This window comes from Hetaerina americana, unplaced genomic scaffold (assembly GCF_022747635.1).
Source record: "Hetaerina americana unplaced genomic scaffold, ioHetAmer1.1.p SCAF_2, whole genome shotgun sequence".
NCBI lineage: Eukaryota > Metazoa > Arthropoda > Insecta > Odonata > Calopterygidae > Hetaerina > Hetaerina americana.
Window position 1 is genome coordinate 25958232 of NW_027286763.1, and position 118039 is coordinate 26076270.

General features: G+C 40.1%; 2 protein-coding genes across 2 annotated transcripts; one reads left to right on the forward strand and one right to left on the reverse strand.

Annotated features, from left to right (window-relative positions):
- Window positions 1-3870: 3870 nt before the first annotated feature.
- On the forward strand, window positions 3871-13514 carry LOC139688004 (leucine-rich repeat-containing protein 58). Its single transcript, XM_071585402.1, has 4 exons — window positions 3871-4493; window positions 4589-4805; window positions 4926-5115; window positions 12836-13514. Exons 1-4 carry the CDS (start codon window positions 3991-3993, stop codon window positions 13009-13011), a joined length of 1086 nt encoding a protein of 361 aa, XP_071441503.1. The 5' UTR covers window positions 3871-3990; the 3' UTR covers window positions 13012-13514.
- Window positions 13515-17496: 3982 nt separating this feature from the next.
- On the reverse strand, window positions 17497-84296 carry LOC139687631 (glycogen synthase kinase-3 beta-like). Its single transcript, XM_071584871.1, has 9 exons — window positions 83810-84296; window positions 56318-56508; window positions 46386-46469; window positions 46192-46302; window positions 37101-37338; window positions 35154-35347; window positions 34750-34806; window positions 25522-25708; window positions 17497-17810 (listed from the first exon to the last, which is right to left on the reverse strand). Exons 1-9 carry the CDS (start codon window positions 84060-84062, stop codon window positions 17497-17499), a joined length of 1629 nt encoding a protein of 542 aa, XP_071440972.1. The 5' UTR covers window positions 84063-84296.
- Between the last annotated feature and the right edge of the window lie 33743 nt (window positions 84297-118039).

The window sequence follows — 118039 nt, forward strand, 5'->3', positions numbered from 1 at the left end:
ATTAAGTAGCAGGCTGGGAGGGGTTACTACACTGTTGAAAAGGTTTGCTTGGTGTCAGTTAGTTGGCAGAGGGGCGAGGGAAATACAATAACAGGGAACGTGAAGAGTGAAGAATAACGTTGGTCAAAACATCTTCTCTGTAATCCATGTGCTGAGGGATTTCTAATTGCTTCAGCACATCAAGGTGGTGGCCTTTCCTCTCAATGTGCAGGATTTTGGGGATGAAATTGCTGCTGAGCCACCATCTCTCAGGTGTTTGGCGAAGAGTGACATGGAGATGTTGTTTCTAAAGCATACTCAGTGCTCCTTTATTCTCGTCTCAAATCTCCTTCCCATCTGGCCTATATATATATATATATCCTGTTGCAGTCTTTGCAGAGGATTTTGTACACCCCACTCTTGTTTAGGGGTTCTACTTGGTCCCTCATGTGGCATAACAGATAGCTTAAATTTTTTTTATTGTAGAAGGCCGGTCTCACCTTTTGTTTTGGGAGGATTATTTGCACTTTTAATGACAAGTGCCCAAGAAAAGGGAATCACCGCCACTGTGGCTGATTTTCTGTTGATGTGGGAGAACTATTTGGGCTAACTTGGCTAAACAGGATAGTTTCTTGTTGCAAAGTTTATCAATTAACACTTCTCTATATCCATTGCTCACTGCGATGTTTTATGAAGCTGAGTTCTTTAATAGTGTTCTCTTTACACATGGGGATAGAAGAAGCACTGTGTAACATGGCGTGGAAGGTCTATATTTTTTAAGAGACGTAGCCCCTAGAATTATGATAAATGACTTGGTCTGTATCGCACTGTTTCCTGAAAAAATGGAAAAATCAAACCTATTGTTTTTCTTTGTAATAGTTAAGCCTAGAAAGTTGAGGAATCCATCTGATAGTAATTCCATGGTAAATTTTATATGTTTATCTCTGGAATTGAGGAAATTTAAAAAACGTCTCATTGTCTTTCAGAACCCGTCCAGATGCAGAAAACATCATTTACATAACTATACCACCAGGGGATGTATGTAGAACAAAAGTTTTGTGTTTAACAGCAAAATATACCCACAAAAAGATGGCTTGGCTATAGGCTCTCCACTTTCCCCGCTACTAGCAGACATTTACCTGGACAATTTTGAGCAACTAATGTTATCCTCAGAGAATCCCCTAATAAAAAATATCTTTTCATATAACACCCCTAGCCAATGGACTTCCTCTACAAAGATAATCCTGTTAGTGGCCATTATGGAACTCGGAAAAACCTGATAGAAAATGATTTCCCCAAATTTGCAGCTTTACAGTAAATGACAATTGTAAATAAATGTTGTATACAGGTATTATAATAAAAATTTACTATAAATAGTTGTAATTAAATATTATTTTTTATTTAACCAGAGATCACAATACAAAAATACCAGGTGGGTGGTGTATGTACATGATATTAGTTACGTCAAAAAGGAGCAAAGACACAGGCTCAATTAAGATACATAATTGAAATGACGCTCACAGTTACATAATATTTGGCTAAAACCCATAAACATTGGTTGTAACATGCACATGAAATATCAATTCAGAAAAATCACTGATCACCAGCAAGAATCGGACCATGACCATTGCTAAACTAAGAGCATGAACCTACTGGCCAGGAATATTGTTGATATATTTGTCAACCAAGTAGAACATATTGCACAGTAGATATATTTTTAATTTATGCCTGAATGCAACAGTAGTACTAGTATCCTTTATACTCCTGGGTAGTTTGTTATATAACCTGATGCCCATTTCAATGGGTTCTAATTTCAATGCTTTAGTTCTTACATTTCCAAAATGGATGTTGTGCCTTCCTCCAGTATAATGATGATGATAGGCAGAGTTAAGGGAATAGTTGCCAATGTTATTTTTTAAATATAGAATTAAAAACATAATGTAGATGCACGGGAGTGGTAGCTAATTTAATTCATGGAAAATAGGCCTTAATGGAGCATTGTGAGGTCTCCTGGTTATTATTCTAATAGCTTTCTTTCGCATTTTAAAGATGGTTTGAGAAATAGCTGCTAATCCCCATAATATTATACTAAAGGTTATATTTGAATAAATTCCACATTGTATAAATTAAGTAGTGCATTTTTATTTGTAGTTTCATACAAGTGTCTTAATATTTAGCAAGTTGACCTGAGTTTATGTTGAAGGGCTTTTACATGCATTTTCTGACATATTTTTCTTTTTTTCATCATTACTTACCTTGGGGGAAAAATAATGATCAAAAAGGATACACAGTTCACCAAGGAATGAGTTAAAGTTGCAACTTATATCCCCAGTAGAAATTATATTACCCTTATGAGTTTCTGATAGTAAATGCTTGAATTCTAAAATACCACTCTCTCCTCACCTTATTTACCAAACTAATGCTTTTACTTCTTCAGCACTGCTTCTCCATATAGGCCTTAAACGAGACTAATTTATGGTCTGATAGAAATGAAAGTTGGGAAATCCATCAAATCAGTTAGGTTTGCAGATGATCAAACTTTAGTTTGTCAGTTAGACATGGGGTTGCAAACTACTGAGTGCATTAAAAAGTCAATGTAATAGTTATGGAATGAGAGTAAATGTAGGTTAAACAAAGATTATGCGATTTAGGAAGAGGGAAGTTAAGCTAAAAGTTAAAATAGGAGGGCAAAAACTAGAGCAGATGGAACAGTTTAACTATCTCGGAAGTGTTTTGGACCCTAACAGTCAAAATAGTAGGGACAAAGGAGAAGAATTACATTAGATACAGAAGCTTTCACGAGGAGAGATTTGACGACAGGGACTTTGAAAAAGGATCATCAAAATATTGATATGGAGTGTGATTTTGTACGGCATGGAGACATTCATTGAAGTAGGGTGATAGGCTAAGAGTTAAGGATTTTGAAATGTAAGTGTGGAGAAGAATGGAAAAGTTGAATCGTACTGAAATGAAAATAAACAAGGAAAGGCAGTGTACGGTGGCAGAGGTGAGAAGATTGTTAAGGGTAAATCCAAAGGAGGCAGCAAAAATGGATGCGGAGTATTTTTATTGGTAATGGTTAGGTTGAAGAGTGTGACAGAGAGAAGGTTACTAAGTGGGGCAGGAGTAGGATAGGGGTGCTGGACTGAATGAAGGGAGGAAGGAAGCATGCAGTATTGAAGAGTGGTCTACTATAAGGCAGGATGTAGGGTTGTTTATTATTGAGAGAGGCAACAGTCGCTGTACCTTTTGGTAGCTTGCGTCCATCAAAAAATTACCTTACTTGGTACTGATGACAATAATATTATTGGGTTCTCATACCTAACATTGTCACCGTTTTAATTGATTGTGGTGATTACAGCCTATGCATGCTTCACCATTCGTGGACAAGGGGTACACGCACAGTACAAATTAAAATTTAAGTACATTTTTAAATGTATTTGTTTCTTCAGTGTAGGCATTCATATCCAAGTTTATGTCACTACAGATAATAACGATGGTAGTTATTTGTTCTACACTGTTTCAAATCATTTCTATTAATTTTATGGGCCGATCAATGTCACCATTCAGCAATCTGTATACAACTAGATTACTTTCCATCAAGTAAACTGCTATTAATTCACCATCCTTTTCATTTAAGCCCATCTGTTTTCACCAAAAAGTATCGCCCACTAGACTTGATCAAGCGCTTACTGCGGAAAAAGTTTTATTTTTCAAATAAAAAAAAATTGAAAATAGTATTGCGCAATATTGTGAAATGGTATTTGGAAGACAAACTAACAATAATATTTCAAATTTACGTTGCTATTCTGAGGAAGTGAAATAATTTTTAATCGGGAAAAAAGTCACAACAATGACTTCGTGGAAGTTAGACGCATGAAGGTGTAGATGGTGTAGATCACGGGTCCATCATTCGCCAGAATGGCGGATCTCGAAGTACCCCCCGATTGTTGATTGAAATGTTTTGTTGATGTATATTTTACGTCTAATTAATTTAATCTTAAAAGAAGTATGGAAGGATACCCTTCCGATGGCAGTTGCGACGAATATCATGCAGGTGCTCTCCCAAAGAGAGTTTTGGACTGGTCTTACTTGATGCTGAATACACAAACTCTTGCGCAAAATTTGGAAGCACTTTGCAATGACGAACGACGACATTCCGAACATATAGAGGCAATTATTCTGTCAAATAATCAGCTAACTACAGTGCCACACATAATCTCTAGATTTACCCATATAAAGGTGATAAATGTCAGCAACAATGGTATGGTTAGATTATCTGAGGCTATATGTGAATGCCCATTGACTACACTTATTGCAAAAAATAACCTTCTGGAGAGTGACTCCATTCCAAAATCTCTCGCCAACATCACATCGTTGATGGAGCTAAATTTAAGTGGCAACAATCTCTCCGTTTTTCCTGAGCAAATATTGGAAATTCCCAGTTTGAAGTATTTGTTTTTGGGTGGAAACAGAATGACTGAAATACCACAAGAGATATGGAAGTTGCACAGGTTTGTTTATATTTTTTTAAATTTGTGATTCAATTTTTTACTTTAACCTGGGAAGTGTTTTTTTGAAAGAAATAAATCAAGGAGTATTTGTGTAGTTTACAGGTTTTATACATGGGTGGTAACCAATTAACAGAAATACCTGCCTCTGTGGGGGAACTTGAACATTTACATTCTCTGATACTCTGTGACAATATGCTTGAAAGTCTACCTGCCTCTGTCGCCAATCTTCGTCTGCTCAAATCGTTGTTATTGCATAAGAATCAATTGAAAACACTTCCTCCGGAAATAATTGCATTAAAAGGCCTTTCAGAGGTAAGTTAAGTTATGTATTAGAATATTTTTGCCTCAAAATATTCACGAAGTTACCATTGCACGAGGCCCAATTTACCTGTGAGATGAGTAATTTGATTAATTGTTTGCCACCTTCTGCAGTTAAGCTTGCGAGACAATCCTTTGGTCGTCAGATTTGTTCGTGACATGACACACAATCCGCCAAGTATGCTTGAATTGGCTGCCAGAATCATCAAAATCCATTCAATACCGTACAGTTCAGAAGAGGTGCCGCAGAATGTCTTCGAGTATTTGAATGGTGCACATTACTGTCTCAATCCCAAATGCAAGGGTGAGTATGAGTTTGTTTGGTGCATATAAGGACGATATGGGAGAATTATCCTATTAAACATTATTATAAAAGAGCTGAAGGCTAGAGTAATTGAGATTGTATAGCGTATTGCAAATAACTTTACCCAATTTATGATGGTAGCGAAAACAGAGATTATTAAGATGTTGGAATGGTGTTAACACAAAAAGTAAACTTGAAATTTTTTATGGATAAATAATGAAATACACTTGCTGAGTTGATGTTTTTGTGGAGGAGTTAAAAGGTAATGGTGAAGATGAGGGGAGTTCCCTGCAGAGGGTAATGTGATGACCTTTCTTGCTAAGATTGTGCATTATTTTAAAATGTTGATACTTGTATGACTTTCCAGAATGAGTGTTTCTAGCCAGATACACTGATTCAACATGAAGGTCCAGGAAAGGGAATCGAGTGGTACATCAGAGCTGCCACTCAGCCTCTAGTTAGGGACTTGTCCCCCCTTTTCAGTCAGGATCCTAATAAGACACTACTTTAACAAAATTATCAGAGTGACAAAGATCTTTATGGGAACAGAAACAACATTGAATGGGATTGCATGTCTTACATAAAAGCTTCCAATTCCTTATGCTTTCCCCTGTACTGGCTGTAATTATCATTGAAACATGCCTTAACCCCCTCCACTTCAATTTATTTTCTGAATATCGTGCTCCTGTCCTCTTATTTATTTCTTACTAATTCATTTTTTCTGTGGTTCTTTTAAAATGGTATGGTAGGTAATGAAATGATATTTTGTAGTTGGTAATCAACATAGAATAGTGAAATAAAAAGTGATTATTATTTCATATTGTAAAGTATCTAGTTAAATGCTTTTTTTAGCGAGACATTTTTCTTATTAAATACAACTGTAATAATAATAATATTAAATATTTAAAAAAAAGAAAATTACATTTCTGTTGTTGATAAATCTATGCATAAAGTTAAAAATTGGGAAATATCTATGTTTAAAGTCAGACAACATTATTATACAATAGATTGGAATACATAATATTATATACAAATATATCATTAATAATCAGAGAAAGTATGATACTTCTCAAAATGCTCAGGCTAATGTAAAGGTTCCTGGTTGTGCTTACACTGCCAAGTTGTCTCACTTCCGACATTATTTTTGAAGCATACATGTTTTTGTTGGATGTTGTTACTTTGCTTTTGACGGATATGGTCAGGAAAATGAGCCCAATTTTCAGCTTTCAATCAGACAGGTATGTCACCATGTGAAGGTCGTCCACAAACATTGTAATTTGGCAGAGTGACCTTTGCCAATAACGCCTCTGTGATATCCAAACGAAAACTATTTATAATTTTGGCTGCGTAGGTGTTTGTGGCGGTGGTTTAAAGGATTCTGCATTTTTGGGTTTCAAGGCGTTGTTCTTTGATGCTGACAACAGTTTTGACGAAGTTGCATTCGGCATCTTCAGGTCGAAGATGAGGGACTCGGATTTTTGCCACCCTTATATAGGTGGTCCCATCTAGTGGCTGCTCGCTGATTGGTCCGTTTCCAGAGAACTCTCTTCCACATGTTGTGGAGATGGTAGCCTTCATATCTATTTTCACAACCAGTTTCGACGCAGTGGATCATTTCCAAGTAAAGCTCTCACTGGACCTGTACTGTGAGAGCTTCACTTGAAAATGATGCAGTGCATCACAACTGGTCCTGAATAAATTTTTATTAAGTGGAAAATTGTAGCAGTCTTCTTCATATCTGTTATTAAAGAAATGAATGCCACTAACAGTATATTTTTACTTATAAAAAAGTTAAACAAGTAATGCCTACATATTTAACTTATGAAACTAATGTACACAGATACTCCTTACCACTGCGTGAAACATTCCAGATATCAATGCTCAAAATAGGAGAAAAATTTCCATTTCTTGAATAGTAAATACCGTTTGATTTAAAAAAGAATGGCTGCTTGAGGTGGTGGCCATTAACCCCTTGTGCTGAAATGACAAGTCTAGCTCATCATGAACTTCTGATGCCAAATCGTATAATGACAAGTGTAGCTTGTCATCAGATTTCCATGATTTTAGCACTATTTTAGGGAACAATATAATTATTTTGAAAGTTTGACAATGTTAAAACATCACTAATGTACATATAGAAATCATATTTCATGAAATATGATGCATTGAAAGTAATAAAATGATTTTCTACAATTAGCGATAGCTGTGTTCTCAATGTTGTGATTACATTTTTATTTAATGGAAAATTGTAGTAATCTTCATCTCTGTTAATATGGAACAGTTCCACCACATCACACCTAAATCTGTAATTTATATTAATTTCTTTATTTTCTAGACATGGAAACTCATTAGAGATTGATGTTTCAGTAATGAATCTTTATTTTTTTACTTTGAATAAAAAGCTATCATGAAAATCACTACGATATAATTATGTATAGTTCAAATTAAATGCATTTTTTGCATTCATTTTTCATTGAATATGTAAACAAATATCTTATGGTTGGTAAGTTAACAGTATTCATGGATATTTCATTGGATATATATGTTATACATTTAATAAATGTATAATTACTTAATTTCTTTCAGAATTTTTGTACAAAAAATGGGAAAAAAAGGCTCACGCATATTCTACCAATGAAAAGCAATAAATCATCCCCCCCCTAAAAATTATGAAAAATGTTGAGGTTTATAAATTTGTTTCTGTGCAATATTTTTGTAGGAACAAGTTTTTTATTATGCCACAAAAAATAGAGATGCTACAGCCATTTTTATTCTCAAAGATGAAAATGTAAATCTTGCGGATCATTTGACAAAAATGAGATTTTAGGTTTATTTTATTCCCTTTTGTTGAAAATTGAATTTTCAACCATGTTTATTTCAAAAATGTTGATTAGACACGAAAGAATTTATTTGTGACTAAAGTAAACATTGTAAGGGTCCACATTTTTCTGAAATCCTTGCAATCGTATTGTTCTAGCTGCATATTTTGTTGAAGATCAGTTGATTATCGAGTGAGATACATTTTGTATGGTAAGAAAGTGCAGCTAGCCTAGTATGCTGAGGGAACAGAAGATGTTGACAATTACCATATCACACCATTGCTATCGTCTCCATCATCAGTATTTCAACTCTGATTGGTTTCCTGAAGCATTGTTTCTTTCACCCCCTGATAACTTTTCTGTTTTACCTCCTTGAGCTGTCCAATGCACAAGGATCTTCCCTTCCATTTAGTTCTTTACCCTAGATTTCTTCATTTGTCCTTTCCTCTTCTACTTATTTTCATGATACTTCCTCATTCCGCTCTTTTGCCTCTCCATTTAATCTTCAGCATTCTCCTCCAGCACCATGCTTTAATGACTTCTATTCTTTGCTGGGAACCAATAGCCCCTACTTTTCATTTACCTCAGTAATGTCCTCTTATCATCCCAAAGAATACCAGCTCAAGGAATACAGAATATTTTAATAATTACATATTTGTACAGAAATAACCTGCAAGGGCTTCCATTTTAGGCTGGTTCAATGCTCCTAGTAGTAGTATTTAGGGGAGGCGACTGACAGCTGAGGTAATTTGCGCCATAGGGGATGGAAAGGATGAAGGCTGGAGGGAAACCTGGCATCGGCATTAGCCTACTCTTTACGAAAGGCGCCAATGGGCCAACAGCTTAACGTCCCATCCGACGGACGGCCTACTCACTCAAAGTGCCCTCCACAAAGCACCTCAAGTAGGGATCGAGATACCTCTGAAAAATATTCAGCACCGCCGGGATTTGAACCTGGGTCCTCTGGGTGGGAAGCCAGTACGTTAGCCCCCACACCATCTCGATCCCCTTCAATGCTCCTATGTGTCTGCTGTGTTGAGTGTCATGCTTCAAAGAAACATTTTGATGAACTTCTTCCTTCTAAGCCAGAGCTGTTCTCCATTACTTGATGTTGGTTGCACTTTTACCATCCCAAGTTATATACTGTTGCCCGGGTAAATGAAGGATTCCAATTTCTCCAGGTTCTCTCCTTGAATTTTGATATCCCTCTTCAGTCCAAGAGCATAATACGATCCCCAACATTTTACGGTCAGAGGGATCACGAATATAATATTAGAGAGATAGACTGCAAGACTGACAGGTTTAAAATGTCATTTTTTTCCAAGGACAATAAGAAACCAGGATGCTTGTAGTCGAAATCCTTCAGGGGTCAGCTGGACAATAAGTTTTAAGCTACAAGGTAGGGACTGCGGGTGGTTATATATCTATATATTTTGTAGGTTTCCTCACCCATTTGAAAAACGCTAACCACCTCATACCTTTCCTCCTGGTGCTGCACCCCGTGCCACACACCTTTTTGGTGGCTCACAGGGTATTGACGTAGATGAAGTCACCCTTCCCCGTACAAGGATTTTAGATTTCTTCTTGTTGATGCTCATCTTACATCCCGAAGAGCAAAAATGTGAATAAACTTAACCACTTCCACTGTGTTTATGAAAACTGCCTTCACGGGCTGAACTTATAATCCAGTGGGTCAATTTAACATGCTGTCAATTACAAGTATGATACAGATAAACTTGTAGGTAAAAGATATTTGCTCAGGTTCTAGTTTAATTTGAAAATCAGTTTCATAGAGTTAACAAGGGAATTATTAGACAAAAATAAATATCTAGCTACTTGTTTTCGCTGAGATGCTACACTTTTTTTAATTGTTTCCAATTTGCATCTATTTTTCATTGTGAAGTTCATTTAGCAGCCACTAAACAAAAGTCTCATTCGAAGAAGACTGCTTTTCATTGCAGAGCTGTGCCGTGCATCTGTGTTCAAAGAGAGCTTTTCAGTAATTGAGTCCTTCCATTTTATGTATGTACTTACCTTCTGGTACCCGAGCAGCTTATGTTATGGGAGTTGTTACTTATAGCACTGCTGAAATTTCTTTTTTCACTGTCTAGGTAATGGGCCCAACTGTCATCCAGCTTTCCTTTGCGTAATCTCGTAGAATGATAAGAGACTAGCCGAGGTTGAGTTTTAGGTTCTTCAAATTCTCAACTTTTATGGCATTTCCTTGTGCACATGGTTGTCCAATGGTTAGGTCACTGAGGGCCTGGATTTGATTCCCGGGGACACTGGGCACCTTCAGCTTCACCCAAGCTATGTAATATATCAGGTACCAGATCTTTTTGGGAAATTTAAGGTGGCACAGGGAAAGGAACTGGACCCTTACCTTCCTCATATTTGAATTTCGCATGCTGTTACGCTTAGTACTAGGTGAGCTCTTTCTCTATCTAACCAACCTTTGGGTTGCCTACTGTGGTGGTGGTTGGTAAAAAAACTGTAGTTACTGTTTATCTTACACACCAGGTTTATTGGGAAGTTTCATTGCATAGGAGCTCCCTAGACTTGTTCATGAACTATGTGTGATTATTAAAATTGAGATGTATCAGTAATTCATACCAATTTAATTTAGCATCTATATAAATGACTGTAATACTCCTTAATATTGTTGCTACTGCAAGTATTATTCTCCATTGAGTAAATCTAAAAACCAGAACAGGTGGAACAGTTTCCTTGGAAGTGTTGTTCCTAAGGAGTAGTAGGGACATACGAAAAAAATTGTATTGGGGAAGAAGTTTTCACAAAGTGGTGGGAATTGACGATGGAACCTTGAGTAAGATTGTTAAGAAGAGACTTATTTAATCTTTGATATGGAGTGAGGTTACTTATAGCACCTAATCATGGTTGTTGAAGCAAGATTTAGGCTTTTGAGATGTGGGTGTGGAAAATGATTGAAAAGGTTAAGTACACAGAAAGTAAAATAAAGATATACTAGGAATGGTTGCGGAGGAGAGAGGATTGTTGAGAGGAATCTGAAATAGGTGGGAAAAGTAGAGACAAAAAATTTTGGTTGTGGATGGAATGTTGAAGATTGATATTAGTAGTTTAGGCTAGCAAGGAAAAGAATAGCCATGTGGGATAGGGTGAAAGGAGGTAGAAGTTATGTGGAATTGGAAGAACAGGTTAATGGAGTGGTTAGGCTATGTCCTGTTATACAAAGCTAAGAATAATAGCTACTGGACTGTTTCCATCCTTTACCGCCATACCCTCCATTACCTACCTTGAATGGTCAACCTACAGTAGTAATAAATGTTTTCATGATAAATTAAATGGTAATCATATTCAAGCAAATAAATTGAAATAGTCTTAACATTACTGAAGGAATGTGCCATGCCAAATATTGTATGGACATGTTCTTGGATCCATTATTTTCTATTGAACCATGGCCTGAATACATTTCCCACTTATATTTGATTTATTATCATTTTCTGTAGTATCTACATGTCTTTATTGTTATTGACATTGTGCCGGCTGTGTGTAGTATGTCAACCTATCTGCTAACTTTAATTTCAAGGTGGCCGTGATGCATGTTTCAGTAGTTTAGCATAGGTGGTTTGGGGAAAGTTGAAAATATGCCTTGCAAATTCTAGGTGTTACATGGACCATTGGAGGCGAGAGATGAACTTAAAAAAGTATTCCAAGCCTCAACCACTTCACTGCATATTATTACATTTACAGATCAAGAGATCATTTTAGTCCATAGAGTCATTTTGCTTGCAGGTCATCATCTGCCTTCCCTCTCATGGGAGAACACCAATTGTCATGAAAATTGCTCATGACCATCAAATGTTTGTTTATTTTCCAAATGTAAATTGTAATAGGAATTCTGGGGCGGAGACTAAGAGAAAGAGTGAGAACTAAATTAACTCGATTTAAAATATGTTGGTGCACCTAATATAATATTTAAATAAGGTAGAAAAAACCCAAATTGGAAATAATGTTCCCCCTCCCATCTAGGTAGATTACTGTGCTAACTATACAAGGTGACCCATTATGAGTGGAAATATTTCTCAGAAACATAATATTGGTGCCAATTAATGCTCCTGAAGCCGAGATTTTTATTACGTGGTGCTCTTCATTAAGGTTACAAATTCAAGTGTCTACACAGTTGATCAAAAGAATGAATTAGTTAAATGCTTGAAAAATCTTAAAATTGTAGTATTTTGTCAAAGCTGTCATAAATGGTGGCCATTTCCTTTCGTGGTCAATTTGAGGATTAATTCAATCCATATTCATTCAATAAAAGTCAAAATTCATGAACATGGGAATTTGATTTGCAATTTTTGTTCTGCATGACATTCTTCTAAAACAATGGACAGTGCCCAATATGTGGTGTCATGCAAAGAACTATGAAGAGAATTTCTTTGTTTAGTGCCAAAAAATAATTTTTTTTTCTCCCCATGATTTTATGAGCTCAGAAAGTGAGGATTTAAGTTTCGCAGAGAAATTCCATGGCAATGATTTAAATGAAAAATGCTCATGTCATTGGTGTAATTTTCTGTGGGCAGCAACTCTGCAAGCCAATCTATAGAATTTGTAATACTGTTAGGATTAGACGCTATGTCTTATTAATAATTATTACCTTACTTAGCCAAAATTAGCTTTAAACTATTGACATTCTTTTCTCTGTATTTTATTAAAAAATCATTTTTTTGGTCCATGTTTGAGATGATAGTTTCATAAATCTTATTGTTTGTAGTTAACTAATGATTTTGTTCTTATCTCCCTGTGGGTTATTAGTTTCAGTGCTAATTTTTAACAGAAGTTCTGTGATCACTTACCTCAATAAATTAACTATTTGAGGTCGCAAATAATTATCATTTGGCTTATTATTTATTCTATTTCAGGTGTCTTCTTTGACAACAGAGTGGAGCACATAAAATTTGTTGATTTCTGTGGGAAGTATCGCATCCCTCTTCTTCATTACCTTTGCTCCTCCAAATGTATGGAAAATGTGAATGCTAACTCAGCAGAAGAATGTTCACTGTCAAATGATATGATGAAAAAGGTTCTCTTAGGTTGACTCTCCTCTTTTAAGTAATGAATAACTGCTGGTGATCCAATTCCCTCCTCTAGATAGAAAACTTTAAAGTCGCTGCACCTATTCAAAGAGGATTTTGGAAAATTTCCTCTACCTCCTGATTAAAACGAAATGGCAATCTTCAAAAGCCAAAATGAATGTTTTTGAGTGGGTCTTGTATTTTAATAGCTTTGTAACACATTTGTCAATGAAATAAATGTTTATATTTTTGTACTTATTTGAAGGCATCACTGCCATATTCAGCGAGATGAAACGAGGTCATGAGATATTTGTGAACAATTAAATAAAATCTTGTGCCAGAAAATCTTGAAGACTGATCATAATTTTCATCTGATACCAATTTTTGAGTATGGATAACTGGTATCAAATAGTAACAATTTCACTGGTGATAAAAGTGTAAATGGATATATGTTTATGTTGATGGATATATTCCACATTTCTTAATTGTAAATGGTTATTTCTTTGTAATAAAAGGCAGCTATTATACAGCTAATCATGTCTGTGTGATGTTTTCTTGCTTCTTTTCTGAGCCAGATCTTATTGATGACACAGGGGAGCAGGGGGTGTGCACAGTTTAAAAGAAAGAATGAAAGTAATGCACAAAGTTCCTTTAAAAGCACAGTCATTTTCTTTGTGGAAGGGTGGTGGTGTTATATTACACAGAGCTCGAATATATTACAAATGATGCTGGCAAATGAGTATTTTTTGAGATTGGTAATACTGGCAACAGATTCCTTGGCCTTAAGCCATATCAATAGAGCACAAGGTAAACATTCCAGATGGTGGACCAGTTATTTCTTAAAACCATAAGCAGTACTTAGGATTGCAACCCTTATCTATCAACCCGAACACAAAACTAGATAACACTTCCTCAGGCAAGGAGACACAAAAATGATTCAGGTTATGGTTGCAAATGCTCGTACCATATCTGAATTGCCACGTTGTAGAACACACTGACAGAGATAAACCTCCGTCCTTCTTCAGAGTCGACTAGTCTCTTCCAGATTAGGTGGATTCAGTTCACCTCGTCTTTTTTCACGTTTTTTCCTAATATTTCACAGGGTTGTCAAAGTTTGATCCAAGGCTAACATACTATGCTAAAACTCTATGTCTGTACAAGAGCATCTTGAAGACATATCTTCATCAAGCATCTGGACAGAAAATAGGTCAAGGGTTGTCAAACCCCATTCCATTGTTTTGATGCAATATGCCAACCTATTCTGTTAATAGTTGAAAACAGTTCTTAAATTTTCCCATTTGCTCCATTCAATACCAATGAAGAATAACAGGTTGCAACTATGTTTTCATATTTAAGAACTATTAGTTATGTCTACTGTATACAAAAAGGCAAACAGTGAGTGAGGCCACTAGCTCTTCCTGCCAATGGGATTCCTGTAAATATATATACATATATGCGTGTGTGTGTGAGCAATAACATATATGTATATAATTCCATGAATATCATTGGTTGGTCTTCTGAAGGCAGAGAGCGCTAAGACAAAATAGAGTAACCCATTATTCTTTTGTGCAGCCACCCACCATCAGCTAAAACGTGATCAATTTATGAAACATTTGCTTTTCACAAAAACTTAGGTTCTCTGAGAAGCATGATGATCTATTTTATACAATTATATTCACAGCAGTCTTGGCAAAATGACAACTAATATAGTGCTTCACTCCGTTTCTCTCACTTTCTCACATGATATCTTGAAATAACAAAACAACTCTTTACCCAAATAAATAATAATTTCTTTGAAGAGAGACACTAACCTAAAATTCTAAGATATATTTATATATGTATATATATTTATATATATATATATCAATTTCAGGGTTTCATAAGGGCACAACAAGCAAATATATACAGCAGTAAAATCAGAATGATAAAAATGGCTTCACAAACTTGTTGTCTTCCGTCAACAGTCGGTTAAGCATAGTGTTTCTTGTAGAAGATGGTTAAGTGCTGCAGAGTATTAAGATTAGCCATGTATCTACCAGAAGCTTAAAATTAACGTTACAATTTGTTATAAACTAAAAGTGCCCCCAAAGTTTGTACAGAAATGCACATGTCCACAGTCAATATAATAACAATTGTTATGGTCCTCCTTTCCGGATTGTGTACAAACATGAACTTCAATCAAGAGTTCAAATTTAACAAAGCCTGATCATATAACACAGCAATTTTCAATTTTTATAACTTTTTTAACAGTCTGCACTTGTTGGTACGTAATACAGTACATTTTGTATAAAAGTCTATTCCTCTTTCATACACCCAAGTATTCAAAATTTCACTGGTGCATACGTCATCTTTTGGCCAAGCTACACCATTTAGGCTTCTCTGGGCCCATTAACAGATGTACGAAGACTAAGTCAGAGCATTAAAATAATTTCTATGTATCAAATCTGTTTAGTCTGTAGGTTAAATCTTCTTGGTAATAATAAAAAACCTATGCCTGAATTGATGCACAGCAAATTGACTTAAAAGCACCATAGAACACATGCATCCAAGCCATTCACTCACTTATACACAACACCAGTGCACACTCACCATATGTGCAATAAACAAAAAGCTGTCAATTCCTCTTTACTCATAGTTTTACTGATTGCAATAGAATTTCAAGAAATTAATTGCCATGCAAAGCAATACTTTGACTAGGTTCTAATATTTGCATGATCTGAATTTATATAACAGGAAAAAATCTAGGCTTAATATAGTTTTATTTGAAATTTGGACATGGGCATTCCTTGGTGCTACACAAAAATTGGCTTGTGCACCCCTGCGGGGTTTACTCAATAAAATAACCGTTCCAAGATCATCACACTGCATTGTCAAAGTAAAGATAAAAATCTGCTAGGAAGGCAATATATTAAAGTACAGATTTGTAGTCCTGAGACAAGGAAAAATAAGTAACATGATTCTTCTAAATACAAAATAACGAGTCAAAACTGAGGAAGTATTTCAATTTGTTTTAAGTCTTAAATACTTCTTTCCCTAATCTAAAGAAACCATCGGCATATTTTACTACAGAGGATGACAGGTCAAATTTTAAAATCATCTCAACTAATGCCAAGTCTGATGCATCATCATAACAAAAGATAGCCATTGCTATTTTATTCCTCGTGATTAAAAACATCACTGGCAGACCGTGATGTAAATTAACAACCATCAATACCTTCCTACCTTCACTTTTAAATCATTAACACTCCTAACATCAGTACAACTCCCCACATCTAATTTTGCATCTATTGGACCAAACAAGATTCACTTTTACAAACTTCGTTTTGCCATGTAAGGCAGTTCATGAATTTAGGGCTTCGTTATGTACACACATGGGCCCTGACGTTGCATGTTCTTTCAGCCAACATCCAGTGAATTTGACAAGATGGCAGAGACCACAGTCTTTGAGTAGTTAAGTGAAATACAATAATATACACAAAACTTATTAACTATACATACACTGAGTGATAGATTCTGGGGTCTCATCTACTTATGTGGGATTAGCACACTTGCCTCCCTTGGGGAGTGGATATTGCAGGAGTCTTATAATATTATAAATTAAAATGTCATGATTCTTATATACATATAAAGAAAACATAACATAAATGATCTTAAGAGTTGATTTTTATTCCAATGAGGAATAGCATTCAAAACAATGCCGACTAAATTGAATTACTATCTGACGCTGGGCACAAGCTCTTTATCAGGTTTGAAAGTCCAATTAATAATTTTTTACATGCTCTTTGATACAGCACCTACCACATAAAAAAAATACACAATAATATATGGAAGTAAGGTTGGTGATTCCATGCAACAAAGATCTGTTTGCAGACCACATACTCATTTAAATTACTCCTTCCTATTAAAATGCGTAAAATGATGATGGACCAATAGAACAAACTTCCACACAACAACAATTTGTAGCCTTCATGGGCTGAACAAGCGACCAACACATCCCAGGGTGAATTGCAACGTCCTGAACACACACACAAACACTCATACACACACACACACATACACACTAGGTTTCTCCAAAGGGACTTACTTAAAATTAGCCTAATACATAACGTACATTTAACCATCTTTATCCCCACAAATGGTGTAGGAGGAGCAATCTGCTAGTTGTTTCCTCGCAGTTAATACCATCGGTACTCTAAATTTTTCTCTCTCAACATCTCAAAAGCTGTACAGAGACATTCCGTGGCCCCACTGCAGCGGAGGTGGCACTGCTTATCCCGAAACCAAGGGGGGAGTTAAGAGGAAAGGAGGTGAGGGTGGGAGAGGGGTGCAAGTGAAGGAGAAGAGGGGTGGGAATGAGAGGGAGGGAGAGTGTTTCGGGAGAGCCAGGCCAAAGAAGCGAGCAAGGGGGGATTGTTGTGGGGAGGGCGGAAAAACAACAAAAGTAGTAGTGTTGGGAGGGGGGTGGTGTTGTTGGTGGATTGCTGTTTTTGGGTGCAACACCCTCACCATCAGGCCATGCCCGAAGGTGCCACGGCTCCCCCTCCCCCGCCCGATGATGGGTTTCCTTCCGAACTACCCGCGTCCCCCATCGAGTTGGTCTCCACTCCAGATGACGTGGTGGAAACTGACGGTCCACCACCTGTGTTTGTCGACACCTGAGGCTGCTGTGGATTGCCACTGCTGGCTCCGGCACCACCGTCAACGGCCCCTCCCGCACCACCTCCTCCCCCTGTACCTCCTCCACCCCCACCACTCCCACCCACACCATCTTGTAAGTGCCTTGGGATGAGCAACGAGTTGAGGGATGGCTGGATGCTGAGCTCTGAAACAAAAACATCAGTGCCTCGTAATTTTAAATGAGCTGCTTTCATGAGTTTAAAGCTCAATGGTTGGTAATCAGAACTTTATGGCAGCCTGAGAGTGTAAAATTTGGTAGATAGATGGGTGTTTACATACAACCATAGAAAGCAGTCATCTTTTTTACACCAGGAAAATATTTCAATTTTCAATCTAGAAAGTATGGGACACAAGAGATATCAAAGGTAAGAAATTTTATTTCTGGGTATATATGAAGTAAAATTAACCTTAACCTATGATTTTTAAATGTCTGTAATAACATTTTTGCCACCATTTCTAAAGAGATTGTCTTAGAACTTCAGCAATTGCAACATTCTATAGGACATGATTATGTTTTTTCAAACACTATGATTTACGATGCTGCCCTGCCCTGCAACTTTCTCACAAAGGCAATGGGAAAATCTACTACTAAAGACACACCACTAAATATTTAAATTGTTTTCTCATTCGGTGACTAATTAAGCCCCACATCCTTACCCTTAACCTGAATTTTGTGAGGAAGTTGATTTCAAAATATTGAAGAAAACTTTGCCATGGTATCCTAAGGCCAAGAAAGAGCAAATTTATTTTAAAGACTTTTTCAATGAAATTGTGGACATTTATTAGAACAAGGGATGTGCGTGTTGTCCACTGTGATGCCAAGGATTCAGTTTCTCCCCTATGACTATTAGAACATCATTTTAGATCAATCATGCGGAGGGGCAGAGTTGAAAGATCACAAGCACCAATTGATGTGGATTATATAACCCAAAATGACCATGCTGTGTGTGTTCCCAATAAAAGAAGGTATCATAGTAATTGAGATTTCAATAAGCAACAATGATGTTTATGTGATGTTCTCAAATCAATGGGACCATCAACTAGCTTCGCTTTGCAAACAGGTGATATTTTTCAGTAAGTCAAGCAATATTCTTGATGTTCTAAAGCCATTTTCTATCTGCCACCAATGGGAGAACATAAAATATTACTTAGCAGAGGAAGACAAGAGCTTTCATCTTAGTTATCAGACTACTTAAATAGCATATCTCAATGTTTAAGTATCATGAATATAAACTTGATTTGCATTGACAGTCAAAGTTACAAGTAAGGACATACACAATATATAAAAAATTGACAAGGTAATCAGACATTCACCTCCAGTTGATTTTACATGGAGTGACTTCTATTGCTTAGCAGCTTAAACACTTTATAAGACACCACTGTGTATATAACTAAGGGTGTGCTCTGATTCCAAGCACTTTGAAGCACCAGCACATCATACAGTCCTTCCATGCCCACATCCTTGCTTTCAAATGTTTAACGTGTGCTTTGGTCTTAAAGGCTGGAGAACCTGGTTCAACCGATCTGAGGATATATGCTCACTTTGGGGCATTGCCAGCTAAGCTTTAATCACACAAGGCCAGGAGGTATTGGCAATGGGGTACCATGCAAGGGGTCAGATTGTAATTACAGCAGGTTAATCGCACCTGAATGGCTTACTTCAGCAATTATTATATTGGTGAGTTTATAATTATTTTATTGTCTGCCGTAGTTTAGTTTTACAGTTCATATCAATACTTTCTTTTCTGGCTTCTTTTCCAAATGATACGTTGGAAAGACCAACATTATCCAAATTTGGAAATGAAAATAACTTTCTGCACTCCACAGTGAATTTTTTCTAATGACCTAGGTTTAGACGCATTGTGTGAAGATACAAATTTTCGTTTTCACATGTATACACATGATCATTGCTGGAGAGGGGGGGGAAGAGTAAAGGAGAGGGGCAGGAAAGTGGTTGCTAGGTGTGTAGGGTTGGTGAGTGGGAGGGGTGCGGTGGGTAATTGGCAAGGCAGGGTAATGATTAGGCATGAGATATGGGGAATACAATGCGGCAGAGGCCACAACAGTTAGGAAGTTCCTTTATTATCCAGATTCTTAATAAATTAAGTCACTTGGTGACAATGCTTTCCTCTGACCTATTTTAAATGGATGACAGGTCCACTATTTCTATTAGAGGTGAAGGGCAAACTTTATTTCAAATTTTCTCCCACCAATGTAGAGTATATGAATATGAGACAAAAACAGCTATGATGTAACGAAATAGCATTCAGCTACACACAGAGTGGAAGCAATTGGTGGTGGATTGGTTTCGATTGATCTTTGATGCTATAGCCTTTAAAAGTTCATTACAAAATAAATCTTTAAAATGTCGATAATTTTTATGCTGAAGAATTTGGTTACTTTTATCTCCATTGCATGTTATCACAACTGTTATTCTAAGAGATAAAAATTTTAACACACACCTAGGTTCTGGCAAGGCACAGAAAATTCACAGTTTAAACTAAGCAACAAAATATGCCAGCTAAAACCACTGTGAAATGCAATCAAAAAGTGGTCTCTTTGTTAGCATGGCACCAATTCTGGAAAGGTGAGGGGAATGAAAAAATCTGGAGGGGAGTGATTAATGCCCAATATTAATCCCTGGGTCATTACAGGTATCTAAGAGCTATTTTTATGCCTGATCTATTGTTTTAAATTTGAGTGTTGGATGGTGTGAGGGATGCTAGAATTTGTCAAAGGGAATGCTGTGAGGGAGGCATGCATTGAGATTGGGGCCATTGTGGCCAATGAAGAATGTTTGCAGGAAGCATGGTGGTAATTAATCCTAATGTTCAGAGGTGTAGTACAATGTAAAAGGCAGGGCATGGTTTGTACTTCAAGAGATAAAACTACTTTGCAGGAGGTATAGGAGATGGGTGGGAGAGGGACGGGATTTAGAATTTTAAAATAGGAAATGGTTTGAATTATGGCTTACTGTGGGGCATGGGAGCGGCGGTTGTTAAGACAGGAATTCTTTTTCTGAGAGGTTGGCACAGAAAGGGCTAAACCTACTGCCCATGGCAAGACCCTTGACCTCTAAGAAGAATTTATTGTTTAAGGAGAAGGAATTACGGGTGAGGGTGGAATTAGAAAGGCTATGGAGAAATTCAGTGCTGGGTATGTGTGGCTTTGGCTGTTGAGAGAACAGCTGTGGATTAGTAAAGGAGAGGCTTTCTGAATGGGGAATGGCGGCATGAAGGGATGTGTCATCAATGGTGGTCATGGTATCTGGAAGGAGGGAGGTTGATTTTAGCCTTTCCAGGAAATGGTAAGCAAGTTTAATGAATGAGGGCAGGTATTGGAATATCAGCTGAAGGTACTGGTCCTCAAATGCAGAGTGTCTTTCTGTCTGAGAGTTGTGGGAGGGAACAATCGGTTATGGATCTTCGGGAGAACGTAGGAATGAGGGGTGCATGGGTAGGGGGGAAGGGGGCAGGGAAAGGAGGGAAATGTCTCAGGGGGGATGGACCTCCATTGCGCCTGTTGAATGGCACACATTGAATAAGTTCCTCCTGAAATACACTCGGATCTTTACGGATTTGCTCATATCAGAAAGTTGTGCATGAACCTTCCGTATATAGTCTGTGATATTCAGAATTACAACGTCAAACCTTTGTCAGGGAAGGTAAAGACTTTATTTGGAGTATTTTTATTTGTAAGTATTTTTTTTAGACCTAAGATTTGGAGGGGGGACAGGGGGACAGGTTGGGATGAGGAGTTAGGGACTTGAGGTAAGAAGGGTTGGACGTTCTGGAAAGGAGAAGTTTTATAAAAATTTCTACTGGATGATTTGAGAGGAAAGAATTGGGTTCTTGGGATGAGAAAGCAAAAACCTATGTAGGGCGTAGTAAATGGGTTTGGATGGTTTCTGGGGTAAAGACTAGGAATTCCAGAATGACTTCTTCCACTTAAAATCCCAACAAAAATGCAGCAAGTCTGCGATTGTCACGTGGTTGACTTTGGGGGTAAATGAGGCTTCATTGAGGGTTCAAAAGAGAAATTTGTCTTGGGTCAAGGGGTGTGGACAAAAGGTTAACCACACAGTCGGTGGAGTCCTCCACCTCCTTGTCTGGTGAGGTAGGGGTGGGCACTGAGGCTTTGCTTTCAGGACGGCGCTTAGAAAAAACAATAATTGGGTGACAGAGAGAGGTTGTAAAAGAAAGATCAGGTTTAAAGACAAAAATGATCTGAATAAGACAAAACTGAAAACCAGTGATATGGCTTTGAAATTTTGTTTATTTTTTGGGCTTTATACTACGAACTTTGTGCTACTCATGTAAATTAATCCTTACTATCATCCTCACATATTAAATATAATTTCAAAAGTGATCACTTATTTTGACAGGACAAATGGAAGAATATCCATTCCACTGAAGACAAACTTATTATTAATTAGAACTTCAATTTAAGTTCAAGTCCAGATGATTCAGGGCAAGGAATAAAGTCAGAATCTGTCCACAATATGGCAAATACAATTAAAAGTATTATGAGGGACAGAAAGTATGCTGCTTTACAAGTTCTGACTATGATTACTTGAGACAATATGTAAAATAATTCATCACATCAACTTGCGCCGTAGAAGTCTCAAGATATTCAGTGTAGGAGAATTCCGTGGTAGCAGGGGTAGTTAGAGCACTTGGCCGGAATTCAAGGGATCCAGATTAGAGCCCCAGCAACAGCAAACTATTTTTACTCAGAGAAATACCTGCATTTCAGTGAACATGAGGGGATAAGTAAATTTTGAGGCCTTACCCACAGTTACTTCAATTTGGAAATATTATATTATTTCCAAGTGCAAAAAACTTGGATTAGGTCTCACAAGTTGGCAAAATCAACTGTAACCAAGTAAGTACATGGCTTCATTGTCACCGAAAACGATAATAAATAAAGAATATAGTACTAATATTTTACCATGATATTGAAATGATTATACGGGGGTATTCTGAAAAGTTTCCAACCTAACAATACATGTATACCAGACATTTTTTCTTCAAATTTATTTTTATCTTTCAACTGAGCCCCCTTTTAAGTTGATATACTTAATAAAGAACGGATACTAGCAATTTTCCACTAGATAAGATTTATTGTACGACTGGGTTTCAATTTATTATATCATGTTCAGGTACCAAAATGAAGTCAAGTGCCATCTTAAATGCATTTTTACACCCTGGAAGGAGGGGTGTTTTACTAAACAAAGGCAAAAAATGAACCATAATGGAAGAATTGGAAATAGTCCAATTGGTAAAGAAAATAACATCCCTCCTAAATGACATGCAGTTCACCTCCTCTTACCCCCTCCTTTCCATCAACTTCCTTTAGTGCATTTTGACTGCCTTATGACACACATCCTCCATCTCTTCCCCCTTTCCTGAGTGCCCCCCCCCCCTCCGAGATGTATACTTGGGGTAGGGACCATGGGACCTTAATCCCCTGCCCCTGGGCCCCAACCAAGTCTACACAGATAGCTGCTTACCACCCAAGTAGTCTTCAGAGACTTGGTGGGAACTGCTTGTAAAAACTTTGTTTTTTGCAATCCTATGCCAACCTTTCTCTTCTCTCCACTTCCTCCTCCCCAGGCATCCTGATGCCGATAGGCGATTGGCGAAGGCAGCTTATCACACCAAAGTGGTCCTCAGAGACTTTATGTACCGTTTTTAACATGTTTCAAACTATATTTCACAATCCTATGCCAACCTATCCTTTATCTCCCTTCCCTCTTTTCCTGCTACATCCACCCCCTCCTCCTGAGATGTATAAATGTATATAAGATAGGACTTGGCTTCGTTTTGGCACCTGAAGATGTTGCAATACATGATAACCTGGCTGTACAATAATCTCATCCAGTGGAAAATTGCTACTATCCATTATTTATTATGTTCAACTTCCACCACATCACACCTGAAATACTCAATTTGCTTCATACACTTTGTATGGCGATGCTCTAATTTTTTGAACCCTCCCAAATAATAGTTGATGCCTATCTCTGCTAAATAGGCGTTTCCACTGCCGTCCGATGACAATCTCTATCCGATGACAATCTCCGTCCTCCAAGTGAAAATTTAAGGTTAAGAAACCAGAAAGTCACTAGGGAACAGATCTAGGGAATGCGGTGAGTGATCAACCAATTTGAAGTGCAATTTGTGAATTTTAGCCATAGTGACCACTGAAGTGTGAGCAAGTGTGCTTTTCTGATGAAAAAGCACTTTCTTCTTCAAATGCCATCATTATGTTAAGCGATTTCTGCCTTCAGCTTATTAAGTAATGATGTGTAATACTCTCCTGTTATTTTTTTACCTTTTTAAAGAATCCTTGATGAACACACTTCTGTGACTATCCCAAAAATAGACGCCATTACATTCTCGGCCAATGGACCTGTCTTCACCTTTTCAGAGCAGGTTAACCCTTCGCAGTCCACTGTTTTGACTATTCTTTCAACTCAACAGGGTAGTGGTGGATTCAAGTTTCATCCAAAATTATGGATGGATGCAAAAAATTTGACTAGCTCCATTTAAACCACTACCATAGGGCCTTGGAAATATTCATTTGACAGTGTTTCTTCCAAAGTGAACAAATGCAGCACCCACCGTGTGGATATCTTATATGTGACTATTTGACTTTCTTACAGGACCATTTGGTGAACTTTTTCGATGTTATCGGTGGTTGTTGCAGTTTTTGGCTGTCCTGAATGCTCATTATCAGCCATGCTGGTATGGCCACGTTTAAATTCAGCTACCCAAAATTTCACAGTCATTAATGATGCTGCAGAGTTCCTGTACATAGCTTCCAACTTGTCTCTGATTTTTAAAGGAGTATTGCCTTTTAAAAACAAATGTTTAATGACATCGATACTCACAATCAATAATTTTTTCCATTTTTGGAATATATCCTCACAATGACTCACTCAAACAATTGAGTACCCAAAATGACTGAAATTTTGGTGAGTACCTTTCAACGTATGCGCAAACACGTTCCCCCAACTTTTGTTAAAGAGCACTGCCATCTTCATGTTGAAGTGGGAAAGTTTTCAGACAAGCCTTGTACAACAATGAATTACTTTTCCTGAGGTTTTCATACTTTCCTGACAGCAAAATTGGTTTTAGAACTAATAATCTCAAGCCAGGTCAACATGCATAAGGCTGGGCATGCATGTGAATACTCTTCCCAATTTTAAAGGTTGCATGGATGTAATCATTGAGTGTGCCCACAGCTCATTATGGTACACATCCTGAGTTTTACAGCACTGTTGCCGAACCGGTCATCAGATGAAAATGAACACTTAATGGGCAACTCACTTCATATTTAACTACAGGCAACAATGGAAAGGGATAGCTGGCCTGTTCCTGATGCAACATGCTCTCTTGTTGAATATTCAAGATACTTTCAATACCATCCGTCTAGTGGCTATACACTTGAATCACAGATTGGCCATCTTCCACAATGTGCCATGAATGATATATCTAGATACTGGCTAATAGGCAATTGGGGGGAATATCTCTTGACATATATACCTAGATATTGGCTAATTGGCAATTGGGGGGAATTTCTCTTCTCTTTGGATACATACATATTCCCACCAAATAGTCAGCAAGGTGCATTGTTACGACAAGAAATAGAGGGGAAAATTCTCCTTCACTGATAATAATAAAATTCACAGCATCTTCCCAAAGTGAAATACAACCATTATGAAATTTTTGGTAACAGTATGAACTTTTTGTGAGCCTTAACCTCAAAAAGGAACTTTACGCATAAATATCACAACAGCAGAGCCTTTGGCAAGCTAAATAAGCTACAAAGATGGTGTATATGAAGGAACCAACCATGCTCGGTGAAGTTAAAAAGTGGAGGGAGACTGCAGCCAGTCGGGAGCCTCGTGTTGGGTGCACGTAGCTCATCAAAGAAGACATGCGCACAGGCTTGAAGAGGAGTGATCCGGGACGATGGCGTGTACTCCAACAGGCGAGACACCAATCCTATGGCTTCAGGCGGAGTTCGGGCACGGAAGATCTTTGGTGGGAAAAGAAAAGAGAAGAGTTAGAATTTGTTTTAAGACAATAAGCGGTACACATGGTAAATTAAAAGAAATTTTTCATGGCAACATCTTCATAAGACCTATAAAAATTCATTAGTACCTCATTTATTCATTGATAGCAAAAATAAAGCAAGTTATAAATGGACAACTACTTTTAGCCCATTAATCTGGAATCAAAATGAATGGATCTGAGAAAAGAATATTTATGTAGATCAAAAATTTTATTGAGACTAAATTTTTTCATATTTACACTTCAGTAAGATGTAATATGATAATCAAATTATGGTAAGGTTGATAAAAAATGCTTCATCAAACCGAATGGCATCATTCCTGGTTCAAGAACTTAATGCTACTAAAGAAATTTCTGATTTTAAGTATTCCTACCCTATGTTTTTACAAATTTGTACAAATAATGCTGAAAGTTAATTCCATCAAAAACATTAAGTAATGCAGGGATAATATACATACCTCTTTAAGGTGATAATAATTCAGCTAATTACATGACACCATTTTCTTAGAAAAATGAAAACACTACTATTAGGGAACACGCTAATGAATTACTAGTAATTGATATATATTTTGGAGTGTTACAGAATGCATGAATATTTTCATACATTCAGTAACAAATCATTAAGCTAATGAATTTTCAGATACCATTTTAAACTTATTACATCCCTGGGGAAAAAATGAAGTTGGACTGGGTACCAGTAATGGTATAGACCAATTTTTTAAATGAAAGCTATTTTACGGTAGCATGGTAGTCCAGTGGGAAGAGATCTGGGCGAATAACCCAGGGTTTCTATTCTGGGAGACATCTCTGGATAGCAATGCTGGGTAATTTCTTGGTGACATCTTCCTGAGAAATTACATTCAATAAGGAAATCCCCTGGGAATAATATTTTCTACTGCCCTGTTAAGGGAATCACACTGTGTAGGGCATGGTAAGAGGTAAGCTCTACCCTTACCTACCAAATCAACCTTTACACTGATAACTGTAGTTTGCTTACATCTCTAAGGTTTAACTCCTTTTGGTTTAGGCTCTTATGGTTTAACTCTTCTTGGTACCTATCAGGGAAATAATCTATTACTCTGTTTGAGATGCTAAATTGATAGTAATCTCTTTCAACTTCTCGCAGCAATGGATATATCATCATTTTAATGATGAAAAAATACATACTGGATTGACTTGGATAACAAATTAATAGAAATATTTTTATTCGGTAACTCTTTACAAAGAAAATAATGGACAATGCCATATTTATGTACCTACATTGCATATACCATACATAACTACATCAAATCAAACCAATCCTCGGTTGATAACTTCGGTTTTTGGATTTCACAAATATTCGATGGAGAACATTGGTACCTAAACAAAACATTTCTTTAGAAGATATTATAAATACCTTTTTTGAATGTCCTTGTTTTTAATTGGTTAAAAATGATAATGCAATTGAATTTTAAAACTTTAATTGCCTCTAAATATACACTATCTTGCCAAACATAAGGTTGAATACATTAGGTTGGCAAAGCTTTTTCAAATTTCAAATATCAGCCCATTGACTTGACTTTTATAGTTTTTATAATACTTTACGAGGGTAGTGTTTCACGTAAATGATTCATTTCCATGCCTATGCTAAAAATAAGGCTGTATACATTAGTTTGCCAAAGCTTTTTCAACTTTTTTAATTAGCCTTAACTACCACTAGCAATGAGCATCTATATCCCCTCAACTGAACAATCCAAAATTCTCAAATAAAGACTCATCATCATAAGTTATAGAGATCCTTAAAGTATCTCTCCCTATTATTTGCTCTTTCATCAAAACATTAAGTCTTATCAACTATTTTCATTAATTAAATTTTAATAATCATGTGAAACTTTTCACACACAGTCTAATTTACTTACTTGCCATACTCAAAATTTAATCTTTCAATTGGTAGGCAAGGAACTTGATTTAGTGGCCAGGGTCCATTTAGAGAGCACCAGTGCTCAATTATTGAGAATAGAAAACTCATTTGTCCTGCAGCATGCCAGGATTTCTCCTTTTAGTCTTCTTTCATTACAATAAATGATCAAAGGCATATTTATTTTTGTAGTATGTTGGTTTTCATCCCCTACTGATTTAATTTTGTATTTGTTTTCCACCGAAGGTATTTTATTGATGTGTATATTCATTGCATGATTATCTCCCAGAATGTGATTAGAATTCTTTGATGCGGTCCTTACTTTATGCTAGCAGGCATGAACTGTAGTCATATAAAACCTACGTGGACAATACATATGCATGCACACACTCCAGTGATCTGGCAGCCAAGGCCTGTGCTGCCATCACACATGATGACTATGGATAGATGCTGCCTATTGTATTTCGCTGCTAAGCACAATGTGCCCCCCTCCGTTTCTCACCCTTCTGTCCATTTGCTCTTCCAAAATAGGCAGAATTATTAAAAAAAAAGCATCACCATTACAAAAATACTTAACCTTAAATTAGCATATAACATACAGCACTACCAAAAAACTAACATGAACATTACTGAAACAGTTATCGGGAAGTACAGCAACAATTAATTATTTTGAACATTAATTATATCTAAAAAACTAATTAATTTACATTTCAAGAGGCTTGTGGCAATGTGAGAGTCATGTCAATTTGCTAAAATCTCTTGAAATAGAAAATCCACCTCAGCATCAATGAAATGCCACAAAATTGTCTTGAAATTCTCTCCATTTTCTTCTTTATTAAGAGTAGGTTAACATCTTTTTTAATCAATAATTGTTTTTATGAGCTAAATGAGTATTTTTCATGAAGGTGGCAATAGTGGCAATTTTATTATAACCATTTCTCAAAATGTAAACACATTTTTTGTTTTTGTACAACATATCTTATATTAAATCAATGTAAAATAGCAAGATTCAATAATAAACAAATAAGTTAAAATTGATGAAAAATTATTGAAAACCTTTTGAGGTATCTTCTACATTTATTTTAGAAACTTAAAAATTATGTTAAATTTATTACAACAAAATAATGCATTATATGTATTCAAAACTATGAAACTATGAGTTGTAGATAGTGCATGGGCATTCTTCTGTTACAACTGCATAATTGTGAAGATATAGGTTCATTATCCCAGTAACCAACATGACTACATACATATCTTGAATAGAACTAAGAACCAGGTTAAATAGGGATAATCTATAATGCTCAGTGAATACATTTCCAGATGGTTCCTTGAGCTATCACAAATATCATGCTAACTGATGCATCAAGCATGGCATACCTGCACTTGTAAAGTAGAGTAATCCGTTTTATTACAGGCATCAATCAATTCTGGAAGACTTCAAATCAGATAAAGTTAAAGCTCTTAATGTGTAATTAAAGTCAACAAAAAGGCAAACAATTTCTTTTCCTCACAGTAATTGCAGAAAAATTTACCCCATCATTTTGTTTATCGAAATTAGCTTAATAATGGAAGGCACCACTTGTACTGATACATTCAATCCTGCTCAGCGATTCAGGGTTCATCCCAATTTCCTGTATTAGTGAAGTCTCAAAATAACTTTTTTTACACTTTCAATGCTTTCAATGCTTAATAATATTACCCATATCAAAACTCTATCTTCAAATTTAATACTTTTCCCACTATTTTTTAGCCCCTTGCCTCAGCCTAATTACATTTTCAAAGGTTTTACCAGCAATTTCACTTCCTATATAACTGTTTAACATGAACTCCATGGGCAGAAAAACCCAAACAATGAGATAATTTTATTATAACTACAAGAGATCTGACAGTTTCACAGCATAGAATACCAATTGACAATGTACAACCCTTAATTACTGTAATGACAAAAATGTACATATTCTAGAAGATGTTTAACCAAAAATGCGGAGAACTATGAAAATCAGAAATGCTGAGCACTAAGCAAGACTTCAGCAGAAAAGAATTAATTACAGCTGAAGATTTTGTTCTTTAACTCTTTAGAACCATAATACTCGATGAGTTATCACACATCCTTACCATAGAAATTAGTATAGAGTTATGCCACTAGATTATTTCATAGCTATAAATAATTTCCACATTCATGAAAGGCCTTTTAAGACTCATGGATAAGAAGAGTGTGTCTGAAAATTTACATGTTGCATTAAAAGTAACTTCACTTAACGAGCACCTTGCATAAGGAGTCATTTCTAAAAACTTTTTGCACAGCGAGTGATGGGAAGAGAGGAATTCCCAGAATAATTGTGCACCTGCTACTTCAGTTTGAGTATAGCACTCCTTCTGCAAGCATCTTAGCATTGCTAGTGATCACATATTTTTCCAAACTTGTGTTCAGACATATTATCAGTGTTTTTTTTTTGGGCAAATATTCATAATATTTGGGCCTAATTTTAAAAATATCCCCAAAAAGAAAAGGCCACAATATGATGGCCATAAGGGAATAAAAATAACAATAAATAAAAAATATGATTTGCACAATCCTCAAGTAAATGGACAAAATTAAGTAGATAGATCCTTCAAAGGGAGTGACAAGAATTATGAAATGCTTACATATTCTCAACAATCTTGTAAGGTTGCTTCACATATGGATAAAAAAATTAACTGCAAGGCGATACTATTAACAAGAAAATTTGTTGTCTCAGGCGAAGCTTTGTGGAATTTGCATAACATATTGAAATGTAATGAAATAATTGACTTCGTCCACATAATTCCACACACTTAAAGTGTGTGGAATTACAAAGTTAATTATTTCATTACATTTCAATATATTAACAAGAACATCATTTGTGTAAAGGAGAAAGTGATTTTCGGTGAGCTGGTTAAGAGGATGCCACGAGCATCAATGACCAAAAAGAAGTAATGAAGGGAAGCAATGTATGGTTCAAGAAATTTAATAGATGAACCCTCACCCATGGCATAGTGAAGAAGTAAGCTCCGACTCAGCAGCAGCCAAGAACTTCATTGGTGGCTTCAAGAAGCTCGTAGATTAAGAGGGTTACCTGCTGTGACTGATTTTTAATTGTGATGACATGGGACCTTTTTAGAAGAAGATGTGGAAGTGAACCTATATATGCACATGTAACAACAGAGGAGAATGCACTGCTATGCCACAAGCCAATGAAAGGCCATCTCTCGCTAATATTTTGTGCCACTGCAAATGGACGCAACTGGAAAATTAAACCCTTGCTTATTTACCATTCAGAAACGACATGAGCCTTTAAAGAGCAGACTAAATGCTACGTGGAGGTCATGGTTGACTGTTGCAACTTGCATAGCAGGGGTGGTAGGAATAGGTGCCTTTCTTTGCTCCAACATACAAAACCTATTGAGTACGAAGACAAATGCCCTCATATGACTCCTCATTTCTTAAGAGCGATTAACTTCATTCATAAACAGAATCCTGCTGCCTTAAATAAAATCTAGGGAAATTCAATTTCCATTAACCATATTGATCTTACCTAGAAAACGGTCAACTGTAATACCCTTAAATATTTAAGCATAATGAGCAAATTATACACACAAGTAAGTTTCTTCTGCAGAAGGTACAATTTAAGCATGTCTGAGAACAGAGTTGACCAAACATTGCATCAATACTACAACAATTTATGACAAAACTACAAGAATTTCGTAAGGCTGAACTCGAATTTCATTTTTTTAATGTGATTTTTTAATGTGATTGATTTACTTAATGTATGCTAACCACTATCAGAGATAATTATAAATGGGATAAAATCATCGATAACATAGATTCTCATTTTCATTGTTTATCTGAGTTACATAGAATAATGAACTAATTTCTGAGGACATTCTACTGTATTTTATTCATATTAGGATGGCAACTTTACTTAAGATGTTATTACACTTCCATTTTATCATATTCAGTCATTTTAAGATTTCTGGGATTAAACTTGCGAGAGAATAGTGGTGAAAAATACTTCATAGGGTTCCTTTAGTCTAATTCCCGGATAATCCGGAGTTCTCTAATTCTGACCTCTGGTTCCATATACTCTAGATTATCAGGGGTTTACTTTATGTAAAAATGGATATGTTGAGTAAAAATTTAAGTGTAAACCTACACACCAGTATATACAATATATAATGGACACTAGAAAAAATAAGAAACATTTATTATTAAATGAAAAAAGAAAAAATGAAGAGGGATGGACAGAGTACATATGCAGAGGTTCTATATGGTAGAAGTTCTATTGAGCTAGCCAGCTAAGACATAGAAATGGATATGATAGAGATGAGGATAACTTATGTACAGGCATATTTGATGGAAGGATAGACAGAATATCAAGGGAATTGAAAACAAATAGGAATAAAAGTTGGTTGAAAATTCATTAAATCAGTTAAGTTTGCAGATGATCAAGCTTTAGTTTGACAGTCAGCCAAGGGGTTAGAAGGATTGTGGAATGCATTCAAAAGTCAGCGTGACCAGTATGGAATGAGAATCAAGGTAAACAAAAACAAAGGAAATACAGTTTTCAAGAGACAAAACCTAAGTTAAATGTTAGTAGAAGGGCAAAAACTAGAGCAGGTGCAACAGTTTATCTGTCGTACAATATTTTGGACCAAGATGGTCAAAGTAGTGGGAACATAAGAGGAATTGCCTAAGGCATAGAAGTTTTTACAAGGAGAAGGTAGTTGATGACATGGACCCTGAGTAATGATGCTAAGGAAAGATTAGAAAAAATTTTGATGAGTGTCCTTTTGCAGAGAACAGAAAATATGATCATTGAAGCAATGTATTAAACATAGATCACAGGCTTAATGTGGGGGTGTGGAGAAGAATTGCAAAGGTGAAATGGGCAGAAAGGAAAACAAGTGAAGTGCTGAGCATGGTAGGGAGAAATTCAAAGGAAGCAGGAAAGATGAATTCCAAGCATTTTGCTTGGCAATTGGATGTTGAAGATTTTGATATTGGGGAGAATATTAGGGCAACAAGGTAGGGGTAGGAATAGAATACGAATTTTGGACAGAATGAATGGAGGCAGGAAGTATGCACAAATGAGGAGGGGATTATTGTGGTGCCAACTGTCAAGTTGTGTGTTGTTATGAAGGCATGTTCATTCTGTGTCCATCAAAACCCTGCCTTAAATGGTAGACTATCAAATAATAATATTTACATTCCATTAGATTTTGAACTTATTAATCATTAAACTACACTTTTCCTCCTCATTTCAATTGTACATTTTTTTTTACCGACCTTCTCAAAATCATAAATATGAGATATCATTGTAAGTATTAGATCATACAGATAAGTCAAGTTTCGTCATTAGGTCATTTTTCTATTTGCTGTGCATGAGGCCTTTTGAGATAGCAGATAAAAATTACGAACAAAAGTAAACTTAAGAGAGCATCATGATTATTTTACCAGGAAGCAGAATTCTCTCTTTGCTTGTAGGATGAAGGTATAGAGCTTGTTTTCAAAGTTTCTATTTATCGAGTAGCAATTGAGTGTGAATCACCTCCGTAATATATGACATTAGAACTCATAACTCTGCCTTATGAGTTACATGAGACTGGAAATTAACAGGGGCACAAATGAATTAATGACTAACCCAAGGGTATTGTGATGCTTATAGACAATAAGCATGCAACCAAAAGCAAAATTAAGCAAATGTCACTCTTGTTCCCTACTTAAAAAAAGGATGGGAAGACATGTATACAACTGTAGTTCTGCCAATGCATAGGAGGTAGTCAAGTGAGACAAATTTTTAATTCAATATCATCCTGAAATGAAAAACAGAAGAAGATGGAAAAAAAGACAATTGTAGGATTTCTATTATGAAAAAGAGAGATGTCTCGAATACTGAGTTGGTCCAGATCTCTGAAATTATTTCTCCCTCGGGGATACAAAAAAGCAACATGGCTAATCCAAAGTGACTTTTTGTTAAGACAAATATTGACCCAAGGCATAGTGGATGAGGGTACTGAGATATATTCCCATTTGTCTTAAGGAAACTTAAGGAAAAGGCTACTACTGTGCAAAATTTCAGATTTCCTCTTCGAAAACAATTTGCATCTTAGAACCAACCAGGGTTTGGTACCAATCAACAAAATGCTTCAGTAAAATCCATCTGATAACATAAGATATATTTTAAGCAAAACCATAATTGCATATAACACATGGTTTTCTACAGCTAGTATTGTCTCTTGAAGACTAGAACATGCTAATTCATTTCACCCCTCATTCTATTTTTCAATTTCAACTAAATCAACAAAACTGGGGCTGCGGGAGTGGCCATGGTGAAAAACTAGGAGAGAGTCGACATAAGTTGGCATCTCATTGGCATCACCACTGCAACATATACCACAGAAAATGAACACTCAGGTTGGTAACTCCCCATGAATGGAGACGATCACATCTGAATGGTTTGGATTAATAATTTACGTGAATTTCCATAAAATTCAGTCAAACATTACCAAAAACCAATGAGTAGATAAAAACGAGAGACTTTCCATATGAGTGTATAATGGTTTAATTTTTTGTGCTAAACACACAAAACATGGACTAATAAAAAATATAGTGATTCAAAAAGAAAAAAATAGAGATAGAACACAATTCCTTTCATTAAATGAATGCTTTCTTCCCGTCTTTCACATCATAAATCCATTGTAAAAGTGCATGTGCTTATATTAGACAATATTGAATTTGCATGGTATTGGCAGTGTCATTTTAAATACAGGAAACATTTTCCAATGAAAGGCAAACTATTACTGAGAACTTCGCACCTCCATTCACCATCTAATGGGTAAGAGGATCATGGCACCCTTCTTCGCTTAACAATTTGGCAATGACATCGTCATATGTCACTGCCAACTCTCATCAGAAGGATAAGCCAGTATTAGCTCAAAACCACTAAAAAGCAAGCTGATAATGACAGTTAAATCAGACATCTTCAGCCAAAAATTCATTAGAATCACACAATTTTATCACATTGGATTTATTAGGTTACACAGAAGGAGCAGTTAATATGTGAAAGACTCAAGAGCATTCCTATACTTACTCTAATTTTCTGATGCTCAGTAGTACTTTTTGGTACTGAGATTCGCTGAAGCATAAACTGTAAGGAAAATGCTTTAGTCACCTTATTTAAGACTCAAACGAGAGCTAAAGACAGATCAAACTAATTCCAACCACTCACAATTATATCGGCGGTAGTTTATATCTGGCAAAATTAAGCAATTTATATCGAAAATGTGTAATACACATTTTACCCGTATTCCGTAATTGCCTTACACAACTAATTAAAGTCCTCAACCATTATGCACCTTTGCATGTAAGGAAATTGATAATTCTATCTATACAAGATGGCAAAAAATCAGATAGGTCATTTCAGATGCTGAGAAAGAGTGAAAGAAAATGCATTTAAACAAAACACTAAAGGAATATTTTGGACAACTGACTCACCTGTTGCCAAGGATGTGACTTGATCTGAGGGAACTTAAACTCCGTGTAATTTGGATTCATTTCTCGAATCTGCTCCCGTGTTGGTGTTCCCAATACTTTGATTATTTCAACTAGTTGGTCAACTCCCGAGTCACCCGGAAATATCGGCTGGCCCATCAACAACTCAGCCAAAACACAACCAGCACTCCACACATCTGAAAAAATAATTTTGAAATCAATATCTTGGCATTAAGCTTCTATTTAAGGAGACTTGAAAAAAATTGCTGATCAAAGTATAAGCACACAAAGTAATGACAATAGTGGGTTCAGGGTCTTTTTAGACACCAAAATTAAATATTTTTTGATTATTTAAAACTCATATCAAATCAAACTTTTGTGGAATGCATATAAGGCAAAATTTAGTAGTTGGTAGCCTAAGTTTAGTAAGTGTCTGGATGATAACATTTTTAATGGAATATGATGAATTGAAACCTATGGTATTGCAGAATACAATTTTTATTTGGAATTCAAATTTTAACATGCAATGCCATCGACAGGCAAAAAAATACGAAATCTTTTGGTCTTTTTCACTGCTGTCAATTGGGATGAGATTGTTGGTGAGTGGGGGGGGGGGGTGAGGTAATTTGATCTGGCATCTTACACACAGAGAAAGATATTAATTAAATCTTAAATATCGATATTAATTAATCATCTTAAATCAACTAATGTCAACATTCCTCTTGAGAGTTAAAAGAGATCCCTTTCTTAGCTTTATGTTCAGAAGGTTGCTCTGAGGTAAGTGAACTTCTGATGGATTACAGGATACCTAGCGCCCTAACTGTATTCTTCCCATTATTTCTTTATTGTGAACAGTTAGATGCTTTAGTTACGTTAGCTAATATTGACTTCACAACCCACTGGAACATTAATACAATTGTTTTAATAGGCATATATTCCAATTATTTCCAGGGATTTACGGTACCAGACTCTAGACCTTTATTCCCTTCCTTTTACTCGTCTACAACCTCACCATTAACTATAGATGAAAGCAGACATTTTCCATAGCTTGCAGACTCTGTGTCAATACATGTCAAAACAAAGGTTATGAATAAAAACTGGGATTCAGAAATATCAGGTCTTTTGATTTGCCCATATTAATTCCCACTGAGTGACAGAAATCATCTCTTCAAAGGAATATGTTTTAACATTAACACTAGGCTATGGCAAGAAGATCTGAATCAGTTTTTTTTATTTGATGCAAATCACTTATATTTATCGAATAACATCCTGATAATACAACTGAAACTTTGTCTTCAGAAAAAAAACCGTATTTTTGAATGAGCTGTGACAATGACAAAAATATCAACTACCACTGTTGACACTAAATACAGAGAAAATTACATTCCTTAAATTAAAAAATTAGCAGCTACACATAAAACAATGTTGATTCATTGCAAAATCCTGGAAATTCGTCATAACTGGGCTAAAATGCATATCAGCTGCCTTGTTTCCGTAGGATAATCTTTAGGAAGTACTTTTTTGAGCCGAAAACAACATCAATTTTTTTCACTAGAGGCTCCCTGTTTACTATATTGGCAAAGTCATTCTTGTCAAGTTAGTCAAAGTTGTCAGTGATTAAGCCCACACAATTTGGTCATGAAATTTGATGCTGGGAAGTATGCTTCAATAATCACCAAATTAGTAGGTATGCTTTCAATTTTAATCATCATTAGTCTCTCATTTACCTTAAATGAGCTAGATATTTGCTTTACCCATTTGGCATTTAGCGTTAGTGCTACTGCATTCTTTTCCCTCTTCTCACCTCCACTATATATTACTTTGAAAGCATCACTGCTGAATTCTTCATTTCCTATCCACCTGGTTTCACATATTCCCAGTATATCTAGAGCATTTGACTTATCCCTATTCGTTTGTGTTAAGAAACGTATTAAAATAAGCACAACTTACCTATCTTAGTGGAATAATCAATAGCACCAAATATGAGTTCTGGAGCACGATAGTATCGGGAGCAAATGTACGATACATTAGGCTCTCCTTTAACAAGATGCTTGGCGCTGCCAAAGTCACAAAGCTTCAAAACTCCAGTCTCAGGGTCAAGAAGCAAATTTTGTGGTTTTATATCCCGGTGACAAATTCCTAGTGAATGGATATAGGCCAAACTCCGGAACAATTGGTACATGTATAGCTGGAAGAAAATAAAAAAAATTGAGTTTTGCATTAAAATCCAATGGCATAAAATTTCTCACAAGAAAAAGTAATAATTTCTTTAAAATTCATACATACATTGAAATAATCCCAAAGTAACTAGGCATAAAGTCAATAGTACATAACATTCAGTGGGATAAATGCATCAAGCAGGGAAAGGGTTGCTATTTAGCTTATTTGAACAGATATTTAATTTTCTGGTGAGCAGCATATTTTGATATTTTCCATATCTGTTGCGGTGAGCTACGATAGTCATTAATTTATGGAATTGAGAAATTTTGTTGTACAATTATTATCATTTCAATAAATTTTAAGTTAAATCACTCAAAAATATACTACCTTGATCAAAAAGTTCCCGGAATAACCACCGTGTGGCGCTCCCATCGTTTCGATTTGAGTTCTGTTTATTTTGTTAAATTGGTACATCTGTTGTTGATATTCCCTTTAAATCTTAGTGTCATAACTTGACATTTGCAAAAGTTACGGTCGGTTTTCGGTATGTCCATCAGTGCTTCCTGCGATTTTTCCATTACTTCCTCTCGGCTGCTAAAACGCGTTCCCCGTAATGGTTTTTTAACTCAATTGAACAGAAAGAAGTCACAGGGAGCCAAATCAGGTGAATTCGGTGGCTGTTGGATGGTATTTGTTGCATTTTTCGTCAAAAAATTACGAATAATGATAGCACTGTGCGACGGTGCGTTATCATGGTGCAAAATCCACGAGTTTTCTGCCCACATTTCTGGTCTCTTTCGGCGAATTGCTTCACGCAAACGTCTCATAACGCCCAAATAATACTCTTTGTTTACTGTCTGGCCTTCTGGCAAAAATTCATGATGCACTACACCGTTGTAATCCATGAAAACCGTCAGCATTGCCTTCTTTTTTGACTGAAAACGACGTGGTTTTTTTGGTCTCGGCTCATTTGGTGAACGCCATTCACTTGCCTGATGTCTGGATTGCGTGTCGTACTCATAAACCCACGTCTCGTCTCCAGTAATGATCCTTTTGATGAATGTGGGATCGGATTCAGCCTCGCAAATCATGTCTTTTGCGACGTCAACACGGTCTCTTTTTTGCATGAAATTGAGGTCTCTTGGCACCAACTTTGCTGCTACACGACGGAAACCCAAATCATTAACCACAATGTCTTGGGCGGATCCATAGGCAATGTTCAAGTCCTCCGCTATTTCTCTGATGGTTAATTTGCGGTTATTGACCAACATTTCTTTTACTTTATCAATTTTTTCACCGACTTTCGATGTCGATGGTCTGCCACTGCGTTCATCATCTTCGATTGACTCACGACCACTTCTGAACCGCTCGTGCCACTGGTAAACGACCGTTTTTTTTAGAGAATCGTTGCCGAAACACTTTTCCAACATTTCCAACGTCCGTGCGCCACTAAATCCGTTTTTTACGCAAAATTTAATACAAGTTCGTTGTTGCAAATTTAAATCCATTTCTGAAATTGTAAAAAAATCGCCAACACACACAGAGATAGATGTACTCTTGGCTACGTAACTTTTGCAAATGTCAAGTTATGACACTAAGATTTAAAGGGAATATCAACAACAGATGTACCAATTTAACAAAAAAAACAGAACTCAAATCGGAACAATGGGAGCGCCACACGGTGGTTATTCCGGGAACTTTTTGATCAAGGTAGTATTAGAATATTTTTTAAGTAGTAACTGTTGAGTAAAGATGTTTTTGTCAGAGATACTGGAGAAATCTTTGATATGTTTCTTGGGCTGGGCTGGGCCATGAGCCTTATTTTACACACTCGGAAAATTTTCTGGAGAAAGCTATAGAGGATGTGAAATGGTCCGATGATGATTTGTTCTACAGGAAGATGTATGGTGCATTTCAAGCCTACCACACAGGATTAATCAAAGAAAACAAAAAATGACACATTGTCTTATGGAATTAACTTGGGAAGAATAAAAATACTTTAGACTGAATTTAGGTTTCTGCTGAGTGTTGGTTCCCTCTGAGAACATGAATGACTTGAGGTATATTATGTCATTCAGTCACATTTGAGTGCATGAAAATGACACTCACCCACCACAATATAATGTATTAGACCTATGAGGTCAGCTTGCAAAATAATTAATGGAAAGAAAAATTAAGAATCATAGTGATCGCCTGAGTCAAAATTTCAACAGCTTTCAAAAAAGCATGAGGAAGTGAAGGCAAATAATTCTCACAATATTAAAGCTAGCTTTGAAGGCATATTTGGCAACTCCACAAAATGAAGACACTTTGCTTAAAAGGCCATGGCAGTGCACAACATGCCCACCTCAAAATAAGCTGATTTATGGAAATTAGTCTTTGCTGCTCATTTGGAGGCTTCAATGAGTTCATCATTGAGAAATCTGAGAGATCAAGACATGAGGATGAACGTAAGATGGAAAATCATTTGATGCCACAAAATTACAAGAGGGACAAGCAAAAAACTTGAAAGATGAATATTAGGACCTTCACTTACTCTAGGAAGTTCCAGTCAAACAAGTGAAAAGTCAAAGGCATTGTTTGAATCAAAAGAAATAATTCCAGAGAAGCCAAGCACAATGTCAGGGATGAAAGAAAATGACAATATAGTACACTTTTGGTTGGTAGCAGAAAATGGGAGAAATATGCAGGTATGTATGGATGATAGCAAAGAAAACACCAGGTTTACTTGAGCAGAAGAACTTGGGAAGAACATTATTCACAGGGAAAATAATTTGATTTTCCTTATGTCCCAATTTTATGAGAGGATAAGTATACTACCTTGATCAAAAAGTTCCGGAATAACCACCGTGTGGCGCTCCCATCGTTCCGATTTGAGTTCTGTTTTTTTTGTTAAATTGGTACATCTGTTGTTGATATTCCCTTTAAATCTTAGTGTCATAACTTGACATTTGCAAAAGTTACGTAGCCAAGAGTACATCTATCTCTGTGTGTGTTGGCGATTTTTTACAATTGCAGAAATGGATTTAAATTTGCAACAACGAACTTGTATTAAATTTTGCGTAAAAAACGGATTTAGTGGCGCACGGACGTTGGAAATGTTGGAAAAGTGTTTCGGCAACGATTCTCTAAAAAAAAACGGTCGTTTACCAGTGGCACGAGCGGTTCAGAAGTGGTCGTCCCGCAATCCGATCCCACATTCATCAAAAGGATCATTACTGGAGACGAGACGTGGGTTTATGAGTACGACACGCAATCCAGACATCAGGCAAGTGAATGGCGTTCACCAAATGAGCCGAGACCAAAAAAACCACGTCGTTTTCAGTCAAAAAAGAAGGCAATGCTGACGGTTTTCATGGATTACAACGGTGTAGTGCATCATGAATTTTTGCCAGAAGGCCAGACAGTAAACAAAGAGTATTATTTGGGCGTTATGAGACGTTTGCGTGAAGCAATTCGCCGAAAGAGACCAGAAATGTGGGCAGAAAACTCGTGGATTTTGCACCATGATAACGCACCGTCGCACAGTGCTATCATTATTCGTAATTTTTTGACGAAAAATGCAACAAATACCATCCAACAGCCACCGAATTCACCTGATTTGGCTCCCTGTGACTTCTTTCTGTTCAATCGAGTTAAAAAACCATTACGGGGAACGAGTTTTAGCAGCCGAGAGGAAGTAATGGAAAAATCGCAGGAAGCACTGATGGACATACCGAAAACCGAATATAAAAAATGTTTCGAGGATTGGATCAAGCGCTGGCATAAGTGTGTTGCAGTCGATGGGGATTAATTTGAAGGGGACAATATAGATTTAGATGAATAAACTTGTATTTTTAATTTTCGGAATAAATTCCGGGAACTTTTTGATCAAGGTAGTATTACAGAAATTATTAGCACAAAACTTAAGATGAGACTACCCATGACATTAAGCTATGTATCTCAAGATAAATGATCCCTCATGTGAAAATCTAACCTAGCAATTGTTACTTTCTAAAATCCAAACTGCTTTAATAGTTATTGTCCAGACGAGACTTGGAAGTAAATGTGACTGTGTGTGACTTTTTGGCACTTTTCAATGCGTTGAATAACAATATTTTAGTGCTGGTAATTGTTGATATCCTATTGTTTCATTGTTGATGCTGTAAATACTACACGGTATTTAAAAAGGGTAGTTTTTTTAAATTTTCTATGTTATTTTCTATTTTCATGCATAGTTTTATAATATATTTCAAGCAAAAGGATTTATTTTTGGTTTCCAAAGATGTTATCAATATCATGGAAATTAGATTTAATACATTTAGTTCATCCCTATGACATTATATTTTTTTCAACTGCACACATTAAGAATGTTAATACATTAAAAGCAATGCAATTCATAACTATTGTCCTGCTTACTTGTCAATAGGACATGCTAATTTCTTCTTCTACGAGGCTAATCTTGCCAGTGAATAGAGGGGCCAGCCCATTAATGGGTCCCCAAGAGGGTCTTTCTTAATTTTATCTTTTGATCACTCCTGGGAGAAATCACGAGGGAATTTGGAATGGAAAAATGGGTTTGGCCTTACATCGCAATTGTCAGGTTGGGACTGTTACTGAGGGCAAGAGAGTTGAGATCTATCCGATCTTTTCCCACAGCGACTAAAAATCTGTACACAGAAGGAATGCACACTCAGGCGGTACATGGCAATTGAAGCAGTAACCACAAATATTTCAATTTTGAAATGAGTACAAAAAAGCAAACGAGAATTTATCTCCAAATTAAACTCCAATTACTGGGTGAAATAGATTGCGGAGCTAGCAGTGAAACTCAGATTGCTCGCAATTTTGGGATTTCAAAATCATTATTCCCAGCGATACTTAAGAATTGTGACAAAACAGATCCAGCAGCTGCACCAGGATATATTGGACACCCCATGCAGACAGACACTTCACTTTGTGAAGCTTCTGAATGGAGCACATCACAAAGACATCAGAGAAGAATTTGAGTGGTTTTATTACATTGGATCAGTGGAAGTACCCTTTGGTGGACCTCTTTCGGTAAATGTTAGTTGATTTCAATTGCATCCAGTCTGAGAATCGAGGTTCCACCGCTCCACTTGCTGGCTTTTCATGGCAATTTCAAAAATGTCATGGGGTCTCTCCCTAATTGATTTGTGGGGTGGCAAAGGAAGAGCATGTAGTACAAATGAATGGTTGGCACATTTCAAACTTCTCCAGAAATAGTCGACCCTTGTGATATTTTAATCCGGACAAAACTAGCATTTTTATCAGCTCTTGCCCCACTGTTCATTTAGCACCAAGGTACAGATATGCATGCATGCTTGGAGGAGGTCATGGCAAGCACAGAGTGACAATTGTTGTCTCCTCCATATGGCAGTGAGAAGGTACGAGTGTGGGTGTTACCAAAATCCAAGAGCCCTCACTGTTTTAAGGACCTTTAGATTGATTCTGAGACTGAGGAAACAAAACCTGCCAGATATTTGCTGGTGTTAATAAGTATTCTTTGTGCTCCTTTCTCAAATTCTCATTTAAGAAATATACACGTAGCAATTGAGTGTCATCTAGAAAATATATCTGCACACAACTCTTTCCAACTTATTACATTGGTGTTTCTTGAAGACCCAACACCAACTTTTAACATCAGTTTTTAACTTTAACAAGTTTAAGTTTATATCTGCATTAAATTTATCAAAAATACATTCATTGGAAGATCATTCAAAAGATTCATTGGAAATTGTTTAGGTTTACTCCCATATGCATTTTGATCGATGAAGTTATACAGCAAATATTGATTAAGTACAGGGAAATCTAACATAACCAGCATCTCAAATAACGAAGAAAGAGGGATTCCTCGGATTATTGTGGGCATGCTGATTCAGTTTGTGTTTATTAATTGTTCGCTGGCATCTTAGTGTCGCTAGTGATAACATTTTTCCAAACTTGTCTTCCGACATACAGGGCACGGCCACATAGCTTCCTTTTTTATAAAGCAAAACCCCTTTAAAACGGAAGTTCTGTAGCCACTTCCTGTATTATCAGTGATTTTTTTGTGCAAAGTTAAATAATATATTGAATATCATTTTAAAAATGTCCCCGAAGAAAAGGCCACAATAAGACAGCCATAAGGGTATAATACACCAAAGGAGAATGCATAGCATGGCAAAAAGCCAATGAAAGACTGTCACACACTGCTATTTTGCAACAAAGCAAGCAGTGATTTCAAAATTAAACCTCTGCTTGTTTAACATTCAAAAACTCATGACCATTCAATAGAGTGTAAACCCTGAAATAGCAGGTTAAATGTAATGTGGAGGTCATTGGAAATGATCCAAAACTGTTGCACCGTATATTGAGAAGCATCACACTAATAAGGCAGTGATTTTGCCGGGTAGAAATTTATTTAATGATAAAGCTGTTGCATTTTAACAAAATTTGTAGTGTTGGAAAAAAAGAATGTCTCTAGACAGCTTTCTAGTCGAAAAGTTAGGAATTTATCATAAACAATTAACTAATTATTTTGATTTCTTTCTAAAAATCAAATTTGCCCGCTAGGTTGGTTTGTTCGAAACTAGAAGAAAATTTGAAGATGATTCACAATCCTAAACAATAAATTAATAAACAAATTGAGTAGTTTCAGGCATAATTTGGTAGAATTCGAGCATAATAAAGAACAGATCTATCTAGTTGAAAATTTTTGCTTTCTCTTCTTTACAGTGTGCTCATAATTATCTTAGAAAAACTAGCCAACATTTATTTTTTTCTGTATGGAATGCATTATCACATTTTACAGTAATTTACATATTTGAGAAAAATTGTTCTGCTGAACAAGGTTTTTGCTTTACAATTAAGGTTCCAGAATAAAGTCAGCTCGTTGTGCGTGGTTCCATTTCACGTAAAACAATGAAGAATGCACCACTCCCTTAATATCTTCATTCCACCATAGTTGTCATATTATGAGTTTAAGGGCAAATATTGGTCCATAAGGTGTTTTCTTTCCAATACTTACATAAGTTACAAAAACAGCCCAGTAATTTTAGCAGTTACAGTTTGAAACGCAGTAGCATTAAATGATGTAGCATACTATTTATGTATCTTAGCAATCACAATTTTTAGCTTTCTCATTCAAAATTATGGAAAATTCATACCAGTGATCTTGAATAATTTCTTAATTCCTTCCCTTCCCATTTATTATCCCCCCCCCCCCAAAATTGCTCCTCCCTCTTACTGGGGAAGGACGTATTCGGAGGGGATGCTTGCCTTAGAGGTTACTATATTAGCCTGCACCTACTAACAATATATACCTGGACATGACAAAATAACATAGAAACCTAGGTCAAAATGTATTTTGATAAAAGAAGACACTGCTTTTTCAAGCAGATTGTTTTTATTATGACCTAGGTTTCGTTACAGCATAACATTAGTACAGCATAACACCTGAGGATGTTACGCTGCAACCAAACCTAGGTCATAATAAAAAATTCTACAAAAGAAAAAAAAAGTGTCTCCTTTCATCACAAAGGATTTCCACCATGTTACACCTGAAACTGTGTCATAAAATATATTTTAATAACAGTGAAATAATGCATTATTGTTTGCTATGGCTCTATTTAAAAAAATGGCTTGGTGGAAAAACCATTTATGTTGAATGAGGAGGTCATTGCCAACACAGATGCCTATTTTGAGGACCTTCCAAAATCTAACTTTTTGAATGGTTTAAAAATGTTGGAGAACCGCTGGGAAAAGTGCATCAAACAAAGAGGAGATTATAATGAAAAAATTCAACCCAAAATAATTTATTTTTCTATTTTTCCCTAAAGACTTCTGAAGTAGTTTCTGAGAAAGATTTTCTAGTATCATTCCCTTTTTTATCAAAATAATCAATCCAAATGTGTGCAATAGCATTGTCATTACATACTGAATAATTGAATGAAACAGTTTCTGGCGTCACTTGGTGGAAATTCTTCATATTGAAATAAAAAAAAGTATTTTAAATAAAAAAAAAGTATTTTAAATTAAAAAAAAAGGATTTTTTTTAATTTTAAAAATTTTAAAAAAGGCGAAGTATTTTAAATTTACTTTCACCCTACTGAATATTTGTAAATAATTTTGCATACAAGTGATATTGTCCTGCATAATATAAGTATAAATATGCTGTGGAATATTAAAAAAATGCATAATAGGAGGGGTACCAATTGAGATATTTTTAAAATTTAGTACCGAAAGTTTCTTCAAAGTAAAGATGAAAAAAGTGACTATAATGAGTCACCCTTCATCAGGTGAAGGCACTTAAAGAGCTGAAACTAAGACTTTCCTGGAGTGACCAGTTTGCATTTCTATTTATCACTTGAGATTTTGATTACCTATGAAATTCAGTTTCTTTGGTTTGGTATTTTATACCTAACACAATCATATAGATTGCTGTTTTGTATTTAATCATTAATCCAAAATTTGGCCAAAATCTAGCATCATTCATCTGCTTGAACACAAGTTATTCAAATATATCCGTCTAAATATTATGTGCATATACATACATAGGCTTGTGTGTATAAATATTACACATTTTTCTTATTTTTTCCATATAATATTAGGCATTACTTCAACTCAAAATTGAGTATGTATATTAGGATTATCTTCATTCTAAACCAAGTCAAATGTAAGTACTGCCTATGAATGAAGTGGACAATTTCCATGAGGGTAGAATGAATTGTGAAATAGCTAATCACATAAAAATACATAAAAAACCTGCAACATTTATCCCATGTTATGGTGTTTAGGAGATCAGTCTCTTTCATAAAACCTTTATAAAGCTGTGATTACAAACAAACTGCTTATACTTAATTACACATTTTACCTATATATAAATAAAAGGTTCACTTACCTTAATATAACTAATGGGTATTGTTTGCTTAGATTTACTGTAACACCTAGCAACTTTGTACACAGTTTCTGGGATGTATTCCAGCACTAAGTTCAAGTAAACTTCATCCTTCTGAAAAATCAGAAAGCATACATCAAACAGGAAACACAACCAAAAGATAAATCCAATTGAGCAATGAAGACACAAACCTTTACCTTATCTCCACTGGAGTAGAAGAAATATTTGAGTTTGACTATATTACAATGCTCAAGCCGCCTCATTATCTGCAACTCACGGTTCTGTGAAGAATAGAAAAAAAGTGCCATTAAGTTATATTACAATGTTGAAACAAGGTATATTGCCACTTTTCCTATAAACTATGGGCACAGGAGTATATGCATCAAATAAAGACGAGGGAAATCACAAATTCCCATGCCCTTCATGAAAGTAGAAAACCCGCCTAAGCAGGAATTGAACCCACAACATCTGCCTTAGCAGGCAAGGATGTAGTCTTCCCATTACCGGGGTCAGTACCATAGGGATACATATTTTTTATATACACAAACGACAAACTTAGCAAATTTACAGAGCCTATACACAGAATAATTACTTCCATGGTTTAAGTATCGTACTAGGGAAAACCATTTCCTGAACATCTATCATGATCCCACTAACACATACATTATATCCCTCACAGAATATCAAGATACCAAATTTACTCAAATCTAGTCTCCTTTCCAAAATATTACTGAAAACGAATTTTGACATAAGTTATGTAAGATTAAGTTACAACTAAACATAAATAAGGCATTTCCAAATATATTTGCCAAAAAAATACTAACAGGTCATAATAAACAAGTCTTCAGTTCAAACAGTTAAAAAAAGGGAGTGAAAATAATGCGTCATATACTCCTACATTATTCATATGCTGTATGCAAGTATGACCATAAATATGCATAATCAACTCATATGAAAACTTTAAAGGCATAGATTTAAGTCATTCACCCACCCTAAAGTACCATACATCAAATAAAATATGCCAAGGAATCATTCACAGTATATTATATAAATTCTCTTTGTCCTTTATGTCTAAAGAAATAATGAGGAGGAACATAAACAATCAATTAAGCTGAGCTTTATTGAAAATTTAGAACCAGATTTTATTCAATCACCAACTCATGCGAATTTGATGAATTAAGCTAACTTGAAAATTCAATAGATTCAATGGAGATTAAGTGGAAGTTCATCATAAAGGGAAAAACAAAATTTACCATTTTCCACAGATTTATTTGTAACACATAACACGTTTAAGTTCATCAAACCATTTTCAGGTACAAGACAATTATGAGGAAAACAAAATTTGCACTTTTCCACAGATTTATTCGTAACATACAACACGTTTCAGTTCATAGAACCATCTTCAGGTACATGACTGTCTTGTACCTGAAGATGGTTTGATGAACTGAAACACGTTGTACATTACAAATAAATCTGAGGAAAAGTGCAAATTTTGTTCTCCTTGTATCTAGAAAATATTTATCTTGAGTCTTACACAAATGTAGAGACCTCAAAAATATTTTGTCGTTACAGAAGTCGTCACATTATATCTTCTATCTGAAGATCCTCATCACATCATGGAGTTATCATTGACAAAGGATTGACTCCCTTAGGAGGACCAGGTCTATGGGCAACTGATTTCCCATAAATTTGATTCATAATTTCTTCATAACTCACATAGAAAAAAAATACCTACTTTTGGGCAGAGACAGCCAATATTTTAAGAGATACGTAGAGAGATAGCAAAAAAATGTGATGTCTGATAAATTATACTATGGTGATGAATTGAAGCAAGCACTTGATGATGAACTGAAGCAAGCACTTGATGCTATGATTAAGTTCTTGGCTATTAATGGAAAGGTTAAATGCTACTAGGGGTTTCATTATTTTTCAGCTTTACTCTGCTGCGGTTTTACTCTCTGTTTTATCATTGCGAATTTGGTTATGAAGCCTTTTTGATGTAATTTCCCAGTTAATTTATTTCATCTCTTGGATGGTGTATTAGAGCTTCATATCTTTAACATTTTGTATCTTTGATCATTTTCTATTTCTTTCTATACAAATTGTACCTCCCCACATACAGGGGGTTACCCATTCCAGATAAGTTGCAGGGTATGGCCAGACCAAAGGTAGTCTGCACAGCATCTGTTGTTCAGTGAGGCAGCTACCAAGGCATCTGGCCCCTATGGGGTGGCCATTGATTGATGGCATCACGTCACGACTATCGAGGAAGGCACGGGAAACCACCCCAATTATTCATCCCAAGATTTTTATGGACAGCGCAGGGAAAATGAGTCCTGGCAACTACATGAATCGACCCAATCAGCCGTGTATCGTGACCAGCAGCAGAAGAGGTAAGGCTTCCGCAGTAGTCATCTCACAAAATCCTTGCAAACCAAAAGCTACAATAGCAGTAGAACAGAAGATGCAGAAAATGAATAAATTTGTTAGAATAGGAACTTGGAATGTCGGGAAGGATGAAATTGGTGTGCCAAAAGGTAAGGTTAAAACCCTGCTTGGAAGTAAGGGAAAATTGTTCACAAATAATGAAAGTCAGGAAAAATATTAATTGTACCACAAAAGATCCAAGAGAAGTGGAAAAAAGATATAGATGGACTGCATGGCAAAGAGATTAGTCCAGCATGATTAGACATAGAAAGAGAGTAAGAGGTAGATGATGACGGCTTAGGTTCAGACTTACTTGATAGCGAGATAGAAAGAGCTTTAAGCGAATTGAAATCAAATAAGACTATGAGGATAGACAACATTTCCATGGAATTAAATTAAAGGTCTAGAAAAATGTGGGAGGAAGAGGTTTTACGGACTAATCACAGTTTTATTGGGGAGGAATTTGGCCACAAGACTTCGTTGAAGCAGTGTTATCTCCTATTCCAAAAAAAGGAGAGGCAGTAGCATGTGAGGACTACAGAACAATAAGTCTGATTTTGCATGGAGCTCAGCTCATTTCTCAGGATTATCAACTAAAGGATGGAGAGCCGGGTAAAGGATCAATTACGAAATGGTCAGTTTGAGTTTAGGAATGGGAGGCATGCATGATGCCATTGAAGTAATGAGGGCACTAATAGAGAGGAACATAGAATACAATCAGAATGTCTTGCCTGTTTCAAAAGTTTCAAGGAAAGGAGATTGTATGGAGAAGAGTATAAAAATTACAGCTCCAGATAAATAAGAATAAAACTAAGGAGTAGGTAAGATAAGATAAAACAAGTGAAAGATATACTGGAACAAGTGGAAGGGCCTTGTCTATTTCATCAGCAAGACCACCAGCAATGGAAGATAAGGAGGTTATAATAAGAAAAAAATACTAGGAACCAATTCTCCCTATCTCGTTCTCTTATCAAAAGAGACCACAATGGTTTAGGATTACATAACAACAAAAACCGACATTCCATTGCTAGTAATTTTCCACACATACGTGGAAACACTGAGAAAAATCATGATAACTAGCATTGAGTATCAAGTAATTGAGGGATGTAGTGAGCAGAATAGAAATAGTGAAGAAGCCTATCTATTAGAAAAAGTTATAACTAACAGCAAAGAGTACTAGCATGGACATACGGAATCAATTCATTAAAAATAATATATGGAGCCTACTTTTCTATGAATGTGAGACGTGGACCCTATGGGCAGCAGAGGAAAATATAGAGTTAATGGAAATGTGCCACTATTGAAAATAAAATGGATAGGATAACATAAAAGCACTTTGAAGAGCAAGTGAAGAGAGAAGCCCATTAGGTATACTCAAAAGGATAAGATGGAAACTAAATGGGCACATCCTGAGATACTGTAGCTTACTGAAGACATAATAATTACAGGACACACTTAGGGAAAGAGTTACAAAGGGGCAAATAGGGTGAACTATGAGAAGCAGGTAAGAGTATAAGCATGGGCAGCAATTCCCACATTCATTGACACGCCCTACTCACTTCACCGAATCAATGTTGCCATCCAACCAAGAGTCAAAACAAGAGCGATGAAAAATCTACACGCTGAAACCACAAAAAGGGCCACAAGATGCTGCCATAAATTTGGCCAGAAAGATACATGGTCAAAGTAATGCATTGCACCAATATGGCAATAAAAATTGTCAACTGCTAATTGAATCAGGGCATCTACTACCTGGTGGAACATTTGTTTTGGGAGAGAACTGAATTATTAGTATTTGCACCGGCTACATTTGGTTTCTTATCACTTGCTGTCATTGGTAGCATATGCTGCAGTCAGCTGACAGCATAGCTTATTATAATCTATCATCTGATCAAACTTCACTAGGGTTTTTCAGCATTTTAGGAGGATAGAGCACTGATTTTTAAAATATTCATTTTCATACTTGGTAGTATGGCTTTAAACATTACTATAGAGGAAACCACTTTCCACAAAAATTTAGCATGAAATCTCTCTTCACACAAAGTAGAAGCATGACCCATTATGACTTCTATAATTTTCTATGCATACAGGTATCTAATAATTTTGCAGGAAATGGTTAATATGAAACAACATATGGCCCTCAGATAGGAAATCCCCACAAAATTCTTTAGATAAAATGATATGGAATTGGTATCCCTATTCCCTGATTCTCCAGTTTCTCAATTTCAAATTCTTTCAAAACCTACCTAGAAAAGCCACCGTTGAGATTTTCTATTCATAGCAGTGGCCATTATCTCCCAACTTCACCCAACCTGAGTATGCACAGTCATTAACAAGGCAGGGACCCCCAACCATCAGGGAACATGGGCCCTTACACCCTCCTTTCCCCTAGGCAGTCGAAGCCACTGCCATTCAAATAATTCTGGGAGCATATGAGTACATCCTTTCACTTAACAAAAGGTTTGAAAGTAAAGCATGCCGTCAATTACCCTAGGGTATTCCCAAGTTTTTCCTGACCCCTTGTCTTGAAATCCTAGCCTTACGTTGATTCTGATCTTCAGGCTAAGAAGCTTTGCTGTGCAAACATAACAATAATTTGCATGCCTGGTTTCCCTTTTGGGAATCATTTTTAGCGGAGAATTAATAACCTATTCGAGGAAAAGTAACAGCTCACCTAAATGTGGCTAATAAATTTCTTAAGTAAACTGCAATTCCACTAAAAGTGAAAATACAGCTCCTACAAGCATTTGAAACTGGAGTTAGATCGAAAACTTATGCCTGCAAATAATTTGAAATTGCAAATTCAACTTTTTCCACAATTATCAAATATGGGGAAAAATTTACAATTGTATTTGATGATAGTAATGTGAATTAGAAGATAAATGCCTTAATCTGGCAAAACATGTGGATTTGGGCACTGGTAATGTGGTTTAAACAATCAAAAGCCCAGTACGCTCCAGTTTTTTGTCCTGCGTTAATGGCAAAGGCAGACACTTTGACATTTAAGTTAGGAATCAATTCCCAGCCTAACTGTAGTAGGTTAGAGTAGTTCAGTTGAGAAATGTAATTGTATCCATGTGTTTCTGATGAGTCAGAAAATGGTTCCAGTGATATGACATTGGTGTGGGTAACTTTAAAGTTGAAATTGGAAAATAAAAATTTTGTAAGTTCCACAGAATTTTATTAAAATGACTGGTTTTGTCAAACAGTCCACATCATCAGACACAAAATACACAAATTGTTGTATATGTATATACATGGATGGGGTGATATTTATGATAATGTAAAACTGCTACCCCTGTATTCCTTTCCCCAGTGTGTTCTCCTGTTTCTCAGGAAATGGGGAAAAAAGCTCCTGAGCACCATACTATGCCACTGAAACATTTCAGAGGATGGCCTATTCAGGAAATGTTTGGGAAACTAAAACATGTCTCTCCAATGTTTCCTTCAATTATTGTCACAATTTGTAAATTATTACCTACTGTAGCCCCTTAGAGCCACCGTGAAAGCTCAAAACCCTTGAGGCAGCATGCATTTGACTCCAAGGAGTTTGCTCAGACCCAGGTCTGAGCCTTGCCCACTAGTGGGTATATCCTTGCATGTATTTGCTTGTTTGATGTTTCGGTGGCACAACCACGTTTTCCAATGGAAGGAAGAAAACTGAGTACACACCTGATAGGCAGGAGGGGAGGAGAAGGGAATATAGAGGGAGGTTTTGGGGGTCGATTGGCAGGGTTGTGAGTTGATGGGAATGAGAAGGGTAAACTCCCTAGAGGGTAGGGTTCAGAGCTGGGTCTTGAGTGTATGTATATGTGTGTATACATGTATGCATGATGCCTAATGCTGGTGCATACTTGGATACTTAAGTAAAAAATATTTAAAAAAAAGATTTTAAAAACTAACTTAAGAATTATACTTCGACAGTCTCAGCCACCCTCATCAGAGTATTAGGAGTAACTATGTATGTACAAGTATATATTTATATGAATGCAATTATAAATTTACTGTTTTGGCAATCACATGCGTCACAATACAAAAACATTTCTTACATAATATCTTCTTCAGAAAAATCTTTAGTAATTCTGATAGCATGCATAAAAACTTCTCTTTAATCAAATGAATTAGAACTTGTGATACATATGGCTGGGAATTTCCAATATCATTTCACCCATTCTTACACGGCAAAATTGATAAATAAAGGGATTAAAATAGGAAAAGTCTTGAGAACTTGAAGAAAGACAAGTTCATAAGAGCATTACGTTCATTCACAAAAAAGCAATGACACCCAAGAGTGTATTCAATAATGCTTTAAAATGTGAATCAGAGGTTACTGTTCCAAAAGTTACACGGTTATCTTTGGTGCTACCGACAGTGAAATATACCCAAATGGAAAAAGGCAGATATTATATCCATTTTTAAAGAAGGAGAGAAAACAATGGTAGAAAGGTTACTCCTCTCAAAGTCAAAGAATCAATACGAGTGGTTTGTACGCCCCATGCAGTCTAAGAAATGGCACCACTGGTATGTATCAAAGTCATTTTTAGCCAGTAGCATCTCTTCCAGGAGCACACACTAAGTTTTAGCCAGATCAGTCAGTTACTCTGGGTAGGGTACTCGTTTGAATTGAGAAAATTGAAATATTTCCAAAACACAACTGCCTGTATTGAGCAACCGGTGGTACATATGTAGTTTCAAAATTTTCAGAGTAGGCCTAAGAGCACAAGAGAGAGTGGCCGTTCTGGGTGACTTGTTGAGGTCACTACTTCAGAGATCATTGATATAATAGCAATATGGTGTTGAATGATAGAATAGGAAAGGTATACAAGATTGCTAAGGATAAAAGCACCTCCAGTGAATGGATACAGAATATTTTGCATCGACATTTGGACATGAATAAGTTTGATAGATGCCATGATTTTTCAGTTGATCAAAAACAAAATCATATGGCATCCTCCAAGGCCAGCTTTCAGCTGTTTCAACAAAATCCACAAGGCTTCAGGCATCATTTCATCACTGTGTATGAAATATTGATACACCACAACAAGCCTGAACCTGTAGAAAAGTCCAAGCAAAGGGTTACCAGTGGATGGTTTGTACCAAAGAAGGCGAAGGGCATTCCTTCAGCAGGGAAGGTAATAGAGACTGTTATTTTGGGATTCACTAGGAATAATCTTCATTGACTATTTGGAAAAGGGTCAAGCTATTACATGAGTATGCTATACATTATTATTAAACTGGTCAAAACCAAAGTTGAAATCCTTTTCCAAAACGAAAACTCACCCGCTAACTACTAAGATAGTAACCACTTTTGCTCCCTCAGACTAATCCCTGTTCTCCAATAGGAAGAAATGGCTCGTTGGAAGGAAATTTCATTCAAACAAGGAGATGATGCGGAAACAAACATTTATTTTGCAGAATTGGAATGATTGCATTAGATGGGACGCATCAACAAACTGGAGCAAAATTGGACAAAATGTACAAGCCTAAAATGAGACGTTGAAAAATGTAACTAGTCAAAGAATCTTGAAAAATGTACTATATTTTATTTTTACACCAATTTTTCAAACTAGTCTTGTATGCCAAAACAATGCTGTAATTCTTGCAGGAGGAGCAATACAGTTTCCCTAGTCAATCATGGTTTCATATACAACTGCAGATTAATTCCTGTGTTTAAGCAGATGTGCCCAAGAAAAGGTTAATAGAAATTTTTTGCAGGATAGTTGGGATTTTGATTTCAAACCAATGTTTTATTAACCTTTTTAAACTCCATCATATAATATTTAACAAATGAGGATACCATCATGGATTATTTTAGGTCAGAGAAGCTGAGGAAGAGTCACCACAGACCACATAGAAAAAATGTCCATCTTTATTAAAAAATATCTTTAAATTCCGAAATAAGCTAAATAAATTTATGCCGGGAAGTAATGTAACCTACCACTCAAATTCATTCCTACATTTGTAGTAGTGACTAAGGGAATGCATTCATTACCAGAATGTCAGAACTGATTACAGTAACAAGGTCTGTTCAACAAGTTTCCGAAACTCTTTTAATAGCACACCTACAGTTGGATATATTTAAATCTGCTTGGAGGTGTTGTATTCACAGAAACTTTCAGAATAATCACCTTCAACCACTTTGTTGATATCTTGTTGTGTTGATTAGTTACAGCCATTTATGTGAGGGGTAGGACCTGTTTAATCAAGCTGAAGAGGATGAAACCTTCTCGTCCAGGATCATAACAGGTAAGGAGTCATGGGATTATGGATATGACATCAAAACAAAGTGCAATCTTCACAATGGATTGGAGATACATTCTCCCTCCAAAAAAAGCTGGGTTTAGAAAGGATTGGGATGGGAAGTGAGGGAACATCATACAATTTAGTGATAATGCGAACCTTATATAGACAAATACGAATACATCATTTGGGCCAGCTTTGGTGGTGGTGGAGGGGTAACATCCTCCCCTGCTAATCTAGAGGTTACAAGTTTGATTCATTCCTAAATAGGCCACCTTGTGTGGTTTGTAGCTATCCTTGTCATTAAATCATCTCTTACAATATGACGTAACTTGGCAGTTTATGGCTTTGTTTTTAAGAAAAAAGAAAACAAAGTCTAGGAGCAGAATGACATATAACGGAAAAGTAGGTGGAAACAAGCCAAAATTATCAAAAAACATAAAATGAGCCATGGCCATAGGTGCATATCTCTTAAGCTTTTATCAAACACAGATAAAAAAATAATTGGGAGCATTTATTTCAAAATATGAAATGAATCACAAAATGCCACATCCATTTCAATCAATAAAGTAAATACCAACAATGGGACAGAAAAGGAATTACAAGAAACATCATTAAGGTATGTGTTGACTTGTTGAAATCCACTCATTCTGTCACTTCAAAAGGCAACTATATATTCTCCCATAGAATCCTAGAATGACTGGCTAACTTTAGCAGGTCTGTTTGGAATGTAATCCACTGCTCAATGGCATCTGAAAATGCATTAATTCTATCTTGGGATAATGTTACTCATGCATGATTCTACTTGGGTTCCAGTGACACAGAACCTGACTTAGAATTCTAAAAATTGCAATAATATAGACATTCATGCATCTAAAGATATTTTCCAGGAGTAATGCAAAAATCAATAATGAGATATTTGGTAAAATGATACATCTTCAAAAGTATAATTTTGACTATTTACAATCTGTAGTCTGGTTCACACACCTTTTAACATATCGCTAATCCCAAAACAATTATTTTAAGAAAATAGGCAATTTACACAAGAAAAAATTACATACTATCTCAAAGAAGTCACTCTTTTCCCTAATTAGTAAGTGAAATCACCCAATGAGTATTTTGGATGAAAGAAATCAATGTTATGTAGAAAATCATTAACATATTATTCTAAGAATAAATTGAAAATTTTGCTTCGGATCAGCATGGACTGCCTCAATAATTCGGAAAATTTGGAATTTTCTTGGGTCCTTCACATGAAAAATATTATTTTAATGGCATTTTAACATTTTCAAAATTTAATTCTCTAATTCTCAATGCATTAAAGAATATAAAAAAAAATGGAAAAACTTTTCTACCACAGGCTCAGGAACAGATACATAACATCAAATAAGAATGGTTTCACCTCAAACAACAAAACTCTGGTTGATACAAAATAATTTTTGAAGGAGTTTATCAGACTAACCTTAAACCTCTTATCCTGAAGGACCTTCTTGATTGCAACCATTTCCCCAGTATCACAGAGCTTGGCTGCATAAACCACCCCAAAGCTACCATTTCCTATAACTTTTGTGTCGGTGTATGAAACTTCCTGAGGCCGATCCGGTCCCTGTCCGGCCGTAGCCACCACCGTCGTCACCTTGTTACCATCCTTGCCTGAAATTGTTTAAAAGAAGGGAGGAAGGGTGTGGGTAAGAAAGAAAGGAGGGGAACAGAGAGAAGGTGAGAAGAAAAAATTGAATTGGGACAAGATTGAGAAATTGGTGAATTTAATAGAAAATAACATTAGAAGGTTATAAATAATAAAAGTTAATGATTTATGGTTAGAGTTAAAAGGGAGAAGATAAAGAGGAGAGGGAAAGGGGGAGAGGAGGAACAGGAAATAGAAAGAATTAATACTCAAGCATCGCAAATTCTCAACATCATAAAGTCTACAGCTAAGATCACCAAGTGAAGAACTACCAACTGAAGTGTAAAATACAAATTTCTAAATTAACTACAAAAGCTCTAAAATTTCTGTGATTGTGCGCAGATTAGCAAAAAGACAATCTACAGCCAGTCAGAAAATCAGTAACAGTGACCTTTATGCAAATTAATGAATATTTACATTCCCATAAAACCTTACTACAGCATTAGAAAGAATACTTCATGTACAATATACTTTTAAAACACTAATTAATGTAGTCCATCAGTTAGTTACATAAAACTATATGTTAATTAAACTTGCCCATAAATGAGAGAAAAACAAACGTACAGACATTATTTTGGAAAGAAATTTTGATGGCAATTATAATACAAATAATAAATACCTTCTGCCTCACTTATTTTTACATAATAATTGAAAATACAAGACAAAAAAAATTTATCCAGTAGATTTTTGTAAATATCAGAGGATAAATAACAGCACAAAAACAGAACAGCATTTTACAGCTTTGAGTTTTCAGTGTTATAACAAGCATGTTAAAATATGAAAGACCTAATTACTGAGGGGCAAATGCAGTAAGCTGGCAGTAAAGAAGCCTAGGCATCCAGATTTTGAATACTTGACAGTATTATGAATACATCACCACTGTTCACCATTCAAGCATTAGGACTATTTAATTAACACTGACTGACAAAAGAGAAAGTGGAAATCATACTATTTGTATTAGGATTTATCACAAGCATAAATTCTGCTTAAATTCTATCATTAGGCTCACTCAACTTTTTAAATTTGGAACCACAATATCATTCATATATTCAAAATTAATGAGCTGAACCTAGCTCATTCCTATTAATGTTATCAAAATGAGTTCCTAAATTCACCAATTGAAAAATAATATTAATAAAAGAGTTCAAAAGATAATAAAATATACATTTTTCTCTTTTCAGTACTCTTTGATAGCAGTGTGGCATCTGTTAAGACTTCATGGTAGTGTAAATAATGGACAAAATATAATGTACATTATTCCTGAATCAAGAAACCCAACAGCAGATTTTTAGTGACAACTCATGATTGACTTCGTAGAAAAAAACAACAAAACTTCACAACGTCATTAAAACTTTCAACTGACACTGTTCACAACGAAACTTGAATAACATGCTATACTCGTCCACATATCATTTTACAAAATTGATAGACATAATTTTTTCGATTAAATTTCACTATCTATGGAATAAGTCCGCAAAATTAAATAATTAAACGACGACCGCAACTTTTTATAGTGCCCTGGGGCTACAGGTGTCAAACATTAGACGCGTAATGACCATTTTTTTATTTAAAACCATTAGCACCACCTCCAAAGCATTAGAACAATATCCAAACTCACGTCTACGAAAGGCATCAGAAAGTCACGATATACAACAAACGCAAAAGCTAACAAAGCTCACGCTGGCACATTTATAGATATTGCGCAAAAATACATGCTAAAAAAACATGCAAAAGTCATATTCCTTTAGAGTGACATTTAAAACATTCAATAAACACTAACCTTCCACCATAGTGCGTTAATTTAAGGAATCTATACACCCAATGGACACAAATAAATTGGTAGACAAAGTAATATTTAGATGGACAAGAGCAAACAGGTTCGAAGCTCATCACGCACTTACTGTTTCGAGGGTAGCTCACTTTGTTGTGAACGTTGTATATAACACAAACGAAAACATAAGAATATCGAATACTTCCACTGTAGACACGTGTGTCGAGTCAAGCGGTAAATTATTAGTTCGTGGAAAGGTTATTCCAATCAAATAAAAACACCTAAAAGGTATTGTTAATGCAGGATATAAATAATAATAAAGGAGATATTACTTAGGTGAGTAATTAAATGGTATGGTAATTTCGGGAACGAGACGAAATCAACCAGTATAAAGGTATAACTACTTGAGAGTATCAGACAAATGCACCATGCTTACATGACTTCCAAGTAAAGAGCTCTGTTAAACTTCTTCAGAGGTGAGTTCCTTCTTAGTTAATCAACCACAGTGGGTAAAAGTGTAATTCAAGCACTCGGTCAATTAATATACCATGTAATAGATTAACTTAGCCAAATCTGTATCTTCAGTATATTTTCTAACACTTGTAAACAAGAAAAATTTTCAGAGATAGTTGATTTTTACATGGCGAGTTACAAAAAATTTTGATGAAAAACGACATTATACATGTATGTATATGGGTGTGTGATTATATACGTATACATATATACACCACACAAAACTGGACGGTCAGCCGTGGGGTTTCTTCGAATTGATGAATGAACGAGGTTCGGAGTTTCTCGTGTCCGCCGCTGGCAGTAGATGCCAATTGTAAATACTGAAAACATGACGGTAGAGAAGACGGTATTGAAGTGACTGAGATGTGCTGAATTCCCTAAATGTAAAAATAAATAGTTATAGCAACTTGACCATTCATATTTGGGCTGAGTTAGAGGTAGGTAATTCATACCCAGATCGAATTAACGAAAACTGTTCCGATTGAAAAAAACATTAATGTATGATTCATAATAGGCAACACAAAGTAAATTTATTTTTTCAAATTTACAAATAGACTAATGCAAGAAAGAACATGGTCCTGAATTCGATAGGTGTGCCTTGTTGGACTTATTAGATAACGAGTTTTTGCATTCTTCATATTAAATAATTTTCAGTTGGCAATACGAATTGTTCAAAGAAAATTACCAGTGAATTTTCAATGTAATAATATTTGCGAGGACAGAAAGATTTTAATTCGGCTGAAACACTTCAGGACTAAAACTGCACTCGAAAGACGTGAAGATGGTGGTTTCTCATGTCTAGCATCGTGAAGTAACTATAAATTTGTATTCCCGTGAATTGCATTGTGTCGCTACCCGATTTCAACATTTTTGATTTTCAATACCCTGAAAACGTTTTACGATTTAGCAAAATTAACGTCATCTACCACTAATAAACATGAAGACCAGGACTAGAACATGGTAATTACATTTAGTAAAACTTGTGATGTCCGTCATTCTTCCGTTCAAGGATGAAAGCACTGTGTTTTCTTTAGCTCCTCGGTTCATGGCTCTGGACGATATCTCAACTTGGAAGTTTTGCACTCACGCGCAGTCCTCTGAAATGAAAATACACACGGTCTCCTACTTCATCACATAATGCTCTTCAGACCTGCAATCAAAACCGTCACTCCAAACCAATATGAAAATCAATGTAGCTTAATGCACATCACTACTATTGATTTTAGCAGTTATTATGCAGTGCCCAGTATCACATTTAATAACAAAACTAATAACCTTCCATTTAGCCGTAGGGAGCCGTTAAAGGTAAATGGGATAAACAATAATGGCAGAAAATAATATTGAAAAAGCATACGACCCAACGAAGGTCTCAATATGTGAGAGACATGACTTTCTTGCTTATAAAATTATGCCCAAAATATTTTCATACTCTTTTATAGTGATGATGTTTCCTCTATCTTTGAGCGAATTCACAAACTTCTAATCGAAGGTGCACAATAATTATAAATGTTATTTTCTTTCACTTCCCTTCCAAAGCCCGAGTCATCTAAAACAATTTTTGGAGAGAAAGAAGTAAATGCAGAGCATGTGAAACATTGTTGTCGTTGGCAACTCCTGAATTAAATCGGAAAGACTTTTCTTAGCCAAATACGGACATCAATATTCCGCAAACTTCAAAATAACTTACATGAATAGCTCTAACCTCATCAATCTGGAGAAACTATTATGCATGTACTACTTTCAACAAAAAAAAATGTAACCGTCATGATTCATGACCTCAAAATTCGACACAAATCAACGGCAACACGAAAGCCAGTGCAGCTGTTGAGTTGAACACACACAGAAACAATTAAAGGTATAGCCTTGAGATTTTAATGGCCTTCACGTGTTTCGTACGCAGCAAGAATCTGATTAATACATTAAATTTCCATTGGTTTCCTTAAATCCACCTAATGAACGCATACAACTGAAAAGGTATAGGTTAACTGCAGTCCAAAGAGAATGCGTGACCACGAAATATTTTTCTGCTATACACCGTTTTCTTGCAATAGGGGGAGTGACGTCATGCCGGATTATCTCGATGTTGCCAGCTTTTCTGGAGGTTTCTCTCTTCCGTTTTCTCCCTTTTTGCCATTCCGCTTCTTCTCAAGCGACTAACATTGCGACGCTTCAACACTATCTCTTTTGAGGAGCTTTATACGTACACCACTTTCTAAGCTAATAGCGGCAGTGTTACCTCCCTGTTTAGAGATTATTATTTCAAAACTGAAATAATTTCCTGGCTCCACTTTCGTGGCCGTTTTATACGTTTATTGGAAATATTGAACATTGGGTCAACACTGGTTTGTACTGGTCACTTCCGAGTATATTTACTCATTCCACTATTGGTCGTCAATTTACGAAATTTAGAGCATTGATATTAATTTATATCGGAACAAGTGGAGGATTGAAATTCAGTAGCAGAGATTGTGGATAGGAAAATATGCTCCCGTGTGTTTTGAATTCGGGGGTCTTGAAATTGCTGTGGCGACCCCAGTTCTTTTAGTTCCTTAAAGAGTGCCATGTGGATTTTATGTGTGAAAACTTGTGTATGGGTCCATTGTTCATCATGGTCAAAAGCATTCGTATAATTCTGCTACTTTGGTCCAACACCAGTAATTTTATATGGAAAACATCATACTTAAGAATATATTATGAGATCTCGATGAGCAATTCGGGATTGTTCCTCATTTCCATTTAGGTACCCTCTGCTCTTCATCAGAACTTAAACAGTATTTTTTATCTATATACCCTACAAGCCACCACTACGGTGTGTGACAGGGAGTGAATACACACCAGAATAATTTTACTTGAACATGATCGCCGCGGTATTATGATCCCCTATCTTTCGTGGAAACAATGAAATCTTCAGTCTATCAGTTCTACTCTTAATCTCTTTAATTTTACGAACATAATCTCTCCTATCATAGTACGATGGGGGTTATATTATCAACATCATTGCTAAAGAAACCTCCTTCCAATGTATGCAAGAGCTTCAATCTGTAATTTATCCTTCGCTCCGTGAGTGATTCACAGCCTAGCTGCCCTAATACGATATTTTGGATACGCTATTAAGTTTAACATCAATTTTTCACAAATCTAGCTCATCTACGCTGAACGCTACCTCATTCGGCAATTAATCCAACTTAGGGAGGATCCCAAATACTTGCAGCATATTCTAAATGAGGCCTAACCAACGACAGATAACATTTCTCTTTGACATTTTCATAATTTCTACCTAGTACTCTTCTAATAAATTCTAATGTTTGTTACCTTGTCCACATATTCCCGTAGGTGTTTCACCCAGGAGAGATCGTGAGTGCGGGTAACGCCTAGGTATTTAATTGAGTCAACACATGCCATTTCGGTGTTCCCAATGCAGTAGGCATTCAGGTGGGAATGAATCTTCTTCCAAAAATGAATGACTAGGAAGTTTAAGTTTAATTCCAATTGTCAAATGTCGCACCAGCGTTGTATACCATTAAAGTCAACTGGCAAATGAACGTATCTTACTAGTTACTACGGAGTAAACGTCGTTAATGTAAAGTAGGAATAAAATTGGTCCGATAACACTTCCCTGGGGAACACCTGAAGTAACTTCTACTGAATTTGAGCTAACTCCATCTATCACTACTCTTTGAACCCGACCATTCAAATAGACTTTAATCCAAACCTACGCATATCGAACCATTTTTACCAATGTATAGATTTCAGTCTTCTTTTGGAGAAGTTTCTTTAAGAGGGTTCTTTATTACGCCTTATTTCTTTCGCCATTCGCATATTACTTGCTTTTAGATGCAAGAAACTTGGGCGAAGATGGGAGCCGATGGCTAGCGGATTTGGGACAGCGAGGCAAGGGTTTTGAATGCAGACAGTGGGATGTTTTGGAATGTCTTACAAATGAGTCACAAATTTTATTTTTATCTCCAAGGTCAAGACGTTGATGAATTTGGATTTGCTACAGCTCATGGCGTTCACCGAATTCCATTTACTCCCGAGTTACTGTTTTCCTCTCAAATTACCTTTAATGAATTAAAAAGTTGTCAACAGATTCCTCGAGACTTGAAGGAGGGATAAGTAGCACACAACACTTTCCATTGGAAAACTAATGCTGCGCTTTGTCAAACCAAGACTCATTTTCCGCAGTTTTCCTCACATAGCAGTTTGAATCGATGATTTGAAGAATTGATGACACTAACGCGGAAGGAATTGGAGATCATTTCAAAGATACTCTGGATGCAAACGACTTCGCTTTAGGCTGGGGGATGATGCATTTCCTTGAGAAAAGCCTTTCGTTAGAGATCGTATGACTGGACATTGAACACGTTCGATCCGGCCCAAACGAAATGATCAAAAATGAGAAAACTCTTTTCCTTTAATTTTGAATCAGAAAATCTTAATCCAATCAATTTCTACAGCCAATGGAGCTGGATGACCACTCCTTGTTGCAAGACGCCCAGGTGACCGTTTCATTTGATCGTGGCGTTTAACCAGATATGAGATAAGCAACGGGGAGATCACATGTGGACCAAGTGCAACACTCGGGTTCAATGCGAACAAGCAATTGCTGGAGAAGGAGGACGTCAATGGCGCGCGTAAATATAAAGAATGAAACAACGGAGGGAAGAAACGTTTACCGATGGCGGGGGAAGGAATGAAAGAAAGAGCGAAGGAGTGGTACCATACGCGGTGAGGGAGGTATGGGGGAAGGGAAGGAGGTGGAGCGACCCGGAAGTTATAATGAAAAGACCGCGCATGTGGATTGGGGGAAGAGGCAGGGGTGGTTGATCTCCTTGTTTATTGCAGGCGGACCATCGGCGCTGACACATTCAAGGTCGTGCACGATGGTGGAAAACACTTTCAATTCAACACCATTCGAAATACTTGCGCATTGCCCAATGGCGAGTCTCCGGAAGTCGTTTATTCCTCCCCTTCTGGGTTGTTTCTTCCAACACAAGGACACTTCAATGTTTAAATTTCTTGGCAGGAAATTGACGGATACGAGCTCGAATCCAAGCGACTGATTTATTTTCTACCGCGAAATACCTTGGCTTTGGTGTGTACACCAACCAGAGAAATCACCAAAAGTACTGTTGCCGTATCTCCCGCAGTTTCTTTGAGTTAACAAAAACTGTAAGAGAAGATAAACTATTCATAACATCACTAGCTATGGATGTCTGAGCTCTTCGATGACACAAAAATGGGGTCGAAGTCTGAAAGGCCCATGTAAAAAATTACTTAAAACAGACTACGGTCTGCCATCGCCAACCTGCTTACATACTTGGAGCGCCACCTGCGCGCGGATAGAATAAGAAAAACTGGAAAAAAACATCCAAATGATGGCGTAACTTGGTAGTCATTGCATCAGAACGCTTGGGGGCACACCATATTGGGAAACCAACTTCAGAACCTACTTAAGTGTCACTTCCTGAAGCTTATCTACTCGTATTATTAGGCAGGATAAACAACTGATCCGCTATCAGTATTAAAAATATGCCTGGAACTTACAGCTCTCTTGTTCGTAAGTGAGCATAGCATTACACACGAATGATGAGGCTTTCACAAGACTTCGATATAGACGACACTCGACTTCAGGGAAAGATCACCACTTTTCTAGAAAATGACATTGAACCATTGAATGAGGACACCCACTAATAAGGGCCCACAAAACATAATGGATTTAAATCATGAAATCTGTGAGATGTACGTAATTATCAAGGCATGTAAAGCGAGACATTGCAACATATCCTTTCTATCTTCCTTCTCTCGCTCGACTATCAATGCTTACAAGAAGAAGAAAACGGATTACCTAGAAACTTGGTAATTATTTTCCCCTAAATTCCTGATCACAAAAATGGCCATTTGTGGGCGTAGTCGGTCGGTGGTTAAGACAATCACGCTAAACAATAGCAAAAAGTGAGCACATGATTGCTAAGTCATGTCATCTGCGAGATGTAATCGTTAAAGTTACAAGTTCGATACTACCAGGAATAATAGATCTTTCCTGGATTTATCAGGCTTTATTTTCGCAATTTTTACCGTGGGGTCTTATTATTTTTGGTTGCATGTATCTAGAGCAACTTGCAAAAACTTGCTCCCCGCGGCTGCATTTGTATTTAGCATAGTTCTTAGGAAAAAATCACCTGCTTCACGTGGCAAAATAGTCCCTATCAGCGGCAATGGTGACTCAAACCATGCAAATCATTGATTGGAATACCGACGCAGACAACTGGTTTTGGATCAAGACATGGATTTTTATCATGTTCCGCTGGTGATATCGCGGTTTTCGTGTAATAATACTGCTGGATTTTGAACACGCAAAATTAAATATTTTACTTGGAAGTAAAAATAAACCTCAGGATACTGACATATCGACGTGCATTTTGGACGTCTAATACCTTAACTGGGCGATCCTGTTCTCGTCTATAAAGCCCTCATTATTAAGGGCTGGGTCATATTAGGACAAGAATCTTTGAGTGAGAGAAGGTTTTCAAATCGTCCAACATAAGGCTTAAGCACGTTCGCCTAAAACGCATATTATGAATCGGTTTGAAGCTTTATTTGACTAGGTGGATACCACATACACATTGGAGTGACGCCCAACAGTTTCGGCCAGATTTCGTTTCAATTCTCGGGCCGATACTTCCCTAGGGTTCCGGCAAAAAAATGAACACTGATGGCAGTAGTTCTCCCGAAAGAGTCAATCCAGATTGAGCGGCGTTAAACAATGAGCCATCGTGTTTTACTCTAAGGGATAATTTTATAACTGGCAAGGAATAACTCTTCCAATATTTTTAAGACGAAAAAATAAAATTAAGCTACATTTTAGGCGAACTTGTTAACCTGATTTTGACTTGAACTTGGGAAGAAATATTAATTAATACCACGCCACATGCATCATCAAATGATACGAATTCAAAGAAAAGCGGGAGAGGCAGCGGACAGTAACTTTTAACGGAGTCATCCGCTAATATGCATTAAGATGCGACAATTTCAAAGAGTAAAACAATCAAAATCCCGGCCAGTGCGAACGTTTTTACATCCTGACTTGCTGCACTTTAAGGCACCAGGAGTTGACAGATAATCTAAGGCTGTGGAAACTACCAAAGGACTTGGAGAATAGCGTAATGATTTCAAGATACCAAGATACGACAAATGAAAATAACACATGATATCCACCCTGATTCACGCATCAAGAATACTTACTCGCGTAGTTAGCCGAACAATATAAGGAATAAGAAGTAAACCCAATGGAAAAACAATTGGGATTCATGAAAAACCAAGGAAAATTCAGGAAAAGTACTAGTAGCGCTTGAAATGTACAATAAGGGCAGAAGAAAAATCCATAACTTCTACAAGAATCGGGTAAAGCCGATGAAAACGGAAGGAAAATAGAAGCCAATTTAAAAAAATCTAAAAGGGTGCAACCTCTCGCCAGAATTATCCTACATTTATATCTAGAAGAGGCAAAAAAAGAAGTAGGTATGTAAGGAGTCAAGGTGATTGGCGAAGAAATTAACATGCTCCAGTTTGCAGATGGCATGGAAGCACAAACACGAGAGGACCTGAAAGCAAGTCTGAATACTATGGACCAAGTACTTCAGAACTATAATATCAGCATCAACAAGAATAAATCTAAAATCCTTGTAAGTGGAAGGGAGAATATGAAGACATATCACAATTTGAGTGAAACAGAAACGATTGGAATATTCCATCTCCCCGGGCAGCACTAAAACTTGGGATGGAAAAGTTCGGCCGACATCAAGCAACGAAAAATAGCTCAGGCAACAACATAAGGTGGCAAAATAGGAAGAAGTTCATCGAAATATTTGTATAGAGCATGGCGCTGTACAGATCAGGTACAGACCATCAGAAAAGTGGACCAGCAAAGAATAGGAATCTTCGAAACATGGTGCTGGAAGAGAATTCTGAAGATTAAATGGACGAACGAAGAAAGGAAAAAGCAAGTATATAGAGTATAAAAGAGGAAGGGACCATTTATAGAAATCTATGGCAAAGAAGAACTAAGTGTTTGGACACACCTGGAGGCACAATGCATTCGTTAGAAACATAATTGAGGGAAAAATGAAATGGATGATCCCATAAGGAGGCCCACGTAAAAATTACTTTTGCCAGATTAAGAAGGACGTAAAACAGAAAACCTATCAGGGGGTAAGGGAAAAACACTGAATGGGGAAGACTGCTGCAAACCAATCGCAGGGTTAAAATACTGATGACGATTACGTAAATAATAGGAGGCAGAGAGCAAGTGTAACTGATGAATGGTTTATTATAGCGTAGATTAACACGTCGTGTCTAGTCAGAAGAGGCTAAGAAATGAATCGGTGGTTGTTTTGCGAGTGCACCCAAAACCTACTTTCAAAAGACCTACTAGCTCAGCGCCCCCCTCTCGCCCACCCGCCCGAGGCAACACGGTCTTGGAGTGCGACGACGGCGGTCGCGTCACTGAGAGACTCCAGGGAGCGGCGGGGGACTTCCATCCAGCGAAACAAAAATATTCGTTAGATAATAACTTATCAGTTTCGGATTGCGGTCGCCGACGTATGCTATCGGTCTTCGGGAAGAAATTGGTGCGCTCCGCGCGCGACAGCCATTGTTCCGAAAAGAAGACAGTCACCGGGTTGGTAAGGGGAGGGCGGGAGAAAAGTCGCTCCCGCGTCGTAAATCTGGGCAGACAAATGGGGCCACTCCCGCTCGAAATGCTCGCGTAGCCCTGCCCTCCCGCCTTCCGTCTGTGGGGAAGGAAAGTTACAAACACCCCAACATTGGACTACACCTATAACGTAAACACTAGCACACGTTAAAGAATGTATACAAGAATTGTATGAAAAGTCATTACATGAAGTGACACGATAGGCACGATTGTCACACACGACTTATGATCTCGAGCGAATGGGAGGACGACACCATGACCGAACGAGGACAGAGAAAAGAGAACGAGTAGTTAGTTCCGGCAAGGGTATCCGTCGAACATACTAAAGTGTAAGCTGGGCACACGACGCGGGGTTGGATCCGCCAATAGCAGGGTGGCGGTGGAAACCAAAGCGCCTATTCCCGATTTCCAGGGTGCGTTCTTCTAAAATTTTGAGCCTTGACTGCCACAGTATCAGCGCTTGTTTATTTTTTATCGCAAATGCGTTGTGGTAGCCTAGTGGTACTCGGCTACTCGACCAGAGGTTCCCGGGATCACATCCTGAGTGATGCCTTCCGATAATCCGATATAACAAATGCAATGAACTGCGGGAATTGCCGCGACAGAAGCTTAAACGGAGACATCCACAAAAATGCATTTTAACTCCACAATTTCAAAGTATAAAAATCCTTCTAGACCTCTGGTGTTTACACGTTGGCTTCAAACTCATGGGCTGAGACGCAGTGCGCACGACTACGAATATCTGTGCGTTCTTTCGTCACATCTTGTTCCTTTAAAGCCCCAAAAATTTCGAAGTGTAATACGACGCCTCGGTAGCGTAACTGGCTGAAGCACTCGATCAGAGGTTCGAGTCTCGGTCAAGGCGAATGCTTTTTTACACTATGAAGTTGGTGCATTTTAATCCTATCTAACAAGATGAAAGAATTCTCATTCTCAAACGTCTCATTTCATTGCTATCAAAATTTAGAGGAAAACGATAACATTGCAAAGGGAAAATAATCAATTACCTCAATATTCTTTATGTGTGAATTTACATGCCTTAATATTAAAGCCAGAGTTGATCTCCAACCTCACTTATCACAGCCTCACAAAGAAAGATCCCTTGGGTTGACTACAGCCGGTCAGTTAATTTTTAATAAGTTATTATCCGCCTTCCAGCGTCTTTAATATTAATTTTATGCGCACTGAGAATCGCCCTGACTTATGACATGCTGGAGATCGCAGAAACAGTCGAGATACGAGCCTTAAATAGTTGTGCGCACACGAAATTTTTCAGACTAACAAAGAAACAGGAATCCCAATCAGCGATAATATCGGATTCCCCAGAGAAAAGTGCACAAATTGATAAAATATAATAGTGAATATTCCATCATGACAATTTTCTCATTTATTTGACGACGTCTGGTCAAATTCGTCCACGTGTACATGCTATTCACAGCAGTTTCCCAACAGAGAATTTGAACTCCTCGTCTGCGCTAAATTTACAACTGGGCTTATTTCAGACAAAAATTATTCCCCATTTCTGACGACCAATAATAAAATGAGGAACAGATGAAACGCCGAGAGCATCCACTATCACCTGCACAGAGAATACGGTACAGATAACATAATATCTCCACGGGTTAACTTTTTTGCGCCTTTATCCAAACAACATCTTGCTCATGATTTGTATAATGTCCCCTCGAGAAGCAACGACGGTGACCTACTTCTCTAAGATTTTGACATTATTTCATGAGCGTGCCACAACGATTGGCCAAATTGGATGGATTGGCCAAAATTGAATAAAATTGAAAAACTTTATCGACGTCTCATAGAATTACATCGAAAACTCAAGATTGGAAAATCGAAAAAAATCAAATCTCGCCGCACTCCTAAACCCAAGAAATAAAGAGGGCACTCCCTCAACGATGAACAAGAACAAGGTGGCAACAAAAATCTAACGCGAAAATACTCATACATTTCCATGTTTTACAGACCGATATGTATGATTTTTCCAACAGCTTCCTTGCAATGCACAATATAGAATATCATGACATTTAATGAAAAGGTTGCCTCTAATTAAATATATTCTACATTTGATTGACAATCAATCCATTCATAAAAATGGCTGTGAAGCTCCTATTCAATTGAAAAGTTTCTTTCGAAAGTTCCAACAACAGCCGCAGAGACAGGCAAGTCCTGCACTCATGGCTTCCGTCTTCTGGTTCGAACCAGCCCAGCTCCGGCGCTTTGTCTCAGGGTTACTGGCCAACCCTTGGAATGGGACGTGCAGAAAGAGAAGAATTGCAATCGCGGCCCTGATACCACTACAATCACGAGTAATTTTCAACTCAACAAACAAACGTATCACTGAATAATTAAACATTTGTATTTTTCACAAATTTCATTTTTCGTGAAAAAATACTGAGTTCGATTATTTGGTGACCATAAATTTGCACTAAGTAGAGCCAGAACCCATCGAATTAAACAAACGCCTTTTGTCACAGTAATTTCACAAAATTACCGGGATATTTTTATAATTTTCCACTTAATTTCATGCCTTGACAAATTCTTCCATGTTTTCCAGGTGTGTGGTCACCCCATGAACGACGAATGAATGGCAACCAACCAACCCACCTACCCTCTCCCCAGCGAAGGAAGAGATGATAAGGAGGCGCAAGCAACCGTCTCAGGGAAAGCAGGGTGTGGGAGCAAAGAGAAGAAAGGGAGGGAGGGGGATGGGTTAAGGAGTAGGGGGAGCGCTGGGGCGGCACCCCACCCCCCCTGCCCCCACTGGTTCGATACCGCTGCAGCAGGAGAGAGCGCGCGCTACTACTCTCGAGTGAAGGGGGAAAGTGCGGCGAACGGGAGGACGATTCGGAGGGGGGGCGCCCCCCTCCAATCCTCCCACACCCAAAAACCCTCTAGGAGGACAATGTTGACGACGCTAGGCCGACCGTGACGCTATTCTGTAACTTGTTCAGAATCTACCATTAACCGTCCAATGACGAAAAAAGTCGCCCGTAACCGCTCTCTTCACGGCAACGCCTACATGCAGCGGTTTTTAACGATAGACATACCACTACCATCGTTGGAGTTTCGTTCATAAACGGGTTAGCTAGCTAGAAAATATGAAAGATGGCGAACCGAAAAATTCCGCTTACGTCTCAACAAATAACAGAATGAAACTACTGGAAATAATGGGAAACTTAACTCCACTGACCCAGTCATGAATCCTAAAGCTAAGTTGATAATTTTTAGAGTTAGAGGGGACTACCCTCCCTCCTGGCCTCAATTTCGACCGAAGAAAGACCTATCTACCTATCTAATTTCTAAGGGACAACTAGAGGAGGCCGGTTCCTTATGTTCACCGACTGCGGTTTCCCCGAGAACTACACCGCTTGGACTCTGGCAGTGACCCGGGGAGCTCGGGCACCGGCCTATAAACTCGTGACCTTTTGCTCAGTAGACGGGTGCTCTGATACATGATGTAATTTCACGACAGCATCACGACAGTAATCAACGTGAAGGTTTATCAATATGATTTTGATCAATTTTGCACCACACAACATTCTTCAATGATGACTGTCCCTCGTTTTTCTGACCAAACTTGCATAATAAATTCGATCGAGTGAGTCAGGTAAATGATGAGCCCGGCTATAATCCTAGGGCCGTCAGCGCGGTGCCAACTTAACTCATTCGACCACCTGAAGACAGAAAAGGCAGCAGCGGTACTTGATCGGGGTTCAAGGGAGACATGAAACACCAGAGATACCCAACTAGGCGAAAAGAAATCAATGATAAGGTTACATTATCGCTTATTAATTTTGACACTCAATTCTCTCCGAACAGCTCTCAGTGCCGTGCAGTTTCATCTCAGATTCTGGCAACACTAGACCTGCCACATACGGCCGATTTCATTACTCCCGAATATGCCGAATTCCCACTCCCGAGTATTTTTGCCTTAAATAAACCATAAACACTGTAACGTGGTGTCAACGTGGGAAACAATTATATTACAACACGCATTAAACCTACACGCAAAGGAAATACAGCGCGCTTATTGGTGTAACAACTGATACTTTATTTTGGACGCAAAGTCAATCATTCACCCGTGACGATAAATTTAACGCTGATATTATTTCAAAGTTCCAAAAGTTAAAATAAGTGACGGCTGTCTATCACAAAGCGTTGTCAGAAGTTATTTAGGCGATTAGGCCTAATCGCCTAAATAACTTCGGACAACGTAATGTCCTTGTGATCCCCTACCCCAATAATGTTCGTGGAAAAAACGACATCTTAAAACTATCTGTTCTACACTTAATCTCTTTAATTTTATTAGCATAATCTCTCCTACCGTAGTACAATGGGGGTAATAATACATTTTCAACATCACTGCTAAAGACACCCCCTTCCAAAGAATGCAAGACCTTCAATCCATGAGTGATTCCCAGCCTAGTTCCTTTAATATTTTACTTCTACACTGCACGCGATCCAATTCGGCAATTAATCCAACTTCGTGAGGAGCCCATGTACTCGCAGCATATTCTATATGAGGCCTTACCAGCGACAGATAACATTTCTCTTTGACTTTTTCATCACATTTACCTAACTAGCTTTGCTAGTGAGCTGGATTTGTGTAACGTTCTTATGATACACTTAGTGGCGTATCCAAAATATTAGAGGAGCTGGGCTGGGAATCACTCACGGAGCGATGGTTAGATTGCAGATTGAAGCTTTTGGATTAATTGGAAGGTTTCTTTAGCAGTGATGTTGGAAATGTATATTACCCCCATTGTAAAAATGTTGAAATAAAGAGGAACTTTGCGGTAAAGCACATTCGCCTTGATCGGGATTCGTAACTGGGTGCCTCGATGTCTAGCCGAGTATTTGAACAATTTTAGCTACCAAGGCGATAAGCTACACTGGTTTTCAAGGGATATTAAAAGAACAAGATGTTGCGACGAATGGCCGTACAAACGATGTAAATTTGTCACAACAACTTGATCTTTTAACTACCGCGAAATTTCCTGAGTAAGAGGGTTTCTCGGCAGTGGAACTAGTTAATACTATCAGCTGGACATAGAGGGGCCTGAGTGCTAATCCCGGTCAAGGCGAATGATTTTTACCCAGTGAAATTCCTGCATTTTTTTATCCACTTCTACGGAGGACTCTGTTAAAGTAAATGTCGCGGCATCTCTTGCAGTTCTCTACTGAATTTGAAAACTAAAAATGTTGGAATTTCACCTCGAATCTCATAGCCGTAATGGCTTGAGCTTCCTGCACATATGTATATTCTATAACAATAAATTGGAAGTAGTTATACTGTTGAAAAATAAAATCACCCAAATTGGAAATCAAAGCACGCATTACCATTTTTTGACACAGGTCATTGGCATTACATGACGGGCATTAGAGTTTAAATAATACACTTCCAATCTTCATCAGGTCACTGACATAGATTAGTGACTCGATTATGATGCAAGGTGATGACAGGTCAAGGTATCACTTTCCTACCCAATTCTAAATATTCGATAAAAATGCACTTATTTAGACCAATATGAATTTTGAAATATTCAACACCTTTTCATAATTACTTCATATTTATAAATTTTAATTTTCGGCAAGATATATAACTCCTGCATTCAAAACTACTACTGCTTCTGATAGGCACTAGGAACACATGCTTTGTACATCATTTCGAATGCTGTTGTCAAATAGGTCAACCGGATAGCATTAATACTACATAAATGGGATCCTACAAAACAAACTCACCCAACTGTCTTTAACATTGTCTCGTGACTATAGCAGATATGTTGGAGCTCACGTTTCTCAAGGTGAGGCTCGCGGATGGGGTAATTCTGACTCGTTGTGGGAGGGCCCCAAGAGAGATGCCTGGGATGCCAGGCCGTCTCCCACCTGCACCGCCGTCGCGCAAGGTGCCCGCCCGCCGGCTGCGGGGCCACGCAGGTGTGCAGCCCATATTGGAGCAGCCGGAAGGGAGCGACATGCGCGCACAAAACACGAGAACTACGCACGCACACTCCGAGGGAATGAGTCCACACCCCAATCGCCTTGCGGTTCACCCCTTTACTTTATCACAGTTACCCCGCTCTCCACCCGCCCCTCCCTCGACGTGGGTTTTTAAAAAGACCGAGTTAGCATCAAGTCGTTCGATGGACTGGTGGACAAGGCTTGCAACTGGGCCGGCTTCAACCCTTCACACACTCCCGACCCACAGTCGCTAATTTAAGCAAATCACCCGCCGAATATAAAATGTTAGCCATAATGACAACATTATGAAAATACCTCGGTCAAGTTCATCCTTCCTTCCCTTTCTCGAGCACATGACCGAGCAAAGACATGATCAATGATATCAATGGACGTCTCATTATCCGGATGTCGGAAGTACACAACGAACTGGTCAGAAATTCATGAGGGTCCAACATTTTTGTCGGTAGTGAATATGGCCGAACTTCATTTCAATTCCAATTCAATTCATTTGCATCGTTCGTGGAACAACTTGGCACACAACACGTGTGGGCATCTTGGTCCAATTAACTTGATATCGACTAATTAACTTGATGAGAGTTGAGTTCCTCGTGCAAAACTTATGAGTTAGTTGTTTATAACTTCGCTGAAGTTAGTTTTCCCTTTATGAAGTTCTTCGGTGGGCATCAAGGAAACTTTAAATAGACATCGGTAATAGGCGAAATAAATGTATGCCAACTCAATATAATCGTGAATAGCGTAGTTTCAAACGTGACATCCGATGCAAATGAAACAAAATGACCGAATAACAGCACTTTTCCACCAGTTAAAAACGCTTTTAACCGATCAGATATCGAAACAGTACACCATTTTCAGGTGACCTACTATATAGAAACCTGATGATGTGGGACATCAAAACCTGGTCGGTTATAAAACAATGTTAGTGATTATCAACGTGAATAACCTAAAAATTCAAATTCGATTTCGGAAAACAAACTGAATATTTTCAATGGATTAAAATGGGAGACAAGAGTCAATTCACGTATCAGCTATAGCCACAACTTTCAGCAGCTCGGTTGATTTTTTTGATTGTTGGTTAATTGAATCTGATGGCTTGAAGTTAATTTTTTCTTCTATTTCTCTTTAACCGGTCCTAAAAAAAAGTCTTGGAGCGGTTAATCATTTTTACGAGCCAAAATTGAGGTGTTTGCGGGTGCCAAAAGGTATCAACATTTAACGTGAAAAAAAAGACAAACTTGAGTTGATCATTCCGTATTGGTGAGAAATCGTAAAAACGAAACGCCGCACGGCTAATCTATTTTGAGGGCGCGAACGCGATTCACTCTCAATTCGCGCCGCGAGCCAAACTGAAGCTGTGCCGAAGCCACGGTAATACGTCCCCACGAGTTCAACTGTCCTCCGTAAACCTAGTGATTTGATGAAACACATGAAAATAAGCAAATACTTGCAATGATTGTACTTCCCATACTTACACATATCCAAAACCTATTGCACATATTCAAATTGCCTTGTTCCGAAAGATAATGCTATCTAAGCACAAGAGTATGGATGATTTAAATGATGAAATTCAAAAATACCTACAAAAGGTACGAAGATTAAAAGCTTGTGATAGCGATTTTAAGAAGTTAGGCCATTTTAAACTGAAGTGGTCCAACGTAATTTGATAACATTGATATAATACGTAAGAACTAGTATTTTTTTCTGATGTGGAAAATTATTCTCCCGGAAGGTAAAATATTAACACAAGCAAAACATTATTATATAACATTATTATATATAAATAAGCAATACGTTACACAAATACGTTATGTCGAAAATATAAATGGCTTAAGGGAATATGATACGATATATATACGGAATTTATTGACATTTCTAATTAATATTGCTTCCTTTCAGATTTTCGTGAACATTTGTTATTCAAGGTTTGTATAAAAAGTATCGGTAACAATGTTTTCCTGATTAGTGCGTGAAATGCTGAATTCAAACCGTCCGGTTAAGTGTGTGCATGATCGCAGAACGCATTGGTATTGATAAGATGACAATACACACCATTATCACTGAAAATTTGACGATGCGAAAGATCAGCGCTAAACCCGCCCGGAAGGTTTCGACGGACGACCAAGAGCAGTCTAGTGTCCGCTTGCGGAGACCTTCAATTAAGGCATCGCTATTCCCCAATCCCCTTACAGTCCCGACTTGGCACCGGAAGACTATTTCCTATCCCCAAGGGTGAAACCCTTCCTCAAAAGACACCACCATGGGACCTTAAGTGCCGTCAAAGGACCTTGCACGCGTACCCTTAAGAACCTTCCAGAATCCGCCTACCAGGGGAGCCTTCGAGTCGTGGAAAAGCCCCTGGCAAAAGTGTGTCGCCGCTCAAGGGATGTACTTCGAAGAATCTTGAGGTATTCTAGCAATATCCGAGAAACTGTTCCCGATACTTTTTAAACAAACCATGTAATTTGCCGAGGTTCGGAATGGCCGTCATTTCCTCATCTGAGCCCAGTGGCGCGTGGCGAAGGTGTGCCGGGCTGGCTGAGGAATGAGAAAAGTTCGCGCGGGGAACGACACGAGGACCACCGAGGAGGAAGAAAAGCGTGACGGAGGGGGGATGGGGTGCGGCGGCCCTAGTGGGTTGGGTGGCATTGATCGCGCCACCACCTTTCTCCCTCTTTCACTCCACACCCACACTCCCAACATCGTGAAGGGAACGGACGAAAAAAACAGCAAAGGAATCGATATCATCCTTCTCTCCATTTTTCCCGCTCTTCCTCAACCAGCACGCATCACTCTCGCTTTCCACCACTAGACGAGCGCATCAAGGGAGAACATTTCGATTTGTATCGTATAAAGAATGGAAATGAATGGAAGTACGTTTTAGCGAAAAAAGGATATGCTAAAGACGCATCAAAGGAGGCAGGAGAAGTGGATGCGGAGGGATATTATTAGCAATGTAATGCTGAAGACTTGTGATAGAACGGAGAAGGTTCGGCAGGCGAGGTGAGGGGTATGGACAGATTTATTAGTACATGTATTAGTTTTTAGGGGAGGCGACCGACAGCTTAAGTCCCTTGCGTCATTAGGGATTGATTTGGGTAAGGACTCCACATTTTAGCCATCCATTCGACGGACCGCTCAATCCACTTGAAGTGCTCTCCACGTGGCACCCTGTCACCAAACACTTTCACCGCTTGGATTCGATCCCGCATCTTCAAGAGTAGTAAGCCAGTACACTAGCCAACGCACCATACCGATCCGACGGGAGGGACATAGATATGTTAGACGAAATGAAGGGAGGCAGAAAGTCCGCAGAATTAAAGGAGGGCACACGGCAATATCGGAGGTCAGTTTGTATCTTGTTAATAGATGCTTACGACGGTAAGAGTGGCTAGTCTCGAGTGTCCATCCAAAACCTACCTTAACCGGTAAAAAGGGTATCAATAAATGAAGACCAACATTCCAAATTCAGCGCGCATAAAATCAAATAGAGTAAGGAAAATGTACTTCTTTCCATTCATTTTTTTAACGCCGCGCGTTGGAGCAAAATGATGACGTCTCCACGGGAGGGGAAAAACGGAGGCGGGGAGGGGAGTGTAGGGGGATCGATGATTTCTGCCGACACCCTAAGAGGGAGGGGCGCAGACCGTCCTTAAAGAGAGGTCTGTCTCCAAGACGTGACGCGTCATACGTCGCGTATAATAAGCGAAACGACACTGAATCGAAAATGAATGAGCCGGAATGAGAAAGAGTAACGAAATAATGGATTGGAGAAATTTGAGAGTCGCATCGAAATGAATGAATGGAATCGAACACCATAGAACACACATTCTTCGACAGGGACGATCAGGCGGTTGAGCTGGGGAAGGGGCAAGAGCTAACGCCAGAGGGTGTCCCGAGTGCGGCGGCTATTCGGGATTACGCCCCCCGGCTGTAGGGGGGGGGGGAGGTGAATGACGGGAGGCAAGTTGCGGGGACATCGCCGCACGTGCGTCCAGGTGGCGTCACAGGAGTATTGCAAACGGCGAACGCGTCTCTCACTAAATCGGATGAAGAAAGTTATTGGGATGACCTGTGTGCGGCTGCTTCAAACACGCACATCCTCGCACATCGCCGGAAAAATTCCTCATGAGATTTCAGGGATACTTTTGGGAAGAATATCCTGTTGAGTGGATTTTAATTTTTTATAATAAGAACGGATCACGAAAAATATCTAATACGACAAAAGAACGTTTGAAACATCTGCAGCGGATTTGTAACGACGTTACTTGGATCTGCAAACGCATGGCAGAAAATATCCGAACCAAAATGTTATTGAAAGGAGTCAGTTCGCGCTGTTTATATCTCACATTGAATAGGCGTCGAGTGTTTGGGGCCTTGAAAAGGGCTTGCGATTACGGAGTACATAAAGAACCGCCGTCTGTTTCGTGAAGAATCGATAAAAGAACGAAGAGAAAACGTCTCATAATTATTAGATAGCCAGCCTTGTTTGAACCACCGGAAGCTCACAGATTATACAGACGATTTAAAATTGTAGACACGTAAAAATAATTCGAGTTCGACGATCACATAGGGAATAATTTCAGTCCTGCGTTAAATTTGCAGGCGAGACCACAGCAAGAGGGGAAATCGACTGCCGAACAGGCCGAGAGATACTCAAGATATTATTTTTCCTGAGCACAATTTGTGAAAATGACAAGAGGAAACATCACGCCGTGTAATTTGAACATCCCAATTAACAAATAATTGAGCCTAATGCATGAAGTGTAATCACAACCAATCAACCTAATGGGCACCTCCCGCCTCATACACAGGACGGCTCTCAGAGCAAGATTACGACGCGGATGTAAAGCGATGAGTGAAAGCATTCGTGTGCGGTGAGGCATTCCATGGACCAGAGGGGCGGGAGGGGGTTCAGCGCGACAACCGACGAGATACCGGAAGGAGTGCTCACGAGGTGCCGATGAGGCAGAGGAGCGCCAAATGGGGCGAACCGGGGGATGGATCGCGGATCTTCATTCTGCGCCCTCGTTCAATGGTTTCAATAAGGGATTATTGTCCACCACATCACGTTGCTCCGCGTCGCTAGAATGTTTGCAGTAGCCAACATACTAGCGAAAACATTCTAGACAGGTGGTCTACTGCGGGTTAGCTGTTAGACCCATTGGCTACATTTCTGAACTCCTTCAATTACGACACTTAATACCATAAAGCGACATTGTAATGGACGATTTCTTAACCGCATTTACTTTCTCCTTCGTCCATTCCGTCCTCGTGCTCGTCTATCAAACTTTCTTCCCTTTATACATCACAATCTCCAAAATTTTCTCCTGCCATTTAATATGCCCTTCGTCTACATTTTTTGCCTTCTTCGAATTTATCCCAAAGATCCTTTGAATAATGACTCCCTTCCCCCCTCCCCACAGGGCACTTCCTTTCCAGGAATATTCGAGCCACAGAGAGCGTGGAGAGGCCCGGCGCGGCGGGTAACAACCACGGCGGAGAGAGTGGAGAGGGGAGTTCCTTCCTCGTCTTCGGGCGGGAGGAGCGGCTGACATTCCAGGGGCGCTCCGTCGTGGCCACCCGCACCCCTTCACTCCATTCCAATCCTCAAAGAACATGTCGCCCTCGATCCGCAAGTTTTCTCATTTGGTATCTGATTAGATGCTTTTTATGGATCAGTGCTTAAAGAGCCACTGGTATCGCCGAAGTCGGTCCGAATGTATACTTATGTGTAGTTTACGTAATAAGCAGTTACCATTGTTAGAGGGGGCACGCACAAGAACTGATCAAGCAATTTAAGGACATTTTTTTCATCGGAAATCCGTATTTCGTATTCAGAATTTGCGCGAAAAGGTCGAATTTTTATACTTTTTTTAATACTGTAACTGTGAGGAAACCGCGTGATTTCTGACGTTTCCCTCGATTTTTCACCTGCTGAGTGGTCAATCCCCCCACCCCCTCGCTCACTCTTCACACTCCCAAGGATTCCCTCCCCCCGCAGTTCGAAAGCCGCCGCATGTGACGACGGCAACGCCGAGTGGAGTGTGAGCGGCAGCCAAAATCGATGACTGCTCCGACTCTCTCTCTCGTGTGTGTGTGTGCGCGCGCGAGATAACCCCCCGCAAGCACCCGCCGCCCCTGCCGTGAGCACGTTGGCTGCATCACGGCCTGCTGTGCTGCTGCTACGCTACGGCGGAAAAAACTCGATATGTCCCGAGGGGTCGCCTTCACCCCACCCTCAGCGGGCATCTCCTCCGTTATGCCCCCCCCCCCCCACGACCGCTCCTCTTCCTCGTCATTCATGGACGACCACCGCATCGGGGGGCAGAGAGGGGGGACTCCGCCGGTGGCATGACGACCACCGACCGATCAACCCGGCGACTTTTCTCTTTCCCCCATAGCGAGCGAGCTTCCCTCCGCAAGGGAAGGGAAGCTCGCTCGCGAATTGAATTGGTGCCCCCCGGCGAGGGGAGCGGGGAGGGCACCGATTACGGCCCCGTCCTCAAGTTATGCCACGCACCGCTAAGAGGTTTGCCACGCTGTGCGTTGCGCGCGACGCACAACTCAAGTAGTTAGATCGCCGGCGAGCGAACTCGTGTCCTGGAAACGCCCCGAAATTAGAAGACGCTACGCTGCGAGATACACCTATTGCTTAGTACACGGATTGCCAAGTACTGCAGAGGGATTATAATTTCTTATAACAGCACATCATATTCTACGACATAAAATATATTGACTTTTATATATATATATATATATATATATATATATATATATATATATGCGAATTAAATGTTAGGGTTAGCATGGGAAGGGCTTCAGGTGAGAATGAGAATGGGTGGCGGTGTGATTAAGTCAGGTTTACTCATGTTTAAGCATTAGTTTAGGCAGCCAAGGGATTGAAATTATTTGCGAATGATTTAAGGGAAAATGCAACAAGTGTGGAAGAACGATTAAACAGGAGAAAACAGAGGTAATCAGACTCTCGACAAGTAAGAAAGTAAAACACTAAAGTGGGAGGGGGGATATGAAGTAGGGGGATTAGTTCACATATTAGAGCGGAAAATAAGCAGAGAAAAAGGGACATTGGAAGAGGTTAGGCGAGGGGAGCAATTGAAAGACGGGGATTACCACATTTATATATTTACCTAGCGAGTTGAGTAAATATGTAAAGAAATTATCAACATGGACTAGCATGGGAGTGCAGTACAGAATGGATCGGAACTATGGTTTTTCAGGCAAGCGTATGATCGCAGATTCTAACTTTTGAGATAAGGAGAAGACGGAAGAAAATAAATTGAACAAGAGAGGAAGACGAACGTTGGACTTATACATATGTTGGAAAAAGAGAAGAAATTAGGGAAACCCGAAGACGGCAGAAATAATTAGCGCCGGAAATATTGTAAATTGTTTGGGATGTGAAGGCCATGACAGAAGCTAAAATGTGGGATAGGTATAGTATAGGTTGCAAGAGAAGAGACTTTGCAAACGACATGAAGGCAGGTAGAATTTACGAAGAACGAAATAATGTAAGAAAAACAAGCGGGTGTCTTCGCCATACGTGGAAGATAAAGAGTCATTAGGAGTAGGCCAAAACCTGCCTTTAAAAGATAGAATTCGTTGAAACGACACGAAAACAAATTTGAAATCACTATGGGCCATCATAAATATTCCTCACAGACCGCGGCAAAGGTGGACTCTGATTTCCACGAGACTCTCCATGGAAAATACCTCGAGTGAGGACGCCCAACGGTTCTTAACGAAGAACCGAATCAGCCCTCTCCGACACTTTCTCATTTCAACGGTGGTTGTTTGTGTGCTTCATGACAGCACTGGAAGGAATGGTGATTTAAAACTCTCGAACCGAAGAACTGTTAATACGTGTATGCATTTCTTCTGTGCCATCCTTGAATATGACCATATATCTTTCATACCTCGCTTACGATGAGCTAACACCCGAAATTTTCCACCGAAGAAGACCTACCTCCCAGGATGAAGTAAAATTTATTGGGTTAAGATAACCGGGGGAATTTCTTCATGCCAAAATTAAAAGAAGTATATCACATGGTAAGTGTGCACGCAACATGATAAATATGTACACAATGTGAAAAGGTGATATACACAGATAACGTATATGGATCACAAGATGCTGCCTTGCAGTATGTTTTGTCCTCTGGCTAATGAATGGTGAGACAAAAAACACGGCTCGCAGGAAATCGATAATATTTAGTGGAAAACTAATAGTCTTCTTAAATTATCATCAGCAACTAGCAGGATGTTTAATTTTTAAAAAGAAAAACCCAACCACATTAATATTTTCAACTTTCCACTCGTAACCCGCCTCCAGTCAGATATGAAAGGTCTTCTCTCCTCTGTACCCTTGCCCACAGGACTTCAAAACTTCAAAATTATCGATTTTGATGGTAAAATCCTTTAATTCCCAAGACTATAATGTCATTACCTCAAACACAGTACCTATACCTTCCCCCCAAATACTAAAGCTGTCAAAGGGATAACTCGGAGTAAAGGAATTACATTATGCAACAGAAATTAAGGTTCTTGCTGGCAAGTTAAAAACCGCTATTAATGAAATAAATGCAGCGCAGTCGCTCCCGAAAGAGTGACGCCCCCATTGAGAGGACTACTCGCATGCTTCCAAAATTCTTTGGGTGCCAGGGACGAAGAACGTCCTCACATGGAACCATCAATTTGACAATACAACAGACGTAATGTCTGATAGTATCGATGACATTTTTAAATAAAAACAGGAGGCCCAACGAAAACGAAACTCGGGAGGGTATGAACATTAATTACCCCCACACGAAATCCTGAAAGACTTTCAAGTTTCATGCGAAGGTGATGGCGACGCATTCACTCGCTCGTTTCCGGAGCAGTTCGAACAGTCCATGAGGTAAAGAGCGTTGGTGACCGAAAACCCCCCGCCACACGCCCTTGCGGCGGCTTGCGGGGTATTATGTAGATGTAGATGTAGAGATGATGAGAGCGTGGACGACTGGCAAGGGGTGCTCGACCTGCCGGGAGTGGACGCAGGCGGCGGTCGTCATGATTCGAATGGACCGCCTCAGACTACCCCCCAATCACGACGGCCGCTTTGTTTTTAGAGCTGAGTTTTGAAGGGCGACACGAAGCCAGCATTTGATTTTCGTTAGTTTAATTCCACAATGTTCACTGCTAGCGAAAAATTCTGAAAAGGGGAAAACTTTGATCCACATATTTACGGATTTACAATGTAAGAATGGATTAAAATTTATGGATGTCGATAGTCGATTAAGCCTTGTTCTCATCTACGAGTGCAGCTACTGACGGCAGTCAGAGGTGCCGGTGTCAATGGCGCAGTATCCTCCCACGCGGAACGTGAGATACTGCCTGAAAGCTAAAATCATTGCAAATAATACATGGCAACACCCCTGTAATCGTATAAATTTAATACGTAGTAATATTACTGCATACCCACGGATATTCATTTGAATACCTTGACACACCATCAACCCTGTTTTGTCACGTTTCTTCCTATCGTACATACTCGTGAGCGAATTAATACCTGTTCGTGCATACGATAGCCCCATCAACCATTCATTCTACCGCCATTTAGGTTAGGAGTCTCAGAAATTGAATTAGTTTGTTGAGCAAAGCGACTGACAACCGATTCACGGGTCGTGGATTTTAATTCACTCTGGCGGTTGGGTTCCTCGGCAACTTTGCATCGAGGCGAATGTGGCTCGATCCCCTTCGACATCTCAAAGTTACAGGCATTCTCACGACACCATGACTATGGGGTGATCCACAACGTGACTTGACGCTAAGTAGTAGTTTTTATGGGAGACGACCGACAGCTAAGGCCATTTGCGCCATTAGGAATGGATGGGAAAGGAAGTGTGGAGAGAAAACCGGCGTCGGCATTAGCTTACTCTGGTCGAATAACGCCAAGGGCCCCGCAGTTGAACGTCCCATCCGACGGACGACGTACTCACTCAAAGAGCTCTCCACCATGCACCTCAAGTTGGAATCGGGATACCACTAAAAATATTTGTTGTCTCCAGGATTTGAACCCGGGCCCTCTCAGTGGAAAGCCTGCACATTAGCCACCGCATCATGCCGATCCCCCAACGCGCTGTCACACGGACCTCTCCACCCGGCATGCCCACAAACGAGTCGTGGCAGAGGCAATCAAACGAGGACAGGCCATGCATGCACTTCGGGCAAAATCAAAGCCTGCCCCGCGCGCTAATGTTGTTAACTAGGGAGGGTGATCCCTTACTGGCGGGCCAGCGTCGTCGGCGCGGAGAGGGCGACTTGGAGGAAGAGCAATCGGAGCGATCGTCGCCGTCGGGATGTCGGTGGTCACCCGCCGCCCCCGGAAGCAGTCCCCCGCCGCCCTCCTCCCCTCGCCGATGCTGCGGCGTCTCCTGTCGGCCCTGGTGGGATTGCCTCTGCTTGAACGAGCGCGGGAGGAGGAACGAAGAAGGAGGCATGGAGTCGACGAAGGCGACGCCCCTGAGTACTCCGCCCATGGCCAGGGGGGGCGCGGCACCGGGACCGCCCTTCGCACCCGGAGGCCGTGCCACCCACACCCATAGCACGCACACACGACACACGCACGCCACGCGCCGGGGGAAGAATTCGGGAGAGGCGCGAAGGAGGAGCAGGGCAGGAGCGGGAGGGAGCGGTCAGGGGTCGCGCTATCCGCTTCTGCCGTCTCGCCGCTGCGACACTGCCATCATGCCCTCCTCGGTCTCTCTCTCTCTTCCGGGGAAGAGAGACGACTGATTCTTACTTCTACGCGTCCCCGAGTCGCTGGAGGGAGAGAAGCACCGGAGGGGGGAAAAATAGGACCACGGGGGTGCGGGGGGGATCGTGGCTTGAGAGTGGGGGGGGACGCAGAGAGAGAAGAGCGCTATCTCTCACCGACGAGTACTCCACGCTGTGTTTGCGCGGGTGAGGGAGGGATGGCTGAAAGGAGGGAGGGCGGTCGGGGAGAGAGGCTTAAGCAAGCGCACGCGGTCCACACCCCTCACGGAAGAGGGGAGTAAGGGAAAAGGAGGGGCAGGGAGAGGCGTGGGAGTTCCACGCAGACTCCTCCGCTTCGGGGCCAGAGTGCAACACGACGATGCATCGATATGGCGGCGACACTATAAAGTGCACCTAAGCCCACGATACACACTACGAGTTGATCCGTAACCAATAGATTTTTATCGAATGCAAAATCAACTGACTTAAGGGACCAATTCGCATGCAGACCTCGTCAAAAACCGCTGCAGTGGTGGTGACAACTCATGTCAGTTCAGTTTCGGACTAGGAGGAGCATTACAGCCACTGCCATCTCTTATTTTCAACATACATGCAGAGGAAACAATATGTGCGGCATAGGATGGACTGATGGTGGGAAAAACTTGGTGAGCGTCAGATAAAATCTGCGGATGGCTAAAATCAACTTAGCCAATCATGGGTGGGATTGCACTCATTTCTGAGCAGATTAAAAATCAGTATGACAGGTAAACATTGGAAATAAACTTAAGATAATGATGCTCTAGAGAAAAAAGAAAGCTAAGTTAAAAATTAAAAATGCAGCGCAAAAAAATACATCTGGTTAATTAATAAAACTATCTAATAAATGCTACACAGGAAGAGGGTTAATGCAGTACGAAAAAGGAACATGGATTCCGTCAAGCGAAGAAGATTTAATTCGGAGGGAGTCGATTACGGAACTTAATTCTGCATGTACAGAAGAGACAAGAGAAAACATTGACAAGGGACGTAGTTTAGTAAGGCGCGGAAACCTGGGCCCTATGGCGAGGTGATAGGCGCAGATTGGTGACCTTTGAGATGTGGGTGTGGAGAAGAATCGAAAAAGTATTAAGGGCAGAGAGGATAACAAACTGGGAGTGGCGAGGTAGGAGAGAAGATTGTCGAGAGGAATCCAAATTAGGCAGGAAGAATGGGTGCAGGGAGGCCTATTGGCGAGGAAAGGAGAATGGGAATGTTGGAGGGAATGAAGGGTCTCAGAGAATACGTGGAAATGAAGAATGGCCAGGTTAGGTCCTGTTATAAGAGATGTAGAAATGTAGCAGTGATTAAACTCGTCTTGACGCCCAAAACCTAACTTAGACGATAGACTACCCTAAATAATTTTAGAAAACCTTTTACGCCGTATTTTCAATTTTCACCAACGAGTTGCGAATGAAATTACCAAGAGAGGAGTCGCTGATGACGTCAAAGTACATTTTATTCACAAGTTATAAAAAATAGTACTTGCTAATTAAAACATTAGGGAAAAATATGACCAGACATAAAATTACTTACGATGACTGTTTATAACTAAATAAACTGCTGAGTCATATTCATTTTCCAAATTTGGTCATCCCAGTTGAATGATTCAGCACAATCCTTGACGAGGTTATCACGAGAGCATCGTCCGTCGTCGCATGGGATGTTGGTGCGGAGCAGCCGCCCTTGGCGCGAAAATAAGACGAGCGGCGGCCGTCCGTCCCCCTCCCCCTCCGCCCGCTCACGCACACTTGGGACGCTCAGCAGTGCCAATCATTAAATGCTTACCCTAATTGGAGCACGCCACACACCTCCGCACCCCCCCACAACTACACCTGTGGGTGACATCGTGTCTCTCGCAATACGAATCAGACCATACGCTGGGTTCCTATAATTACTTGCAGTTGTCTCTACCGGATTAGGGTGACCCTTTAAAAATTGAGAGATTTTTAACTAAATTTTACCCGGGCGAATACTACAGTAAAAGAATGCCATTAAAATTTTATCACATTAACAATCTCCCGTCTACCTATGAATTAACCAAACACGATTAAGGCCTCGGTTATCCACCAGCTAACCTACTAACATCTTTCACCGGCTAGGCCAGCGTTAAATATCGACAATGTTTTTGACTAGAAACGGCACTCCTCGCGGGACAGCCTAATAGCCATCCGCACGGCCTTTTCCCCACACAAGTTAATTAATACACGGCCGACCCCCGTGAACGTTACCATTCAATTAACGAAGGAAGTGCAAATCAACACACATTAGTTTTAGTCCGTTTGTTCCAAAATGACATAAAAAGGATTTCGGTTTCCTAAATAATTATAAAATTACCAAATCATAAAACAACTGGCTGAGAGTAATAATTAACGCGAAGGTACATTAGGGGGACAATGAAGTAACAACTAGAGTTTTGTAACATCAATAGGCACATACTCGTACAAGCCCGATTACTCGTTGAAACAAGCCCTCGTTCGTTTTATCCCAAACTTTGGTTTATAAATGCCTTTGATGCTTTGGCAACTGCGGCCACCTAGTTTCAACACCGTAAAAGAGCCCCGATGATGACTCAACTTTCGATGCTACACCTTAGCGACTCCTGCCATTCCTACCGAATTCCTTGGCGAATGTTGCAGTTAATTTTCATTAGAACAATGAAACTGCTGGCAAGAAATCTAAAGGTATGATGCTACAATGACCACGTTTTACACACCAAGCTTCCGTAGGTAATTAATACTTTATCATTCGGGAAAACGGAAACCAACAACTTTTTTAAGTTAATTCGATGGCACTATATCCATTTACACTACACAGTAACACTTTTTAGCTTTCATTTATGCCTAATAATTGTTTACTTGCCTATATTTTTTAACATAAAAGACGAGGGAAGAGAAATGTTGAGATCCTTTCAGAGAATTTCTACAATGTGTACGCAGAGGTTTTAAATTGGATCAGAAAGAGATTTACGTTCGTTCGTATTTATAGGTGTTCAGCTTTGTTTCCCACTGGAAAATCTATCTGCCCACGGTATTAATGCGATCGAGTCACCTTTCAAATTTCAATCAATAATACACACCATACGTCACATTACTGAGGCAGTTACACTACCAGCCATTTAAAGATGGTTACAAAGATTGGAATTGGTTGGTCATGGAATTCAGGGACTGCATTTTCTCGCGCGTACATCATGTCACGAGCAGCTCCCATCCCATGTTTTCCAATAATTCCGTCACACTTTCCGATCGCTCATCGAAAATATAAGCAAACGAATGGCTTTCCTTGTTAGTTTAATTCAGAAAATAAATACCAGACTCTTTCCGAGCTGCGCCCCAATTGTTCGCGGCTGATTCAAGATGGGAAATATGGGAACACATTGTAAATAAAAACATTTCTTGAATATTCCATTCGAGTAATTACCCGTTTTCCATGTCATAAAAAGCTAAGTGCCAAGTGTCGAGCTATGCACGAGCTTCGATTTCTCCATTTGTGAGGTACGATGCCAGTGTGAAGTCGGAATCGAAATCGAGAACTTAACGCACGGGAAAAGGGGTGACGGGCATGTCGACCGACCTAGGATTGCGGTCGATGGCCGGCGGAGGAGCGGCCGATCCAAATCCGGCGACGACCGCGTCACGCGTGTCGTGGGCAGGAATATGTATTCTCGGATTATGCTCCGCTTGAATGGGACGCCCCACCACCCTCGCAAGGCACACTCTCTCTCGCCCATTACGGCTGCGGCGGAGGAAGTGAGACGCGAATCAAACCATTGCCACCAACGATGCGTCCGGCCGAAAACTAGATTCACTTCGATACGAAACGTGCGATCTCTCGCTCTTTCATCGGGGATACAATATCGCCAACGCCGTGAGTGGCACTGACCCCCGCGGAGGCCGAAACACATAGTCAAGGATCCACGAGGTTTGGTTCATCGCGGCGAATCCTGGTGAATGGTGACGACTAGACGAACCGAAACTGTATCGCAATAAATTATAATATACGTGGAAAATGCTAATGGAACTCCACTCTGCGTATAGTTAATTGTAAGGTATGCAAATTAGGGAACTCGATTATTGGGTGTTAATTACCAGAGCAACTTCAAAACTCGGGCTTTTAAGGCAATGTATAACCGGTCGGTATTACGTCATCCTGACTGCGAATAGTCTTCACTCCGGCGTGCCGGAGAGCCCAGGCGCCGCGCCCACGCAGTGAGGGGGGGCGTGGGGGTCGACAGGCCTCTAACCCGCCCGTTCGACGCGAGAATACGCGCGATCGAAAGCCACATCTCTGCCCATTCACACAGACTAACACGCACACGCGCGCCGCCGCAATCCCACGGACAGACAGCTCGCTGTCCAAGATTATTTTGTGGCCAGGCTTGCGGTTCGGTGCCTAGTGCACTTCTTAAGTTCACTCACCGTAACTCTTACCTTCAGAGAAGCTATCTATATCATTTACGTAATTCATGGAAGAGAATAGCGATGTAACCAACCGCCTACATTCAGTGTACTGCCCGGGACTCCGATATGACAGGCGACTGACGCACTGCGAGAAGACAGCAAAACTAAAAAAGATGGTCCTACTCCAGACCAGTCAAGCCATGTCAAAAGATGGTCCTACACCAGCAATAACCCAATTGCTCTAGTCTCAGCCGAAGCGCAAAAACCGATGACGGATATGTCCGCACCAAGTACACAAGCTTAAAATACATTCCGCATTCAGAAATATGAAATAAACATACATGAAAATAACAGTGGAAAGAATTCTAATGAAATGCTGCTGTCCAGTCAATTACGTAAGTCAATTACACGTCTTCAGTGGCCAGCATTGCATTAGACGTTTACGATGGTCCATTACAAATAATCCTGTATTTTAAACACCTCGTTCCTTATGAGACTCAACGAGCTATTAATGAATTCTTAATATACTTCAGGAAATGTTTGACCGGGGTGAAAAGGGGATATGTATAGAAGTGGACGTGGAAAAACACCGTACGGATCTCCGAGATGATGACGTAACCAAGAGAAAGCCTGGAAAAAATATGATTCGAAAAACTCGGAAGATATGAGAATTCAAGAGCAGCAAAATTCTTCGGGCGTACGTGATAAACTTACAAAATACTTAGCTAGGGTTTTTAGGCGGTGTCTGGCAGAGTGACTCCAAAAACTATAGAGGAGCTCTCAGGAAAAATTATTATTGACATTAATTATATTACCGATCAAGGTAGATTTCTCATGGACCTAGGGATCTGCTCCACTTCTAAACCGCGCCTAACAGGACATTACCCACACTAGATTACAATGATCATTTCTTCAACTCCATATGCTTTTGCCTACCTTCATTCCGTCCAACTTGCGTTTTCTCTTTTCCTCATCGTACCTCGCTTATGCAACATCCTCCCATCCCCCTATTATTCTGAAACGTTAAATCGCTATTCGATGTCCTTAGGTCCATTTCCTCTAAAAACCTACCTTCTTCCTGATCATCAATATTATTCATTCGATTTTCGTCCATTTAATTTTTGCATCCTTCTCTACACCTATCAGTCAGAAGTCTCCAATTAACGCTTATCCTCTTGCTCCAACGACAAAGTTTTGGGGCATAGAGGGCTACTCTCCACAGCATATTTTGGAATGAAATGATAGCGGTTTATAGTTGCCTCGCGCACAAAACCTGTGATTAATTGATCAAGGAATCCATGTGCCTCCCAGGAACGTGCCGTACATGTACTATACTGTCGATAAACGCCGCAAAAATGTCCGGCGATTAAACAAACCCTTAACTCGCGCTTCTTATGACACGAAATATGAATAAAATATAGAGGACTAGTTTCAAGAGACGCTGAAAAACAATCTGGCAAACATAGTAAAAAGCAGGGATGCTTTGAAGGTGACATTTTTCGATGTTAAATATTTCCACCCCCGAATATGTTTAATGAAGGCTGATGTACGGTAGGGCTGGATCTGAGATTCCAAGTGATGCGACTCCATATAAGCTACAACTAGTTCGACGGGATAGCTTACGCCCAATTCTCGCCTTTCAAAGCACACCATCGCCCCTGTTCCTCTGCACGATGACGCACACTCCCACGACTCGACCCCTGGTGCACTACGTATCACCGGCCTGAAAAGGCACGCACCACAACACCTTTTAAACAAAATTAATCCTACGAAAATAAAAATCGTTCACTATGAAATCTGGGCTCCATGGTTTAACGGAAGCGAATACATTCGAGAAGAACCTAAACCAGACCCGACGAGATAAAAAGTTCAATAGTGAAGTTCATGAAAATAATTACAGACGCGAACAACGAGAGTCAAGTAGCAACTGGAAATATAATACGAACAATGGACGGGCAGCCGAAAACGGCAGGCACTATCACGCACGTTCTCCAACCCGCCCAACCTTATCCCTACAACAAGAGAAGGCGGTGATTCAACTTTTCGTAAAGACCAACGCAGAAACCTGTCGGACGTGATTTCAGTAAGGGGTAAAAACTTGGGACGTCCACTACGGATATCTTGGCTTGAAAGAGCACGACTTCCGATGCTTCAGAAGACTCCGGCGGTCGAGCGCTCCTCCAGGCTGCCGAGTCCACTTCCTGCGCGGAGAGAATTCAAAACACTCTCCCACCCCGCGAAGCATCCCGTCGCAGTAAGGCACGTTTTCTCCCCCGTAGTAAACACGACAACTCGACAGCACTCGCCGCGAAAGCATCGCGGCACGCGTGGCGAGGGGATCAGGGGGAAGGCATCTCCGAGGCCAGTTGAATCGAGAGATATATCCCTCTAAAATTCCACACTAAGGCACCGACTGCGTTCAGGGATTCGGTCGTTTAGTATTAAAACATCCCACGCCCTTCCCAAGTGTGGCCAGGTTGCGGAGGTGATGTCGATGCGCACCCATTAAAAGTAAATAAACGAGGGTCTCGCCTATCGTGGGGATAGCGCCCTGGACGGGAAGAGAAAGGTTGAGGCATGCAGCGTGACAAGAGGTAACCGAGGATTCATAATTATCGTTCACTAGAGTCACCAAATAACCTCTTACGTTGGAAGCGGGAAAGTGAGTGTAAGGGAAATTCGGCGACCCTTACGAATGCATTTGACTCTTGCCCGTCTCCACCAAATGACCTTCAACAGGGACAAATACGACGCAAAACGACAAATCTCGGAAAAGCAGGATGTATTTGGCAATCCAACAAAGGAAAATAACGGAAACTTGAGGAAGGAAATGGTTGAGGATAGCACTTCCTTCCTCGTGACACATATCATTCGTCTTCTACGATCCCACTGGAGATTTTTCAAGCGTATTTGGGAATGGAGCACCATCGGTAAATTCTGACTCCCTCGGGAACTTCCGAGACTGTCCCTCCAGCGTACCGTCGAGCACCAAGCGCAGGTGATGACCTGTCCCCGAAATGAAAAGTGGCGCGCGAGGGCGGCAGGAGCGGGAGCGAAGGTCAAAGCTGACGGCACTACTGCTTAGACACGCTCCAAATGGCACGCCGCACTTGAACCGGATAGCGACACCGGGATCCATCCAAGTTCCGTATCCAAGAGAACCCAAATATTCGCGCTACTATTTGTTCACATTTTGGCGCTGTCCGCATTTCTCGCCCAGTCATTCTTCGTCTCTGCTCCACCCCATCTCGGCACCGCACGGCGGAATATTAGGTTCCCTTTTGAAATAGAAGCTAGTCAAATGAAAACGACTTTCATAAATGCTAATATCCGCGGTACGAAGGGAGCAGTGGCGCCATCCCACGCCAAAACCAGGTACTTTTATAGGTCTGGCAGAACAACCTACCACGGATGCATCTACTTGGAACCATTTGCTCAGGTAAAGGAACGAAGGGAAGGGGGGGGGAGGTGTCAGCGACAAACACTCACTCAGAGAGAGTCTCAGCCTCCTGAAGAACATCTTGAGCTTAAAGTAACCGTACGAGGAGGAGATTCCGTCGTGGAGTACGGGAGTGTCAGGGTCCGAGCGCGTCTTCCTCCCCTCACGCCTGAGGTCGTGGCTCTGCCTTGGCAGCGTCCAAGGGCCCTCCGAGGGAGCCATTCCCCCCTGCCCCGCGACACCCGCTGCCGGCCACGGGCACAAACACCGTCCCTTAGCGGCACATCCGACGCCCGTCTCCAACACCACGCGGGGCACTACCACCGCCAAGCACACCACCCACCCACGAAGGCAGGCGCCCCCTCGGATCAGCCCCGTGCGCCAAACCGCCGCAAGACACTACGACACTGTAGGAGCGCCGGGAGATTCAGTACGGCAGCGACTAAAGAACTCCTCACCAAAAGGTCCTCAGGTTCGAGTATCGTTCAACACGGGGGTATGGCCGAAAAGATTTCGCCAATCGATCTGCGCCGAAGGGAGCGGGCGGCCGGACAGCAGGCTATGCGGCAGCGTGCCACATACCCTCTCTCCTCCGTGGTGCAGGGATGGGTGGAGGAAAGGGACCGTGCCGCGTGCCACCAGCGTGGAAGGGCGCGTGTTGTCCTCTCTCGGGGGGGAAAAAGGTGTCCAAGGACCCGCGGCGCCGCACGACCCACCCCGACTGCCGCCTCGCATTCACTCCCCGCCCGCACCCTCCCCCTTTCCGCACACCACGTGACTCGGGCGCCTCGCACCTCCCCTCCGACGGCAGCCGCACCCCTACTCCCCGACAAAAAAAATTCCGCTCCATTCCCGAACCCCCGACCCACGTCCCCTCCTCCTCTCCTCACGCTTTCTCCTCCAGAAATATCTCCGGATTTATAATACGCACCCCATGCGCACACCCGGGGGTCAGTCGACACGCACTTCTGCTCCCGAGGTTTCCCTCACTTTCCCCGGCTTTCCGCCCGACCGAAATCGCAACATCTCCCGGTGAAAATTTCCGCGCTGACGGCTTATCCGAGGGTGGTGCTAACACAATTTTTCTTTGGCAGATGGGCATTCACGGCGCGCTTGCTCTCCTCAGTCGCGAAGCACAAGGGCGAGTCTTTGGATGGGTACGCTGAGTCATGTGTTGCCTAACGTTATTAATTCTAATCAAATTTAAAAATAAACATACTCTTAACATACCCAAAACATCAACGCCAAAGTTTTTCGAGAAAACATTTAGAATTGTGTTCGTAAGAAAACGTCAATTTAAAGAAGAAGGAAATGATGACAAGGTGCTTGAGTAAGGATGTGAAGAAAAGATTACTGATAACTATGTCGACGGAACGCATTTTAGTGCGGCTCAGAAACTTGGTCGTTAAGGCAAGAGAATAAGCATAGATTAGATAATTTTCAGATGTAGGTGTACAGAAGAATGGAAAGCGTATAATTAACGGAAATGAAAACAAACGAAAAAATATGTACTATACTAGGAGAATAAAATGTTGTTGGGGAGACATTCACAGGAGAAAAGAAACAGTTTGAGAGTCAGGTGATTTTGAGTAGCAATAAAACGGTAAAGACTGATAGAGAGAGGAACGTTAGGCCAGCGAGGTAGGGAGAGGAAATGAATAAGTAGACAATGATGTAGTTTTTACGCGGAATTTAAGAAGGATTTATTTTACTGCCGGTTGTTTTGTTTCGCCGTGTAAGATGTGGCTTACTGTTTGAAGTGTAGAGGCGGTTACCCATTGTGTCCATTCAAAATCTACCTAAACAGATGCAATACCTTATTAATAACTATTTAGCCAGGCTTAATAGACTTTTCTCAGGACATGCGATAAAATCATTTCTCATTCCAATCACTACGGCTAAAAATGGTTTTAAAAGGATTAAAAAAAAGCCTTTATGTCCACAGAAAGTACCTAATCCCAAATACATCCCTATTCGCGTAATAAGTATGAAGTCAACAAATTGAACGACCATAACTTAAAGTGAAGCATGCGGATGTTGCCGCAGCAGTTGTTTAAGGCAGTACGCGACGCTTGTTTAGTACCGCGCCTACAAAGTACACGCACAATACGGCGAATCTTTGCTTATGGCAGAATTGTCAAGCCAATGATTCACGCCAGTTTTCGAAAAATAAATCGCAATGTTAGGCATTCGATACGAATTCAAATGAAAAAATACCCAAGCCTTTTTTTTCTTTTGTCCAGAATTAAGATGAAAAACTGTAACTTGTGAGTCGACAGTATTTCATTTAGATACGACCTGGGCTCCGACGTTGAACGTCATCTTCATGTACCTGAAGGACCTGAAGATGATGGTACACGTCGGAACCCGGGTCGTGTCTAAATAACATACTGTGGAATCACAAGTTCCAGGTTTTCATTCTAATATGAATGGATTCCAATAAGTTACACCTGAAACCACCAATTATCCCGTCCAGAATGCATTAATACACTGTTTGTGCTAACTAAGGTAATTCGTCAAATCTTGAGGCACAATGATTTGCTGAAGACGCCGTCGTGGAGAAAATCTCAGAAGTGAAATATGCGCAGAGGAAGACCAAGGGGGAATTCATGAGTGCCAAGCGATGGAAGATTCCCCGAGCAACTGCGAAGGAATGCAAAGCTCGGCATAGATCAGGTTGCCCCAGAGGGTTGCTACACACAACGCCTAAATTTGACAACCTCTGACTGTGATTTAGAATGTGATTTAGAATGAGTTTTTAACGTATTTAGAGGGAAGCATGCGCATCGGGGAGTAAATATAGCCGTGATATTCACGGAAAGGGAAATACACCGCAAAATCCCTCCCCACTGACGAAGATAGGACGAGTACGCGGGCGTCCCCTCCTCGTGTTGACGGCAGACGAGGGCGTAAGACAGGTCCTCGCAGTATCTGAAATGCGACCAATGGGCATTGACCGATGACTATACACGTTTTTCTAAGCCTCGAGCAACTTGATAGAAGGTGTTAACCAAGCGGGTAAATCATTGCCAATGAAAAATATGGAATAGGCAAGTTACATTTTATGCAACAAATGACTGGAATAAAAAAATGGAAAATTTGCATATTTGGATTACTTAGCTTTTGGTTATTTGTCTCAGTTTTAATAGGGCTCCCACGGATGCACCCGTTGCGCTGAAATCATTACGCTCGTGACCGGAGTAATTGCCATTTTCACAGTTCACAGTAATTAGCATTTGATCAGAATCTTACATATGTGACTTTTGACATTCTACAAATATAGAATAACAATACTCAATAATCAAGTTGAGCACATTTACATAATATTCGATTCATCACGATTGAAAGCAATTTTACTTTTTAGACATGACCACGGTATCCCTTACACCATCACAATAAAAAAATGCAATTTCTACACTATTCTCATAACAATGAATATGTACACGCCTTTATTTTGAAAATAAGTAGGAGACAATTAAAATATGCGGGACGACGCGTCCGAAGGGGCTAAACGTACTCACCGATAGCGGACGCGAATCACCGGGGCACGGTCGTTCCTCACCCGCGAAAGCACGACTCGAAGGGAGTGACGAAGATTATTTGACGCAATCTTTCCCGTCCATGATAAAAGCCACCACTGGTAGAAATGCACACCGCCTAACTGAAAGTCGAATCTGTCGTCGATGTCGGTGTATTAGGGCGCACACACCTGCTCCGCTCGCGAGGGAGACATTCTCACGAAGAAGGACATGCATATATACTTGGGAAAGGGAAGCAGTGAGGGCGAAAGGAAGCCGTCGCAACGGTAGAAATTGATTACGAACTTTTTCGATTTCCCTCGCCTGGCTCGGGTTGAAGGTTAATTCGTGAACAGTGCGGGGTGTCGGTGTCCACGCCGTCACTCGGTGCGGCCTCCACGAGGGTGGCTCACCTACCAACTGGCGGAAGAGGAGCGGGGTGCGTCCAAGCCAGAGACCTCGTCAACGAGGCCAAAACGAACGAAATAAGCACAAATGCGAGACATGGAACACTCCTACAAGAAGCATGGAATGAGAGTAACAGACTGTTAAAATATCATCATCTCACGACTAATTACATCGACGAGGTCGACCATGCAGAAGGGCAAACACGAGGATATGAATCGATTTATAGATCGACCAGATGAAAGAGCACGTTTGGGTGAAAGAAACACAACATGCAGCGCCATTGCATTCCAAAATGTCACGGAACGTACTAACCATGAAGGCCCTTCTCCTTCAAATCACGGAAATTTTTTCCGATACATTTTCAGCGTTAAAACTTACGTCGGGAAACTATGGATGAGCTAATTATAATATTGCACGAATGTAATATACTTGAAGGGGGTTACGCTTTCTTATTACCATTCAAGGGTCGAGTTGAGTGTCTTGGCTGCCCCCGTCCCGACCCATGGTTGTCTCGGCTCATCTTTCCACAGATGGCTGTGGTGCCCCCAACGATCGAGCCTTGTCCAGTACCCGACAAGGGACTGTGATCGACATAAGTCAGCCTTCTGGTGACACGTCTGTCTCGAAGACACGGAAGATGAATAATGGCAAACGTAAGAGGAGGCATTTTTTATTTTTCAAAATTTATTCGATATTATAAAAAAGAAGCTGACATTCCAGTATGTAATTTCGCATTGGGGTACTTAAGTTGTTAAATGCAGTAATGCTGCGACCAAAGTGGCAGCCAATATTTCCTTTAATAATCCCCTAACGGCGCATAATTCTGATTCGTGAATTGATATCCCCTAGACCCCTTAGAATTATAACGAGAAATCACCATTGAAAGTTTCCATCAAACCCCTCTCTCTGCTAATATCGTACATTTCAGCCCGAAACTCCCACACAGTAGTGAGTCAGTTCCGAACAAATATACGTGGAGAAAGAATTAATCAAATACCCGTCATTCGCAAGGGGACATTTTGGTAAACCTATGATATCTTCAATATTTGAACACAATTTTGTAAATGGAAAAACTACTCAAACGTCAACGAGAAAAGAACGACACCCTGCCAACCATTTTGACTATAATATTAGCGTACGAATTATCCAGAGATGACCTCAGTGACTAATGGACGACGTCAAATTGAATGCGGTGCTTACCGACGATTTTAAATCAATGTGAATGTTTGTCCTCCCTAAATGTTAACAGCAATGGTAAGCTCGCCAAGACCGACAAGATTTCTGAACTATGGGCCTGTTTTGGGGATCCGCGCAGAGTACGTCAAGGGGGAGAGCACCTTGCCTTCATGGGAGAGAAAGAGAGAGAGGGTGGGGAAAGGGGAGAAAGAGAGCTATGCGCCATTATCGGGTCGACGTCCGCTTGCGCGTCATTCCCTCCCTATCACCGCTCCAAATACCGCCGCCAAGCAAAGAAGCACCACCATGAATGACGGAGGGCCCGATTACACGCCACGGCAACAACCGAATTCACGGATTTCACGTGACCAGGGGAATCAATTAATATATTTCTTGGCAAATTTGCTGACCTGGTACGAACAAAGTCCTAAACCATGCACAAATACCACCATCGCATATTTTTCAAGGCAGGAAAGTTAAGATAAATGCATACGACACAACTAAGGTTTTTATCAAAACAAAGCACGGCCACTGTTTGCCTTCTTGAAGTGAAGTTCACAGATTAAAATGCCGAGCGGCGAGACAATTACATTTGCCATTCCGTCCACACTCAGTCCGTTCCCAAGCGATCCGTTCTCGCCGGTGGAGTGAAGGCGTCCTCGGAATTAGGCCGCGAACCGAAATGACACGGCGATAGGAAATATTTGGGAAGTGCTTAGCAATTTTTTTTCCGTCCAATATAGTACCAAAATGCTGGGCAATCGTTTTTAACTTTATAAATTGAAATTCAGTAGCAGTGCCGTGAATATATATCCGACACTACTTTTAATAACTTAAATGACAGAGAATAGGAGATGAGTCACTTTTCACTTTGGATGCTAATGTAGATACAAGTCTTCCAAGAGGTGTACACCCATACACAGATATAAAATAAGTATTTTCGTTAATATTTATTAAATGAATTAACTTCTAACACGAGATTCCTAATTCATAGCTGTTCCATCTCAGACCATGTGGAAACAACGTATCGCGAGGCCATCGGTGCGGCATTGTGAAACAGTAACAGTAAGCAAACATTGTGACACGTAATAAATCCCCCAAGCATCGATTGGTCACCACACCTTCCGAGGTGAAAGGATGGCAGGGCACACTCCTCCCTCAGCGCCGTCGATTCCTTCCTTAATCAGTACATTTATTGATTGAAGAATCAGCCCGCAAGCCGGTTCTATTTCCCCACCCTTCCTGCGTCACCGGGGAACACTGAAGGAAATCGATGAAGCACTTCTGGAAATGCTGAATTCAATCATAATGCTCTACCAACGTGGACAAGTTCTCCGCAACATCTGCCGTGGAAAATGTAATCAAGAATAGTAGGCAGATTAGACTTTGAATTTTCGGTTCAGTCATTTTGAACGAGAGGCATATATTACCACGTCGGTGCCAGCGAATGAGGAGCGACCCTGATTAACATGGCGCGGCTGACTTACCTTCCAGTAATTAACCACTCGAGGAGCGAATTCGACCTTAAACCAAAGCACGATACCTTTCTTGAATTATGACGCAGCAATAGAGCGCAATGATCTATCACGTCAGCGGATGACAATAAGGGTTTTCCGACAAAGTAACAAAACTGAAACACGATAATCGTGAGGAACATAAAAGACCTGCTTACTACTGCCTACATCTACTAACTGATTATGTTGAGCTCCGTCAAAAATTCATTTTGCATTAACTTTAATCATATGATCCTGAAAGGAATTACTTCGAAGGGATGGAAAAATAATAAATGTTTCCAAGGGTTGATCAAAAAGGAGCATGAAGAGTGAGAGAGTGAGAGAGGAAAAGAGCCATGCTACGAATTTGTTCGACGCACAAAATATACAGCAGGAAACTGATAAATAATTTCCTTTGACTTGGAATTTTAAACACGTGAAGCGTCATACAAATCTCCTTATAAAATAACTCCTTAGGAAATCCAAGAGCTGACGCCTGTAGTACAGGAATCGTAAATTGTACATCAGAAAAGGTTTGCTTTTAGTATGCCTCACTTCTCCTTAATTTCCAAACTTGAAACAAATGGCTCGGCGGAGAACGATTCACGTAGAACGAGGTGTTACCCGCCAAAACAGATCCCTATTTCGAGAACCTTCCGAAAAAATACTCTTTGGACGGCTTAATGAAGTTGGATAAATGCTGGGAAGAGGCAATCGAACCAAAAGGAGATGACACCGAGCATAAGCCCAATAAGGCGATCTGTGAAAGAAAAAGCTGCCGCATAGGCAGTAAGGCACATCGACGACGAGATGATAAAAAAATTAAAAAATCTATCCAAAAAATGATTTTCTAATTTTTCCTGAAGACTACTTGAACGACTCACGTGCACTAGAAGAGGACAAGGGTTAGAAAGGACTAAACGATATTTCACGCTTCTGACTTGCTCGGTAACATGAAAGTGGGCGGAAAGAAGAATTTTCCCCTCCACTCAAAGGAAAAGAGGCCGTGAAAGCGGAAAAGAATACTAAGAATAATAATGCACCACTCCAAAAAAAAGTGTACCACCGAAGTCACAACAGGGAACGCAATCGTTTTCAGTGAGATGACGCTAATGCAAAATTAATGATATGTGAATCAATCGATTATTGTTAAGTTCAGCCTGGATCCTTTACGAGCCGATGGGAAGATATATAGTCCCCATACTTACATTTGACGCGATATAGAATTAAAAAACATTAATTATGCACTGGCAAATACTTTTAATGACAATAATACTACAAATACACTTAAAAGCGTCCTAAAACAGGTCTTAAATTTGTTTTCTTCTTAAAAATATTTGAAAATCATTCAAACAATTCGGAAAGATTAATGGAAACATTATGCGATGACTGGCATGAAAAATAATGCGTTAATTCAGGCTATCACCACCTGAATTCAACAGCGCACACGATCCTCAATAAGAGAAATAATCAGAATCGCTATTCTCCACAAACCATTGACGTTCTATCAACGAGGATTTCCGATCCTTCATTACGCTCGCATATTAATATCACTGCTAATGAAAGTTAAGACGGACTAATGTATAACTGATTTTATCCTAATTTCCCGCGTCGCTCCCAGTGGTTCTACAGAATGACCGTGTAAATTTGAACGGAGATTTGAACGTAGTGCTATTATTATCTTTAAAAAAAACTTAAGTCCAATCAAATAGGCCGTTGTTTGGATGGGCGCAAGCCTACGAGCACGCCACAAATGAATGTCACGAGCCATGAGCTCAAGTGAGCTGCTCACTTCGCGAGCACCCGAGGATGGGTGGGATGCGCCCTCAAAACTTCTCGAGGGTGAGTCCAACACTGCGTGAGTCTTATCTCTTTCGCTCTCAGAACTCCCTCATCTGACTTCAAATCCCGTGCTCTCGAGGCGAGAATACTACTGATTCTGTTTTTCCATAACTCGTTTTAGAAAGTATCACGACTAATTTTGCTCGCCACCGCGTCAAGTAGTGCAACCTGATAGAGAAATCGACCAAAAACTCATTATGGCTTACGAATCTAGAGCCCACTTGCCCCCCTGACACTTTCAGATTGTCAAACAACACGAAAATGAGCAAGGAAAAACTGAAATATAGTTATTTTTCTTTAGAAATGCCACTAAAATGAAGCGTCTCGTTTTTCCATTCACATGAACATTGACGGAAAAATCACCATGGACTTTTACATCCAATTTGTAAAGGCAAAAGTTCAACAGTTTACCAAACCCAAGAACTAAGAGACTACACTTCTAACCTACCACGACATTAAATATCCTAAAACCACACAATAAAATTACTCATTACAGTAATTATGATAATAGGAATCCGCTGGGAGTCGGAATACCACCGTGTCGTGCTCACTTCTTGAAAGAGTTCCCTTTAAAAGTCAAGTATCCCCCGTCCCAGGGACGAGCCACATCCATCACCGAATGGGGAGGGTGGACTCGAGCCAAGTGTCGTGGCCAAGGGTCGCTCCTTCTCTCTGATGGTGCGGCGGGAGGGAGATGGGCAACTCGTTCGAGGTAGTGCCAATCCATCGCGTTGGCTGCACTCGGTGAGATCCACATATGCAATTTCGCTCCCATACTCGATTGGGGAAGAGCGCAGGGATACCGACCGGAGGGCCCGTGTTCGATTCCCGCCGGGCGCACTCGGCTTCAGCCGAGTGATTTCTCGGGTACCTTCCTGTGTGCCAAGGGAAATGAAATGGTCATCCCTGACTACCCTGTAAATGCGGGAGTATCACACGCCTCATCGAGATCAGCACTGCCCTTTCCTATCGAACCAATCTTTGGGTTAATTACATCAATTTCTTTACACCAAGATGACACACCGATAAAAATGAGAACAGCGAGCATCTGGGGCCCGGAAGCATCTCCACTCGCCAAGAACGACAGCGTGTTCGGATGACAAGTCAAACCGTACTCAACAGGGTGCAAAGCTCATTTTTTGTAGCTGAACACGTTTTCTATCGTGTCGTTACGTAGATCAACAAAATATTGCTAATAGCGTCCGATTGGCTTCCAAATTACGTCAAATGATCAGCATTGATTTTTATCGCTATAAGTAATTCACCGCCAAGAGTATTTTTAAAGAGGTCCCCAAAGTTTACTAAACGTCTACAACATAGTCAACGAAATAAAACAACTTTTTCCCTTCACCACCGCCTCTCCAACTACTAGTTTCCATCTAGCTTTTATTCCGTCCAAAAAAAGTAGTGAAGTCTCCCTTACTTGCCAGGCTATGCTTTATCTCATCTTACATCCAGCAGATTGTCTCAAGCAGTGCGCGCTCACCTCTCGCTATGCCTTCCATCCATTGTCCCCACCGCCAATTCCTCCCTGAAACATACCTGACCGTACAGGCCGTTGATAAACTATTGCATTCGAAATTCCGCAGCGGCCCTTTCATCTCAATGTCTCGCAGTTACTCCATTAATATTCGTTATGATACATAATCGCAGTGGTATAGTACAGAAAACAAAGGTTTCGCTTAGCGGCATAAGTACACACAGGCGCTCGGGACGTTATCGGCCGTGCCATTGGCGGGCGGCAAGAGCTCGAGGAGAGGGCGCCGGGTGGCAAGTGGACGCGGGAAGATTAAGAGGGTGGGCGGGGAGGGGTGAATGAGGAAGAGAGTGGGCTTGGGTGGGCTCTTCCAAGCCGTGGAGACGGAGAGAGGGAGAGACGTGCCTTGCGAGGACCGCGACCCGGAGGCATCGGATGACAGGAAGGATTGCGGCGAGGGGTGGGAGATGAGAAGAGGAGGGAGGGGGGTATCCGCGGACCAATGTCCGCCCTGTTTCGAAGCGAGCATCACTCTCCATTTCCGGCGCCTTTCTCTCCGCACGCGTGGACCGAGAATGCTCTCACGGGATGAGATCTAACGAAAACGAAAAATTGGAGTAAAAATAAAAACTACTGAGTATTCGCGCAAGTCGCCAAATGAATTATTAGGGCATCGAAAGTCATGCTACGTGAAGTGAGGGCCCACGCAAAACGAAATGTCACGTTCAACGGTAGCGAGATGGACACGATCAAGCACGCGCGTGCTGAAGTGTAACTCAAATACACACAGAGGCCGCGGGTGGGCATCTGGATTCAGGCAAACGATACTAACTAATAGGAATGAAAAAACTCATCCTTGAATCATTTTAAACAGATATACGTTCTGTTCTCTCCCATCTGTGTTTAAATGCATAATTGAAACCATTCCTACAAAGAAAATTCTAGAAATCCCACAATAGTATTAAAAAAAGAAGTAAAAAGCTAACTTGCATGAAATCCGAAAAGGTACCCCTAAAGCCCGTCAGGGTGGTCTTACCCGAGGCCCGAAGAAACATCCCGCTGTTACGGTCATTGAGTCCGTAGGCTTCGAGTAGTAGTAGTTTTGAGGGGAGGCGACCGACAACTAAGGTCATTTGCGCCATAGGGGATGGACAGGAATGGATAAAAGGTGGAGAGTAACCCGGCGTCGGCATTAGCCTACTCTTTACGAAAGGCGCCAAGGGGTCTCCAGTTTAACGTCCCATCCGACGGACGGCGTACTCACTCAAAGTGCCCTCCACAAAGCACCTCAAGTAGGGATCGAGATACCTCTGAAAAATATTCAACACCGCCGGGATTTGAACCCGCGCCCTCAGGGTGGGAAGCCAGTACGTTAGCCCCCGCACCATCTCGATCCCCCCCGTAGGCTTCGAATGGCTTGGGAATGATTTCTTTGGCGCAGCCACAGTTGGTGGTGCTAGCGCACTGAAAAGTGGTGAAGTGGACGGGGTTGGGAGACGTCCTCCGAGAGCGAAATGTTTTTTAAGGTTTACTTAACAGCATTGCAGGTAATTTTCGTCCCACGCCTCTATCTCGGTCCCTGCCGTAACAATGCTATCGCATTGACTAATGGACAAGCTTTGATATCTCACCAAGCATTTGCCTATTGAACCATGGAGACACGAAATTTGAGATTTTGTCAGGGGGAAATTTATTTACGAGGCATTGGAGGTATTCCGCGAACAATAATCACCCAAAATCAAGAACTTTAATATTCCGATTATACAATCATATGCTTTAAACCCCTTTTCACAAGTTGCTTGTGCCTCTCCCGTTCACCTTGATGGGGTGGAAGGGTAAATATACATTATGTGATACGTGAAAATCCCGGCTTACCACAAGAAGTAACACCTCTTTTGATTATACGTAAATGTACAACATAATTAACAATTGAACGCCGGGATACAGACTTTCTGTACACTCATTTTTAGGCTACTACTCGCACAATTTTTAACTCCCCCATTTGTATAAAAAAGGTATACCGACTGTCTAATAGGACTTTTCTGCAATTGGGAATACCATTGAACACGCAGTTTATTTAGATTCAGTATGGACTAAATAAGGACTAAAATAAAAATTATTCGAGCAATACGGTTGTGTTCCGCTTTATGAGGTTCATACGGCACAATATGATCCAATAAATCGATGCGTTCGTCGAAATTGGCACTTAGTGAATGAAATATTACTTTTCAGTATTCAAATTCCATATTTTGAGCGTTAGTAGATGATAAAATTAGCGATAGTGCTCGTCCATTAGCTTGATGAATTAACGAGTCAAACTACGAGTTTTTTTTCACATTTGAGTTAGCTGGCTACTATTTGTCTCTCTGCTGTTGCCGTATTTCTTTGAACAGCACATTCGGAAGATTCGAAAATACGCAGGAACCTCTTCGCAGCGTGTCACATGCCTTCCGTGACAGCCGGACGAGTTTTACCATCAGCTAACAGAAGTCAAACTCGTCGATATTTTTCTTTAGTAATATATCATGACGTTTCTAATTTACAAGTTAGGTGCTTTCAGTCCATGTTATTACAAAATTGTAATTAAGAATATAGTAATGAACATGTTGACGCAACGGTTGGGTCGAAAAAGTTTCCATGCCAATGCTTTGAAACTATCGTACACTTCACGCATGTTTGATGAAGATAATCAAGGGTTTGTGGAGTTCAGTGCTCGGGGACGGATGTGATATCATCATAAAAATATTATATTCCAACGAAATTGACATCATCAGGAAATCAAATAGTATGATGACCGAGAATTATGTATACATACTCATCCTCTTCTTAAACTGTAGAAGCATTAGCATAAAGTGATGGCGATGTGATGTACAGGTATGTACGATAATAATAGGTTGGTCTTGTGTTGGCACAGCTTGAAAAACAAAGTATTTCGGGAATATAAGAGTAAGAGGGTATGTAGCGGAGGTTTATTCCAGTAAATTACCCTGCGTGGCTGTCCTTTGCTTACTAATGTTTGCTCTTTCACGACTACATATTTGTTGAATATATAAAAGTTTTCAAATAGAATCCAATATTTCTAGAAATAGACAAATTTGTAAAACATGTTATGGTGAAATAATACTGATCTGCAAAAGATGCATTGCGTTGCAATGGAAACATATGGTGGTCCATTCTTAAAATAAGGTGAACGTTTTTTACCGCATACTTATAATGAATATATGGTGACCACTGTGGTTTGATCTCATCGAAAATTACGGTTATGGGATCTTCAACCATATATCACAATTCAGTGACATTTATCATTGATTTTTAGTGTCCTAATGTTATAGAATTTTATTATAATGGCAATGAAGGTGATGATAATTCCATCTTCCAAATCAAAACGCGTTTATTAGGTATTAATTTGAGGGAGTGAATACCATTGATACGAAACATTATGTCCCTGTCGAGGCATAATTAAAAATAATATTTTTTACTTTCATATTATGTTATTTATATCATAACATGTATCATACAGGTGGAAATTTAATGGTGGGGACCTCTTCAGAAATGTTTTAGAGGTATAGCTGTCATTGGACAGCATAGCGACATGGCATTTTATTAAGAAATATTTGGCTCTTTTGCTGATACTGCCATTTCTTGAATCCTCGATTACAAACTCGCCTAGACAGAACAAGAAATTCAATGTCAGGATATGCATACAAAAGTCAATCAAGTTTTATGAATACTGCTGACCACATTTATCTAAATAACGTATATTCCAACGTTACGGAACGTTGGGTTAGAAGTTATGGTAAGAGTGGTAGGTTTTGAATGGACCCAGACAACGTACAACGAAACATTTCCTTGCTTCTCTTAGCAAAGCACAACCTGACATCCGACACAACATAGAGCCACTCTTCCATTCAGCATACTTCCTCCCTCCATTCATCTCCTCCGAAATGCCTATTCTAATCCCACCCTTTCCTTGCTCGCTCTTTCGTCTTCCTCATCCCATTGCCAATCAAAATGCTCTGCATCCATCTTTCCTGCCTCCTTTGGATGTCTCCCAACAATCTTCCCTCCTCCCTCACCATGTCCTCCTTTGTTTTTCCTTTCTGTCCATTTTACCTTCTCCATCCCTCTCCACACCCACTTTCCGAAAGCCTCCAATCAACGCCTATCATCTTGCTTCAATGAACATGTTTCCGCGCCGGATAAAACCACGCTCCATATAAAAGTTTTGACGAGCCTTTTCTCAAAATCCATACTGAACATTCCTTTCATCAACTCTCTCCCCTTCCTGAAAGTTTCTTTTCCTAACGTTATTCTTCTCTTAGGCCCCTACTACTTTGACCATTATGGTCCATAACACTTCCGAGACGCGTAAACTTTATTTTTTTGCTCTTGTTGAAGAAATCCTCCTCCTAGAACTTCATTTTCATCTTTCTCAAAAACCGCAAACCCTTCGTTTTATTTTTTTTATTCTCCTCTCATACCTATCGAACTAACTTTCCGATGAACTCCGCAATGCTTGCCACCCCTTGGCTGACTATCTTAGTGAAGCTTGATCATCCGCAAATCTGATTTTATGAATTGTCTATCGCCTTCATTCCAATCTTCACTTTTTCTTATCTCTCTCTCCAGTCTACTCCTATTTTCCGCTATATGTGCATTCATTAATTCTACCCAATTCACGCCATCGAATGCCTTTTCGAAATCTACGTAACATACATCCTGATTGTATTTTATATTCCTCTCGTTGCTGCTATGGCATCACGAGTGCCTCTCCCCGGCCTGAACCCTCACTGATCATACCCTAAGTAATCATTTGCCCTCCTCCCTATCGGCCTATGGATGACCTAAGTACCACTTAAGCTGAATCGGAAATAAAGCACTGATCTAGTCCTCAAATACGGCTGCATTTTCCTTTTTCGGGATTGGAACTAATACTGATCAGACCAAATCTTCCGGCCAAATTCCTTCCTCATAAATGCTAAGAATTAGTTCATAATAACTCTTTCTCTCAGGCTCTCGAAAGCTTTTAATTAGTTCCGCGGGTATGTTGTCTACACACACCGGCTTTCTTTGATTTAATTTCCGTTAATGCCCTTTCTATGTCGCCATCAATTACGCCTGGACATTAGCTACGTGATATTCTCTTTCCATGCCAAAGCTTGGTGACCTTGTCTTTACCACGTAATCCCTCAATACTATATATATTCCTTCCATCTCTCTTTTATCTTTCCTGGTTTAATTAAGAATTTTCCTAACTTATCTATATTGTTTTCACTTATTTCCTTACTTGCCGAGAGTTTTAACCTTCTTGTATCGCGCACCACTTCCACCCTTGGCATGCAGAATTTCCATATCATCGCACTGCGTCTTCCACCACGCTTCTTTCGCTCTACTTTTTACCCGCCTCAGTTTATTATTATACTCCTTCCTCCCTAACTCTTGAGTTTACATTCTTCCGTTTCCTTCTCCCGTCTATCTTTCAAACCAATTCTTCTGCTATCTATTGTTTTCTTTTCCTATTTACCGTTCCCATGATTTCATTTGCGGCTTTCGATATCCCTTTTTAGAAATGACACGATATTCCATCCATTGTACCCATTAATCTTCCCTCGAGATATTCTCTACAGCCTGCTAATACTCCTTTACTCTGTTAAGCTTAATGATTCTGCATACCATTTCCTCGACCGTCTTCCCTGTTTAATCCTTTTGAATATGATATTGCACTTCATTTGAACTAAATTATTATCGGAATCCGTAACCGCTCGCGGGATCTGTGAGTTTTCAATAATTCATCCCCTGTCAGTTTGCTCACCTGCTTTCTACCCATTTGAAACGTCTAAGAATGGTGAATAATACCGCCCCTTTTACATTTTATTTTATACCCGCCTGGAAAATGCACACCTCGGCTAAATCAGTTCAAATTAGGAAGTGAAAGAAATTTGGAGCATTAAAACACGAATAAAATAGGACACACACACCAAGTGACAACGAAGCCAACACTCAGTGCGTGCAATTAAAATTTTTCGTAGCAGTATGTAGATATTTTAGTATACTTGCCCATATCAATATCGATGAATTACCGTGTTCCCCGCTTCCTTTTTATCAGTGCGCACATTCCATTTCACCCCCAGAAATTCAAAAACCTCTTTTTCGCAGTGGCTTCAGAGGTGTAGGACTGTTTACATATAGAAAGCTTCTAAGATATATTTTACAGCAATACCAATCTAATGCCATATGCAATACTAAGTCACATTTCGAGAAATAAATTACCTCTAAACTTAATTTTCGAATACACTTCACTGACTTAATTTTATTAACAACTTAATTTTCGACTACATATTTATTCACGCTGAAATCCACCCCTATTTATCTTCCTACTGATAACGATTAACTTCACCGCAGCCACATTTTCCAGGAATCTCATCGGCATCAAAGAGAATAAACGAACAGGCCATTCATGAATACGTTGGTTCCGAAGAAAACAAACGCGAGGGAGAGGTCAATCAAGCATTTACTTTTAATTGTGTTAACATACAGAAAAACAAATAAGTTATTCTGCTGAACGCCTATATGTTTTAAGCATGAAAAGAAGGAAAGAAGTAAGTACGAAGGAAAGAATGAACGGAATTAATTCTACTACAAGGAATGGAATGAAAGGCGAGAAGAGAGTACAAGGGATAAAGGCTTTTGGGAAGGAGCGCCCGCAAAACACTAAGGGGTTGGGACGAGTGGGCTACACCGATGGGAGCGACAGTAACGGCCGGGGAGAAGGATGTCGTCGAGGCCACGAGGTCGCGAACGCGGATTGTACATGCCTCCCCCCCGGACCCCGCAGCGAACCCCCCCTGCCGCGAGAAGCAACCCCTCCCGAGGGAAAGAGCTGCTCTTCCTGTCTGCGGAAAGCATGCCCACAGTTACACACATCCTGGCGGGCAAGCGGTCCATAAGCGGGGGATGGTGGCCCTTCGGCACCCCCGCCGAGAGGCGCTAATTCCGGAATCGACGAATACTTGAACTCCTCCCAATTCACACACCCCCAACCCTCCACCCCAGCAACTCGCCCGCCCGTCCCCTCGACCCGCCGCACACTCGGGATCGCTCTTGGGAGGCCGGTGGAAGGAGCGGGGGGAGGGGGCGTGGAGTGGTACAACAAAATCCTAAAATACTAAAGCGCGCGCAGATGGGAGATGAATCCCCCCCACTGAGGGGGCGAGGTACCCCTCCACCCAAGCCCTCCAGGAGGTGCCCTCCGCACCCCTAAAAATCGTGGAACCTGATATAATCGCCCGAAGACGGAAGGAAGGGATTGACAACTTTCTTCGTTCAGCCACAGAAATGATTTCCGCCAAGTTTTATTAACTTTCGACGCCAAAAGGAGCGCTGGCCTTCCGTTTCACGGATCGTAAATAGATCGGGATCAATAAACCGGTGGCGAAGATCCCTTTCTCTCTCCCGAAGAGGAGCTCCCCGCAAGTGGCGGAGGGGAAGAGACAGCACACGCTGAGGCGCTTTTCGGCGAAATTCAATGGAAACGGCGAAGCAGGGCACATGAACACGAGCGCGCAGTTCAACCGTGCCCACTGCGTCCAAAGCGTCACCCGTGGAGCGCTTACAACCCCTTGGGGAACACCCAATTTCGCACCAACTTTGGCTTGAGAAATATATTTCAATTTATTCTCTCTTCGATCTTTTTTCCATTTCACTAATGGTAATCCGAAATTAAGACTTTAGTCTCAATTTTATACTGGAGTCATACAAAGACATTAACCTCCTAATCAGAACATTCTAGCCTGGGACATAGAGCGTTTAACTTTCAACGTTGAAGAAAATCTCCTGGTGTCACGCTAATTCCGCAAAGACAATGAACATGGTATCATCTTCTGCCGAAAACCTGTTCCAACGCTCCATGAAGAGAGCAACAACGACAGGGAAACGTGAAGCTAAAATTCCCCTAAGACCAACCGTCCCCTCACTTTCTCATACGCCAACAATTTGCACTCAACGCCTGATATGACAGCGTCGCTGTGAACATACGTACGTTAGTTTCTGACGCTAACGAGCATCACGCGCGCGTTTCACTCAAAGCGCGAAGGTCCAGTCACGGCATTTGGTTAAATTAACAGCTGCTCGCCGTCGAAATACGAATCCAACGAGAAGTGTCTACACCAGAATGCGAAACTACGCCATTGAAAAAAATGGAGCTAGAAATTCAAATTAAATGTAATCAAGTCATTGGTTTCCCCGGCTAAAACGAGAACCCACGAATTTTCTCTTATTTCCATTTCCATCTGAAACGAACACTCCAATTTATCAGATGAAAGTTTAAAAAAGTTTTCCGTTATGTATTAAACCCCGAGCTCCCCATATTACTCCAAAACTGAAAGATGTTCAAACCAAACATGAGCAACTTCACAAAATATTGATGAGCGCAGGTATTTTCCCACATTTTAAATCCGTTTATGTATTTTCTGCTTCAAAACTTAAGAAATGTCATTGATTTCCAGATGATTTCTTTCACTAAAAAAAAAAAAGAAACGCCAAACCTTTTCAAATTGCTAGCACCACGCACAAATTTCCTCACGATAGAAAAATTAATGAAGAGGCCAGAATTTTGGAGTTACTTTCTCTACAGGAACGAACATTTTACAGGCGTGTTCTTCCGAAATGAAAACTGAAAACTCAACATTCGAATATTTGCTGATTTCCCAGGCTTGACTGCTGGCTCTTAGCCAATTTCATTTCTGCTCAACGTTCTCCGTTTTCCCACGAATGCCGCAATACTAAATTTGACTATCTTGGATGTTTTAGAATGAAGAGCAGCTTATATGAGGAGTCTTCCTATTTTAAATAACGTTTGCTTCGTGCTTGAGAATTGTATTTTGAATAGCGGTACAGATAGCGCAGACAATCACCATACGATAAGAACATGCCCTCGTATGCCCCTCTCCGCATTCAACTCTTCGGCGGGGATCATCACACCTTAGGTCGCTTGCAACCACAAGGCTAGTGCCGAAGATGGGATAGAGTGAACGCCAGAAGGTCTAATGCTGAAATGTATCTCCATGTGTCTCACTCGGCATGAAATTTCACACGAGCGAAAGGAATCCAAGGGCGCGGACTCGCCGTCGCAGCGGCCAATGCGAACGGAGAGTGACGGCTCGCGGCCGAGAAGGAGGGGGAGAGGTGGAGGCACCCTTCCCCGCGATCCATCCTTCCCACACTAAATTGAAACATCATCGCGAAATGTATTAACTCAAGGATTTCCGAGGCGCCTAACTAATCGGGCGGTCACCTTTACCTCTTCGTCATTTTTAAGTGAAGGGAGTGGATACCAAGGACCTCGAGATAGGTTATAAAGAAAAGATTGATGGCAACTCTTATAAGGAATACATTTGGGTGGGTGCGGATTAGAAACTTGGTCCTTGGGGCAAGAAGAAGAACGAAGCCTGGAGGCTTTTGAGATGTGTATGTGTGGAGAAGAACAGAAAAAAATAAAACAGAGATGAAGGAACGCTGGGCATGCTGGGGAGAGGGAGAAATCCTAAGGATGCAGGGCGTTTTAATTGGCGATGGAATGCTGAAGACAGTGATACAGAGAGGCAGGCGGTGTTGGGAAAGGAACAGAGACTAGGAGATTGCGTCCAACTGGGTGTCGTTGGACGGACCGAAGGGGAGCTGAAAAGAGCATGCGGAATGGAGTAAGAGTTGGCTGTAAAGCGTTGGGCAGTGGTTGCCAAGCGGTGGTCTGTGACCCATCCGTCGGTGGTCTACGGAGAAATTTCTAACGACAAAAAATTACATTAACAAGCTTCACTAATTTAATCATAATTTAACAAATTCAATTAACATTTCATACTAACGAAATGAAACTTTGATGAGCATCATTTGATAGATGTTCGTATTTTTTCAGGAGTTCATGCAAGTGGTCCGTCTGCGTGATTTTTAATTGTGAGTTAAGCGAACCGTGAGGGTAATCTTGGGAGGGGTAGTGGTGGTTACGGGGTGTGCGTCCATCCAAAACCTACTGTCACCAGTGGACCGGCCATCGGTGATGATAGATGTACTAAGAATCTCAGCACGTTCGCCCATTACCCTTCCGTTAAGGGTCAAGAGGGAGAGAGAGCATTCATTAGCCGTCGACGCACTCGTATCGGCATATATGCATCGATCTAATTCCTTGGGCCCCCGCCCCTCCCTCCTTCTCACTTCCTGAATGGTTCGAACAGATTCCTCAACGATGACACGTAAAAGATTGAGCGGGCATGCACGCAAAAGAAAGAAGAATAAAAGGTGAAGGACACGACGGAATGGTGTTGATACGGGGACTGGGGTCGAATTTGCGCTCTCGCGGGACCCCTTGGGTCGATGTGCGCGCGGCGTGTGTATAGGCACGCTCCGGGAGCGAATCCCAGTACAATTGCGTCAGTGGAGGCGGTCGATATTGGCGCAATCGATGGAAAACCCCACCGACGAGTGAGTCGTCTAATGGGTTTCCCGCGGAAGGAGAAATGAGAGAATCAATAAAGAAAGGAGCGGCCCGCGCGCGCGCGCCCCGCACGCACCACGCGGGGGACGACGAGGGCGCACGTCAGGAAAGTCGGGAAATTCGGCCGGAGGCAAGGACGCGCGCGCCCTTGACCCTCGAGGCACCCACCTCTTCTACCCCCTCTCCCGCGGTCACTGTAATTGCAGGTGGGGTAGAGCGGGGAAGGAAGACAGCGGGGGACAAGGGGGACACACTGCAGCGGAGGCACCTCAACACTCCCCCACTCGTTCCAGGCTTACACACACACAGGCAAAGTAAACTCAAAACCATTAATGGTCATCTCCTCCCATAACTCAATAGAATTGGTTAAAGTAGGTTTTAAATGGTTCCTAACAACAAGAACTAAGGGTTCAAGTGTACTTCCTCTTTTTCGTCCAACATTATTTCCTCCTTTAGTAATTTCATTAACTTCTACCTGACGTGATACCATAAAAAAACCCATTCCTTCTTCAATCCCGCTTACTCCTTTAAACAGCCCTTCCTCGATCACGCCCTTCACCATCCCACCCGGCCTCTTCTTCGGATTTCGTCCAGCAACCACCTTCTCCCATCATATTCAATACTTTTTCGTCAGTTACCTGAACTGAAAAACCCTACCTGAACTGAAAAAATTGCACCTTACTCCCCTCTCGTCATCCAACAATTCGTAACGGAGTACGGATAATCCTGTAAACGAATCACACGAGAAGTCGTAGAATTAAAACAGTTAACAAGGACCACATTATATTTCCAGAAGCCTCCTAAGGAAATATCCATCAAGGTTAAAAAAATGACGGAAGTTGAAGCGAGAACTGGTCACGTGGCCATAATAATGGCATGCAAAAATAAATAGGTACGTAGGCATTGGAACGTAGGAACAAATCACTGCTCGGAAAAATATAGCCTTGACCTGAAAACAGCAATGAGAGAACTGTTATAGAATGAACCGTCGTACGTCGTTTTATGTCACTTTTCTCAGTTTTATCAAGTGAAAGACGGCCACGAGATCAGCACAGCACATTGATTTACTTCCAAAACTTTAAAAACTCTACAACCACACAAGAATCATACTATTGGGAGGTTCTCGGTAGCCTTTAAGGCGATTCCTCGGTTGCGGATAACTTCGGTTTGAAAAATCATATTCGTGGCCAAGCGATAAGATACGAAAAAATAGTCTTCACACGGAGATAAAAACAAGCAACGATAGTTATTTTTGAATAATTACTCACACTTAAGTTCAACATTATCTCACGTAAAATATCATGATTTAACTAAACGAATAAATTACGTTACGTACATACGTGTAAACGAGTCAGATCAGACGTCTTCTCCCACACTAACTGTCCCGGCATACCTTGCAGCCCCTTTCCCCCGACCCCTCTCCCCATCACACACTAAATATTTCACCAGCCCTGATTCGACGGACGCTTGAACGATCGGGCGATGCCATTTCTACCGAGGGCCGGCCGAAGTCCTTGCGCCGAGGTGACCACTAAGCACCCATAGGGGGTTGGAGGGCGAGGGCGGACAGGAACAGGTGACAGGACCTCCCCCTTTGAACATGGGAAAGGAACAGGTAGCAAACATAAAAGTTAAACAAAAAAAAAATATTTTTCGGGAAATAGGTGTCCAACGTAAAAAACCTGCGCAAAACATTTTCTTATCCATGTCCCATAATTAATTTAAATTGATCGACAAAACTATAATATTTTAACCACAGCGCCATACTGGAGTCTTACGTCCCAAGAACTTACGTTCCCTCACATCACAACAGAAGCCGATTACATTAGGAACATTAACTAGTGTTGACGACAGAGGGCATCAATTGAAATTATTACTAGAGATTATTATGTAATATTTTTAATTACTATATATTGTGCGCCATGCAGAGGGTCGCGCACCCCCTCCTCTTCCAATCGCAAAAATCTCGCCGGAGGGTAGAGGTGGTGTACTCGTATCGTCCGTCGCTCCAAGTAGTGACGGGTCGATCCTATCTTAACAATCACACCCAGTGCCGCTTCCTACATTCCCTCGAGGCAATCCCCCAGACGGCAGACCGGTCAGCGAAGGCGCTCCAGCACAAGAATCGTATGTACATCGTATGCGAGACAGCAAATGAAACAACCCTTTGGATATCTACGTAGACAATAATCCATGTCTCCTTTGCCACTACTTACAAATATATTTTGACGAAGTTATAACACATAAAGCGATACATAAAACAGAAAAAAGTCGATTTTCCAAGTTAATCAATCAATTGTTTATTGTTAAAATATTGAATTGATTAAATCAATGTTAGTAATGTGGCGAAAGAGGTATATCGTTCATGAAAATACATAGCATTATACTGCGGTATGTTTTTGCAGTAGTAGTTTTGAGGGGAGGCGACCGACAGCTGAGGTCATTTGCGCCATAGGGGATGGATAGGAAAGGATGAAGGGTGGAGAGAAACCCGGCGTCGGCATTAGCCTACTCTTAACGAAAGGCGCCAAGGGGTCCGCAGCTTAACGTCCCATCCGACGGACGGCGTACTCACTCAAAGTGCCCTCCACAAAGCACCTCAAGCAGGGATCGAGATACCTCTGAAAAATATTCAACACCACCGGGATTTGAATGGTCCGATGCCTCTCATGTCCACTCGTGTGCGCTCGGAAGTAATGTTTTTGCAATATACACAATTGTACTGAGGGAAGAGGATTAATTACTTGAGTACTACATTATCTTCAAATTCACATTTCCTCCACATTACCATTCCCAGCTCGCTAACTGTTCATTCTCCAGAGGAGCAAAGAGCCGCCGAAACCCAATTTAATTCGAGAGAACCAATCGCCCAGTATGTATGAAGCAAAAAAAACTAGAGTGAACATTTGCACGGAAAAACTTCACGAGCAATACACAACGCCGAAGGGAAGGGCCTCATCGCGCGCCGCCCTCGGGTCCCACGCTAAGTGTACGCTCCGTGCATTACACCTGCTACCATGGGAGTGCGCATACACCAGGATGCCTCGGCTCCGCTATTTACTTTACCCAAGGCAAACTGACCATGGCGGCCGTTAAAAAACTACGACGGAAACATCAATTTTACGTTTCCTGGCACTAAACTGAAGTAAAATGAGGGATACGCGACTTTAAGACGGCAAATGGAAGGAGAGACGGCCACTACATTCCGCGGGTTGATATTAGCTCACTTCATATGTATGTATATAGAAAGTTGGCGATTTTCCACTAACTGATGACAGGCAAGTCTAAACTTGGCCGGCAACGATAGAGGAGGGAAGAGGGCAAACGCGCGAAAACCATCCGCACGCCTTTGCATCCTCTGCGACGACTCTCATACGAGAACATTCCAAGGAACAACGTACATTGAAGGGCGAGTATTCTCATTAATAAAATCAAATATTTGTGACGGGGAGGGACAGAAGCAAGAGCGCCCATAAAGGTAAGCTTTGGCCACTCACGAAAGGTAGCTAAAGATAATGTATTCACAACAACATGGAACGCCACAGTGCCGATATCTATTAGTAAATTAATGTTCTAGGAAAAAGGCGAACTAAGATTCAAAGGAATCCACAATTTACTGTGAAGTAAAATAAAAAGTGGACCTAAGAAACCATTCGTCAAATGGGTCCAAAACAATTTTTTAAAAAGTGCCAATATCAAAGCCAAGCTACGTTGTCATTATTTTATCTAGCCTTTGTTGTTTCCTTCTTGTTATTCACAGCTCATTTCGCATGCGCGAAGAAGTATTTCACAATTATACACCGCGGTACGTGTAAGTACTTTCCCTTGTACTTGCAGTTTACATCATCTCCATCACTTGAATTATTTTATAGATGTATTGGTAATTAAGAAATGAATAAAACTTAATTATTGATTTTTCATGCCTGATGTTGAATGACACCCCAGAGAGGTATTGGGAGTATGCCATAGAGATGTGAGACATTCAGTTGCTGCCAGCCATTTAACGTAGGTCGACAATCCTGGGTACTCCAGTACTGGGATAAAAAATATGGTAAAGAGCTGGAAAGGGCGTTGATGTGAAAGTGGCTGCAGATGACATCCCTGGACGAAGCATTTGGTGATATTGGCGAGGGCTGTTTGAAATGTAAGATCAAGCTACTGGAACCTACCATGTTGAGACAACTGGTTGTCAGGGCAATAATCCTTGGTGGCGGTACTGATATCAGGTATCGAGAAATGCCCGGCGCCTAAGTGTCGGAATCTGGCATTTGATGCGAGCGCACCGCCATTTCCCCTGCACGCCCGGCGCACGTCTCTCGCGGCGAACTGCTGATCAAGGGCCGCGCGAAATCCCACAGCACTATTGGCTACGAACGACGCCCGATGGCTAACTCACGGGAGACGGCGGGCGACTTTGGCTCCGTCACCAGCCGACGCCCCCGCGCTCAGAACGTGTGCCCATTCACAGAAACGCCTTCTTTGCCTCACGGACACTCGGACCACTTTCCCGTTCGACAGGCAACCTCTCTCTCTTTCTCGTTTATATCAATGATTTAATTACCAAATAAAAAGCAGGTTAGTCGCCGAGCACAGAGGCATGGGGACGTAATAAGGGAACGGACTGCACGGCCCTTTCAAGAGATGCCCACAATATTAATATTTGAATCAGGAGCGGTTTCTCCCGTCACACCCGTGAACGTACGCATTAACATGGAGTTACACTTTCATCAAACATAACATTTGGGAGAAGCACGCTAGGAACATCAGAAACGCTGGGCGGAGCGGCAGTAAAGAAACGGGTTCATCGAACGAATAGTGAAAATTATTCGAAACAAAGAGTTACGGAGAAGCCTCATTTCGCGTTAGTTAGGCCTCATTTTAAATCGAGAGTCGAGTTTTTGGGACCCATCAGAAGTTTGGGTGCAGTGGGAGTTTCTAGAATGGGGCGCGTCAGTCAGAAAAGCAGCTTGTTTCGTGAAGAATCGTGGCATGGACGAACGGAAAGCGTCACAGAATTACTATCGGATAGCCTTATTGGGGAGCCATTGCACGCGCGATGATTACAAGCACGACTTAAACTAATAGTTAAATACTAATCATTCGTGTTATACAGTGTCACATGTGAGGGGATAGACACGTATTTTCAACATTTCGTCCCACTGTTATGAGGGATCACAACGAGAAGTTGACGGAAACTGACTACCGCCGAATGCAGACGGATTACATGAAAGCATTTTCCGCTTGCGCACACCCGATGAGCATAACAGTAAGATTCATCAGGTAAGACAATTCTGACTTTCCTAAAATAAAATAATTCGGAAAGCCAATAAATATCGATTACACTGATGGATGGTGGTCTTAACACCCGCTGTCACATGCCCTCGTGGCGACATGCAGGGTGAGAATGTAAACGCCCTTTCCACACGACACGAGGATGTAGAACAGATCCATTTCTAATTTATTTTCAAAATATATTAATGCTGCG

Excerpts from the sequence above, each read along its gene's own strand:
- LOC139688004 (XM_071585402.1), top strand. The coding sequence starts at position 3,991 with ATGGAAGGATACCCTTCCGATGGCAGTTGCGACGAATATCATGCAGGT. Across the intron at positions 4,806-4,925 it reads CATTAAAAGGCCTTTCAGAG|TTAAGCTTGCGAGACAATCC; the intron begins GTAAGTTAAGTT and ends CACCTTCTGCAG. Across the intron at positions 5,116-12,835 it reads TCTCAATCCCAAATGCAAGG|GTGTCTTCTTTGACAACAGA; the intron begins GTGAGTATGAGT and ends ATTCTATTTCAG.
- LOC139687631 (XM_071584871.1), bottom strand. The coding sequence starts at position 84,062 with ATGGGCGGAGTACTCAGGGGCGTCGCCTTCGTCGACTCCATGCCTCCT. Across the intron at positions 34,807-35,153 it reads AGTCACATCCTTGGCAACAG|TTTATGCTTCAGCGAATCTC; the intron begins GTGAGTCAGTTG and ends TTTTCCTTACAG. Across the intron at positions 17,811-25,521 it reads TTTTAACTTCACCGAGCATG|AGCTCAGCATCCAGCCATCC; the intron begins GTTGGTTCCTTC and ends TTTTTGTTTCAG.